Raw genomic sequence first — 144,179 nt, 5'->3', positions numbered from 1 at the left:
TTCATTGAACTCAATAACTCATCATGTGTTTTGCATTACATGCAATATACTTGATCATTCCCTAGTCAAAAATCGTTAACTCAATGTGCCAAAAACACTTTGAAACTCTCTTCATACAATATGCATGTGTCATAATCAGTATCGCTCATCATCAGATCATAAACCAATATAACCAATTCACCAAACTTAATCGGTTAGGATTTATCAAATCAACAGGTAGGGTTTACCGGTTTAACTCTCCATTACTTAGCAATACCAGTTCACTCCACAAACTCACCTACTGATACAGTTTCCTTCACTAGCTCTTCCTACTGGTTACAAAACAATATTTTAACAATATCATTACCAGTTAATTGACATCAATGACAATATAATATTTCACTAATGCAATCTTCATGCAAATACCAACAAAAGGGCTTCCTACCTCTAACACCTGTTATGAATGGATGTATCCATATATCCATGTCATTAGACAGAATAAGGAAAATATATTCTAGGGTAAGCAAATTAGTGATGGAATATATGAACAACTTACCAAAGTGCCCACCACTTGTAAATTCTATATGACTTCCTATTTAGTATATGCAGTAGCTTCAATGAGGCATCTCCTGGGACTATCTACATCAGGAGATATGAGACAGGTTGTTGTATAGAGTACTACTCCTGATTGGTGTTGAAGAACAGTTTCAATCATTTCCAAAGAGTAAATGATGCCTTCTTCAAGTATCGTATGTGCATGATGAATAAGGATTTGTACAACAAAAGGGTATCAAATCATGCATGAGAGGTTGTAAATGAATACAAATGCATGTTCTTGCAGTTCCCCAATTTCACATATCTCAGGGTGTTGTCACCAAGATTGCACCTGTGATGCTTAAGTTGAAAGCTCGACAATCTTGTGAAACATGGAATGATCCTCAGGTCTATGGGTTACCTATTTTGAGGATTAATCTCCAAATGAAGGGTTGGTTCCCGGATGAATACCTCTTGTAAACTAATCTCCTGATGGGAAAAAGGATAGAAGGAAACTTGAAATAAAAACCTATCCTAAGAGGAGGTGATGCACCAAATATTTGAGAAGCCTAATCAACTATGCTAACTCACAACACATTTTAATAAAAAGAGCTTTGTTTATCACAGCTCAACTAAGCATTTAATACATAAATATTTCATAAAAAAGGGTTGATTTTAGACTTTGTTTGAAGGAAAACAAAGTACTCTCACAACTTCAAACTACCAATACCAGTTGAACACAATCTATGACATGTATTAACTATGCATCTTCTTGCATTAATACTGATTAAAAGAGACAACGTCAAAGGATTCTAAGAATGATTCATGGAAAAATCATCAAATCCTTCACTCAACATAATACACAAAGTATTAAGAAGGAAAATTGTTGCTTTTATTGAAAATAAAGGAATTTCATATCGTTGAGAATGCCTCTAATGAGCTCAAATTCTCCATGCCATGCTAAATGCAAAGGCAGAGAGAAAAAGAACTAGAAATAAAGATAGAAAGAGAAGACTATATAGAGAAGAAGAGCTTATTGTGATTGAAAGATAGCACTAATATTTAACTCCACCTCTTCATCTTTTAACTCAACTCTAATTGGCTTCTTCCATCTTGAATTCATCTCCAATCTACAAGAATTTCTTTAGGGGTTGAATTTCAGAAAAAGCCTTGAAAAGGCAGTCAAAATTGAGGTGAAATGGTGGTTAACTGCTTCAAAAAGTTGTCTCAACTTATGTATAAGCCTTGTGGGTCTTGAGGTGATGTAGAACTACTTGATTTGCTCCAAAATCCCTTATTTTCAGTCCTTTAACTACATAATGATTTTAGAACTCCACCTTGGTTTGCTAAATCCATCTTGAACAAATGCATGGCTTTGTGATTTGTCCTTAAGACTCAAGTTATCCTCAATAGGTGTAAGAGAAATTAAGGAGCTTTGTGTGTCGCATGTACATAATATTGCTTCATGGCAATTTGGTGATTCACGAATGCAACTTTTAAAATTTCATGACCTTCTATACTCATTGTTCTAATTCTATGACTTTTCCTCTAAAGGTTGAAATAAGCATTAGAACTCCATTTGACTGATTGTATTTTATACTTAGTGACTTCTGGCTTGATCAATTCATTAGACCCTGCTCTTTCTTTTCTTATCTATTAAACTTGACTCCTTGTCATAGTTGTGGTCTTCAATAAATTGTCTTAAGATTGTCATATGCCTTCATGTCACTATGTCTGCAAAGTTTTGATTGCCACAGTCACTATTTCTTTATACTTTGTGTTTGCATTATTGGAAAGGCTTAGACTGTTTTCATGAGTTCATTGGATATTGATATTTCAATTTGCTTATAACCTTGTGTAATCTAAACAAAAAATAACCTCTCCTTGTATCTTTGAGACCATCGTACTTCTTTTACTATGTACTTATTCTCTACCCCTTTGTCTCAGGTCATGCTACTATCCCTAATTGTGAGTTATGCTTATCCCTGCTATGATGCTTTGAGGACTTCACTCTCTGAGATGCATCTCTACCCTTTGATCATGCTATGTGATCTCTTTCATTGCTCTGTATATTGTCACTATGTTGTGAATATGACTGCATCTTCATTGGGATTTGTATTTTTCCATTCATTGGTGAAACTTTTATCTTGTTTTGAATATGTGACTTGTGCCTGAACCTTATTACTTTGGTCCCAAGATTACCTTGTTGCTATACTAATGTTTTTTTAACTATCCAAAAGCTTCTTCCATTTCTTATGACTGCATTCTTTGATTATTGTAGCCTCTTGTTCTTTGAAGCTTTGTGAATTTTTATTTGATGTTTCGCACCTTAGTATTGATCCTTGGGCCATGGAGGCTCCTAGATGAGTGTTTGTTGAATTTGTCTTGAAGGATGCCTTTGACAATCAAAGGAGTGTGATCCAAATTGGCTCTCTTTTCTCATATTACAGCCATTTATTATTACCTTTAGTTAATTCATCTTTTTAAAGTATCTCTATCCCCTTCATGAATGATAATAGTATTTTTCAGCTATTAGGACTATTCTTTAACAAGTCTAAAGGCATATTTTCTCTATTTTGGACTGTGAATAATTCATGTATCAATTGTAGCTCATTTGTGTTCCTTGTCATCAATATTTGGACTGTGAAAGACCCCTTAAAGCTTCTTCAGCATGGTGACTTGAGTCTTGTGCCAGTATTTCTTCTTGATGTTTCTCTTACTATCCTATGATAGTAATAAGACTGTTCACTGCTCAAAATTTACATCCTTAGTCTGTCACATGTCAAGGTATTCTCTGATCTTTCCCATAGAGGCATTGCCTCTACTTTCATCATTTCCTTTTTTCTTTTACTCTTTTGTATTTGTGAGGGCCTTCATGATTGCAAATACCTTTGTTTTTACATTCATTTCATGACCATGATATCCCTTTGTATGATACTTAGAGTTTCTAGTTTGCTCTAAGGACTATGATCAACATTTTGATACTTATTGATGATCTTGGATATTATCATTGTCCATTAATTCTCTTTAAAACTCCATCACTATGATGTGCCTTTTGATGATATCCCTGATTTGATGACTGTCAAAGGATATTTATTTGCTGCTCTGATTGGATTGAGTCTTCATTGTCACTGTGATTGTATTGGTTGTTCTCTATATCTTTATCTTCACTTAGTCATGATACTGTTGGAGCTCTATTTTGGACAAATTTGAATATATCCCTTTTCTTTCAACGGTGAATGTTATCACTATTTGGGATTACTCTTATGTTGTATTCACCGTCATTGATAGTGCATTCATTGTCTTTAACTATACTTGACTCTCATTGCCTCTACTATTGGTAGATAAGATATATCATTTTTATATTTGTATTTTTTTGTGTAAGGGTGATCTTTTGAATGCTCTTTAGATCAGCCATCATCTAATTATGTTTCATTGTTTTGATCATGACACAAACTATATTTGACATTGTATCTTCATCTTTTGTCATGACCAAGCCTTGACAAGCTTGTGACTACTCCTTGACTTTGGCATGATTGTGATTGTCAATACTGCCTTGAAAACCTTTTACTTCTACTTGATTGTCATTTTCCTTGTATGATTTAGAGTTGTGCCTTTATGTTGTCCTAGACAATATTTAGTCACCATTGTTGTAGCTTTGATGGTTGTTCTTTACCTTCTCACTATTTTCTGTCTTTTGTTAGAGATTTCCTTGAGAGAACTATATTTTGTCTTTTGAATGCTCTTTGATTCACAGTGCATGCATTCTCCTATTCTTTTATGGGCTATTGAAGCCTTATTGCTAAATGTATCAAGCCTAATGAGTAGGGTTTTGATAGAAAATGATTATAATGACTAGGATAATATCAAAACCTTCAAATGCACAAAAACGATTTGTTTTTTGCACGGAAGAAAAACAAAGAGTTAGAGAATAAGGAAAACCTATGATAAATGATGAGAACAGGATGTTGGAATTGTTTGATCTTATTACTCTTAATCTCTTCTTCTCCTTTGTCAATCCTTATCTAAATCTTCCACATTAGGCCAAGTGAGGAACTCTTGATGATATCTTTTAGACTTCGTGAAAACTGGAGAGACCCCCAAAATACCTCTTCCTTCTTATCATGACTGAAGGTAAAAACATAAATGCAGATCTGAAACCTCTTATCAAACTCTTGTTAGAAATACCTAGGCATCCTCATGAGCCTGCATGGGAGTAACTTGGTGTCAAAGATAAGGTAAAACTAACCCTAATATGATTCCTTGCTACATGGAAGAGGGGTATCTCAATGTAGATGCAAACTTAGACTCTAATTTCAGCCACATGCCACATGGAAAGTAGGACTTTCCTTGAATGTGTGGTCTCTTCTTCTTTTGTCAACATGGATACTTCTCTTAAATTTCACTTCCCTCCAAAAGGAAAATGCATGATATTTTTCTTTACTCAAGTTAACATGGAAAGGCAAAAAGATTTGACTAAACAAAAAAACATTAATCTTTCTCACTTAATTACATTGATAATGAGAAAATCAAAGCATTTAGAAAAGATTTCTTATCACTCATAAACCCACAAAAACTTTCTCAAGGAGGTCTAAGGCTCAATCTAAGCCTATTTTTGTTTGAGAAGCCAAAAATAGGTAACAGAGGGTAGGTTTTTTCAATGGTGAACCCTTCATGCTCCCGAGGTATCCATTAGACAAAATTGTTATGATGGGATTAGCCTGCCAGACGGTGGCAGTTCTTGAGGCACAATCAGGTTACCACAAGACGGGTCTGAAATTTACATTGACCATTGGTAGGGATTCCATCACTTCAATCTTCAAATCTAGGTAAATGGAAGAAGAGATGAGAAGAGTAACCATGAGGTTCTTCAAGACACGAAGAGACTTTGGCTACAGGGGAATGAGAAACAAGTTGAAAAAGGCCTATGTTCACGTCCATCGTATAGAAGATGTTTGGGTTGATTGCAAGACTGAACATCATATCAAGAATCTTGATTACTATCGGCTCACGATTGATCAAATTCAGGAGTTTGATCTTGTCGATATCCCAGATGACCTAGAAGAATATGGTAACATCCTAGACCTTACCTATGTTGATAAGAAATTTCTATCTACTCGTTTTGCCCCTTATTCAATGGTCACAAACGGAATCAACTTCCATCAAAGAAAGATTTCAAAGTATTCTTGCAAATACTAATGTGTGGCTTTCAGGTAAGAGAATTCAGTTGAATCCCTTCTCCTCTGGCTTTGATGATGATACAGCTGGACCTCTTGGGAGGAGATCAAAGATCAAAACAAAGAATAAACAAGATCCCTCCACTCCCTCTAAGGCTCCTAGGTTGAAGTTCACAGTTGGGGCTCATAAACGAAAGACTCAAGGAGAGTCATCTACTGCAAATAATCATGAGATAATAGAGTCTAAGATAAAAGATGAACATTTGGATGATGAGCATCATGCATTAGAGCCTATTTTTGTTGATCAACTTGAATGGGATTAAGAAGTCAATGAAGAGAATGATGAATACGATGAAGAAGGATTACCAAAGTAGATAAGTTCCAAGAATCCTTACCCCAAGTATATCTTTCTTCTACTATGGTGCATGTTCCTATTTCTACCTCTGAGTCAGAACCTTCTATTATCACATGTGTCTCTCTGAGCACAATTATTCACATTTCTTCCACTAGTGCTAGTAAGTGTACTCTAGATACACCACGTGATAATATTGCAAATGTTTTCTCCACTTTTCCAAGTTTTTAGGAGGTTTTTGCCACCATGTTAGATGATTTTTATGTTTATGATAGAGACGGATCCTAGACCCAACGAGTCATCCTTTGAAAATCCTCCTGCAATTATTACCACAACATAACCTATTATGACTACTACCCCTCAAGAGTCAATGAATCCCTCTCAAGCTTTAGCCACGGGTGATGATGATGGTTCCTCCTTACCGTCATGGTTATTCTCTAATGCTCCCAAGAGGAAGAAACAAGTTGTTTCTCCTGATGACTTTGATTTTAGTCAACTTGTCCCCACCAAACCCAAGACCACCAAGAAATCTAAAACCTTGTCAAGGGTGATGGGTGTATAAAGCTAGAAATAATTATGCAGAGATTTCTATCCCTCCTCTTGATAAAGATATTGATCATATTCAAGAATCAGATTACATCATTGACAAGATTGAATTGGGAAAACAGACTCATGATTCTACTTCAGGGGATGTTCAATCAAATTTGGATGCTCTAGTTGCTAAGTATGATGAAGATAAGGTAAAAAAGGATAAGCTTAAAGCACAGGTTAAAAATCTTACCAAAGTGCTACTCAACATGACCAAGTCTTCAAAAGCCATTGAAATAGTGACTTTATTACTGGATGAACAAGTTGTGAAAAGGGTCGAGCAAGTAGCATCACAAAGTAAAGCAGTGAGAGAATGGATGGATAGAATGCTAAGTCAAGGTACATGGCTCCCAAGCTTAGCTTTCACTATTGTCAGTGATCTTGATGTCGTAAAGATAGAAGTGGAAAATACCATATAAATCTTCTCTCAAGAATTGGAAACATAGGAGAAGGATTTTGAGACATGGTTGAAGCTTGAAGACTTTGATTAAGATGATCTTGTGTAGAATGGTGTTATTCCTTCTCAGCATTGTAAGTTGAGAAAAGAGAGACGCTATAACATCAAATGAATATTCTAGAGCATCTTATCAAGGATATGAGGAGAGCTCAAAAGGAATGTATGGACAAAAAGAAAGAGATGTTGATAAAAGCTCTAAGATCCCATGTACTTTCCTCGATGAAAATCAAAAGGTTCTCAATGTGGATGTGGTAGTAAGGAATTCAGTTTGTTGGTGACTACTGAAATTGATAAAGAGGACTTCTCCTTGTTATCTACTAATAAATTGGTTGATTTACAACTCATCCTAGATTTTTTGGATTCTCTTCTGAAGAAACACAAGAAGTGTTGCATTGATTTAGAAGATTCCATCACAGTCATTTTTGTGATTTTTCAATGGCATTTTGTAATGTCAATCAACATCTTAGGTGTTATTTTGTATATGCTCTAGTACACATGTAGGAATGCACGCGTCCTAAGTCAAATAGGTCTCTACTATTGACTTGGTCACAACTAGTTGTAATTTTCCTAGTTTCATGCATCATCCCTCGTCTATATATATGAGGGTTTTATTGTATTAAGGATATTTTTCCACCATTATTTTATTCAAAAAAATTCTGCCAAAGTGAAGAGAAAAGTGATACTTGGTGTTCATATTATAAATTTTCAAACTTAATCTAAGAGAAGATAAGTTTGGCTTTCAGACTTTGTGTTGGAATCAACCTTGGGTATTATATAGATGTTCTTATGTCATTTATGTTGTATTTTTTTGAAAGATTTAAGTTGTGTATTGTTATTGCTGCAAAATATTGAGTAACTTGAGTTTATAAAGATAGACTTTGTGTTACTTTGAGAATTCAAGAATAGGAAATTGGTGTGGATAATATCGAAAAGTCTTTGAGATTTTGTTTATTATCTCTTAAGTTTATATTAAGTGGATAAGAAGGTAAAGTCTTTGTGCTATACTGAGTTATCTTGTTAGAGTAGAAAGTCTTACAATATATCTGAACGTCTTTGAGCTAGCAATATATTGGTATTTGGGTTACAGTGGTTAATAGGACTTAGGTATTTGAAAGAAACTTTGAGTTCTTTGTATACACAAGGCCCATCCCTAAGTCATTTCCAGGAAAGGGAAGTAACGAAAGAATTTCTTATTTCATGGACACTTTACTTCCTAGTTAGTATAGTTTTAATATTACTGCAAATTTGAGTTGTTTCAATTGAAAGAAGAAATATGTTCTAAATAAAGAACTAGATAGAACTTGTTCTAAAAAAATGGAACTAAGTTAATGTATCATCCTAGATTAGTGAAAAGTAAGTAGGTAGATTTAGAATAGATAGTAATTGCAATAGAAGAGGGGAGCCTTCCCTTATAATTAGGAGAGATTATGCCTTGCCTTCTAAGCGGTATCATCTCGTGTACTATCGTGAAACTCGCATTTTGTAGGCCTTCACTAGCTTACAAAATTTTCACCCAACAAATCCTATGCTTGGGGGCTTGATCACCCCTCAAATTTAGTGTTCTCCTATACCTAGCTTATCCTTCTCGTAGATGCTCTATCTCTTCATTTCTACTTTACGGAGAGTGTGATCGTAAGATCATACTTCGTTGAAGTGGGAGCTAAATGTAGTGTCATAAATTATACACATTTATTAGTGTGTCCAATTTCACACTCTCCTACCACTCATTTTAGTACTTTCCATTCCTTTATGCATTATATGACCTTTACTGTAATTAATTAATATTTAATTTAATATTATGAGTCTTATTCCATAATCACACTCTTATTTGGCCTCTTAAATCTAGGTGTTCCCTTTATCTTTTATTATCTTGATTTATCCTTAATCAATCCCCAGTTTTAACTTCCAAAACAAATTTTGTATATGTTTTGAGCCATCAAGTTAGAATTAGTATTAGAACTCTATTATCTTACAATCCTAAAAATTCAATAAAAAGTTGATGGGACCAAGTCGCCCCACACCTAGTCTTGTGCTTTTTGCCCCAAGTTTTGGGAGGACAATTGGGCGTTCCTACCCTATTCAAATCTAGCTCCATGCAAAAATATACAAATATAAATTGGCCTAAAGGTGATTTTAATAATGAAATCCTTATTTAAGGAATTCTTCTCAATTCATTTTCAACATCTCATCTAAAGATAGCATTTTTATCCAATTCAAGAGCAATTCTTCTTCTTCAAAAGCAAATCTGATTCAAGGAGCAACAAACTACAGCAAGGCATCTTCATGTTATGTTTTAGTTATGGTTTCATGATGAATTTTATGTGATTTATCATGTTATTGCATCAACACACGAAGGACTTATCCTAAGAGCATTGCATCACCTACTAAAGGTATAATCACTTACATTCAAGCATTTTAATTTTAGATCTAGCCTTCTCCTCAAAAGGAAATATTTCTAATTCAACTTCTATTTCAATTAGGGTTAATTCCAAACTCAATGTTTGACCTAAGAAAACCCCTATCCACAACACACTACCATTTTCCATCTTGCAGTTGCAGTTATGGGTACTCGATGGAGCCAATAAGATCAAAAAGTGACCAAAACCCAACAACGGAGCACCCTACCAAATTCCATTAGAAAGTGCCTAGACCAGGGTGCTTGAGGCGACATGGTCCTAGACTAGGGCATTTCAGGCACTACTATCCTCCCAAAATAGGTCCATATTTGATTGGGAACATTTACAGTGTCTCAGAGATCTAGTTTCAAACCCATGTTTAGAAATTTTGTTGTTTGGACAGGGATATGCCTCAAGCAATGTCATTACATCAATATCAACTCAACTTTTAGGTAAAGGTGCACTTTTGTATTTTCTTTTCATTCTTATACATATTCTAGAAAAATTGTGTTTCAATATTAGATAGCATACTCAATCTAGGTTGCTTATTTGTGCATGTACTTTCATATCATAGATCTAGCATTCAGTTTACATCTTTTCAATTGCATATTCAACTAAAAAAAAAAGGGAATAGAATCCAATTTTCATTCAACCCTCTTCCCAATAAAATTGAAGTTGGATCTATTGATTCACTCTCCCTTTTAACGTAATGTGTATGAAATAAGCCTAATTCCTAGCTTACCTAACTAAACTTGTGAACCTTATTTTTCATCTATTGCATTTATAATATTAAATTATTTAACTTTCTTATGCAAATTTAAAATTATCTAGTTAAGTGTAGTAGGTTAGATTCTTTTAATATCAATTTTTGGATTTGAACTTAATAGGGTGATTTGGAGACTATAAATATTAGTTTATTTCCTCTTTTATGTAAAATTGAAACCATATAGTGCTAACCTATGAGTGGAAACCATATTTTAATGTTTTAAAAGTGTTTTAAAAGTGTTTTAAAATCATTTAGAGGCTTGAAAAGTGCCTTGGAATATTAATGACAATTTTAGTTTGGGATAAATTTAACTTTGGAAAGGGAACCTTTCAAATAAGGAAGAGGGTGTTACATAATGAGTTTACTTAAAATAGTAAGGATCTTCTAAAAGTGTTAGTTGTCTTGATGAGACACTATCCTATCTTACCTTATTTAATTATTTAGTCATGATCTCATGTGTTGTCTCAAGATTTAAGATTGAAACATTTGTCATGATCTTGTCTAATCCAATACATAACCTTACCCTACATAGAAAAAGTACTCCTTATGAGAAAGGATATCATATGGCACTCATGTTGCATCTCTCTCTCTCTCTCTCTCTCTCTCTCTCTCTCTCTCTCTCTCTCTCTCTCTCTCTCTCTCTCTCTCTCTCTCTCTCTCTCTCTCTCTCTCTCTCTCTCTCTCTCTCTCTCTCTCTCTCTCTAATGTTGCAGTTTTAAGATTCGAGTCTTATTCCAATAGAAGGTGCAAGATTTGGCTAAAGGATTGGAACTAAGGCATAACAAAGGAGGATTAATCTAATTGCCTACCAGGTTGTCCACCATTCTACTCCTTTTAGAAAATGAAATAAATGGGTTTCAATGAAAGGATAATCTCTCTTTCTCTTTCTCATTCTTGAAATTCTTTGATAAATATACAAAGGGATCTTTCTATTTCTTGAAAATTTTGAATAGAGCTAAAAAAGAATATCTTACTCTTTTGAATTTCTCTATATAAATTTATGGATGCTCATCTTATTTGATATATGGATATCTAGCCCTACTTGAGGGCTAGATGCCTATCTTGTTTGATGGATGGATGTTGATCTTGTTTGATAGATGGATGCCTAACCCTACTTGAGAGCTATATGCATATCTTGTTTGATGAATACATGAATTCCTAAGTATACAAATGAAAGAATACTTAATCACGTGAAGAATATTAATAAAGAAAAATAATAGTGGTATTTATAGGTTAGATGGATTGGTTTATTATAGCTTAGAAAATGGATATTATAGTATTAATGAATCTAGACTTAATTTATGAGACTCAATATGGGAGCGAAGCATGGTTTGCATTGTGATGTTCTCATGATTAAATGTTGTAAAGGTAAACTAAATCAAGGAATTTTTCCTTTGAACTTAGAATGAATGTAATTGCATCTTGGTTGAGTCATAAATGGTGTCATTAACTCTTTGTGTGTGTTGTCTCACCTCTAGATGTTATGACTAGAGTGTTTGGATGTTTTGGGCCACTTTTGACCCTCTTTTAAAGACTTATAAGAGCATAAAGTGTTGCATCTTCTTGACATTTAGCAAGAGTTAAATCATATCTCTGAACCTCATTGAGTTGTTTGAATTTTGCAATGATTCCTAGTGTTTTGGGCTTCACTTGTCAAGCCTTTTCTTTAATTTTACCCAACCTTGTGAAAGAGGTAAGGCTTATTTACATACCTCGATGATCAATGAGCCCTTAGTGGCATAGTTTTTTCTTGATGCTATCAGGGTTTAGGTCTCAGGATTTTTCCCAAGCAATTAATCCTCCTCTTGATATAACGAAGGATTCTTGCCAAACCTTGATCCTCAAAGTGTACCTTAAAGGCATTTTTTCTTTAATTTAATGGATCCTCTAGTATCGAGTTTTCACCTTATAGATACATTGGTAAATTTGTGAATAAGGTAAGTTGAAACTTGACACCCAATTTTGTGAAAAGTTCTCTTTTAAGTTTTGTAGTTCCCAAGTTTGTTGGGCTTCGGCCCTCAAGTTTTAACCTTAATGATTATTTTTTATGGGAGACAAGATAATCCAAAACCCTGTCGTGACCTCCAAGAAGAAGTGTTGTGTGACTTTAGTGTATCAAGTTTCGGCCTTCGGTCTTGTGCCTTTACATCTACATCCTCAAGTATAAAAGAGTACACCAAAACTCTAACCTTTGAAACCTTGATCAAGTTCAATCTATCTTTGGGCCTCAGTCTTTCCCTTTTTGAAATTATTATTTTTGGATAAATGATGTAATGTGAAACATCAATCATAAAAATTCCAATAATCGAGGACTGACAAGGTCAAGAGGAGTAAGGCCTTATAGTTGAGCAACCCCTTGTGTAGGTTAGCCCTTTTGTTTAAGGATCATCTTTGGTCCTACTAATTGGATTGGAGGATGATGTTTTTCTCATCCTATCCTTAAGTGGTGATGTGAGAGAACGTGTTCATGGGTTAGTGTATGATTATCGTTGGGTGTTGTTCCCTCTCTTGTAGGTTTATTGTGGTGGATTGTCCCATGATTGTTCAATTTTCTATTGGTGCCTCCTTGCTTATGTAGCATTGAGTTTGTTCTTGTTGGTATTATCGTGTGTCATTGTGTTCCATGACACTTGTGTGCATATTGTAGTGTAAGTGCAACATCTTATGTCATGTATTTGGTGTTTTGGTTGTGTTTCAAAAAAAAAAAAGTTATTTTATTGGTTTTTGCCTTGGTACTTTGTGTCGGGCATTACATTGGTGTTAGAGCCAATCTTACAAATATGTGATCTTTGGTTGTTGTTTCCCATGTGGTTTTCGTGTCCTTGATGTGTGTGGTCTGAAGTGCTTGTTGTTGCAAGATAGTCGCAGGACTTATTGCCTTTTATGCCTTAGCATGCCACTTTAGAGAGTTGAGTTTATTAACTCAAACCTTTTATTTGCGGAGGAAGTATGCCTCCTATGCCTTGTCATACTCAATAGGACTAGACTGATGACCTTGGTTGAGAGTCTCTTAAGGTTAAGAGTGACCACACAATTGTGTCCTTTTGTTGTGTGTGGACATTTTTTGGTCCTTAGTGCACTTGTGGGTTGCAGGTAACATGTGTGTTGCCTAAATCGCTATTGCCTAGTTTCTTAATCTATGCTTGCTTAATGGAGCCTTTCCCTATGTGGTTTGTTATTATTTGAATATAATCCCTACTCTTCGTGCAGTTAATGGAAATGATTGCCTAATAGTGCATTTTCTATGTAAGATGATCTTATAGACACATAAGTACAATGTTTGATTAAAAAAAAGCTTTGGGTAAAGGACCTAAGTCCCTAAATTGCATTCTTAACCTTTGATCCATGAGTAAAATTGGGTAGGTTATCAAATTGCATTAATTAAAATCTGGAAATAAATGGGAGTAGTGAAATCATGCATAGTAATTGCAATAATACTTGCAAGATAATGAATGCATTAGTAAAATTTGTATTGTTAACTCTCAGAAATATAATCTCTCTCTTTCTCATTGCATGGTATGCACAAAATGTACAATAGCATGTGCACTATAGGAGCATTGTGTTGGTGAGGCTTAGAGTCCCTAATTGCATTATCATTCCTAAGGAAATCATATCATTGATAATTTGTTATGTCCTAATTAGAGATGTAAAAAAGTTAAATGCATGATTAAGAGGATTTAGTGAATGTTGAATGTTGTGTTGGTGGTGTAAATCAAACATGTATGTCCTCCTTGATGAGAGTTAAGCATTTGAATATCCTTGTCTAAGTAAAGGTTTTATTGTAATTATGTATACCACCTGGTAGAAATATAATGGTTTGCATGATCATGATAAAACATTGGGTAAAAATTTATTTCCCCTAACTAAATTTTTTTGTGTGTCTTCAGTTAATGAATTTTAGGGTTGAATGAGTAAATGTTTGATGTAATTGAGCTAGAATGATGAGTAAGGACATAAGTCCACCAAATAAACTCCTTTAATGTTTTCCATTAGTTAAGAAATATTATTGTTAAGTGACTAGATTTATGGCACCTTGCTAAATGTTATTGCCATGTGTTTTAAAAGGATAAAGTTGTCATGTGTATGTTGTATTATGATGTACCACCTTGCAAACGAAAATGCAATTTGTTGATTTAGTATGGTTTAGTTGTTTAATTTCATCTATCATTAAGTAAAATTGGATGTTTTGAGATGTTTTTATGGTGGAACTATGGTTAATTTTCATTTACACCTTAGAAAGATTTATTTGACTAGAAGTTGGGAAAAAATCCTTGGGAAGTGTATGGTAATTATTGTATAATGATGTGTGATAAAATGATTGTGTTGCTTTGAGAGAGGTAGTGGAAAAGGAAATTATAATTGTATTCCCTTGTGGATGTGAACACCCCATATTAGTGCTTATGTTGCATGTTGTTAACATTTCATACTTGATTTGTGTACCCATGGAATTGTGGTACTATGTACCTATCCATGGATGATGTGTTTGGCTGAAAGTGTGGTAGAATCATACTACTTGTTTTTTTTTGTTTTGTTAACCTAGATTGAGTGCCAACCCAAGGGTATTTGATAAGTCAATATGTGTAGGAATAAGTAGAATTTTGGACTCTTAGGTAGGATATGGTAATATGTTATGACATTGGCATGGAGTAACCCTATCGCCAAATGCCTTCCTAAGATAGTTTTTTTGCCTACTTCTCCTTACAGATGGATCATTGAGTGGTTAATTGTATTATTCTTTCCTTCATTGTTCTGGATGGTTACATTAGTTGTTGGTATTTATTACCAATAATAGGTTTGTTGGACATTAATACTGCTAGGATATTTTGTTGTCATTGATGTCAACATATTCTTGTGATTTATTGCTCTGGTGATTGCAGATTGGTTTATTGGGATCATGGTTTGGTGTATGGAGTATTTCTAGTACCATTATATCCTTATGTATTAGTTTTGCTGATCCAAAAGGCTTAATTTATCATATCATATGATCCGGTTTGCAATTTGGTTTTTTTATCAGTGCTTTACAGAGTTCATTATTTCCTTCGGTATATTCCGGTGTGATCAGATCTTGAGCTGATTTTTTGGGAGATTGTTTGGAATGGTCTTGTGTATCTTCATTTCAGATGGTTCATGATTTTGTGCTCCACAAGTTATCTTTTTTTGCGGAAGTTGTTGTTTGAGTATTCTTGAGGTTCAGATATTGATCGATGAAGATTTGATAAGTGGTGTTGGTACATCTATTATTGTTGACTCTAACGTTCTTGCTGGTGTTTCCTAATTGTGTCCTATTTGTTTTGATGATCCGCATTGATCTTTGTACGATTTCTTGGTGATTTTGTTGACCGGTGATGTTCTTCATGTTATGTGGTTTTCCTACTAGTGTAGCATTTTGCGGTTGATCTTGGCGTGATTATCGGTGGTGATGAACATTTGGAAATTTAACTTAGGTCTATGTTATGTCATGTATATCATTCTATTAGTCTGGTGGTCAATCTTTGTATCGTATAATATAATTTTGTAATTGTGAGTTGAGGGTTCAGTTGACCTTGTTGTCAAGGTTGATGAATTGTATAAATAGGTGATATAGTCATGTAATTTAGGTATCGAGATTGTGTCTTCATTATCAGAGAGTGGTATATGTGTGAACAAAAGGATTCATCTTTCGATGTGGTGTATTGAGAAGAGTTTGGTGTAGAGTAGACAAATGTGCTTATCTGTAATTGTCATCAGACATTTGCAGATGCTATTATTGGAGTTAATTCCTTTTGGATTGTAGTCTGAATATTGTTGTAAGTTAGTGAGACTTCCTTGAGGGTTGTAGCCTTCTGGTTTGCAACATTTTAGCAGTGAGCTCTAGGTAGTGTGCTTGAATGTTGGTTCATTCCCCATTGTAATATTTGCACATACTACTATAGAGTATCATTTTATTGTGGGTAGGTTCCCACCGTGGTTTTTCCCTTAACCGGTTTTTCCATGTTAAAATCTTGATGTTGTGTGTTGTGCTACCAATTTTCTTATCTTTTTTGTTGTTGTAGTTTATCAGATTTGTATTTGTGGTTGAGTTTGAAGATACAGTAGAAAACTGATTCACTCCCCCCTCCCCCCTCTCAGTTTTCTCTCATTGTTGTTGCCAGCAATTGGTATCAGAGCTAGATCCTCTGGAAGAAGCTTAACTTCTTGAGGAGATTTGGGATGGCAACTGGAGGTGTTATCATTAAGAAGGAGAGTTTGAGATTTGATGGAAGTAACTATACTATATGGAAGAACTGGATGGAGGTGCACTTGAGATGTCTTGGAGAATATTACTTGGAGATTACAAAGAATGCCTATTACGTTCCTCTAAATGGACTAGTCACTGCAGATGAGATTAAGGAAGATGAAAATAGCATTAGAACAAAGGAAGCATTGCTGAATGCCCTGACTGATTTAGAGATGACTAATGTAATGGGACTTCAAACTACACATGAGATCTAGGAGAAGCTTGAAACCTTGTATGAAGGAGATAAACAAGTAAAATTTGCTAAGTTGCAAAGTTTGAAAGGGAAGTATGAGATGCTGAAGATGGGAGATGATGAGACCATAAATTCCTTTATGGCTAAGGTGAATGAACTTGTTCTAGGTATCAGATCTGTCACTCGAACCCTTGAAGAAGATGAAATTTTTTCTATGGTGTTGAGATCATTACCTCCTACTTATAAACATAAGATAGTTACTATTGATGAGATCTAGAGTGTGACTATTGTGACAAGAGACATGTTGGTTGGAAATATTCTTGCATTTGAACTGAGAAAATTTGATGAATCACATAGAAAGTCAGAGACATCATTTAGAGAATCTATATACAGAAAGCAGAAGTATGATCCTGAAGAATGCAAAATATTCAGATATGAAAGAGAGAGAAGAGAGATGGAAGAGCAAGAAAGACAATTGGAGGAGCTTGAAGCATCGATTGCCTAGAGATTGCCTAAGGGAGTTAGTAAGTGTGATGGAAAATTGCCTTTGAAATATTTCTCTTGCAAGAAGATAGGACATTTTGCTTCTAGATGCTCAGAGAGAAAGTCTAAATATGATAGGCATGACAAATTTGATAAGCATGATAGGAATGATAGATATGAAAAGCATGAGAAGTATGATAAGCCTTACAAGCCTAATCGGAAGTATAAGCATCAGAAGAACTATTATTATGCTGATGATGAAGGTGTTACAGATGAAGAATCAGAAGGAGATGAAGTTGTGTTTATTCTTATCAAAGAAGATGGACCGGTACCTGTTGATTCCACAAGCTACACTTTTGAGGAGAAAGCTTTAGCTGCTAAAGTTGAAGAGAAAGATGAATGGGTGATTGACAGTGGCTGTTCACATCATATGACTGGTGATAAAAGAAAATTTGTGAATATGGAAAGGTATGATGGTGGAATAGTAAGATTTGGAGATGATAAAGTCTATGATCCATGGTAGAGGTTTTATTTCCTTTGATGGTGTCTTGTATGTTAAAGGTTTGAAGCATAATCTCTTAAGTGTTGGACAGATGGTTGACAAAGGTTATGATTTACAATTCAAGAATAGAAAATGCAAGATCCTAAATGCCTCCAATATAGAGATTGCATCATGAACTAAGACTGAAGGTAATATCTTTCATTTGAATGTTGGTGAGAAACATTGCTTGATTGCTCAGACTGATGAAAGTTGGGTGTGGAATAGGAGTATGTGTCATGTTAATATTGATTCAATGATTAAGATTAGTTCTACACAAGCTATTAGAGATTTACGTAAAATTGTTAAGCCTGCTAATCCAGTATGTAAGGAATGTCAAATGGGTAAGAAAACAAGAATTTATGTCAAGAGTAAGCAGTATACATTTGATGGATTGATAGATCTTGTGCATACTAACCTATGTGGACCTACAAACGTTAGAAGTGTGCAAGGTGACAAATATTTTATGTTACTAATTGATGATTATTCCATAATGATGTGGATTGTATTTTTTAAGGAAAAATTAGAAGTATTGGACAAATTCAAGATATTCAAAGCAAAGGTTGAGACTGAGACATGATTGAAGGTGAAATGTCAAATATCTGACAGAGGAGGAGAATTTTGTTCTGGTGAGTTTGATTCATTTTGTGACAAGCATGGGATTAGAAGATAATTATATGCTCCTAAAATGTTGAAAGGACTATGTTGATTGAATGGAATGTTCCGAAGATCTATTGGAGAGAAGTTGTTAGCACTGTTATTTACACATTCAACCGAGTTCATATAAAAGATGATATCGGTAAGACTCCTTATGAGCTATGGTTTGGTCATGTTCCTACTGTGAGATATTTCAGAATTTTTGGTAGCAAGTGTTATACCAAGAGAGATGAGGATATAGGAAATTTTTATGCAAAAAGCGATGAAGGGATTTTCTTGGGATATTCATCAAAGAGAAAATCCTACCGGTGCTACAATAAGAGACTGAGAAAGATAGTTGAAAGTGCAAATGTGAAGGTTGATGAGAACTATGGAAAATAAATCAAAGCATGTGGATATGATGATGGTCAACATATTGTTCTAACACCTATTCAGACTGAAGAATTGAAGCAAATTGATCCGATAGAGATAAATAACCCGGATATTGTTGTCGTCAGTGGAGAGGTGTAGGAACCTGAAAGTCAAAATAATCAGAAGACTCTGAGGTATGTAAGATTGAATCACTCTAAAAATCAGATTATTGGTGATAAAAATAAAGGTGTGATTACTAGAAGAAGGCTAGTTGTTGAAGAGGTATGTTTGATTTCCAAAATTGAACCTAAAGATGTTGTTGAAGCTTGCAAAGATGACAATTGGATAAGGGCTATGGAAGAATAATTGAATCAGATTGAAAAGAATAACACATTGGAACTTGTGCCTAGACCTAAAGATAAGAATGTGATTGGCACTAAATGGGTATTCAAGAACAAATTGAATGAAGTCAGTGAAGTTGTCAGAAATAAAGCAAGACTAGTATGCAAAGGATATTCACATAAAGAAGGAATTGATTATTAGGAGACTGTTGCTTTGGTGGCTAGACTTGAAGTTGTTAGACTATTGCTTTCATATGCTGCTTATAAGGATTTCAAGGTATATCAGATGGATGTCAAGTCAGCTTTTCTGAATAGTAATCTTGGGGAAGAAGTCTATATTGAGCAACCTGATGGATTTTCACTATCAGGTGATGGATACATGGTATAAAAAATAAAGAAATCCCTTTATGGATTGAAACAAGCCCCTAGAGCCTGGTATGCTAGATTGGATAAGTACTTGTTGAAATTAGGATTTAATAAACGTATTGCTGATAGTAATCTATATTTTAAGATTGAGAATGATAACATCTTTATTGTTGAAGTTTGTGTTGATGATATTATCTTTGGAGGAGATGATAACTTGAGCATTAAGTTTGTCGATGATATGCAGAAAGAATTTGAGATGTCTATGATAGGAGAGATGAAATTTTTCTTAGATTTGTAGATTTCACAGACTGGAAAAGGTATTTTTATATCTCAAACTAAATATGTGAAGGAATTGTTGAAGAAGTTTGGGTTGGAAGACTCCAAACCGGTTGGAACTCCTATGGTGACTAGCTGAAAATTATCTAAAAATGATGAATCTCTGAAAGCTAATCAGTCTTTGTATAGATCTATGGTTGGTGGACTGCTATATTTGACTCAGACTTGACCAGACATTATGCATGTTGTATGCATGGTTGCTATGTATCAAGCTGATCTGAAAGAGAGTCATGTGACTGTTGTAAAGAGGATATTCAAATACCTGAAAGGGATTGTGGATTATGGTTTGTGGTATCCGAGGAATGATGATTTCATGTTATGTGCTTACACTGATGTTGATTAGGCTGGTGATGTTGATGACCGGAACAGTGCCTCCAGTGGTGCATTCTTTTTGGGGAAGAAATTGGTTTCATGGGCAAGTAAGAATCAGGATTCAATGTCCTTATCTACTGTTGAAGCTGAGTACATTGTTGTTGCTAGTAACTGCACTCAGGTAGTTTGGATGAAGCAATGTTGAAGGATATCAGAATTATCTATGATGAGCCTACTACCATATACTGTGATAATTCCAGTGCTATTAATATGTCAAAGAACCCAGTGCAACATTCAAAGACTAAACATATATCAATCAAGTATCATTTCTTGAGAGAAAAAGTCAGTGAAGAGGAAGTGAAGTTGGATTATGTGTCTACAAAGGAACATATTGCTGATATTTTCACATAGTCTTTGCCTACAAATACATTTGTCTATTTGAGAGACGGGTTAGGGATATCCACCCCTCCTAATGAGAACTAGATGCATTAAGTTGCATCAATTTGGTGGACTTCACATTTTATCCTTTTTGTCTGGATTGATGAGTCGGTGTTGCTACTCTGTTGAACTAGTCAGTGTGTTTAAGGGAGAGAGTAAGTTTGGTTTTCTATTTTGAGAATCTTTGGCATTGTTGTCAAAGGGAGAGAGAAGTATGTGAAAAATTGTTTTATCTGCTTGATCTTAGGGGGAGTTTGTTGGAGATGTTTTCTTTCTTTGCATTGATTTTTTTCACATTCATATGTTGCCAATAATGCCAAAGGGGGAGATTGTTGGACATTGTTGCTGCTAGGATATGTTGCTGTCATTGATGTCAACATATTCTTATGATTTATTGCTCCGGTGATTGAAGATTGGTTTATTGGGATCATGGTTTGGTGTATGGAATATTTCTAGTACCATTATACCCTTCTGTATTGGTTTTGGTGATCTGGAAAGCTTAATTGATCATATCATATGATTCGGTTTGCAGTTTGTTTTTTTCATCAGTACTTTGGAGAGTTCAGTATTTCCTCTGGTATATTCCGGTGTGATCAGATCTTGAGCTGATTTTTTGGGAGATTGTTTGGAATGGTCTTGTGTATCTTCATTTCAGATGGTTCATGATTTGGTGCTCTGCAAGTTATCTTTCTTTGTAACAGTTACTATTGTTTGAGTATTCTTCAGGTTCAGATGTTGATCGATGAAGATTTGATAAGTGGTGTTGGTACAACTATTATTGTTGACTCTAATGTGCTTGTTTGTGTTTCCTAATTGTGTCCTATTTGTTTTGATGATCTGCATTGATTGTTGTGCGAGTTCTTGGTGATTTTATTGAACCAGTTATGTTCTTCGTGTTATGCAGTTTTCCTGGTGGTATAGCGTGTTTCAGTTGATCTTGGTGTGATTACCGATGGTGATGAGCATTTGGAAATTTGATTTAGGTCCATGTTATGTCATGTATATCATTATATTAGTCTGGTGGTCGATCTTTGTATCGTATAATGTAATTTTGTAATTGTGAGTTGAGGGTTTAGCCAACCTTGTTGTCAAGGTTGATGAATACTATAAATAGGTGATATAGTCATGTAATTTAGGTATCAAGATTGTGTCTGCATTATCAAAGTCAGAGAGTGGTATATGTGTGAACAAAAGGATTCATCTTTCGGTGTGGTGTATTGAGCAGATTTTGGTGTAGAGAAGACAAATGTGCTTAACCGGAGCTGTCATCAGGCATTTGCAGATGCTATTATTGTAGTTCATTCCTTTCGGATTGTAGTCTGAATCTTGTTGTAAGTCAATGAGACTTCCCTAAGGGTTGTAGCCTTCCAGGTTGCTACATTTGAGCAGTGAGCTATAGGCAGTGTGCCTAAATGTTGGTACATTCCCCATTGTAATATTTTCACATACTACTGCAAAGTATCATCTTATTGTGGGTAGGTTCCCACCGTGGTTTTTCCCTTAACCGGGTTTTCCACGTCAAAATATTGGTGTTGTGTGTTGTGCTATCAATTTGCTTATCTTTATTGTTGTTGTAATTTATCAGATTTGTATATGTGGTTGAGTTTGAAGATCTGATAGAAAACCGATTCATCCCCCCCCCCCTCAGTTTTCACTTACTCCATTATTTTATGTATAATTTGTTCCAACATGTCGAGATTGACTTATCCGTATTGTGATGATTTTTGTATCTACACATGTTTCAACAGGATGCCCATAGATATGATCTCACATTGCACTGATGTTTTGACATAATGTAGGTGATTATGATGGGTTGTTGAAGTTCATGAGGACATGATTTCATGTATGGAGGTATGTGAAGGCACATTTTATGTAATATTATTCATACTCGGTGCTAGTGGTGTGGGGACACTTCCACACTCGTCTCTTATAGAGAGTTCCTCATGTTTGCTTACAATTGGTTCTACTTTAGTAAGAATATGAGTGTGTACTGTCATGTATACCTCTAGATTCAATGAGTAGCCTGCATGTGTCACTTCTCTACAAACTACATCACTATGTGTGGTGTGACCTACATGTTCTTTCTCTGCAAGGCATATTGTCTTGTGGCATATGACCATTGTATGTGTTTTTCACTTGGTTTATGGACATCATATTTTGACACGAGGGAAGTGCAGTGTAAGAATGTCTTTTCTTCTAGTCACATTGTAGGCCATGTGGGAATTTTGTGTGTTCATTCCACAAACACACATGAAGGACTATTTCTAAAGTCATGTTAAGACATTGATCCTTCCTTGTTTAGTGGCTATTTTCTAGCTACATAGTGATTTATTATGCATTTTTTTATGATTGCGGACTTTCTTTCGATCATTGGTGACTTTTACTTTGCTTGTGTGGGCTAGCAAATTTGTTTATCTTGTTTGTAATGGTTTAGTCACTAATTGTGAATTTACTTTTCATGTAGCTCTTCTAGTTACATTTGGTTTAGGGTTGCAATTATCCACATTTATTTGTCATATTGTTGAAATTAAATTTATTTTTTGGTATTTATGACCTTTTGGTAGCTAATCTAGATTATCTTTTTGTTTTCAACTGTTGTTTTTGTGTTGTAATGTAACTCCTTATCAAGTTAAGTGGAGATTATCTTGGCTAAGTTTCTACAAGAAAATAGACGTAGGGAAACTTTGAGGATGGGGGTATGTGAAAGTTGTATTGCAACTACAATCCACTACCTTCCTAATGTGTTGACTATCTCTTAGAGGCTAGCCCCCTTACACAAACAAGAGGTAGGTCATTATGAACTTGTATGGAAGGGATCATGAAGTGCATGTGGCCTAGCACGATCAAGCCACATGATTATTGGCACTGATTCTTGGTTAATGATGTTATTGTAGCCTCTTTGTAGACCAATATGCAATCCTCATATTGTTATCCATTTGATACGAATGTGAATACATGTGTAAAAATGAATGTTTTGTTTTGGATATAGTTGCATGTGAATTAATACTAGCATAGATATCTTAAATACATCTATGTAAAAGATGTCGAGAGAAATCAATCTCTTTAGATAGGCACCTTGAGATTGATATCTCTAGGCATCTTTTAGATATATGTATTTAAGATGTCTATGCTATTAAATATTGTGTTCATATTATTATATAATTTTGTTAAATCGTTAAAAACTTTTTTAAGAAATATTATTCCATTCAAATATATTTCTTAGTTATATTTAATATTAAATTTGAAAAATAAATTTAAAGAAATAATTCATCATTTTATACTTTTAGAAGATTAAGATAAATATTCTGTTACTACGTCATTTATTCCTCATGGCAAGAGTGGGTCATCTTTCCCTTTTTATGTTGCAGTCCTAATTCGTGCTATATTATCTTGGTTCAAGTCTTTAATGCGTCCTCAAATCCTTTTTCTAGTCATTTAAGTCAAGTTCAAACAATTGATTGAACTCTTTGAACACGTCGAACCGTTTTGAACTGGGTTCAATAGGTTCATTAGGTTCCATAGGTTCCAAGGTGTTCAAAAAAAGTTTCTTGTACTAACATTTTCTCTAAGTGTTTTGCAGCAGCTCTTCCAAAAGTTTTTCCTATTCGGTGATATCGCATTTGTGTTGAACTTATTGAACTGATTTCAAAGGGTTCAAATATGTTCAACGTGTTCAACACAACAAGTGGTCAACAGTTTGACGCGGCGTACATCTTGAACTACTTGAACACTCAAGAAGTCAGTTCAAGATGTTCATATGGGTTCAATATTGGTGGGTCCCGTGGTTTCTAATGTTTTGGAAAGTTCATTCATTGCTAAATACGGAGAGGTAGAACCATATCTTAAAGTGATGTCATTCTTTATCTTTTTTGAAGTAAGTAAACATTTCGGGAACTGACAGTTTCTTAAAGCACGCTGCCATGCATTTAATGCATGCGTGCGAGGTCTAATCCATCAACTTGCCGCGTCCAAACTGAAATTGTGAAATCATTGCACTTAATGTATTTGTATCATTACCTTTCTCAATAAGGTATGTGAATTATTTGTTTTTTGCATTTGTTACTTGTTGTTGGACCTTTGTATATGTAATCCCTGGATAGGAGTCTTTCTTGCTGCTAGTCGTCGTCCGATTATACAACTGTGAAGGTGAGTCTTTCCTTATTTTCTCCAGTGTTTTCCCTTGAATTTTCTCTCATATAGAAGGTTTCACTGCAATCAAATTTAGGTTTCTTGTTTTGAAGTTATGAAGTCCACTCTGCATTTGTTTGGAAACGTCTTTAGCTTGGCATCCACATAAGCCATAGTTAGTGATACTGACCTGAAAGGAGAGAACCTTGAAGAGTTGAAAGAAAGGGTGTTCAAGGGTATTGATAGGTCTTTTTGTATAGAGATTTTGAGTAGTGGACTTTTAGAAGCCGCAGCCTTTCCTCCAGCAATTCCTTGTCCAAAGTTGGTTCGGGAATGTATTGCTAGATACGACCCAGCATCTGAAACTATTAAGAGAGATAATGGTGAAACCCTTCTTGCCATTAACTGTGAGGTGATTGCTTCAGTTTTCAAGATACCGGATTACTAGTTTTCTAATTTTTCTCCTGCCCAGTCAATCAGTGAGTTCAATGCAGACAGAGCCGGACACCAAAACAATGTGGCGAAATTCTGGTTGAAGGTTCCTCAGAGAAGTGGTTCTAGGTTACCCAAAAATCCTAACAAGAACCACATGTTTCCACATATCCATGATGTGATGCTTCTATTGCATCAAGCCAGAGGTTCTACCGAAGCTTATAGCTTTGATGATTGGATTTATTGCTATGTGCAATTAGTTCTGGAAGGAAAACAATATTTGGATTGGGCAGAATTAATTGCTAATTCAATGAGAGAGCAGTTGAGTCTAGCCAAGTTGTTTCAACAAAACTTCTTCATGTCCTCATATCTCTTGTATTGTCTAGCTTGTGTTAAAGAGTTAACGGGTATACCAAAGCAGCTCACTGAGGAGGATGTTCCCGTGTATGAGTTCTATCCTATGCTGCAAAAAGACAACGCCCTACAAGATTTCAGAAGGATACACAATGCATTCCTAGGTGATATGTGTCATGAACTGAAGAGTACAAAGGCTAAACGGATTTCAGATGATGCACAGACCTTAATTAAGAAGTTCGGTAGTTTTTACATCTAGTTCCCACGCTTTTTCTATATACGGGTAGGAGGCTTTGAAGAGGAACCCTTCAAGCTCCCCCACTTCTATTCTGATTGTTTTGTTCTAGCAGAAGTATGCAGGCAACTGACCTCTGTGATCAAAAAGGCACAGCCTAAGGACAAGTGGGAAGGTCATTTTCCCATATAATTGGGAGTGTTGTCTTGTAATTCAATGCCTGATGCACTGAGTATAGGAGTAGACCTTAGGAATTTCAATTTCTCTATGTATTTTGAAAGGAAAGGATTTGATAATAAAGGATTTTCTCAGAGCCTTGGCCTAATGCCTTATCTTCCCACGCCACAGTTAGAAGATTTCTGGGAGGATTGTACAGATGAACTTGAAGTTTTCAAAAGGGAAAACATGAGATTGGTACTAGAACAGGTTGTCTCTATGCAAATAAAGTTAGACATTAAAGGGCTTGAAGAGGATTATCTTGAACTGTTTGAACCAGGATATTTAGCCCATGCAGAGACTGAAATGCTCCCAATTAATTGGGATAAGGAGGAACATGATGATATACAATTGAGGACCAAACGAATTCTAGAAAGAACTGTGGCATGGGTGGCTAAAAAGAAAGCAATAAAGTCAGGCGCCAAGTCCCTTTCTGCAAGAAATAATAAGGATCCTTTATCTTCACCAAAACGTCCTTCTAACAATGCTCTTGTTCGTGCAGGTAAGGATACCAAGTCGTCTTAGCCTAGACGCAGGTCTAGTCCAACTCTGGATTTTAGTACCCCTCAGCATACTCAATCACATAGTGTCGCCCAGAGGAAGATGGACCAGGTCAAGGATATGGGAGTAAAGGATGTTGTGCTTGAGGCTCAGATTTTTGAAATTGAAGATTTGGATGGTGAAGTCGCTAGTGCTCTGGACTCCCAAACAGTGACCGTGGCTATGACACCACTGCCAAAGATGATTGAAGGAGCTACTCATTCCGTTGTGACCCCTAAATGGTTAACAACCTCAGTGAACAAGAAAAGGAGCTTTCTTCCTGTGACCATTTCGATTCAAGAAATGGTTGCTAAGTACACAGAGAAGAATCCAAAGCCGAAAAGGTTCAAGACCACCGCTCACCTAAACAATGATGAAGAAACTGGAAAATGGATGGCTGAAATTGCCTCATACAAATCGAAAGATGAAAACAGAGAGGTTGGTCCTGATGATTTTGAGATCACAAAAGTAGAGTTGGGAAAAATGAGCAGAGATACAGACAACCATTTTTTCCAAGTGTCAGCAAAGAAAATGCTTACCAGGTCAGAGAAGGATGGACGGGAGAAAAGAGAACTAAAACGACACATAAGTGTTTTGGCTCAGTTCATCGATAGTATCAGTTGCCTTGGAGCAATTCCAATATCCCATGCCGCTAAGAACTTCAACCCAACTTCTCCGGAAAACAAGAGGTTGATGAACCAAGTTCAACGGGCTAAGAGCATTGCTGAAGCGGTTGAGAAGTGGATTGAACAAATAATCAAAGACGGTGAGAAGTACATTACTGACTCCCAGAGATTGTGTGATGAAATACAGAGCCTTATTTCTGAAATTCAAAACCAGCTTGTGTCATGGGAGAAAGAAGAGCACAAATGGCAGAATGTCCTGCCTCTGTTTGCCAAAATAGAAGAATATGGGACTACCAGGTTTCTGACAGAACACTCAATTAAGCTGGTGGCCGATGAATGTCAGCTTTGCCTGCTGAAGAAAACTATCATGTGCTGAGTGCTTACCTTCCAGTCGATGATTGCGGATGCAAGAACCTCTGTCTATGAACTCCAGGATTTGCAAAGTAGTATAGTCAAGGATAATAAAGTGGTTAATCCCGATCATGACTGGGAGTTAGGAATCTACGGCTCAAGCACACAGGAAGCAATCAAATCTTTCTGATTGAACATGGAGAAGATCAGAGTCAAGGGTAGCTTCACGCCGGAGGATATAACCAAGGTGGCTAGGATCGAATCTATGATTTTCATTGGGAATGATCAGCTGCTGAAACACTCGGAGAAGTTGGTGCAACATAGGTGGAATAAAGAGGTGGCAAAGGCTAAACTCAATGCAATGAAAGTCCCGAGCCAATCCATGGTTCAAGAACTTACAACTGCTCATGATGCCCGCGAAGATGAAGAAGATGACAATGATGGAATATGACATAATGTATCAATTTAGGACTAGTTTCCTTTATTTTTAAAACATTTCTCATAGTTATGCAAAGACTTCGGGACATCTGTCCCAAAATACTTCTTGTTGGTTTCGTAACTGTTTTACCGGGGAGTGGTCGAGTTTTCAAGGAGACCTCCCCCGTTTAGACTATAAATTAAGTAAAACAGATGGTAGAAGGGTTAGATTTTGGTAACTAATTTTGTGAGCTTCGACTCAAGTTTTTGTTTTGGCATTTTTTATTTTTTTTTAAATCAGAGGAAGAATTAAATGGTTGGGATCTGTTATGGAAAAAGATTGGCAGATGTATTTTTGTGTCATTGTTGCATAAGGATATATATATATGAAATCTGATCATATTGTTTTTGGGAGAAGGAAGATCTGTGTATTTTGAATCCGAATAGATAACATGTCTTTGCATATGTTCATCTGATCAAGTAACAATAATTGATCATCCCATTACAGTATTTCATTATTCCTCTGATGTTCTTTCCTTTGAATGCGTTGTGTACTTTAGAAAAGATTCATGATTGAGAGCGGATTTATTTTCCTTGAATCTGTTCATCTTTTATTAGTTTACGTGGAGAAAGTATATTGAACTTTGTTTCAGTTGTTGTAGTTACATGCATTGAAAATTAAGGAAAATAGCTTTCATTGTTTATGAGACATGTGAAAAGTTGTAGCCTTTCATCCAAGAATGAAATAGGTGGCCTTACACGCTTTCAGGTTAAAAGCTTCATTCAGATATAAATAAAAACAAAACACATTTCATGAAAAACCAAGATAGGGAGCTGTACCTATGCAAAAATTCAGAGGGAAGTGATTTGAACAACACTTACCCAACTATTCCGTGAATCATTTGTTCTTAGAATAAGGTAATAGAGTTTAAAATCAATCATTTAAAAACAAAGAGCAAATCTGTTCACTAACATATTCAAATCAAAAAAAAAAAGATAAAAAAAAACTAACCTTAATTTTACTTTTTACATTGTTGCTCATTATATTCAAATTTGAAAATTAGATTCTAATATTTTTTCTTAAGTTTATACGTTTTTATTTTTATTTTTTTTCTTCCTTTTTTGTAATTTGTGAATTTTTAAATTTTACATTGTTGCTCATAATATTTAAACTAAAAAATTTGATTCCATTATTTTTTCTTAAGTTCATACATTTAGTTTTGATTTTTATGTTGCTTCCTCTTTTGTAATTTCTGAATTTTATGCTCTTTTATAATTCATGATTTTTTTTCTCTACTTATTAGCTTTGCTCCATAATTTCTTCGATATAAGAGAATTATCCAATATATATATGTATTTTATATTATTAATGTTATGTTAGTCATCTTTATTTTTTATCATAATGGTTTATGAAATTATTTTCATATGTCAACCATTTAAAAGTTTTATTTAACATATTTTTGTTAGCACACTCACTTCACCTCGTTTGACGTAAATATTATTTAATCATGCTTCAAAAAATGTGAATTACTCTATCCATGTGAAAGGATTACCAGTTGTGTTGTTATGTTTTATATCGAGATCTTATAAGTAAGGTGTGTATTGGAAGATTAATGATGTTTCAAAAGAAAATGGATATTTTGTGTTGTTCTTCGATCCTACTAAGTAGAGGCTTTTGTGTGTTACTACCTATCTTTGGGGTGATGTGAGTTTCTTGATATTGGTGTGAGAAAGTTTGATGTCCTATGTGGTGTATAATCATCTTGAGCTTTGTGACTTCCAAGAGTAAGTCAATTTCTAATGGGGGAGGATGTAATGCCTACGTAGTAATAGGAGATGTTACCTTGAATATTGTTTTATGTGTATGTTGTGATGCTAGATGGTCATATTTTGGTGTTATGGTTGGATGTATTGCATTATAGAGATGTTACTAAGGTGTATATATGTTGTTGTATGACATTATGTATGCTTATTTGATGTATGATGTTGTACCCCATCAAGATGTTATCTTCTACTTTGGCTATCATGTACATGTAGCAGGTACACTTAATATGAAAATTGAGTATGCAAGCATAGGGAATTTATCCACCTAAATTGGTAGGTTTGATTTAATTCTCAATGGTGTTTAACCGGAGATGTCATTATAGACTTATGTGTTTGGTAGCTATATCGCACTCGATGGTTTTAGATTTGAATCCACAGTGATTTAGGTATCCATGTATTGTGGAAAATTTTGTAATTGTATTTAATATTGTGGCTATTTATTTTATGTTATCATGAAAGTGTATTTTGAAGATTTGAATTTTGCATGTGAATAATGCTTGATACATTGGGAATTAGAAAATTGAAAAAGAACAAAAAAGAGGAAACTGTAATTTAATATGCATTGAAAACAATATTTGATTTTTGCAATTAGTTAGAATTTCTTTTTAAAATTGTTTTATCTGTTTTAAAAAATTAATTAAAAAATATTCTAATTATTTAAAAATATTAAATAATGTTATTTTATTTATCTTTGAAAAGAAATTTTTTTTTTTTTAAATTGATTTAACCAAAACTATATTTTTTAGAAGAAAGATATAGAAATAAAGAAATGAAAATAAAAACAAAAAGTAAAAATGAAATTAAAAAAGGACTTAATCTTTATGTTCATTCTTATTTTTCTTTGAAAATGCTTTCTCAAAACCATTTCTTCTTGAAAATTTGAAAATTGCACAAAACATGGATGGATTTGCATGGGAATGGATTCATTGGGTTAGGAATCAGAATCCTAAGGGAGGATTTTTGGATTGCTTGCATGGTAAATGGGATTAGAAGAACGGAAGGAAAATTGTCACTCTTTCTTTACTTGAGGCATTTTCCCTTATTTCTTTATGTTTGAGCTCCTCCAAATGTTTGGCATCCATAAAACCTCATTCTACGATCATTTCTATGCATTTTAATTAAATAAATTAGTAATTTCAATTTTTTAAATTGCTCAAAAAAAACTAAAAATTTATGAAAACATGAATTTTATGTTAAAAGTGTGTATATTTGCAATCAAAGGCTATATTTTAAATCTTAAAATTTGAATATTAAATTTTCAAGCATTCAACAATGGAGTTTTGGAAAATAAAAATAAAAATTGTTTTCTAAAAATAAAAGTGAAAATTTGAATTTTAAAAGTGAAATTGGATAAATTTTAATGTGAAAAAAGAACTTTCTTAATTATTTTTGAATTAGAATCAAAAGATGTTCTTAGAATTTTGAAATTCGACTTTTGAATTTTCAAGTTTTTTCAATAGAATTTTTAAAGAATTTTATGGTTATGTGACAAGAATAATTTTTAAAAATTTGAAAGTTAGAATTGAATTTGAATGATATATATAGAGAATTTAAGTCTCCTTAAAGAATTTTCAATTCAAATGTTATGAAATAGTGTACACCGTGTTATGCCATATTTTTGCATCATTTTTTGAGCCATGTTTAATTGATGAAATGTGAACATGAAGAGCCTAGGATTGAGGTCTAGGGTGATGGATGAGTGGCTCTACATGGTATCCCAAGTCCAATTATGACCTTGTGGCTAGATTGGTTGTAAGGTTGTACATCATATAGGGTTGAAGGAAATTGTGTATTTTTATTCAGTAAATAATAATAGTTCAATGGCATTGCTTGAGTGCTTACATAGGCTCGATATGATCAATCAAGGGCATGCCACACCCAATTGGGTGGAGGATGTCACTTGAGTACTCCCTTTTTGCATTCTGGTGGGTATACTTACTCTACTATGCAAGATATCTCTTTGAGCTTTGTGGTGACAATCCTTCCCTCTCACTAGATCTCTCATTCTTGTAATTGTTGGGTGATTTATCCAATGTGTGTCTATCCTTAGTTATTGTGTGACTTGACTGAGTGATTATTGTATGTTGTTCATACTTGTATTATATGTGTTGGTTAAAAATTTTGTACACTTGGGGAGATATACAAAATTGTGGTTTCAACCACAACGTGTGAGTAAAACTCTCCTAATTAAGGGAAGGCTCCCCCTATCTAACTACAACTTTGAAAATAAAATAGGATGGGACAACAATCTTTCTTCTTCTTTCAAGAAAGACAATATCATTTTCTCTTCACAGAAAAGTGATAGTGATTTGATATAAAACAACAGTAACAACTTTCGAAATGAAATGAAAGAAACGAAATGAAATTTCCTGAAAGCTCAAAGACTTTCGTCACTTCCTTCGAGACGGGACAGCAATATCAAGCTCAAAGACTTGATTATATGAAGTCCTATCTATCCTTTTCTATACTAATTCTATCAAGAACAAATTATAATAGCACAAAAACTGGAATATCTTATTCTTTTCTACTTAAAACAATGGGAAGTAGTATAAGCTCAAAGACTCGGCTATTTCTCATAAAATCTGCTTCTAAACTCTCTCAAGAATAAGTGTAAGCACAAAGACTTACAGCTTCTCTCAACAAAATATTTATTTTAATCTTTATTAACCTCAAATACTTGCAGCACAAAGACTGCAAATCAAATGTGATTAAGCTCTTTAAGAAACACTTGCAAGAAAGATAATATAGAACACAAACTCAAGTATGGAGCACAAAGACTCAAAGCTTGAGAAATTTCCTTCTATTCCTTTCAATTCTTGAATTTACACATGAAAGCTCAAAGACTTTTTTACTGTAAATTTGGTAGAGTTTTTGTTTGCTTTCCAAAAGATAAAGATTACAATAGACCTCTCAAGTATTTATAGAAGAGGAGCCTTGAGAAAAAGGTGGGAGGATCCTAACTAACTTGAGAGATTCTCTCAACCACCAAGACTTATTCAATAACTAACTAATACTTATTCCAACTACAGTCCTAATTGAACACAACTTGTAGTTGCTTTACATGTAATTACAAAAGTGCAAGTAATGAGTTAACTCACAATTACAAAGTTATTTTTTTACATGTAACTTGTCAAAACAAAATTACAAAAGCATAACTAAAACTATTCCATGTGTCCAAAGACACGACTCTAACTGCTTCATCCTTTGTCTGTGATGATCTTCATGTCACTTCAGGATGCTAGAACTTGAAGTATTCTGGATTGGTAAAGACATCTTGAACCAGAATGGGAACTTGCATCCTTATCTTCTCGATTGGCTTCCTCTTTTCATGTCATGAACATCTTTGTCTTGAAAGCATTTTATGCTCTCAACCATGAATTGTTGTATCTCTTCTTTGTATCGTCCTCCAATCTTGAAATGTACTTGCAAAATAAGGCCCATGCCTTAATCCATTGATTTGGTAGATCGTGTGTGCAAACCGAACTGACAAGGGAAGAGATAAATTGATGCAAAAATGGGCTCACAAGTGAATTTTGGGTTTTGGAAGTTGCATTACATGTGTGGGATAAACAAGAGCATTAACTTGCAATTGTGGAGAACAAACATGCAACTTCATATGTGTAATGGGTAACTACAAGTTTGCACTTGTAATTGGACCTTCAAAACTCATTTACAAGTGTTTTTTGAGTGCATTTTGGACCAATTATGGCTAATTGCAAGTGAAGACTTTAAATGGGAAAAATAAATGAAGGTGTGAAATGAGTGGATGAAATGGTATGTACGGATGATGGAAATGAATATGAGTGGAAATGAAAAGATTTTGGGAAGATCGTCTTCAAGAAAATGGGAAGAACTTTCAACATGCAATCTGGTTCTAAAAACCCGATTTTGAAAGAATGGGTATTTTTCATCTTTGCAACTTGGAATTTCAACCAAAGATGGTTAAATTCTTTTAACCGTAAGGGAAGAATAGTTATTTTCATCCAACTTGCAATTGGGATTTAAAATCCCGAATACAAGTAAAGAGGGAAAATGGGGAAGAACAATGCAATCCACAAATTGCCTTGCAAGGGGAAAATCTCTCTCACAAAAATGATTTTTGGGGCAAAATAATCATATACAAATTTAAAACCAGAAAGGAAAAACAAGAAGACAAGAAAACAAGAAAATGAAACAAAGAAAGAAAAGAAATCAAACCTTGCTTCAAACTGAAAATGCCTCTTCAAAACGATGATCAATCTTTGAAAGAAGGAAGGAGAACTCTTAAAAAGAGATTAACCGCATTCCAAAACCCTAGCCACGTTTTACCAAAACGCCTTGGGCAGCAAAACGTGGCACCAAATGCAAACTTAATGGCATGAGAAGTGATCAATCCTCCATCAAACCCCAACGCCTTAGCATAATAAGCAAAAATGCCTAAAGGAGATATGAAAACGTGGCAACTTGGGAAAGAAATTCTTGGTTTTGGCAAAAAATGTTTTTGTTGTTAAAACCCCATAAAACCAGCGATAATGTCTTCCAAATGGCATGAAGAGAGTTGGAAAATGCATGAAAATAGAAAGGAATCCAAAACGCCTTCCTCCTCCTTGAATTTCTCCACAAAAATCGTTGGAAATCTTCAACAAAATCCTCCAATATTGCTGGTCAAGTTTTTAGAAAAGAACAAGTAGTTTAAAATTGCATGCAATAAGGAAAATTTCACTTTTTCCATCAACAAGGCAAAATCGGGTTTTAAAATGCAATTACAAGTTTAAAACTCCCCAATTTGCACTTTATGGAGAAAATCAGGTTTTTTGGGCAAAATAGCAAATTTAAAATGTCACTTTATTTCAATTCTAGGCAAAATTGGGTTTTGGAGAGAGATGTGCAAGTTAAAAAATTACTTGTAAAGGGAAAAAAAATCCCTACAACAAGTTTTAATAACTTGCACATATGCAATAGAGGTTTAAAATCTCTATTACAAGCAAAAGACATTAAAGTAGGGGTTTCAGAAAAGAATTACAAGTTTACTTGTAACTTATCCAAAACATCCCTATTTTAACTTAAAAAACCAAAAAGTATCAAGGGGGGAGTAAAAAGCAAATTACAAGTTCTTATTTTTCAATAAAGTGCACTTGTAATTAGCCAAAAATTTCCCTACAAAGACCAAAACAATGGAAATCATTAAAACTTGCAATTAAAAAGAAATTTCCCACCTGCAGTCAGGGAGAAAAAACCCGAAATTGAAGGAAAGACATAGCAAATGAATTCTGAATGCGACGAAATTCGAAACATGGTTCGAGGATGGACTGAGGATTAAGCCAGTCCAAGGATTTGTCGAAAATATGCCTCGGGAAGCGTTCCATAGAGTAAAATTTTCATTTTTTGACAAAAATTTTATGTAATGGTTCTTCATTTTTTAAAACAAAAATGAGGACAACAATATGCATTGTGATTGGCATGTGTGTAAGCCTACTTCCCCTTGTATGGTGTGAGTATGTTGGACCTTTTCGGTTGCACGTGGCTGGGTAGCATGGTAACCACCATTAGGGATTCCAAGTTCTTTAGAGGAGCATCTAGATATCAGTCGTATTGGTTAAGTTTTTGATTCATATGTTTACTTTTTGTATAATGTTGTAAAAGTACAATTGAAGGGCGATTGAGTCCCGCACAATTTTGAAATGTAATTGTTGGACCTTCTTATTAGAGGGATTGTAATTGTGTCGCATATGTGGTACCAATGGTATTAATGATTTTATGTGTATTGGCGTTGGCACCACGCACGCATACTTCCACATATGTATTTTAAACTTTTCATGTAATTGGATAAAATGAACTTAGGGATCTTCATTTGGACTTTAAAATGAACATGGTGCTTGGAAAATGGATATGGTAATATTAATGATTATAGACTTAGTTTGTGTGACTCAAGCTGGGAGCCAATCATGGTTGCATTATGATGTTGTTTCATGCTTAAATGTTGTTAAAGGAAAATGAACATAGGAACATTTCCTTTGGACTTAAAATAAGTGTAATTGCATCTTGGATGAGTGTTAGATGGTGCCATGAACCTATCATGTATGTCGTCTTGCCTCTAGATGTTGTGCCTAGAGTGTTTGGATGTTCAGGGCCACTTTGGACCATCTTGTAAAGAATTGTAAGTGTCATAAAGTGTTGCATCTTGTTGTCCTTTAGCAAGAGTTAGATCATATCCCTAAACCTCATTGAGATATTTAAATTTTTCTTTTTGGGCTTTGCATGTTGAGTCTTTGCCTTAATGGCCTCTCTAACCTTGTGAAAAGAGTAAGGCTTATCATCAAACCCCAATCACCGATAAGCCCTTAGTGGCATAGTTTTTCCTTAAGGCTATTGAGTTTCCACCCTCAGGCTTTTGCCCTAGCGATTAAGCCTCCTTTAGTATGAGGAATGGATTTCATCGAACCTCGATCCTTGAAGTGTGTCTTAAAGGCCTTTCTTCTTTAAGTTTATGAGGCCTCAAGTATCAAGATTTCACCTTATAAACTTTGGTAAATTTGTGAACAAGGTAAGTTGAAACCTAACATCTCATTCCCAAAAAAGTTCTCTTCCAAGTTCCATAGTTCCCAAGTTTGTCGAGCTTCGAATCTTAGGTTTTAACCTAATTATTATGTTTCTGGGGCAATAAGATAACATGAACACCCGAGCCATGACTTTAAATAAGTTGTGTTGCGCAAATCTAGTTTATTGGGTTTCAGCTCTAGAACTTGTGCCTTTTCATCTACATCCTTGGGTAGGAAAGAGTAAGCTGAAACTTTGACCTCCAAAACCCTAATTGATTTCATCGTCCTTTGGGCCTCAATCTTTCCCTTTCTGAAATTCTTATGTTTGGATAAATGAGCTAAGGTGAAGCATCAATCACCAAAACCCAAACAACCAAGGTTCGACAAGGTTAAGAGGGAGTAAGGCCTCCTAGTTGAGAAAGCTCTCATGTAGGTTGGCCCTTTTGTTTAAGGGTCATCTTTGGTCATGCTAAGTAGATTGGAGTATGATGTTTTCCTCATTCTATCCTTGGGTGGTGATGCAAGAGAACATGGTCATGGGTCAATGCAAAATCATCGTCAGGTGTTGTTCCCTCTCGCATAGGTTCATTGTAATTGATCGTCCCACCATTGTTTAGTCTTCCACTAGTACCTCCTAGCTAATGAAGCAATGAGATCATTCTTGTTGGCATTGCTTTCGTATCATTGTGTTCCACATGAGACTTATGTACACATGTAGTGTAAGTGAGACATGTTGTGTATTTGTTGTTTTCTATTATGTTTCCAAAATGAGGTTGTTCTATCAAGTTTTGCCTTGGCCCTCCAAACAGAGCATTACAATGGCCTATGAAATACTAAATGGTGGAATTCAATAATATGAGTACCTTTTGCTCCTCCCAAAACATATCAACTAGTGACACAAGCATTGAAGTCACCAAATTACAAAATTTCATTTCTTCCACTAATTGCAAAATTTTGAATTCAAATATTTTGGTAGAAATCCTTGATTGTGGGATAAAATATCTTACAATAAATAGTGGCTTGCATGTGTATTTTCAAGTTAGATTTTGTTTGATATTAAACTTGACATAAAACTCTCTTTTCAACTCTTAGTTGTGTATGAAATTGTTTGATGCATACATGTCTTATTGTTGTGATTTCTATAGACCATTCCACCATATGTTACAAAGTTATGTTCCTATTACAAGAGCAAAGCTATTCAACATGGGCCCTTTTATTTTGTTGTTTGCTTTATACATCTCTACCCCTTTCCAAACCCCAACAAATTAGGGTTGGTTAAAATAGATAAGGAACCAACCTAGTAATCCCAGAGATTTCGCAAGACACATCTCACACCTACAAAAAATTTCATGTGTGATGCATTTGTCCTAAACAGAGCTGTCTATTCTCCATACAAAACAGCACCTGATCAAAACACAAAATCTGCAAATCACAACAAATTTTTATGCAATTTCTTCTGGTTCAATCCTCTTAATCTGCCTTCTCAATGCTGTAAAAATGCAAAAAAAATCTGCTGAAAAACAATTGTAATATGCAAATTTGTGTTTTTTATCAGGGGTTGTTTTGTATGGAGAATAGCCACCACAGTCCTAAACAAGCATTTAAACTAACCAACAAAAATAAGAATATATTGTCCAGTTTCAATCATTTTGAAAAATGTGGATGTGGTATAAATTGTCCACTTTTGATAGTTGGCAGTCTCACATAAAATATTGAATCACATGATCAAGCCGAAAGGTGATGCTTGTCAGCTTATATTTTGAACGAAGGCTGTGAATTTTATTGGAGATTCTCATCTCACCTTAATGTAGAGTCCCATTTGATATAAAGTACCAGCACATTGATGCTTGTAGTTTGATGTTAACGAAAATTTAGCCAATGCCCAATCTAGCAACTTACAAAATACAACAAAGATCAGTGAAAGGTAGCTAATTTAAAAGGCAATAGTAATTAACTATGGCTTGAAGTGGAAGCTATATATAGCTAAAGGTTACTAGCAGAGAACATTATAGTATCTCTTATTGAATTTATCAATATCTGTGCTCTTACCAGTGATTAGCCTTCTTACTTATTGAGTGCAACGGAGCTCAAATACTCGCCGGAAACAGTAAATCAGACCAGCAAGGATGTAAGTTAGCAACGAATGAAAAAAGTGACTAGACCCACTAGACCTTAACTCTCACAGTACCTTCTTACCTTTCTGCTCTTTACAAGTTAGCTGACAATAGTAAACTGAGGAAGCCAGTTTGCTGTGAGTACAAACTGGCATATGGGGATGAGTCATAGTGCTATTAATAACAGCAGTTACTAAATTGGAACAAGTTAGTGTGTCCATTTTACTTTAATATCTTGTTCGTTGGATCATGTATTATTTACAGCATGACTGACTGATGATAAGACTATATCTACCCCGATGAATCATATGTTTCAGAATTGCACAGAGAAACACAAATATTATAAACAAGTTAATGTCCCTTTTTTTTAAAAACAGTTTTCTATCAAATCAGTGTAATTGATACAGTATAAATATGCACTCCCTCAGGTATGGCCACATGTTATTAGCATATATATACTAACTACAAAAGACTAATTAGGCAACATTTTAAAGCTTAGGCCATGTTCAAAAAAATGGTTATTGCATATCCATTCTGTTCTTTCTCCAATTTGATAGTCAGTGATGCATAATGTACTCAGGCGATAAAACATCTCTTTAACTGCTGAACAGTTAACACCATCTATATCCTTAAGCTTCTGTTGATATATACTCTTTACAACTAAGCTTTAAATATGGGGAATTAGTCCCTCTTACAAGCACTGGTAGTACTTTGTTCTGATATTTGTTTTATCAATGTTTCTCAGTGCATATTTGAAGACAAGGATTTCAGATTATCAGAACTAGCATCCAGCCATTCACTTCACAAAACTGATTACAGAAAGTAGTTCATACATAGTAGCCTTAGGGAGGGGCACCTAGAAGTTAACAATCTTCAATGAACAAAATATTCTTTTTCTTTCTTTTTTTTCCCCTTGGAACAGATTCCGATTTTCCAGTCCCATTCTTAAATTCCTGAAGCATCACGTACACCTGCAAAGTCAAGGGCATCCATAACAGATCACTTTCATGAATTACAACAAAGATTACCTTCACAGTTAATGAACAATAAATCTAAAAAATAATACCTTTCTTACTCCACTTGTCAAGCCCATGCTCTGAATGGTTTTTGTATCTACCCACTTCAGAACTGTGTCATTCAAATCCTTAATTTTTGGCAGTCCATCTTTGTATGCTGAAAAGAATTGTAAAAAAAGCTAGCAGACTTGATCATCTTGTTAAAAATTATTCTGGAGTATCACTATAACACACAAAATCCAATCAGAGATTTCTATCTACCTGGCATATGTACAAGCATCCATTCAATGTACATGTGTAACCGGATATGAGAAAACACATGAATATACTTCCCAACTGACTTCCGCAAAATTACTTCAGATTTTCCAGGGGCAATAACAATCCCTAATGAGCTTTCCAGGTACTGATCCATGGCAGCCTTTAGTTCAATAGGGCTGAGACTTGATTTACTAACCAGGATAGAGGGAAACTCCCAAAGACCCGCAAGCAATCCTTTCTCTGGTCGTTTCACAAGAAGAAATGAATTTCCATCACTGTTTATGTCTTGAATACTTTCTGTTTTATATTCAGAAGACAATTCGATGACACAAACAGCTGCAAACTCCTCCCGGGCTATTGCCTTCAAAACTTTCACTGGATAATCAGTAACAGATGGTACTGTCACAACATTTGCTGCATTTTTCACTGTTAATAGAGACTTCTGTTCATTCTTTGAATCATACCTTCTAACAGTAGAAAGTGCATTGCAGTGTTTGGCAACTGGACAAGAAGAACATGCAGGACTAGTTGGGGTGCAGATGGTAGCACCAAGCTCCATAATTGCTTGGTTTAGATCACCCGGTCTCTTTGGATCAACAAGTTGGCCTGCAAGCTCCCTGCACACAGAATGCAAATTCAGAATCATATATCCACATTAAGAGCTAGGATAAAAAGGGAATCTGCTAACCCTTACAGGTATCTACCATAATATTAACTTCACTATTTTTAAATTTTCTTGAAAGCACCAGATCCTTGAAATTTGTATTGATCAACCATATGGATGTTACACTTAGGAGTTTGTGAAAATAATAAGCTGCATTGCAATATACACTTTGGCTTGAGTTAGAATATCATAGGTAACTCATAATAATGCCACTAAGATAAGCCCACAGAATTGTAGGAGTTAAGGACGTTAAGATGAGCTAAAACTTTAAAAAGGAAGTCATGTTTCTTTTTTCAGAATTAAAACATTTGGCAAACCCATAGCATATTTCTTATTTCTCGGTCTCAAGGATAAAGTTAGGGATATAATTTCATAATAATATTTTAAGTATTATTATTACTTTATTCCCTTTGACTGAAGAAGTTATCTATTGCTATTGTTATCAAACTCTTTTCTTAGAGCTTGACCATTTTTGTTCATTTCCACGTCCAAGGACAAAAAACTTTCGATGTACAGAATCTAGAAGACGAAAACCCTCTTGTTCACTTGAGATGATTCCATTCAAGGATCACAATCATGTTGACAGATTGCAATAATTACCAAGATATTCAATAATAAATTGAGAAGCAAAGTCTCCTTAAATAAGAGTTACAAAGGCTCTATCCGCGAAGGATAAGAAGACAACTAATGAAGCAAAAAGGATAAGAACGACAATCAGAAGAATATAGATATTCCTAGAGTCTATTGTAAAGACTTAATTGGCCATTATAAACTAATATTACAATATTATTTTTTTTATATTGAATATAAGGAGAGAACAGTTACAGTATCACTTTTAACATATCAGTATCAGGTACTCCATGTCAAGGAGAAAGTATATATGTTATCTGACTAAAGGTCTAACATACTAACAGGTCCTATACCTTTGTACAAACAGCCATAAACAGTGACCCAAAGACAAAGGGGCCTATACATCGACGCATATACAAAAAGAGCCATTTACATATGAACTTTGTGCCCATACATTAAGGATCATATACAAAGTGAATTCTATACCTATACCTATACCAAAAACTGACATAAGCATGAAAGATCCACTTGGCGGCTAATGCAATCCCTCGCACCTTAAGATCCGTGAGACCCAATCCGCCCATCTTCTTGCTTAGGCAACACCATTTCCACTTGACCAAATGCCACTTCTTATTACCTCTACCATCAGACCAAAGAAAATTCCTGATTACTTTCTGAATATCATTGATTTGGTAATTGTTGAACATCCACACAAAAGCATAGTAAAGACTATAAGAGGAGAGAATCTTAATATTACAATATTACTTTAATACCATCCCTTAATGATCAATCTACTAACTACACCAAGTTTATCCTGAAATTTTAAAAATTTGTCAAGACATAAGTGGGCTTGGTAAGAATGTATGCAATCTGACCCTCAATTGGACAATACTGCAACATCATCAATCCATCTTCTACAAGTTGCTTGTAAAATGACAATGAAGCTGGACATGTTTGGTAGGCTCATGCAAGATTGGATTCTTGGCAAGCTTTAATGCCCCTTGACTGTCACAAACCAAGGTTAAAGGCCTTGCTTGAGACATTTTCATGTCTGAAGGCATCCTTCAATGCCATACTGCCTCACATGCTACTTTTGCTCTTCTTCAGTACTCTACTTTCTCAAGGAAAGAACTACTGCCTACTGCTTCTTGCTGGTCCATGTGACTTGCACTGGTGCCAAAGTTGAAAACATAGCCAAAACTGGATTTTTTGTCATCAACAAAACTTGCCCAACATGAATCTATGAACCCAACCAGCCTAGGATCTTTGTTTCTATTGTACAAAATGTCAAAGTCAAGTGTCCCTTTCACATATCTCAACACCTGTTTTGCTAAAACTCAATGTTCCACCTTTGTTGATGTCATGAAAAATGTAACTCACAGCATAGCTCAAATCAGGTCTAATGGCTATAAGATAGATAAGGTTGCCCACTAGTTGTCTAAATGCTAACTCATTTATTACTTTTGAGTATGTTTTAGCTGAAAGCTTCAGCCCTTTCTCCATAAGTGTAGACGAGATTTTGTCAAAAAATAATCAGCAATTATAAAGACTAAAAGGAAGTGTCATATTAATTAGGTAAATAAGAATAATTTAAAAGGATTTAAGCAAAGACATATGTCCTCTTTGGCAGGCAAGTGTGTCACTGATAGATATGGCAAATGAAAGGAAGATTAAAGGCTAGAGCTCATTAATGAATCAATGTTAAATCAAGGAGCTAAACTTATATCAGGAGTTAGTGTGCTTTTTGATAAGTTTATATGCAGGTTGTTGCAGTCAAGTCAAAGCTCTCCTTGATTGTTCTTTTATAGGAACCAAAAAGTGAGCAGGGAAGGTTGGAGGCCAAACAAAAGGCAATGCAAGTGTTGGTGCAATCATATCAGGGTATTACTGTAAGAGTTTGGCAATTATTTTTTCATTTGACTCGCCAATTAGCCTAATTTTTGTGAAGGAAATTCTTGGGGTGCAAGCATTAGCAAGTAGAAAGAAGTAAAAGTAACAATATGTCAAAATTTCATCACAAATGTTGTGTATAACATTCCTGATTCTACAATCAGATTATGGCTTCCCTTATGCTTAAGCAATTCAAGGAGTCTAATCTAGCTAATGTAGAGAAATCCCTAAGGGAGGAGTTGAATGCAATGGCTTAGAAAGGTGAGGAGGGTGTGGGCTCAACATCCAGCCCAAGGAGAAAGTTGGAAAACAAAGAAACATTTGAGGAGCTAAGAAGAGAGGTAGGAGTGCTTCATGCCTATCACCACCATGATTGGCTTGAAGTTGGAAGTGATTATAACATTCGTATCTTCTACGGAAACTCCATTCATTAGTCTTTCCACCACATGAAGGTGTGTTATGGTGTCAGATTGCCTTCTTTGACAAGGTATCATTGTAAGTGCTCAAAGTTGCATGTGCAACATGTCAGTCCAATGATGATTTGGCGATCTCAACTCACAAACCTCAAAGGTATGAATTAATCTTCTCTCAACAATTTTTCACTCTCAATAACGCATCCACCATCCCTTTTAGCCCATTTGCCATCTTGTCCTTGTTAGTTTTTAGTGATCAGATTAGCAGTATAGAACAGAAAATCAGAATGCAAAGTAAATCATACACATAACACACATGTACCCTAGAAAAACCTCCCTCTTGGAGGAAAAACCCAGCAACCAAAGATCTCAGATCTGATTAGATTAGATATAGCAGCAGATTACAATACTGCCCTTCTAGGGCATACAAAAAACTTATCCGAATCACAGTTCAGGTCAGATTTGAACAATCGCCCAGATTGTTGATTGCAGATCTTGTGAGGGAGTTCACTTGCCCTAGAACAGATGTAGCACAACCTGAAGTAAGTTCAGCAGCGTTGGAGCAAGTTTGGCAACCTTGGGGCAAGCTCGGCAGACCTAGGAGCAGATTCAGCAGACCTAGGAAGATGTTCGCCCAGCTAGAAGACAATTTCACTGCCTTCAGAATGTAGTTCGGTGATCTTTTGGAGCAAAACAGATCACATTAAGGCAGATGATATTCACTTATGTTATTGTCACTTGTGACCTCAAGTCACTTCCTTTATATACATGCCCTTAACCGTTATGCCTAGGTCGGCTCTGGTGCCAAATTACAAATTCACAAGTTACATTATAGGGTCAGACCCATTTATAACCACAAGTTACATTCGCCATTATAGGGTCAGACCAATATCACAAGTTACATCGGTTAGGACCTGACCAATAACACTTTACAAGTTACATATTAATAGGTCCTGACCTATTGAATTTACAAGTTACACAATATCCCAAATAGGCCCATACACAATAAATTTTAAGGCAGAAGGCCACATTAAAATTTACCAAGCTAGGTCGGCCCAATCAAGGGATACGACCTAGCTACATTTTCAACACACCCTCTTAGCTAGGGAGGATCCCTTGATTAATCAAGTTACATCGTGACCATGCTTCATGGACTCTTTCCATGAAATCCACCATGCATTCTCATAGAGGATGAATTCAATATACATCATGGACTCCTTCCATGATATTCATCATGCATACCTGCAGAGGATGAATCCTAAGTACATCGTGGACTCTTTCCATGATACCCATCATGCACAACCGCGGAGGATGGATCCACCTTCCATTGCCCGCAGAGGGTGGAAGAGGTCTTACACCTCAAAGAAACTACCACCTTGCACTCTACAGAGGTGGTCCACCTTGCACTCCGTAGAGGGTGATCCCACCTTGCACTCCGTAGAGGGTGGAACGAGGGCTCTAACCTCAGACTTATCCCAAAGAAGAATGCAATACCACCATGCCTACTTGCAGAGGGTGGAACGAGGGCTTTCATCTCAACCTTCTCCCAGAAGATTGCCTTAACCGAGGGCTTTCACCTCAATCTTCTCCCGGAAGATTGCCTTAACCGAGGGCTTTCACCTCAATCTTCTCCCGGAAGATTGCCTTAACCGAGGGCTTTCACCTCAATCTTCTCCCGGAAGATTGCCTTAACCAAGGATATGGCTTCCTCTGAAACTGAAACAACAAACAAGCTCCCTCTAAAGCTGAATACAACAAGCTCCCTCTAAAGTTGAACCTGATCGTAGTATCATCAACTAAGCTATGTCTCTTAGTCTTCAGCCTGTGATGCTTCCTCACAAGATGTCTCGAAACCTTCCTCTCTTGAATACAATCATCATCTTTATGCTCCTCAGTTTGTCCTGAAAGCATTTACAAGAGGTTACTAATAGTTCAAGACTATCATACATGATTCACTATCCAATGAATTGATAACAACATGAAAAATTCAAAAAAATACTTCTCTTATAAGTTAATCCTCAACATTATTTCCTAATTTCGCTTAGCAATGGAATTACCATCCACTTAGGTCATAATGAAGCATCTGATGATGACTGTGTGACCTTCGGGCCTCGCCATCACTTATCATCTATCTTCAACTCAGTGACAACATGCAGGAGTTGCACGCAAGGATCACTCAAAGTTGTCAACACAGCAAACTGAAATAATAAAAGTAACCTTGATACTAATTTGCAGCATTTTCAACTTGCACAAACCAAGTATCATGCCAATGTTGGGAAATACAATACCAAATTATAGCTTACCAAAACACTCAGAAAATTATTGAATAAGGACATATCAACTTGGTAAGAGTTATTTTATGAAAGAGCAGATTTGTTAACTCAATCTGGCCAAACAGCTAGGTCAGCCAATAACAAACTTAATTAAATTCAATGAAACATCAGATGTTCACCTTGCAAGTGACTGGAAACTACATGTAAACTCAAGGAGCCATATAAACATTAATGATTAAAGGCAACGATTCTCACCATGTTAACCTGTCCTTACCTACTGACTATTATGGCCTGCCAAAATAGTAGGGCCCCTTCAATGTTCCTCCTTTCTGATTTGTTTCCAAACTTGTAGGAAGTAATGACATAATCAGCATAAAGGTATGGCCAGCATGAGGGTACGACCAGCTACAGAAGAACTGAACCACCGGTCATTAAGCCTTTCAAACACCTCCAAAAACTTCCGATATACTTCACGAATCTGTTAATCTGATTATGCTAATATGAACCTGGCTCTGATACCATGTTAGTTTTTAGTGATCAAATTAGCAGTATAGAACAAAAAATCAGAATGCAAAGTAAATCATACACATAACACACATGTATCCTGGGAAAACCTCCCTCTTGGAGGAAAAACCCAGCAACCAAAGATCTCAGATCTGATTAGATTAGATATAGCAGCAGATTACAATACTGCCCTTCTAGGGCATACAAAAAACTTATCTGAATCACAATTCATGTCAGATTTGAACAATCGCCCAAATTGTTGATTGCAGATTATGTGAGGGAGTTCGCTTGCCCTAGAACAGATGTAGCACAGCCTGAAGTAAGTTCAACAGAGTTGGAGCAGGTTCGGCAGCCTTGGGGCAAGCTCAGCGGACCTAGGTGCAGGTTCGGCAGACCTAGGAAGTTGTTCGCCCAACTAGAAGACAATTTCGTTGACTTCAGAATGTAGTTCGTTGATCTTTTGGAGCAGAACAGATCACATTAAGGCAGATGATATTCACTTATGTTATTGTCACTTGTGACCTCAAGTCACTTCCTTTATATACCTGCCCTTAACCCTTATACCTAGGTCGGCTTTGGCGCCATTACAAATTCACAAGTTACATTATAGGGTCAGACCCATTTATAACCACAAGTTACATTCACCATTATAGGGTCAAACCAATATCACAAGTTACATCGGTTAGGACCTGACCAATAACACTTTACAAATTACATATTAATAGGTCCTGACCTATTGAATTTACAAGTTACACAATATCCCAAATAGGCCCATACACCATAAATTTTAAGGCGGAAGGCCACATTAAAATTTACCAAGCTAGGTTAGCCCAATCAAGGGATAAGACCTAGCTACATTTTCAACAGTCCTATCTCCAAATCAAGTTCCAAGTCTTTGCACGTGTTCAAAAACCTTTAGCAAATCCTCAATAGGAGGGTCACCCAAGAGACATGTCCTTTAAGTTATAGGGTTGGCTGAGCGACCAACCTAGCAAAAGGACTAACCTTGTTGTCTTTTGGAAAGCATGATTTCTTTCAATTCCAACCAATTAACCTATGTTTTTGGTTTCTGATTGAGAGTTCTCTAGTCCAACTGAACCACCACTCCTAACTATTCCTCTTCTCCCAACCAATCTATCTTTCACCCCTAAATTCCCAATCATTCCCCAATGATCTCTCAATCATTCTCTTGTTCTCTCCACGTCATACCTCTATGCATGGATGAACTACTCGCCACTCAGCAAAACTCGCCAAGGCTTGAAAAAAAAAATTCGGGAAAAACTCTGCGAAAAACTTGGCAACTTAAAAACACACTTAAATTTAATTAAAAATGCATTTTTTTGCAAAATTTAATGAGAAGATGCATCCAATGAGTCAATAAATGAGAACACTAAAGAAACAAGCTGATTCTAGATATATTTAAATGCAAAGTGTCTACAAAATCACATCCTCATGAGGAATGCAGATGGCTGGAAGCTTGGAAGCAAAATAGTAAATAGTTTTTGTAAAACCAAAAGTAAATACATCATTACAATTACAACTTCCTCTTCCCAGCTCTAGCAAAAACTAGGGGAGAGGTAGAACTAGAGGGTCTAGTCCTAGAAGTCTGCAATGGGCGTGACTGTGCCTCCTCACTCGGTATGGTTGGCTTGTCCTCCATCCTGGATGAAGCTATGTCTCCACCTGCTTCTGGCACTCATCCTCTTCCTCCTCAATGTCATCAAGTGTGAAACCAAATCCACCCCCCTCCTCCTCCATTGCCTGCCTCTCCAAATCAATGATGTCATCCTCGGAAAACAATGGAGGTTGCTCCTGTGATGTCCAAACATTGTAAGGATCTATATCATCCAAGTCAATTGGACCACCTTCTACTTCCTCTACCTTCCTTACGTGCAATCAAAGATTATATTGCACGAAGACAAGGTCATTGAAGCGTTTTTGAGCTAGCTTGCTCCTCTTCTTCATGTCAATGGCCTCAAACAAGCTCTAATTGCACTCACAACTAGATGAACTACAAGGTTGACATAAGATTCTGAGGGCAAATTTTTTGAGATTTGGGGTATTACTACCCCAACTTTGCACCAAGCATCTGCATATTTAAAAATTAGGTTGAGAGTAGCACCCCTCGCCAGGGTCTAAGGGTGAGAAAGAGAGGGGTAGAGAGATAGGTCTAGATCTTGGGGGAGAGAGGCGAGAGTGAGATGGAGTGTGGTAGAGAGAGGGATAGAGAAAGAGTGATAGGGAGATAGATAGGTCTAAAATTCGAGGCAGATAAAGTGAGTGGGAGAGAGAGAGAGAGAGAGAGAGAGAGAGAGAGAAAGAGAGAATGTTGATAGGAGCATACTGATTACTGAAATTTGACTATCTGAAAAATTAAAAGATCTTCTAAAACCTAGAATTTGCATCATAACTCCTAGAGATCTGAAACCACTCTCAAACATCCTGCCAATATATACATGAAATATAACTTAAAGTATAAGAAAGGAAAAAGACATTGAAATGCCACTTATACTTTATGTATATATTTCATGTATATATTTTGATGAAGAGAATGAAACTGACCTAAAAAAACAAAAATAGATAATTTTTTGACATGTTTGGGCCTCTTTTTTTAGTGTACCCAAGTTTTTTATAGAAACTCGCAAAAACTCAGCAAGTACTCGACGAGTTTTTTGCAAAAACTCAGGCGGGTTTTTCGGCAAGTAAAAGTCAGCAAAACTCGACGAGTTTTCAAAACTAGCCGACTACTCTGCGAGTTTGCCAACTATGCTCTTCCAATCAACTCTGCAGTTCTCTCCCAATCGACCCCACTTATGGCCTTGACTTTCAAAATATAAATACACCCCTTGTTGGTGTCTGTTTTATCATCTACCAAACATTAGGATAGGATACCCGAAGGTATTCTATCCTCTCCTGAAAAATCACTACTGATTCCAAGGTCTATATGTCCGAACAAGGGACTTTAGTGGAATAGCTTCTTGGGTAGTGTATGCTGAAATTTTCAAGGGGGACTTACGTTTGACAAGTATTTTTGAACTGCTGGACTTAGATGGATTTAGCAATTTAGGCTCTTCTTTTTTTTTTTGGATTTTCTAGGATTTAGACTTTCAAAAGAAAGGGAAAAAGAGATAGGGTTTAGGAAGGCTAATCTAATCCTACAAATTTCGGAGACGGTATCAACTGGGTGCTTTCGAGAAACCAAACCTTCCTTCGCCACACTAGGGACAACTACACAAGGCCGGTGCAATCTTCAATGGGTTGTGCTTATGATCGAGATGTTGGGATGCACAGGGGATGGGCTCAGACTAACTTTGCACGGTAGAATGGAAATCATCCATTTACCAAAAGTATGAGTGGAAATACACCATCAATTGACACTTATCAAATCCTTCATTCAAATTAACAACAATGAAAGCAAATCTAAATTAATTCTAACTAAGTGTTGAGGCAATTGAAACCATGCAAATCATTCATATAATAGAGATTACAAAGCAGCGCACATGCAATATATTATTTGGAAATGACCTTAAGCAACAATACATCAAAAACCTCACCCTTTTCAAATGAGAGGCCACTTTCCTCTTTCAGAAATTCAACGTATCTGGACACAATGAGCTTGACCTCCTCCATGGTGACACTTGGCAAACCGCCAATCCGGAAGTCGATGAGGTCCACATCGTCAATGCATGTGGCAAGGATGCCTTCCCACTCCACTGCTTGGGTGAGGAAGTTGTCATCGATGGAGAGGAAGTTTGCAATCTTCGAAAGATCGCCTTTGTTAATCATCCCTGAATCTCGGAAGAAGCTTGCCTGAATCCTGGCTCTCAGGTTCTTTGCTTGTAAATGCTTCTCCCTTAGGCTTTCCTTCTTCCAGATCTCTGACGCCACACGGAATACCTTGCCCAGGATCTCTCTAACACTTGCCTCTGTCTCAAAACACTTGGTCTTGGATTTCTTCAAAACCTCAATCCGAGTGACCAGAGCATAGTACCACGTGCCGAAGTCGTACTTGTCTCCTGTCTGTATGATGCCTGAATCCACTAAGCTCCTCTTTGACATGCCTCGGATAACCTTTAGGTGAGGGAGTATTTCATTCTGAATTTCATCCACTTCTTCCCAATTGGATGCTAGATCCTGGATACGATCAATCAACAAAGAAGTTGCCTCATGTGTTGATACTAAGTTTTCTACCAGGGTGTCAACACGTACCAAAGCGTCTGAAATCCACTCCTCCTCTTGAGTGTACAATCCCTTCATATCATCATAGTCCTTCATTGATCCCTATTGAAGAGGCTATGGTGGAGTAGCCGGGACTTCATGGTTGAGCGGGCTGGTAAGATGGAGAACATACTTCTTCCACTGTTGGTTCTCTTCTTCCACTTTCTTCCTCTTTTCCTTTTCATGAGCCAGCCTCGTCTTTAGAACGTTGCAGGAGTCATCAAAATATTGGATCTCTTGGTCCTGGGTAGGCTTACCCATCTCTATGGTGGTAACCTTGTAATCATTTGCGGTGACATTGATTGTCCTGAATCTGGCATTGTCTCTCTGAATCAAGGAAAACTTCATGGCTGGTTTGGGCGGTTTAGCTATAGCGGATTCATTCACCTTCTCCAAGAATGTTGCGGTGACCTCCTCGATTGAGTGGGCCTCCTTGGGAACCTTGGCCTTTATCCTTGCTCTCAGCCAATCCGGAATGGTTGATTGTTCTATAGTGTTCCGATCAAACTCATCATCTGCCTCTCCTGGGTTCGCTGGTATGCCATCCAAGAAGATTGTAGGGGCCTCAATCTGCCCCCTGTCTGGAGTTCGGAAGACCTTCTCCACCACTTCCTCAACTGGCTGGGAAAGCACTCTTACTTCATCATCAATCACACAAATGTTCATCTCTTGCTCCCCAATTGTACTCTGATCAGGCGCAATGGAAGCAGCACTTAGGATGGAGTGACTTTCGCTGGATTCTCTTCTCTCACCTACAGCCCTTTTCCCTGTGACCTTTGTGGAGCTTCCACCCAACTCCTTCCTCCTTCGAGACCCAACACTTTCTGGATTCCGAGCATCACCGGCGGAGGTACAAGGATTGACGGACAGAGTATCATCTACTCCCATTAATTCATAAATTAAAGCCACACCTTTGGCCTTCAACCGTTTTGTCTTTTCAGACGCCCACCACCTTGAGTACTCAACCACCGACCTCATGAGGTCTGCTAGATTTGATTTTTCTCCCTCTGTCCAATCTATCAAGACTAAGGGTTCATTCTTCATCTTCTCAAAACCTGGTTGCTGAAGTTCTAGGCTTTCTTCTACCTGATCGGCAACTTTGAATACTTTCGTTGCTCTCACCATACTCAAAGGAATTCTTGACCAGAACCTCTTCCGGATCTCGAAACTATCGGCTGCATTAGCCCAATAGTCTTCTAGATCCAGTCTGTGCTCAAACGTTGTCCCTTCGATCTTCTTTATCCTATGGAATGGATCGAAATCTTTTCTTGCCTTGTATTGATAGAAGGGATACCAGGCTAGTTCTTTCTCAGTGGTGGTTGCAGCCTGTGATGATGGACATGTTTCCAGCCCATTACCAATTGTAAGTGAGGACGTCCCTGCCTTCTTCTGCTTATCCCTTTGAATCACTATATACTCCTCCAATTGTCTCACAACCTCGAGCAACACCACTCGGATGGTAGGGTAAGCTGGAAGCTTGTATGGAGGCCCAAAGAATCCCTAAATTCAGAGGTAAGTGAACTTTGGATATTGGATGTACCAACACCCGAACCGACCGATGAAGTCCATAGACTCTTGAGAGAGCCTCTGGTGCAGGCCACCTTGAAGGTCCGGGTAATGTGCATCAGGAAGGTATCATTCACCCTTTTGAAATGGAACTTCTCCTCCATGTGGAGCTGGGGATAGCAATCATATACTGGAAATTGGTTCTCCTTGTTCCCAACTTCTCCTCTACAAGTGAGACCTCTGTACCTGTAGGTCCTGGCTAAAGAATAGAACAAGTAAGAACTCATGAAGAAAGTCCTATTCGCCTCCAGATTCCTTAGCTGGTTGTCCAGGTTGTCGCTGATCATACGGGCCTAGTCTATCATTTTTACTCCATTGATCATTTCATTAATGAAATAATACATCCAAGGTTCGAATGGAGCTCCTTGAGGATTTCCTATTATTCTATTGAGCAGGACAATCATGTCCCCAATGTCCTCCTTGAAGTATGCTCGCACTAGGCTCTTCCTCTGGAGTTTGGAGGCGCCCTTTCTCGGCTTGTCTAGCCAGGAATGGTTAACTATGGCATCATATTCCTCCAGGTGGTCGTGGTACAGACTGCCAGCTTCGTCCTTTGTCATATATACTGCGTTGTGGTACTCAAGGATCCTGAAGGCCTCTCTAATGGCCTCATCGCTAACATTCGCCAACACTCTTCCATCAGGTGCAACAATATCCTTACTGATGGGGTTGTAGTGTTTGGCACATTCAACTACGAGTTCATTGCACTGCATGGTGGGGAGGAAGCCGACAACGTGCACGATACCACTCTTCATCATTTTTCGCGCAATGGTGGTAGGCACAAGGTTGTCCAGACCAAACATTCGCTTCTTAAACTCCCTCAGATTGATGTGTCCGAGGTTGGTGTCGCTGATGTTCTTCCACTTTGAAGTCATCCTCGATTCTGGAGGAGCATCTTTGTCTACCTGGAATTTCATAATGTATAAGGCCTGCAGACAAACAATGGAAATTTTAAATTTAGAAAAGGATTTGCAAAGTTTTGAAAATAACGGGGCTGCGAAATGGCTAAGTGTTGGAAAATTTTCCCCTTTTTTATTCTCATACTTAGCCATAAAAATAGAATTTTCACCTTAAAACCCTCAGTCTTAAGGTTGGTTGTGGTTACCACCAAGTGTCAAAACTTTCAAAAAAATTCATACTTAGCCAAAAAAAATGATTTTCTTCCTCCAAAATTTTTTTGAAAAAAATCATTTATTAAATTCTGGAAAATATTCAGAAAATTCACAATTTTAATTTCACCTCTGACTTGGATAGGAGTAAGGCTAGACTTTTCTCCAAAATATTCAGAAAATTCAGAAAAGTTGCCTTTCTCCAGAAATCTATAAACCTTCTGCCAAAAACTATTATCCCACTTCCAGCAATATCTAGAATTTTCTCCAGATGATCTTCAAACTGACATACTTTACTAAGCTCTCCTTAGTAATTTTGAACTTCTTGGTGTAATAATGAAGTTGATAATGAAGTATTTGTAGACAAGGTTAAACAAAACCCCTAAAATCATCCAACTCATACTTCTAATTCTAAAAAAAACTTTCCATTTTGATTTAAGTTTGAAGATATTCATCAATCCTCCAATATTCCCTTTCAAAAAAAAAACTTTCCATTTTGAATTAAGTTTGAAGATATTCATCAATTCTCCAATATTCCTTCAATATTCTTTTCCTCAAAAAAACTTTCCACTTTGGATTTATTTTGAAGATATTCAATAATCCCTAGATATTTTCTTCATTTTGGATTTAATTTTGAAATCTCTGTGGATTTTGTGACATCATGTTGACTTTGTTTGACCTTCCATGTGTAGGTTGATTTTTCAAATTTTATCTCCATCTTCTTCAAATTTTGGCGGACTTTGGATACCTCTCCAAGGTATGGCAGACTTTGGTGACATCTCCTCAAGACCCTCCTAGCCTATGGCGGACTTTAGGCATCTCTCCTAGCCTATGGCGGACTTTGGAGGTTGCTCCCAACACTTGGCAAGCTTGTGCGGACTTTGTTGTTAGCTCCCACATGACCTCTCTAGGGTGTGGCGGACTTTAGGCAAGGCTCCTCTTGCTTGACTTAGCATCTTGGGCGGACTTCTAGCAAGGTTTCCACATGACTATGGCGGACTTTGGTGTCTTCTCCATCTTGGGCGGACTTTGACCACTCCTCCTCCTTAGCCTCCCAACCTTGGGTGGACTTTGGAGAGTGCTCCCACAAGGCCTCCAAATGCATGGCGGACTTTGGCTAAGGCACCTTCATGGCCTCCATCATTGATGTTATTTGGCTAAGGCATTGGGGCGGACTTTAGCCTTTGCTCCAACATGGCCTCCTTCAAACTCATGGGGGACTTTGGTGAGAGCTCCTTCATGGCCCCCCCTGAGGTGTGGCGGACTTTAAGGATAGCTCCTCCATCACTTGGGCGGACTTTAGCCTTCCCTCCTCTTGCTTGGGCGGACTTTGGAAGGCTCTCCACATTGACCTCTTAGACCTTGGCGGACTTTAGAGTGAGGACCTTCCTAGCCCTTTTACCTTGGCGGACTTCAAAGTGTGCTCCCATGTGACCTCCCCAAACATGGCAGACTTCAGGGTGAGCACCCACAAAGCCTCCTAAGGCATGGCAGACTTCAGGCAAGGCTCCTTCATGGCCTCTCTTACATCGTGGTGGGGTTTGAACCTGCAAAAATACTTCAAAACCCTTGTTAGCCAGACTTAGAATAATTTTCAGAGAAATTTCAAAATTTCACAGTTTAGTCTAATTTAATCGGATTAACTTGAAATTTGAAATCCATGCCTAGGTGGATCATCTGAAGCAGCAAAAAACCTAAAATCTAGGGATTTAGCTTTTTAGGTCAAAACTTGGATTTTTCGAGTTCCGGTCGAAGCTAGTCAGTGGTACAAGTGTAAACCCTAGGTTTGCACCCCGAAAAAGCAAAAAGCCTAAATCTAGGGATTCAGCTTTTTAGGTCAAAACTTGGAATTTTCGAGTTCCGGTCGAAGCTGGTCAGTGGTACAAGTGTAAACCCTAGGTTTGCACCCCGAAAAAGCAAAAAGCCTAAAATCTAGGGATTCAGCTTTTTTAGGTCAAAACTTGGAATTTTCGAGCTCCGGTCGAAGCTGGTCAATGGTACAAGTGTAAACCCTAGGTTTGCATCCCGAAAAAGCAAAAAGAAGACATCCCTAAAAAATAGGAAAAACTTTCTAAAAATAGCCATACCGGGGATCGGGCTGAAAATGCCAAAAACGAAACTTCCTAAAAAATAGGAAAAAGCAAAAAAAGCAAACTCTCTAAAAATAGAAAGTCGTCCAAATTCGTCCAAATCGATTGCGATCTTCGTCCTTTGGCCTTTCTAAGCACTCTGGTGGTGTTCACACTTCGGAATCACATAACTTGCAAAAACTAACTTTCAATCGTCAGGGCCTGAAATGCTCTGAATTGGACAAGGCTTGGTGAAACTGCAGCAAAAGGTCACAGGACGCTAACAAAACCCTAGAAAGCAGGAAAATCAGAGGGTCCCCAGTAGCAATGGGGCGATGTGTGGAAAAAGGTCGCAACACCCCCCTCTCTTGCTTTAGGGAACGTTGATTATCATATTGCATTCTTGCTATCTTTGTTTCAAGTTCTCATTCCCTAGTGAATCACCTCTACAAGATCAAGTTCATGCATTCCAAACCCCATTAGCATTTTTATGCTCATACAAGACTTCATGAGCCTCTTGCTTTTGTTATCCAAGCTTCAATCATTTTGTCCCTTAATGTCCCTATCTTATTTCCCATCATCAAGTGGACCCAATTGTTGAAGAGGAGGATGCACACTATGGTAGATCTCTAAGGAGATAAGCCAGGTGGTGACACCACTCTTTGTTTGACAAGTTCTTTATTTGATTTGGATAGGTAGTTAGATTAGTAATTAGCAAACACTCTTGCCCTTGGTAAAGAAAAATTGTTGCAGAGGAGAATATAAACTATTCTAGATCTCTAAGTAGATTAATCAAGTGTCGACACCACTCATTGTTTGACAAGTTCTTTATTTGATTTAGAAAAGTAGTTAGATTAATAACTAGCAAACACTCTCGCTCTTGGGAAAGAAAAATTGTTACTCTTGGTTAGATTAGAATTTTTTAGCTTTACTAGATCCAGATTTCATTTCCAATATTGTTAAATTAGATGCATTTTTCTTCCATTAGATTAATTAACATTCAAAATCAAAACTCAAAAAGACCAAAAATAAATATAGAAAACTACATTAGGGAAAAGCCATCCAAGCTTTGCACTCATAAAATAAGTTCATTTTCAAGTAAAATAGATAATTAGATTGCATTTAAAAATCGAGAAAATACAAAAAGAAAGTTGCATTAGAAACATCATTAAAACCAAAACCATCAAGAAAACAACAAGAAAGAAAGCCTTCAATTTCATCAAAAGGCACACAATGTTCAACATTCAACCAATCAAGAATGAATGATTTTGTCAATAGGCACACAACATTCAACAAAATAAACAAACCATCCTTCTTTCTCATTTCAATGATAACCCCCAATGTGCCCTAGAGTGATGGAAGACTAGATAAAAGCAATAATAGATAAAATTAGGGAAAACTTGCCAATTCAAGCGAACCCCACTAAAGAAATCATTCAAAAACAAACCCAAATATTGCAACAAGTAGAGGAAAACACTGTAAGGACTTACATCTTGAGAATATTCCAAATTTAGGGTTGAGTCATAGACCACTTTCGAGAAGAAACTATAGTGTCATAAATTGTATCCCTTTACAATTCCACACTATGTTTAGACCCACTTTGATGTTTATGCATGATTGTGCTCAATTTTGGGACCGTTTTCATTAACTTAGTGCTTTCCCCTATTCACAACCTTTTTCACAACTCAAATTGCTAGGACTTGGGTGTTGAGCACCCTTGTGTTGATGTATGTGGTTAGCAGCAGGAGATATCCCAAAGCTATTATTACACTATGTTTTATATTTGCTAGATGAGCCAACCTTGATGAAGCAATTCGTATATTAAATATGAAATGAATTTAATTAATTAATGCATGAGTCATGTTGTTAAGGGCCGACCCTTTGTGAAAGGGTGCCACTAATGTATATATATATGAGGTGCGACCTCATTCACTCAATGATTCGAATATTCATTTGAATACAAGAGCAGTCCAAGTAAATAGCAGAGCAGATCGAATAATAGAAGAGTCGTTAGCATACCAAGACAAGTAATTCTATTCATACGAATAGTGCTCGGGGGAGACGATAACAAGATATCGTCTACGATTGGGAAGGCAACAGATCTGAGTCGTTGCCTATGGTTAAACGAGCACCCAGTTAACATTTTTGTTGGCTTACATCTCTGATCTGAAATTCAACACCTTGCCCATGCAATTTGATCCCAAATTTCAAAGATGAATGTCAACTTTGCAAATAGTGAGAATTTGCCCTCCGATGTTGACCTTCCCTAAAAATTAAATTCAAAAAGGAGTAAGTTGAATATATATACAACTCTCTCCTTCATTTCAAAGTCCTATCAACTCTGATCTATCAATTCCAAGTTCAATCAAGCAATTCAAATCAATTGAGCACAAATCTGCAATCAAGGAGCAAAGCCTTCAAGCATACAACTTTGTTACAGCAATCATGATCAACTACGTTGTGTTTCTTTCTCAATAAAAAAAAAAAAAACTAAATTGTGTTTCTCCATGATGAAAGCATGCACTAAAATGTTCTAGCAACATCAAGCCCTGTGTGAGACTTAATGCCAAGGGTTTCATAAGTGAGGTAATATTTGTCAATTTTTCATTTCTATTATTGTTTAGCCTTTGTCCCTCTTAGGACACACAATCTCATCATAGCTGTTGTGGAGGTGGTAACACCAACATGGAGTTTGACTTAGGCAAGCCCCTATATAGCACAATTTTCATGTGTAGGTTTATATCCAACTACAAAACAGGTACAAGAATACAAAGCAGACTGTCACAGTTTGCATCAACTTTTGAACAAGCAAAAACACCTGGACTAGGGTGCCTAGCACCCATGTCCAACTGTTTTAGACTGAGTTTTTAAGAGGCAGACCTACAAAACCTCCTGACTACATCTCTTTACCGGTAAAAGACATCTTCAGACCAAGGCACCCAGCACTTCAGTTCAACACTTTCAGCTCCAATTTCCAAATTCAGATTCCTTTCTACATCTCTTTTCCAAATCTAGCTTACTATGTCTGTTATCTATTCTGTAATTTAGTGTTATTGCTGAAAACACTCATTTTGTCATCATTAGCTCTATCACATATCGATCTCATTTCCAATGCAACAAAGGAACAGAATCCAAGTATCCAACTCTCTTACAAGGACTAGTTAAACCTATTCATGCTCCAATGATTTGTAATGGAAATTTGAGATCTTACTTTGAATTCATAAGCCTAGGATCTCATAGCCACACATTAGCTTTTTGGTGAACCTAACACAGCTTACATTTGCAAAAATTTTGATCTGTTAGTATATCTCAGATCTGATTCACTTGCATATATGTCTAATTTGGATCCATTCGTTTCTGAGTTTGCTGTGTATGTGCTTGCATTTAATCAATTGGTTAATCAGTCATATCATTGTTCTTGCATATCAATAAATTATTTGGTTAATCAATCACATTATTGTTATTGCATATCAATTAATTATTTGGTTAACCAATCACATCATTGTTATTGCATATCAATTAATTAATTGGCTAATTAATCATATCTTTGTGATTGCATATCGCTTAATTAATTGCATCATTGTCATTTCATATTACATTTGCAATAAATTTTGGACCTTGTTTATGAATTTCATAGCCCATTGTTCCAAATCAGAGATTCCTATAAGAAAAAATTACTGACTCATGGTTTCTCATACTTTGACTAGTAATGGAGTTGAGCCTAAGTGCAAACGCCTATTTAAGATTGATGAGCATTTCATTTGCTCATCAATCTAATTCAATCCCTTCGAGAGCAGCGAATTTCTTCCAATACAGAGCAATTGAATTGCAGGTCAAACTACAACCTGAGCAAATTTCATCATACAGGGCGCCATTGACAGCACTTAGCATTAAGAGAGTGCAAATCCCTCCATCAGCACAAGCAAATTTCAATCAAACTCCTTCAACATGAAATGATAATATAAGAACAATCAGATCACAACAGAAAAGACCTGGAGCGGTCTGTTTATCAGACATTGAAGATGATTTTTATCAAAGTTTTGAGGTGATTTACGACAACCTGAGACGATTTTCATCATAGCCAAGCAAATTGCAAGGCAAATCAGACTCAAGATGCAAGTTGGTAGAAAGAGACATATGAGCAATGTCCACATCTGAAAATGCCTTTCCAGAATTTCAAAGAACATTTCCAGATTATTAAGGATGAAATCAGAACTTGCTAACATTCATTTTTCTGGAAATAAGGATAAATTTATGTGTTTATAATCAATTCGTAATCATGATTAAGTGTTTTCTCTGTCTTTTCAGGTGTGATGCAAAGGGTAGTGCATGGAATGGTGGTGGATGCAAGAGAAGGACATCACAACTCCATGACAAGAATGATAATCAGAACGCTCAAGGCAATAAGGACTTCACCACAAGGAGGAGGTTATCAAGGTATTCAAGATGTTCAAGGTTCAAGTCATATAAGGAAGCGAAATGCTCAAGCATGAAGAGGGACATCACAACTTCAGCGATGCAACTGTAACAAGGGAGCTTGTTAAGGATTACCTTGTACAACAAAGGAAGAAAACATTACACTATGCAGTATTCATCAATGCAAGACAACATCAAGAAGACTTACCAACATAATTGAAGGAGTCCAATTTCTAAAATGAAATGAAAGATCAGCATCTTCAAGGCAAGAAGGAGGGTGAAACAATCCAGCAACATGAAGGATTCATAAATACCACAGCAAGGGTGAGGCAATCAAAGTTAAGGATACTCCAGCAATAGGAAGAATTCCGAGGATGAAAGATATTATAACCTTGCAAGAGAGAGACATCATGACATCAGGCAATGCAAGTGCAACTATCAACATACTTAAGGTGATGACAAAAGAAAATAGTGCAAGTAAATGCTACAACTACAACGACTTGGATTTCCTTCGAAAATCTAAAGCTCAAGGTCAAGTGCATCCGAGGTATAAAGAAGATGATGATGAAATATGGAGAAGATCAAACGTAAACATCATGAAGTCATGAACTATATCAAGGAATTTAAGTCTAAAGCAAGGATCTATGCATAGAAATGCAAGGTGAAATACAACACGAAGACGAAGTTCCCAAGTTACGAGATGAAATTGTGTAAGAATAAGGTGATCAAGGAAAGATAGTTTTAGAAGAGTTAAGTAAAGTTAGCTTGATCACTTAGATGATGCAATTTGGGAATACGTCCCATCTTCATCACATGGACCAATTTGAAATGTTGGAGTATCAAGATATATTGCTCAACCACAAACGCTTGTGATGAGTTACAAGGAGTAAGTTGGGGTGGCGACAACTCACCTTCATCCACCAATTAAGGTCAACGTGTCCAAGTTCAAAGAACCTGATTCATTCAAAGATAGAGCGAGTGACACATGTCACTTCATCAAATATTGTTTATCTTACCTAACCCCGATTCCTATTGGTTAGAATTCAATGTTGGACATGTGTCCATTATAATGTAATTTTCTCATTGGCCGAAAAAAAGTTAGTTGTAACTAACCTAATTTGGGTTCTATCTTGTAAGCTTGGCAATTAAATTGGATTTGATCCTGACCATTAATTTGTAAAGAGAAGTTTATAAAAAGGGCTTGCTCTCCTCATTTGTAAAGGTTAATAGTTCAATAATAGACAATAGCTAGTGATTAGAACTAGCAATAGAGTAGAAGGAAGCTTGAAATTGTTGCCAAGTTATGTTGAAATCAATTAAATACTTTCATTGAAGTTATGGTGGATGTTTGTGTTGTCTCTATATTTGTGTGGTTTCTTCTTACTTCTCAAAGTTGATTAGAGTTCATTGATCATGGTGGATGCTTATGAAGATATTGTGATGAATTCCTTGGTTCATACTTTTTGTAGTTTGTTGATTGTAAGCTACAGTGTAAAGTTGGCCTGAATCTAATCATTGTGATAAGTTCAATTGTGGATACTTGTTCAAGTTGCGCCAACATTGGGAATTTGAGTGATGTATTCACAATATGAAAATCTTCCATTACCTTAGAAGATTGCATCAAGTTTGTGCAGTTGTTGTCATCGTAGAGAAAAAAACCTTGGTTTAAGGGAATTTGTCTATCCATGTAACATTCATCGTCATCATTGATCATAGGATTAGAATAAACTTTCTAAACCCTTACCTCTTTTATCTTTTATTTTCCAAAATTGAGTTAGTTTCTACGTTCCAGCAGAGTTCAAGCAAGTGATTCCAGCAATATCACATCATATATCACTGAGTCTATCCACAATATAAAGTCAAGACCTGACAATATAAACCTTCAAGTCATCTCATTTGATCACGAAGCTTAGCATTTGAGAGGTCTTTGTTCAAGAGAGGATTGAATACCTTGGTATTTTATTCTGTGTTCGAAGTGCATAAAAAACACATCAACAAAACCCACTTTGGCGATTGTGCCTAAAATATGCTTGATTGTGCTTTGTTTCAAGACCATTTCCGTAAACTCGGTGCATTACCCCATTCACGACCTTTTTCACAGCTCATTGCCATTGGGCACCCCTGTCCATGCAAATTGGACCCAAATTTCTAAAGATGAATGTTCAACTTTGCAAATAGTGGGAATTTGCCCTCCCATATCATCCTTCCCTAAAAATTAAATTAAAAAAGGTGTAAGTTGCATATAAATACAACTCCCTCTCTCATTTCAAACTCCTATCAACTCTAAACTCTCAATTCCAAGTTCAATCAAACAATTCAAATCAATTGAGCACAAATCTGCAATCAAGGAGCAAAGCACTTAAGCATACAATTTTGTTATAGCAATCATGATCAGCTACATTGTGTTTCTCCATAATGAAAGCATGCACTAACATGTTCTAGCAACATCAAGCCTTGTGTGAGACTTCATGCCAAGGGTTTCATACTTGAGGTAATATTTGTCAATTCTGCATTTCCATTATTGTTTAGCCCCCATCGTGCTAAGGAGACGCGCTCTTCCATCATCATAGTTGTTGTGGAGGTGGGAACACCAACACAAGGTTTAACTTAGGCAAGCCCCTATACAACAGAGCCTTTCTCCCTTGTTTTTTGTGTGTGCAAGTTTAAATCCAACTACAAAAAAGGTACATGACAAACTATTACAAGTTGCGACAACTTTTGAACAAGCAAAAATACCCAGACTAGAGCGCCTAGCACCTGTGTCTCATTGTTTTCGGCTGAATTTTTGGGAGACGGGCCTCTTGATTGCATTCATGCCCCTCTCTGTCAATCATAGACATCTTCTGACCAAGGCACCTAGCACTTCAATCTGACATCTTTAGCTCCAAGTTCCTCTTCACATCTCTTTTCCAAATCCGGCTTAATATGTCTATTATTTGTTGTATAACTTACAATTATTGTTGAAAACACTCATTTTGTCATCATTAACCCTGGATCACATATCAATCTCAATTCCATTGCAACAAAGGAATAGAATCCAAGTGTTCATCTCTCCTATGAGGACTATAGTTCAACCTATTCGTGTTCCATTTATAGGCCTTGGATCTCATTTCTACACATAGAAACAAAGCAAACTTAGATTTTATAAGGGAGACAAGAAAGGCCAATTTGACTTTACTGAAAGACTTAGTATCTCAACTTTGCAAATTGAATCAAAAAGGCCACAACAACCATCAACTCAACCTACAAATAGACCATACAAATAACACAAACATCATTCACAACATTCTACTCCCCCCTAAACAAAAGAACCCATCAATCCCAACACCACTTGATTGACTTTTGCCATAGGAGCGGGAGTGACTAGGTAGGCAACTCTAGCAAGGGTCTAGTTAAATGTGTTGTGTCAAAGTCTAACTCCCTCATCTTGTGCTTGTGTCAAATATAAACAACACAAACACAAAAACAAGCATCTAGTGAGGAGCACCGTGTGGAGCAAGTGGTTGAAGAGGGGCATGATAATTCAATTTCATAATAGTGTAAGGATTTGTGTAGCCTCTAGTTTTACTTGAAGTTATTTCTCCAATGTGATCTAGATTGTTTGGCATTTTACTGGTTCTTTCTCCTTTTGGTTATGGTCATGTAGTTTTGGAGCAACAATTTGTGATTTGCTCATCATATCTCAGGCCTAGTGGCCAATTTATAGTCTATATATTACTCTCTATTTAGCACGAGGGGCAAACGAGGGTCACAATAGAACCCCCACTTATCTCTATCAAAAAAAAATATTTGAAGTTCACAAGGATTTCACAGCTTGTTTCTCACCATGGTCAAATTTAAGCTCAAAACAAGCAAGCAAGGATATGTCATGTCCCCAAGTGAGCACAGCTGTTTTGTTTTGTTTTATAGCCAGTAACAAAGTGTTCTTAATCACTATTTAATCAATAATATTAATAATTTTAGAATAATATTAATACTAAATATGTTTATCATATAAATTAATAATATTAAATAATATTGTTCTTCTAGGCCAACTTGTTTTGAATGAATTTTTTTTTCTTTGAGGCCAACCTGTTTGACCAACTCCTATTTATGGCGTGGAGGAACTCAGTTGAGATATAAAATGCTGTCAGGACAATTTGCTGTATGCACACTGGCTTCCTGAGACGATAACCTCAGAGGCTATTAGTGGTAGGACGAAACCCCTACCATTCTTTATCAGATTTCTGAAGTGTAGGATCTGCAAATTAACATCACCCAGTCATTTGCAGGAGTAGACACCAGAGAAAAGGAAACACTAAGTGAAGGGCCAATTACTGATTGCAGCTTGGAGTTCACGCAGTTCATAGACTAAGGCACGATAGTCATACAACCATGAAGGATACTTGGTGCCACTTCAAAGCGCCTAATTGCCATCTAACCCACCAGCCAGATCGCCTTCTTCACGGGAATCCCAGAAATTGCTGTGTACATTTCCTGTGTTTTCCACGGGATATCTCAAACACACAAGACTGCTGGCCCGCTGGGTAAATCTATATGGGAGATTGATTAATGTATGTTCTCAAAAACTTACTACACAAATCATTATCTGTTCTGGAGATTTGTTTTGCAAAGACTTTGTAAGCACCATTCTGCTGGACATTTATCTGTTCTGGGTCTGCTGGTGTATAGACATTTTGAATTGAATTTACAGTGGATCTCTCTGTTTAATTGCTGGCATAATCAACAGTTTGGTTTACAATTCTATAGTTTATATTTCTACTAGCTCTGAATTTCTATCTTTGCAATCAGTCAATTCTGAGTTTTTCTAAGTAGCAGAGTTCGAAATCAGGATATTTCAGGACACACATATCTATGGTCACTAACAACATCATAGGAATGAGCCAAATGACTAGTCACAAAGGGAAGTCATATTGCAGTAAAATTTACAATTCACAGGGATTTCATAGCTTGGCATATTAAGTATTACCTTATAAAAACTAGGCATTTTGTTGCATACCACCAATATTTTATGCTTTTACACAAACTACAAGGTCTGGCATCATTCACCAAAGATGCATTTAAGGCTTCTTTCTTTTTCTAAATAAGGTATAGCTGTATTGTATGTTCTCACCAAATCTAGTCGTAATATCAAAATGAAAGATGAGTACCTTCTTAAACACAAGCTTACTTTCACAGCTTACCAGAGGCGTTTGATGGTTGTAGGCAGTTTAGGGTTTGCAGATATAGCTTTCAGTCTGCAAACCACCCGAATTACATTTCCATCAACTACTGGCACACCCTGCATGCACAAAGGAAATATAATTTAGAGCATTACATTAACCTGCTATCCTCATTGTCCACATAAGCTGAGGCAATTTCTAATGTCAGATGCTATGGATAGCCTCCAGTGTATTGAAACATGCTATCATGTACTCATGATAAAACCATAATTGTTATGGACAGCACATGGTGTAGAAGCCAGCATTCCTCCAAGTTTTAAGAGCAGGGAAATGCAGAGACATCAGGATGAGATTTTGGTGAAAACAAAAATATTCCTGAATTTTGGGGATGGCGTAAGAACAGCTGTTGAGAAATATGTGAGCTGAAAGAAGCTGAAACTTATTTTATAAATAATATTAATAACCTGATCCAGATTCCATGATCAAACAATGGATGATAACTTCATTTGTATTATTGTATCATATGATTAATGACTAAAATCATAAATGCATTTAACTAAGAACTGTAAATACAAATGTCCAAAGCTTTTTTTATGGCTAATTTGGAAAATAAATTATGCATATGGCATTTGGGGAGGCACACCATCCCTGGGACAATTGAGGTGCATTTTGAAACCCCCTAGGGCATTCCAAGGATGAAGGCATCCCAAGACATTTCTCTCACAAGGGGATGTCAGCATCTGAAAGGCCCCATTCTTTTTTTTCATAACACCCAAACCCCTAGAGACACATCCCCATTGAATTGTTTGTAAAACAAGACAGAATGCTAGAATTGTCACCTGCTTGAAAGCAATTGAAGCAATGGCCCCAGCTGTATAATCGCCGATACCAGGAACTTTTTTCAAACCTTCCAATGTGCGGGGGAATACACCTCCCTGATTTTCTACAATCTCTTTTGCTCCCTGCATCCAAAGCCATAAAAACTTAGAATTGAAAATGAATAAAATAATAAACAGAAAACTAGAAACATGTGATCAAAATGAGCTGTAATTTGGATCATTGTTTACAACATTCCCCCAAGCCTCATTATTAATATTAGTTTGATCCACAACAAACCCTATAATAAGCAAATGCAAATAAATTGAATAAAGTGAAGCATCATTTGGGGAAAAGACATTTGGGGACTTTGGAAACATGTAAATGACATTTGAGATAAACCCAGAATGTTTTATTTTTGTACGGTGCAACATCATTTTCCTTTAAACAGGGAAATTCAAGTGAAAGAAAAGTACAACTCCTAACAAGGAATCAAAAGATTGCAACATCTAATAATCTAGTTTCAATCATGAAGATTTGAAGTAAAGCTGACTTCAATCAAATATGAAAAAAAAAAAATTCTATCACTGGTTACACCCAGAATTGAATTGGACAATTGCATCGAGAAGTAGGAAAATTGCAGGGTTAAAGGTAGTGGAAACAATAGCACAAGTAATTTGCATGAGATATTAGCAATTATATAAGGATTTATCACAAAAGAATTGTACAGCAAAGAAGAAATTTGGTTATTAAAAACTGTTCTGTGGAAATACCATCTGAATGATGCAGTCAGAAATGAGGAGCTCTACATCATTACTTACTCCAAGCAACCTCGTAGTTTGAGCCTGCTTCAATACTCTAACACCGAAAATAATGCTCGAGGGGGAAAAGATGTAGAAAGAGATAGCCTGAAAATAATGCAGGCAACAACAAATATATCAACAATTGGAGAGATCGCAATTGGATTAGCAATTTTCCTCTATGTTTGAGAGGGCAGCTCCCTTGTATGATGAGATTTGGATTTTAAATGGGTATGCTTGTAACCAAAAAGCAAGAAAAGCAAGCAAACTAAAACAAAAACAGGAAAGATAACTACAAAGATAGGAGAACAAACACAAAGATTCATTTTCCACGAAAAGATTAGTGAATAGTAAAGAATGCAACCAAGGTTTAAGGAAAGGAAAACAACCTAACATAAGAAAGTTATCTCTGCAAGTGGTTTAATGATTCACAAATCAAGAAACAACCTATCATTTTATCTTGGATGCATAAAGAGAGAGTGTCAATAAAAGGAAACAACTGCAGTTTATCATATGACAAAATATTAAAACAACTGCAAATTCAACATCAAAGGAATTGTAATGTCCCCTTCTCCGCAGTGATTAGTTCAGCTGGCCATTAACCTATTTCGGAGGCCCGTAGGCTAGTCAAGAGCAGAAATTAGGGTTTCCTATTTTCTAGGAGGATTCTTTAGTGTTTTCAGGGGGTGTATGTGGGAGTTTGACAGTTTGGATTCTGGATTCCTTCTGGGTTTTCAGAGAGCTTCAGGATGGTTCAACATGCATTTGCATCGGGTTACTTTTTCTGGACTTACTATTTTTAGTAAGTGCGACAGCTGCTCAAAATGTGGTTAAAATCACTTTGGAAACACTTACTATTTTTAGCAGTATGCTATTTTTAGTAAGTACTATTTTTAGCAGTTCTATTTTTAGCAGGATGTCAGCAGGCTTGTTCAGATGGCTATTTCCGGCAGGTCAGTTTGAGCAGTTGGTCTTCCCTCATTTTTTTTGGTGCTATTCTTGGCAAGGGTTCCTCAGCTCAATTCAGTGACTATTTCTGGCAGGACAATTCTCTCAGCTTGTTTCCCCATATCCTTGGAGCTTGTTTTGACAGGTACAGTATTTGATGAAAAAATGGTGTTTAAAATTAAATTATAACTTAAGGCAAAGGTTGGACGATTTATTTAAAAGGGATTGCTTAAGTTATATTCATATATAAGTCATTTCCTTAATTATATATTGGGCGATTTATTGTTGAGGAAAAATACTTTATAAAGTGAAATATTAATAAGGCAAGATGGACGCCTTATGCAGAAATAAGTTAATTTTATAATACATTTCACTTATCTACCTTGGATGCCACATTATGATTTTATTGTCATTTTTATAAAAAATATTTGCTCCTATGAGAAGGTTGATTTGGAGAAAGGAGAAATGAAGTGTAATTTCAAAATAATGTGAAGTGAATGTGCATTTGGGTTTGGCGTTCATTTGGAGGGAATGTGAACTTGAATTTGAGCCCTCAAAATCTATAAATGAGAGTATTGGGCTTCTCATTTGGAGTTCAGACAATTTACACCGTTATGTTGTCGGATTAACTCTAGACAATCTTCGAGGGTGAATACCTCCTAGGGCTCTTGACAGACTTCGAGTGTGAGACATCACTCCTAGCTGTGATTGGATTTTCTAAATTTGTGGTTCGATTTTAGTGTGCATTTTCAGATTCTCAGTGTGGTGTGGATTTCAGTGTTGCTGGTTTTTGGTGTGGCTGAAGCGAAGATTCGATCGTATCTCCTTGTTTGTGCAATTGATTATTCTGGGTAATAGCTCGTTGGAAGCGTATCTGGAGGGCGATCATTCTTCTACCTTGGCATTTCATTTGGTGTTCTTTCTAATTTTTGGCAGCAAATCGAACTTTCCAGCTGGGTTGTACCATCTCTTGGCTGCCTTGGGTTGCGTGTTGGCTGTTTTTGGTGTTCGCGGTGCAGGTTTGAGTCTCTGGTTGCATCGCCTTAATCATAACTTTCATTTGCTTCTGTTTTTGTGTCATTCGGAGTTGATTTGGAGAAGTTATGAGCATTTTGGGGTGTTCGTAACTTGCTGGTCTACGTGTTTTCTGTGCATGTTATTGATTTTCAGAATTTCATAGTTGTGTGTTAGAAGAGCTTTTTGGTGTGAGTAGTCTAAGTTGGTTTGGGAGTGATTATCTATTATTGTTGCAACTGTTGGACTTGTTATCAACACTTGATTCTTCATTCTATATCATTGTAATGTTGGTTAGTACTACTAACAGCAAAGTTATGTTATTTCTTAGTCCCACTACATAAGTGGAAGAGGATGGCTATGCCGCCTATCTTTGGGATAGTGATATTTCATGTATTGATAATCCATAATGTGCATTGTAAAGCTAGTTAGTAGTACTAACAGCTATCTTTTCGATTATTGCTTGTAGTCCCACTGCGTAAGTGGAAGAGGCTAGTTTAGCCGCCTATTTTGAATATTTTGTAATAGTGTCCTCCCGCTGCATAAGCGCTTGAGTTGATTGTAATGTTGTCCTCCCACTGAATAAGTGGTGGAGTTGATAGTAAATTTCATTTCTAGTCCTCCCGCTGCATAAGCGGTAGAGTGATTGCATTCTTCAGTTCTTTGGCTTGTCCTTGGCTGGTTTACCGCCAAGTGATAGCATTGTTTTAATATCCCGCTATATAAGCAAAAGGGGCTGGCTTGCCGCCCGAAGATTGTAATCATTTTCAGATATTGGCATCTAATGATCCCCTTGACACTATATGCTCTCACCCTCCCAGATTGGGCTCTTGGTGATCAGAAAGTGGAAGGGCTACAACTTCAACATTATTGTATCTTGATTTCCTAACCTTAACGGGTTCTTGTTGTGATTGTAACTGGAAACAAATTGAAAAAAAAGTTGGGGATATTACAGGAATTCACAGCAAAAAGAAAATACACTCTAGTTCACAAACCAGCCATGTCATTCTTCATTCATTTCTCCAAACTAAAGAGCTCACAGACTCTTTCTATTTTGTACAAAGTGAAAACCCGAATTTTCTTCCTCGAGAATTCCAAGAAATCAGCCAAAAATTGAACCCCCCTAGTTTACATTGCTTTCCAAGTATATATAAATTTTCAGTTTGTTTTGTAAATGATTCTTTTCTCACTTGGGAGTTTACAAAGATTTTTAAAATAAAATACAATTATTCTTGAAAGCACACCTTAAAACAATTCCACTATAAACATTTGCCAAGCACATGACTGTCAAAAATTAATGAATTGACTACCTAAGGAACCATTCCCATACCTAGGAAAGAGAAATTTATTTACAAAACCAATCCAAGAATAACAAGCCATCCATAACCACTTGAGGATACATCAGTAAACCAATGATGAGAGCTCTAAAGACAATAACCCCTAGCAATAGTGTTTGGAACAAAGCACCTTTTGAGAGGCATCTGATTTCCAAATGTAGTGCAAAAGCCACATACAGCATCTAAGCAACCCTTATAGTTCCAAAGAGAGTGGCTCAAGTCAAGGAATGTTGGACAGGCATAATCTGATCTCCCCAAAGATCCATGTATGTCAACAATAAAAACATCAAACGAGGTCAAATAAAATGCACCTGACAAGATACCCAATGATATAAAGACGCCAAACAAACTTGACAATGTTAGAAGTCTTCTTCCACATTTATCAGCTCTGTTGGTTGAAAATTTTGTACACTTGGGGAAATATACAAAATTGTGGTTTCGACCACAGTGTGTGAGTAAAACTCTCCTAATTAAGGGAAGGCTCCCCCTATCTAACTACAACTTTAAAATAAAATGGGATGGGGCAGCAGTCTTTCTTCTTCTTTTAAGAAAGCCAATATCCTTTTCTCTTCACAGAAAAGTGATAGCAATTTAACATAAAACAACAGTAACAACTTTTTGAAATGAAATGAGAGAAAGGAAATGAAGTTTCCTGAAAGCTCAAAGACTTCCGTCACTTCCTTCGGAACGGGACAGCAATATCAAGCTCAAAGTCTTGATTATATGAAGTCCTATCTACCCTTTTCTATACTAACGCTATCAAGAACAAATTATAACAGCTCAAAGACTAGAATATCTTATTCTTTTCTACATAAAAGAGTGGGAAGTATTATAAGCTCAAAGACTCTCAGCTATTTCTCACAAAACCTACTTCTAAACTCTATTAAGAATAAGTGCAAACACAAAGACTTACAAGTCCTTTCAAAAAAATATTTATTCTAATTTATATTAACCTCAAATATTTGCAGCACAAAGACTGCAAATCAAATTCGATTAAGTTCTTTGAAGAAACACTTGCAAGAAAGATAATATAGAACACAAACTCAAGAATGTAGCACAAAGACTCAAAGCTTGAGCAATTTGCTTATATTTCATTCAATTCTTGAATTCACACATGAAAGCTCAAAGACTTCTTTGTTGTAAATTTGGCAGAGTTTTTGCTTGCTTTCCAGAAAATAAAGATTACAATAGACCCCTAAAGTATTTATAGAAGAGGAGTCTTGAGAAAAAGGTGGGAGGATCCTAACTAACTTGAGAGATTCTCTCAACCACCAAGACTTATTCAATAACTAACTATGACTTATTCCAACTACAATCCTAACTGAACACAACTTGTAGTTGCCCTACATGTAATTACAAAAGTGCAAGTAAAGACTTAACTTGCAATTTAGAAAAGATTTTACATGCAACTTGTCAAAAGAAAAACTACAACTAAGAGATTACAAATCTGGAAAAATACAACTAAGTGTTGAAAAACACTTAAGCTGCAGCGTGTGAAGACATGAATCCTTCAAACTTCTGGTTGATCATTCGTAGCTCAGTGGGATTCGGTTCGTGGGTGTTCTTGGCAACAACCATGGTCTTCACAATGGTATCATGCATCGAAGAAGCATAGAGTCGTTCTTCTCCAAGATGGACTGGAATGCACGCAAAAAGATTTGATGTTTCATCAAACCCTGAATTGAAGCAGCTGAGAATTGTTCGCTCCTCCATTCATTATGAATCCTCATCTGTAGATCTGCGAGCACTTCTTCTTCTAGTATCAATTCTCCATTCTGACTCATTATGTTGCAAGAGACCTTCTCACAATGGGAAACAATACCTTGGAATACATCACCCCGCAATCTCATTGTATCATCAATCTCCTCAATGAGGGATTTGAGAACAAGGTCTTTATTCTCCAGAAGTTCTTCAAATTCCAAGTACATGACCCTAGAAGGAATAATGGCATGCTCCTGAAGAACACTCAATTGTTGTTGGGGCATGGTGCGCCAAATTGTCAAACTATCTTCAACCCTTTCCAAATTGTGTTTGAAAGTGTCGAAGGTGTGATTCATTTTTCTTCAATGGTCTCCAACTTAGACATCATTTGGAAAATGTCTTTCAGCACTTGTGCACACAGATCATGAAATTGATCCACCCAAGAATCCAACGCTTGTACTTTCTGAGCAGCTCTTTCAACTCCTCGAATTGATTCTTGGGAATCGGAAGAACTTGTAGGATTACTCCCTTCACCAGCAGGTTTTGTAATTTTATGAACAACTGCAACAAATTGTCGGTTCTCCTCTTCTAGCTTTTCTTTCTTTGCTAGAAGTTCATCATACCGCTGCACTAGTGAGGCTACGGATTGTTGGGCATCATGCTTGACCACTTCATGTGTTTGTTTACCCATTTCTATCCTTGTAACCCTGTAATTAGCAGCTTGCATTTCCTTACGTGGCTTATCCGCAAGGGGCTCAACAATTTCTGCCACTTTCATCTTATTGCTATCAACAGTTACTCTTGAGATTGTCTTGGCCTTTTTAGCAACCTTGGGCCTAGACTGTTTGAGTTGTTGATAGTCAAAGACATCAGGAGAGATTTCATGCTTCTTCCTCTTTGGGGTAAAAGACCTAAGCCATGGATATAAAACGACTAGTTCTCCTCTAGTAGCTGCCGAAGACGAAGGAGAAGCAGTTTCTGTTTGAACAATCGTGGTCACCCTGGGAGGAGTATCTGTTTGGATGGTGACCATGATTTGCTCAGTAACCAATGGGCATGAAGATTGCCTCATAAATTCTTCAAAGCCAGAAGTAGAAGTATCAATCTCTGACAAATGGATACATGCAGGAGTATCCTCAGTAATTTCCAGCAAACTCTCTTGTAGATGATCAAGAGGCGGCTCAACTACTGAAATAGGAACGGCATTCTGAGGAGACTCTTCCACTATTATGTCAGGAGGAAAAAGAGGCATCTCAATGGAAACTGAGGAAGGAATCTCATGAGGTGAGTCCGAAGCTAGAGACTTAACAACATCATCTGATTGTTGTCCTTCTTCCAGATTATCAGGGTCGATCACATGAACGTGAAACCGGGACTTTTTCTTTCCACAAACTGTCGCCTCCTCAAGAGAAAGCATTATTGCCCGACTAACCCGCAATTTGATCCTTGTACCTGAAGATGATGCACCTTCCTTACTGTCAATCTGAATCTCAGACTTACGTCCAAGAGGCCCCATGAGTCATCTTCTTTGCCAACCTTGATCTTGATGAGTCTAACACCATTACCTTTGAGCCAAGTGTTGGTGTTAGGCAGGATAGGCTGAAATCTTTCAAGAATGGACGTGCATTCTTTATGCTACCATTGGATTAAAGGAAGTGGGGCTTCCTCAACCCTTCGTGAGACGTACTCTAGATCGAGCACATGACCATCATCGATCATTCCTTGCGAAATGTCCACCAGGTTCAGATCAATAACCTGCTCAACAATAAGCCTGCAGTAGTCCATCTTGAGAACCTCCATTTCTGTACGGAGATCTACCCAGATATCCTCAATATGATGCACGTGCACGCAAGATTTTTTGATCTTTTCCTTCATACCCCGGTAATTAAAATTTGCCCTGGACTTAAACCTTTTGAGTTTAATCTCTTGCATCTCAATCTCCATAACTTTGGCTTTGACGGATGTGACAAGAGAATACCGGCGAATTTTCAATGGGTTTGTTGTAGAAATCCCCATTCCGACCTTATGTCTAACAGATTGGTGAGCGTGCACAGCCATGATCTGTCTTCCCAACTCCATAAGAATGATCTTATCAATCAGGCATCTAGGGAGCGTGTATAGTTGCCCACTGTAACATCCAACCCTCACATAGGTGAAAGTTGGGAATTGAAGAAACAAGCACGCATACTCATTGACTCTTTCCCATGCTTCATCTGACACCCTTCTGTTCTTTAGAGTCTTGTCAAACTGGCACATGAAGTAACCAAAGAATGCATCTTGAACTCTCCTGAAATGTAATATGTTGGGTCTCAAAGGCAGCTGGTCATAATATTCCTACACAGGTATAAGCGAGCGGTCACCCTTGGTAGAAAGACCAGGGAAATGTCTGAGTGACGCTGCCAAATACACTAAGTATGAATTCATGTAGAAAGTCATGGTGGTAGGGACTGTTGCAAGTTGCTCGCACAAAGCGTCACTGATAATTTCTCCCCGTGATATATGATGGGATTGCCTTATGAACATGGTAAACTGATACATCCAGGGTTCAAAAACATTAGAGTGTTCAAGACCAATCATCCTACTGAGGAGAGTTATGATGTCTCCAATTTCCCACTTAAAATCACAACGGTACAACTTAGCCCACCTTGAGAAGGTGGCTCGTGGCTCATGAATCCACCTATTAATATGACATTGCAGTCCTTTTCCCTCTTGACATAGTACTCGGCTGCACTATCCTTTGAAATTTCCATATAAACAGGTGTTGGTGGTATTCTGAAGACTTTCTCAATTGTATCTGCATCAACGCAGATTATTGCCTCACCATCATCATTTTTAATGGTTCTCGTCTCCTTGTCAAAGCGATGGGCGCAAGCGAAAACAAATTCAGGTTCTAGGGCAGCCACTGCAAAGAAGAATGCGTGATGGATGTGGCTGTCCAACAACCGTTGCATGTTACTATCCTGCGGATCCTCCACTCTCTTGACGAATTCTGACATGTCCACATGCCCTATCTCCGTGTCTTTTATGTGATCCAAAGGAGAGGAAACTTGCGAAAGTGAAACTTCATTTTGGTACTTGTCATATTTATACTTCATCTTCTTCGGAATAGGAGAGGATGGTAAATCTGACATTGAAGGATAACCTAGTATACTGCGATGAAGACTTAAAAGTGTTAAAGGCAACATCATAATCAGCTACAACAAACATTTTTCCTTCTTCAAATGGAAAGAACTCCAACCCTTGCACTTCACGACTTTGTGAGAGAAAGATGGGAAATAAATGGGAATGGTGGAAATTTGACTTTGACCAATTTCGGATCTTGGGGGGAGTTTTACAAGTATACAAGTTGGGAAGAATGAACATGCAATCCGATTTTTAAAACCCGAATGCAAGTATACTTGTAAAACGGAAAATGGAGAAATGAGTGAGAAATGAGATTTAGACTTGTGGGAAATGACGTGAACGGAATGTACGGATATAAGCAATGGATGGATAAAAATGGGAAGGTTTTGGGAATGTCATTTTCAAGAAAATGGGAAGAACTTTGGACATGCAATCCGGTTCTAAAAACCCGATTTTGAAAGGATGGGTATTTTTCAACTTTGCAACTTGGAATTTCACTAAAAGATGGTTAAATTCTTATAACCATAAGGGAAGATCAATTATTTTCATCCAGCTTGTAATCGGGATTTAAAATCCCGAATGCAAGTAAAGAGGGAAAATGGGGAAGAACAATGCAATTCACAAATTTCTTTGCAAAGGGAAAAATCTCTCTCACAAAAACCAATTTTTGGGACAAAACCAACATATACACAAATTTACAACTAGAATGGAAAATCAAGAAAACAAGAAAACAAGAAAATGAAACAAGAAGATGAAACAAGACGAAAAGAAATCATACCTTGCTTCAATCCGAAATGCTTCTTCAAAAGATGATCAATCTTTGATTGAAGAAGACAACCCCTTAAGTAAGCAACAAACAAACTTGAAACCCTTGCCACATTTTTGAAAAAACGTCTTAAGCAGCAAATCGTGGCACAAAATGCAAGTATATTGGCACAAGAACCAGTCAAATCTTCCTCCAACTTCAACGCCTAGGTGAAGGAAGAAAAAACGATTTATGGAAGAAGAGCTTCGTGGAGTTTGGATCCACCAAAACGTGGTATTTGGCAAACACGTGTTTGCTGTTTTAGACCCAAAAACCAGCAAAAACAAACTCCAAATGGCGTGACATGAATTTCAAGATGCATGAAAATAGGCAAGAATCCAAAACGCCTCTTCTTCCCAACAAAATCGCCTTGAATCTCCAACAAAATCGCCTTCCTTAGCTGGTCGGGTTTTTGGGAAAAAAGAACAAGTTCGATTTTGCATGTAATAGTGGAAATCGGGTTTTGAAGTTCATATTACATGTTTAAAATTTCACCTTTCTCTTCACAAGGTAAAATCAGGTTTTTAAGACACAATAGCAAGTTTAAAATGCCTTTATTTTCACTTATGGAGCAAATCGGGTTTTTAAAACTCCCTTCAACAAGTTTTAATAACTTAACACATGTAATAGGGAAATAAAAGCCCCATTACAAACCAAAAAACACTAAAATAGGGATTTTACAAAAGAACTACAAGTGACTTTTAAATATGCAATTTAAAATTAACTTGTAACTTATCCAAAACATCCCTATCATGACTTAAAAAGCCAAAAAAGCATCAAAGGGGAAATAAAAAGTAAGTTACAAGTTCTTTTTTCAAAAAGTGCACTTGTAACTAGCTAAAAATTTCCCTACAAAGACTAAAACAAAGGAAAACATTAAAACTTGCAATTTAAGGAAAATTTCCCACCTGCAATCAGGGAGAAAAAACCCAAAATTGAAAGGACATAGCAAACGAACCCAGAATGCGATCAAATTTGAAACGTGGTTCGAGGATGGACTGAGGATTAAGCCAGTCCAAGGGCGAAGCAAAATTATGCCTCGGGAAGAGTGTCATAGAGTAAATTTTTTATTTTTTGACAAAAAATTTATATAATGGTCCTTCATTTTTTAAAACAAAAATGAGGACAACAAGCTCCACGATAGTGGTGCTATAATACATAGCAGTATTAATGTCACATAACTATTGAAATGCTTGAATACCAACTCCAACAAGAAGAGCAAGTCTTTCTCCATTTGTTTAAAACAAGTCCAAAAAAGAATCCTATTTTTTACTGACTCTATCAAAGGTCTTCATTAACAGTAGCAGGAAGTTGCTTGATCTTGATCATAGATTTTTTTAAGAATTGCAACAATTTCAACTTGCTTGTTCTTCATCTAAAGCCATCGTGGACACTCTATAATTCTCATCAGCCCATTTATACCCACTAAATCTCCTCTTATGTCAAATGGCGAAGTAGAACATATGGGTCTAGTGCAACTACCATACAAATTGCTCCAATTGTAAAAATGATATCTGCTAAAATAGTTGTTTTCTTCCATCTATAAGCATCATTAAGACCTATCCACCTATTGCAATTCTAACAACAGCTCTGTTGTCCTCATTTTTGTTTTTAAAAATGATGGACTATTACATAAAAAAATTGTCAAAAATAAAAATTTTACTCTATGGCATGCTTCCCAAGGTAGAATTTCACCTTATCCCTAGACTAGACTAATCCTCAGTCCATCCTCAAACCACGTTTCAAATTTCATCTCATTCTGAATTCGTTTGCTATGTCATCCCTTCAATTTCGGGTTTTTTCTCCCTGGCAACAGATAGGAAATTTTCAGGTAAGTTGCAAGTTTTATGGTTTTCCTTTGTTTTAGTGTTGTAGGGAAATTTTTAGTTAATTACAAGTGCACTTTATGAAAAATAGAACTTGTAACTTACTTTTTATTTCCCCCTTGTTGCTTTTTGTCTTTTAAGTCACTGTAGGAACCTTTTAGACATATTACAAGTGAACTTTAAATTATGAAGTTTAAATAAAACTTGTAATTCTTTTAAAAAGTTCCACTTAAGTGATTTTAAGTTATGGTAGGGGTTTTTCTCCTCCATTACAAGTTTTATAAAGTCACTTTAAGTTGTAATAGAGATTTTATTTCCCTATTACATGTTTTATTTATAAGTTGTTTTTGTGACTTGTAAAGGGAATTTTATTTTCCCTTTACTAGTCTTTTGTTGAGTTGTTGAAAACTTGTAATGGGAGTTTTATTTCCCTATTACAAGTATTTTAAACTTGTTGTTTTCTCTAACAAACCCGATTTTGCCTTATGCATGAAAAAGTGACATTTTTGTAATTGCAAATGGGTTTTAGAAACCCGATTTCATGTGTTCTTTGCAATTTAAACTTGTCATTCTTCCTCAAAAACCCGACCAGTAATATTGGAGGATTTTGTTGAAGATTTCCAATGATTTTTGTGGAGAAATTCGAGGAGAAACGCGTTTTGATTTCGTGCCTATTTTCATGCATTTTAAAACTCCCTCCATGCCATTTCAAAGACATTATTGTTGTTTTTATGGCGTGTTGACAGAAAAAACGTGTTTGAAAATACCACGATTTGCCTTTGAAATGTGCCACGAATCCTCTTCCTCCTTAGTCATTTTTGCTTGTTATACCTAGGCGTGGGGTGTGGATGAAAATTTGACCAATTCTCATGCCATTTTGATAGCCGTTTTTATTGCATATGGCATTTTCTTAAAAATGTGGCTAGGGTTTGAATCTTCTTTTTTTGTCTATAAGAGATTCTTTCTCTTCATGATAGTTGTTAGTTTTGTTTTGCTCTTTCCTAAAATCGGTTTTGTGAGAGATTTTTTCCCTTTGTTCCAAGTTTGCAAAGCAATTTGCAAATTGCACTGTCTTTCCCCATTTTCCCTCTTTACTTGCATTCGGGATTTAAAAACCCGATTGCATGTAAGATGAAAATAGTTGATCTTCCCCTTTGGTTGGAAAATCTTAACCATCTTTTGGTGAAACTCCAAGTTTCTAAACTGGAAAATATTCATCCTTTCAAAATCAGGTTTTTAAACTTGATTACAAGTTAAAAGTTCTTCCCATTTTCATAAAGATGATCTTCCCAAAACCTTTTCATTTTCACTCATATTCATTTCCATCATCCGTACATACCATTCCCACCATTTCATCCACTCATTTCACACCTTCATTCATTTTTCCCATTTAAAGTCTTCACTTGCAGTCAGCCATCCAAAACCCGAAATTGGTCCAAAATGCACTCAAAAAATACTTGAAAATGAGTTTTAAAGGTCCAATTACAAGTGCAAACTTGTGTTTACCCATTACGCATATGAAGTTGCATGTTTGTTCCCCACAATTGCAAGTTAATGCTCTTGTTTTTCCCACACATGTAATGCAGCTTCCAAAACCCGAAATTCACTTGTGAGCCCATTTTTGCATCAATTTATCTCTTCCCTTGTCAGTCTGGTTTGCACACACGACCTATCAAATCAATAAATTAAGGCATGGGCCTTATTTTGCAAGCAGATTTCAAGATTGGAGGATGATGCAAAGAAGAGATACAACAACAATTCATGGTTGAGAACATAGAATGCTTTCAAGACAAAGATGGTCATAATATGAAAAGAGGAGGGCAGCCCTTTCCCTCCTAAAAAGTCGGTACTACCCCAAGCAAGAAGATAAGGATGCAAGTTCTCGTTCCGGTTCAAGATGTCTTTACCAATCCAAAATACTTCAAGTTCTAGCATCCTGAAGCGACATGAAGATCATCACAGACAAAGGATGATGCAGTTAGAGTCATGTCTTTAGACATGTGGAATAGTTTTAGTTATGCATTTGTAATTTTGTTTTGGCAAGTTACATGTAAAAAATAACTTTGTAATTGCAAGTTAACTCATTACTTGCACTTTTGTAATTACATGTAAAGTAACTACAAGTTGTGTTCAATTAGGACTGTAGTTGGAATAAGTCATAGTTAGTTATTGAATAAATCTCGGTGGTTGAGAGAATTTCTCAAGTTAGTTGGGATCCTCCCACCTTTTTCTCATGACTCCTCTCCTATAAATACTTGAAGGGGTCTATTGTAATTTTTATCATTTGGCAATGCAACCAAATTCTGTGTCAGTTTGTATGTGCACTCTAAGACTTTGAGCTTAGATGTAAATCAGATTGCTTTCAATAACAGAGGCAAGTTGTGTTGAGACTTTGTGCCAATTCAAGTTGTTATGTGACGAAATTTTCTGGAGTTGACTGTGAGTTTTGTTCTATTGTGAAAGAGGGATTTAAATTCAATCTTGTAGACTTTGAGCTGCTAATTGTATTTAAAGTTATATGTTTGGTTTTCAGATTTGGTCTTGCAGACTTTGAGTTGCTTATCATATATGAAACTAGTGTGGAAAGCTAAAGTGAGAAGATAGCTTGTAGACTTCGTGCTGCTTCTATTTTTAAGACTTGTGCATGTAAGGTGAAGTGGATCATGTAGTTAGACTTTGAGCTGCTACATATTGTGCTTAGTTAGCAGAAAATCATCTAAAAAGGTTGATAGGAGAATAGATAGTTGAAGACTTTGAGCTTTCTTTTTGTTTTCCTGTCCCGAGGAAGTGACGGAGGTCTTTGTGCCTTCATGGAAACTTTGCTTCCCTTTATGTTCCAAAAATCCTACAAAAAAGTCTCATTTATGTATTTACTGTTTTAAGTTAACTTGGTATCACTTTTCTGTGAAGAGAAAAGGATATTGGCTTTCTTGAAGAAAGAAGAAAGACTGTTGTTTCATCCTTTTTAGTTTTAGATTAGATATAGATAGGGGAAGCCTTCCCTTAATTAGGAGAGTTTTACTCACATACTGTGGGTGAAGCTACAATTTTGTATATTTCCCTAGGTGTACAAAATTTTCAACCAACAAGCTCCAATTAAAAACTCGCTGTTGTCTCTAGCAGATCAGTTCATAGTCCTCACCTTTGGTAGTATAGTCCTTGTCTTTGGTAGTATTACTTGTTTTGCCCCACTTGACTCGCAAGGGATTTGATAAAAATGGTCTTCGAAGGTATTAATAAAAATGGTCTTCGAAGGTATCATCTTTATTGCAAACTGATACATGAATGCCAGATTCTCCTGTACATTATCCAAATGTGAAGAAAACCCTCTTTGGGTCCAATATTCTTCTTATCAGCTGCAAATTTAAAAGGTATTTGTGGTTTACGTCCTTACTAAATAGCCTCTACCTATGTTTGATGAATGGTCATACCTTCTAGTTTGAAAATTTTAGACTTTAGGGTATATTATTTTTTTATTTGCCATTTACCTTGCCTTCAAAGGTAAATTTCTTCAAGGCGCTTTATCAAACATGCAACCAACTATGTGTTGAAACCAAAGAAACGGGACTCGGACTCGGCAAGTGTTAGAAGATAATATTATTAGGGATCACATCCTTATAACATTTATATATAATGTTCTAATATAAGGTTATAAAACCTTATATATTATATGCTTTATAAGCATATCCCATTTGAAATAATTATAATCTAATAACTATTAGATTATTAATTATTTATGAGTGGGGGTTATTGAAAAGGTGTGACTAGTGAAGTCACCCTTCCTCCTATATTTAAGGAGGTTCTCTCTCATTTGAGAGGTGTGGGAATTTGGAGCTTTATGGTGAGTTGTATCACTATGCATATGAGGTATTATTGGCCATGTGGAAGTATTGGAGGAGTGTCCCCAGGTTCATGTCTATTTTATGATAGACTATATTTGTAAGTGTTTTAATTAAATGATGCTTTATGAGGTTTTTTACCCGAAAGGGTTTTCCCCATGTATATCTTGTGTAATGTGTACATTTTGCATGTATGTTTCATATTTCATTTACTTTATAATCTTGTTTATAATTATTAGTATCCTAAGATCCTAATTTCTATCATGGTATCAGAGCCTATTAGGCTATACTAATCATTTTTACAGATTATTCTAGAAGATCTATAGAACTTGATGGGAAAACTTATTTATGATTATCAACAATTTTTTGGTAATATCTCTTCCTTGCTCATTTGTATTTTTTTAGAGAAGAAATGCATCTTTTATTAAATATTAAAAATATATAATTATCCTTCCAAAGTAATTATATGTGTTGAAGCCCTCATAAATGTCAATGTCCTTATCTTATTTGAAATCTTCATAAAAGTTGAAATCCTTTATAAAAATTGGACGACTCTGCTAGCAAACGTTTGAAATAAAATGAATGAGTGGCGACCTTTTTTCAATGTAAAGGACACAATGGTTCATAACACCCCACTGATTTTTTTAAGAGAGAATCTTGGAATTAAACTACTATGGTTTTAAAGAGTCAAATGTGTAACTTGTTATATCTTCTTCTGGAAATCAGTAACTATTCAATCCAATTCATTACCATTTTCACTACATAGCTCATGTGTTTGATATCCATCATAAGTTCTGTTGCGTGATCTTAGTTACTCTGAGGATCCTGAATTAACATTGGCACCGTAGTTTGTTCTCAACGCAAGGTTTGTGAGGTCTAAGAAAGATGTCAGATTCAAGTCAGATTCAAGTCAAATTGTGACCCGCTACAGTCACTTTATAAATTGAAATTTACATATTTTGTCTTCCATTGATCAATTAGGACTCAAGGACACTTATGTTCCTTTGATAAGTGGCCTGCATTTTGTGAAGATAAGTGGTATATTTTCATTGTCCGTAGTGGAAATTGACAACAAGTCAAGTAATATTTTAGTTTTCTAATCATCTTCAGACATGGAGATCAAGGAAGCCAAACTCCACAGATGTGTGGAATAATGAAATATATGCAAGGTTCCCATAATTGAAATAGGTTGTCGAACCCCAAATAGATACCAGTATGCACAGTCGCATCTCTAATTTTTTTTTGGTCATTAGAATAGAACATCCTACCAAATTAGAAGCCAAATGAGTGTCAAAAATACAAATTCCAAGATAATGACAGGCAATTTTTTTTAAAAAATCTCAATGTGAACAATAGCTAGCTTAACGCCAAACTGCCAATTCACGGTTGATGTCATTAGGTCGACAGGTCAAATTTGTAAATCCAATCATTGCTTTTAACTGCCAAATCCTTGCACCGCTTGATCGAGTCAATTTTTTATTGATATATATGTGAACATTCATGTTACGTCTTACATGCCCTCCTACCTCTAAGAAGGAAGGAAGAATGAAAAAAGTGAAAGTTGTGGCTCACATCCATACCCAACATAATTAGCCTTTCTCGTGGGCCCTTCTTCTGTCATGTTTATAGACCTCAAATCTCCACAAGTATTTAGCATATAATATGTGTGTCTGTGTGCTAGCTTAGGGCTTGTTTTTTTATTTAATGACCCATTTCCGTCTGGAAAAACCATGTGGATGTGATATGAGCCTAGTGCAAATTGTAATATCAACCATTAATTTTAAAGCATTAGAGCACTAAATAAATAAAATGGATCATAAAATTTGAGAATTAAGTTCCAAAGATGCAATTTTTTTTCTTTTAGCTAATATACGTACTAAATTTTCATTGACATGAAAGAAAAATATATAGGAGATAATTTGTTATCATCCTTAAAATCAAGAAAATTATAGAAGAGATATATAAAATTGTGCATTTAATTTCCCATCACCTAGGTTGTGTTAACTATCATCAATTGTTAGAAGGATGTTATTTCATAGTTAAGTGTTGTGACTAGAAAGATTGCCATTGCAAGCTTTATAAATTCTCCTTTCAATGGTCATAGAATTTAAATGCTAACATGACAATCACTTTTATGTGGGGGATTATAGGAGGCAACACTTCACATAATGCAAACAATCTTATCATTAAAAGTTGTGAATGTAAGTAAAGCACATTGTCTATGATTATTACAAGATTATTTTTTGCCAAGCATAAAATATTTTTCTATGAAATATAAAGGCTATTAAAGTTCATAAGTAAATTAAAAATTTATCACTAACATTTTTTTTGTAGATCAAAAAGATCTATTGTTTTTAATTTGTATTTGATCTATTTTTTTTCTCACTATTTATAATGGGTGGCTATCGCCCTTATAAACTGTCTGGGGAGCAAACCTAGAAAGGATAGCTCACCCGTTGCCTAAAATTTTCTATGGATCATTATTATATGTAGTAGCATGTCTATTTTGTATTTTTCAAACAAGACAACTAATCGTTCATGCTTATTCTCATGAAAATATACATTAATCTCCTTGCAACTAATTATTGGACTATATTTTACATTTATGAGGAATATTATATGATCTTTGGCAAATGGAAAATGCATACTATTATGTTCTTTCTTTGTACCAAAAATCAAATTTAATTGTTTACTATGTTACTAACTATATTGTTTCTTCTATGGCGAGGTTATGCCTTCGAAACATATGGTGCAAGTGCTATTACATGGATGCTGCAATACTTTAATAAGAAGACTATCTTCTATGTGTCTTTGAATCAAATGGACAAAATATGAATGTAGCTCTTAAAGAATCAATATGGCCTTGAAGATTTATTAAAGAATTCCATTTGGATACATATGAAAGTACTATATTACTTGAAGTTACTTTACTCTTTCTAGAGAATATCATTTCTAAAGATCAAAATAAACATTGAAGATCATGGGCACCTCACTCAAGTGAAAGCATTCTATAATAAAGACACTTTGAAGATCATGGGCACCTCACTCAAGTGAAAGCATTATATAATAAAGGCACCTTGAAGATCATGGGCACCTCACTCAAGTGAAAGCATTATATAATAAAGGCACCTTGAAGATCATGGGCACCTCACTCAAGTGAAAACATTTTATAATAAAGGCACTTTGAAGATCATGAGCACATACTATATATTATATTTTTAGCCATCACTTTGAAATCCTCTATGCAGTGATTGGCTTTGAGGTGATGCCATTAAGGGGGAGTGTACATGACACCACCTAGTGGCTAAATCCTAGATTTAAGACCTAATAGGCATAAGACCTTTAGGCATTATATGCTCCAAATTCAAATAATGCTTGGCCTTACGTGATGCCATTGAGGGGGAGTGTGCATGTCAATGACACCACCTAGTGGCTAAATCCTTTATTTTTTAAGTCCTACGAGCACAGTATCGTAAGACCTACGGGCAGATTTTTTTTATTTGCCATTTACCTTGCCTTCAAAGGTAAATTTCTTCAAGGCGCTTTATCAAACATGCAACCAACTATGTGTTGAGACCAAAGAAACGGGACTCGGACTCGGCAAGGCCGACTCGGACTCGGACTCGAACTCGGGACTCGGAGTCAGACTTGGCTAGACTCGAGAAAGTGAAAAACTCAAGAAATTTAGAGATTTTTAAAGATTTTGGACCCCAGTCTATGTCTAGCCGAGTCTAGCCGAGTCTGGCCAAGTCCAGGCGAGTTTGGACCCCAGACTCGGTCGAGTCCAAGTCCGAGTTTGCTGGACTCGTGGGGGCTGACTTGAACTCGAACTCACCGAGTTTGGGCAATTTTTGGCGATTTTCGTTTCTCTGGTTGAGACCAATTTACTTGAGGCATTAGGTCAAAATGTAATTTCCCCACTTTGAAATATAATTATATAATAAATAATAATAAGAAAATTAAAATACAAAAGAATAAAAATAGAAATATAATTAAAATTTGATTATAGTTAATGAATGGTCAAAAGGCATGAAATGATATGTTGTGACTCCCCCAAATATGAGGTATAAAAGGGAGAAGAGAACTCATTTGAAAGATGCCAACCTCTGATTTTGACAGCAAATTTGTTTGTTTGAATCAATTCTTTGGCCAGCATATAATTATTTTGGTTTTTGAAGAGAGTTTTAGGATAACTTGCATGTTATTGACTTTTTTAGTGTTGCATAGAAAAGACAATACAAATAGGAAACTAAATTAATTTTGAAAATAGAAAATCAGAACTCTGATTTTATTGCAGCAGTTTAAAAAATTCAAGAAAATAATTATCTAAGACAACTAGAGCCAATTTTGGCCTACTAGAGCTCCAACGCCTTGCCTGAACGAGCTTATTTTGATGTCGGAGGTGGTGCACAAAGCAATACAGGAGCCTCCAAGTGCTGCAAATTGCTCCAAGGTATTTTATTCTCCTAGAATATAATTACCAAAAACAATTTGAGAAGTTCTAAGCAAACCCAAATGGAATTCTGATTTCTTGCCAGGTAAAACCCTCCAGGAATGTAGTTTTTCCCCACTAATTTGCTAACACAACTCCAAAATGATGCAATTCCTCCAAAATAACCATTGACTTCTTCTTATTAGCTGCCAACAATGAAATGTGTACAATAAAACTGCTGCAAATACCCTTATTTTATTTTATTGAAAACTCCAGGCAAGATATAGTGGTATGGCTAGCCTGGGAAAGGTACGGCTTGCTGATTGGGAGTATATGTTTGCTGGAAATTGTGACTTTTTTGCTCAGATCAGAATTTCAGACCCTAATGTTGTTGTAATCCACCAAAATGCTCTTGAATTTGGTCCCAAAGACCTGAAAAGAGCTTCCAATGAAGATCAATATGCTAATAGATGTGAGGGTTTTCGTCCTACACCTACAATTTGGAGGTTTCCATCCCCAAATTTGCTCCAGAACTCTGTCAATATGCTGCAAACTGTTGAAGGTAAAGAATTCTTCAAAAATCATCAAAACATAATGCCCAAATGAACTCCCAAATGCTCTTTTAAAATTCCTCAAACCCTAATTCGAATTTGGGGTTAGGGTTGGACTTTTGACATCATAAAACATGTTAAAATGTTTATTTTTATTAAAAAAATACTTCCCCTAAGTGGTTTGACCCATTGAGGGTCTAATTCCTCATTAAAAGTGGCCATATTATTAAGTTATAACTTCTAGGAGAATGTGCCAAGAGGCCACTTTATTAATATAAAGTGATTATATTATTTCACTTTATTATTATTTATTTAATCCAACTTAGGAAATATTTTAATACTTCCTAATTTTTTCATAAAATGAAATCCGCGACTCAGATCTGAATTTCGTCTGAAGCACTATGATCACTTATAACTTCTAGGAGAATGTGTGAAGGGGCCAATTTATTAATATAAAGTGATTATATTATTTTACTTTATTATTATTTATTTAATCCAACTTAGGAAATATTAAAATTTATTCATAAAATGAAAAATCCACGACTCGGATCTGAATTCCGTTTGAAGCATTGTGATCACTTATAACTTCTAGGAGAATGTGCCAAGGGGCCACTTTATTAATATAAAGTGATTTTATTTTCACTTTATTATTAATTATTTAATCCAACTTAGGAAATATTTTATTCATAAATTGAAATCCGCGACTCTGATTTGAATTTCGTCTGAAGCACTGTGATCACTGATGTTGCCTGAGTCTTGCAGGCCAACCGACAGTTCCTCCTAAAAAGTAGGGACTCACCCTAAAAAATAGGAACCTCTCTCCAAACACTTGTAACTGCTCAAAAGGATCCTACTCTGCTCCTTGGTCCCCTAGGTGGTCATCCAATCAACTGTCAGTTCTCCCTAAAAAATAGGAGACCTCCCTAAAAAGTAGGAATTGTCGTTTGACCGTCTGAATCAACTCATAAAGCCCCCTACAAGGCTCCATGACTCTTAAATGGATTCCCTCTTCACTCCACTAGCCTACGGAAACCAGATGATAGGCCAATCCCTGCTCAACTGCCTGTCACCTAGGAAGGGGACATTTCATCATTTGAAGGGGGGATAATTTGAGAATCAGAAGCGTAGATCTAGTTTAAATAAGAAGTGCAGATTTGATTGTGAAAGGTTGTGTCCCTTTCAAAGCGCAAAAATAATGAAGAGTTGCACTCTTTCAAAAAGGTGCTAATGGTGAAAGGGTGTGTCTCGTGCCAAAGGACATGCATGATGAAGAGGTGTGACCTCTCCCTCACATTGAGAGATACAAAGGAAAGGAATCAAAAGCATCCAAGGACATCACTATCAATCAGATCAGATCAGAACTGTTATTAAGTTACAGGCAATAACATCTTGGTTCTTGGTGGTATGCATGGGGATGTGCTTAATATGTATGCTTAATATATGAAGCCTGATAAAGTTCTTATGCAGAATTTAGTAGTAAGATTAATATAGACTGCAATATGTATGACAGTCATACTTAATTTCATATACATTCATAGTACAACAAGATATTGACATATTTACAATCCCAAGCTCTTAACCAGTTCTAATTCCTTTTCCTAAGGAGTGTTGTGATGTTGTTAGGGAGAGGCGGAGTAAAACCATCTCATTATAGATGAGCCCCAAGGGTGAAAGAACTCATGATCCTGAAATCTGGGCTGCAGGCCCCAAGGGTGAATGGGTTGAGGTTCCGGTAATCTGTGTTGCATTAGGGAGATGGTATCATCGTACCCTAGACAAGCAAGTCTCCCATCCAGGATTAGAAATTAGAAGGGGATTAAGATTAGGCCTGAACGAGGACAATGCCTAACTCTACTATGAGCAACCTTAGTAATTAATTCATAATTATTGTAACATGGTAGCTAGTAATGTATGTTTCCCTTTGGGAATTGACAGCCTATAAATAGGGGGCATTACAATTGGTATCAAAGCTTTGATCCTACCATCCTGCAGGGTAAAGACAAATCAAGGAATCATTCTAGTCAATAAGAAGGAATCTAACAATACATGCATTTGTGTGTATGCTTCGTGTTTGCATATATCCGCATGTATTCTCCATGTTTTTAGGTGTATGCTCCGTGTTTGGTTCATGCCTGATATGTTTCCAGCATGTTTGTTCCATGTGTGTTTCCAAAGCCATTTCATATTGGAAGTCATTTTGAACACTCCATGATCATTGCTTGAGGACAACCAATCTTGGGTGGGGCGGCCTGTACTATTCCCACTTTGAAATATAAATAAATAATAAATAATAATAATAAAATTAAGATACGAAAAAATAAAAAATAAAAAATATAATTAAAAAATATTTAAAATTTGATTATAGTTAATGAATAGTCAAAAGGCATGAAATGATAAGTTGTGACTCCCCCAAATGTGAGCCATAAAAGAGAGAAGAGAACTCATTTAAAGGAGGGATAATTTGAGAATCAGAAGTGCAGATCTGGTTTAAATAAGAAGTGCAGATCTGATTGTGAAAGGTTGTGTCTCTTTCGAAGGGCAGAAATAATGAAGAGTTGCACTCTTTCAAAAGGGTGCTAATGGTGAAAGGGTCTCTTACCAAAGGGCATACATGATGAAGAGGTGTGACCTCTCCCTCACATTGAGAGATATAGAGGAAAAGAATCAAAAGCATCCAAGGACATCACCATCAATCAGATCAGATCAGACCTGTTATTAAGTTACAAGCAGTAACACCTTGGTTCTTGCTGGTATGCATGGGGATGTGCTTAATATTTATGCTTAATATATGAAGCCTGATAACATTCTTATGCAGAATTTAGTAGTAATATTAATATCGACTGCAATATGTATGACAGTCATACTTAATTTCATATACATTCATAGTGCAACAAGATATTGACATATTTACAATCCCAAGCTCTTAACCAGTTCTAATTACTTTTCCTGAGAATTGATGTGATGCTGTTAGGGAGAGGCGGAATAAAACCATCTCATTATAGATGAGCCCCAAGAGTAAAAGAACTCATGATCCTGAAATCTGGGCTGCGGGCCCCAAGGGTGAATGGACTGAGGTTCCGGTAATCTGGGCTACATTAGGGAGATGGTATCATCGTGCCCTAGACAAGCAAATGTCCCAACCAAGATTAGAAATCAGAAGGGGATTAAGATTAGGCTTGAACAAGAACAATGCCTAACTCTACTATGAGCAACCTTAGTCATTAATTCGTAATTACTGTAACATGGTAGCTAGTAATGCATGTTTCCCTTTGGGAATTGACAGCCTATAAATAGGGGGCATTACACCAAACAACTGGTGTGCCTTGTCAATGCTTCCACATTTTGCAAACTATAATATTTTTAAAAAAATCCGCCACCATTATGCTTTGATGGGAGTCAACAACCAGATCCAATTTTTTCAAATTTAAATCAAATTCATCTTTTTAATATCCTTCAATCATGAGCTCGACGCAAGCTATGAGAATGTTGATGTTGGTCGTGCAATCTATCAATTTCATTGCTTGAAAATTTCAAACACCCTTTCAACAAATTCATTTTGTGCACGTCCTAGTATCATTGCATTCCATGAGGTCATATTTTCTTTGAGGCATTTTGTTAAACAAGTTGCACTTTACTTCTACTTTGTCTATACCCCCAACTTTGGATACATTTTTTTTTGTTGAAACCATTGGATACATGTTAATCAAGCCTTACACAACTGCAGCATTTTGACAAGAACCCACTTTCCATTATGTTTCAATGGATGGCTGCACCCTGTTTTGAAAACTCCATTTCATTACCATGCACTTGTTTATGATACTACATTTTGCATACCTTCTGCCAAAATGACTCCAACTACGACATCTAACAACAATCTTTTATCTTTGTGCTTTAACAAAAGTCTATTACCTGTTCCAGATTTCACATTTCACACAGATTGGGAAGATGGCTATAAATGTTGAGAAAATTATGGCATTCGAATTGCTTAACATCTTCGAGACCTATTCAACCATTTTGTGCACACTCCCCGATTGTAGAAGGCATTTGAGGCATCTGAAAAACAATTCATGTGGTCTGCAAGTCCACATTTTATTCCAAAACTCCCATTTAACACAGTCATGGAGAGCATTGGCAAAGAATGGGAGACCGATTAATAGATCCATTTGTATGGGGTTGTGACTGTTGTGTTCCATGAGATTATTTTTCTCTAAAGTTTGCATGCTCTACATGACAAACATTTCCACTTTGTTTTAATGGACACCAATATGCTGCCTTAAAATTCTCATTTCAACATGGGCACAAAGTTTCAAAACCCTTGTCAAGAGCCAATCGAGATTTTGAAAGCTCATTTAACCTCCGACACAAAAAATGCTTTTCCTTTTCTTTAAAAAGTCATGTTGAGTATTTAACGAAGATTTATACTCATTAAAATATGTCGATGAAGTGTATTTCAACAAGTTATATAGGTTTTGAAACCACATAAAAGCTCCGACAAACAATAGTTATATTTTACTAGACTTTTCCATTTGCTTTTTAATTGGTTATGAAAGCTCATTGGGTGTTGAAACTAGTTGTCCAACCACTAAATTTCTCCAATGATTAGTATAATGGGTTATGAAAAGGATGTTGGTTGCCGCTGATTGTTTTAAAACCTTTTAAAACCTCCAATGACACTTAGAATTCAATCAATGCAAAGATTTGTCAACATTTTGAGTGCACGTCACAACCTTTGACTAAAAGTGTATCGTTGCTTAAAAATTGGCCATATTACTTGTAATAACTTCACAAGCTTCCCCATCAATCCGTTTTACTCCAGCTATTCCAAAACTTTTGTTTAAATTGTTCCCGTAAACTGCCTTGCAGAAATTGGAAAATTAAAATCTCCCAAACAGAGGTATTTTGACCTGAAAATTTGCCACAATGTGCTCAATGAAATCACCAATTTTCTTGTAAAATGATTTTTCTCCAGCTTGAACAGATTTTGAAATTTAATTGTTTTGACTCGACAAAATCAAACTGTGCAGAGAAACATGTGACACTGACTTCTTGCAACAACACAGGCAGACAAATGGCTTCAGTTTGACAAACAACTTGACACTTGAAGTGACTAAACATACTTGGATCAACTGAGTTGTCATAATGGGTTCAACATGACAACCATTGCTGATTTTGACACAAAAGTTCAGAATTGGGTGAAACCAAAATGAGGTTACCAATATTATCAAGATACATCTTAATAGATTTCAATGCCAACATCTAGTGGGCAACTTAGTGAAGGATTGTGGCAATTTGTGATTGATTTATAATAGATTTAAAAACAAATTAATACTTAAAATCCGTACAGCCAATTTAGGGTTCCAGCTGCTCCATTCTTGGGAAAGTTGTGGCAGTTCTAGATCTGTTTAGAACAGACTGGAGGGCAAATTCAAGTTGGTAAACAGTGCCAACACTTAAGGTTAAATTTCTGCAAATTATATTAGAGGCATCCAATAGTGGGGAAGTGCACCATCCATTTAAAGACAGTTCACTGCTCAATAACCTAAATGAATTTGATAGCTTTTGAAAGTAGAATTAAGAACATAATTATAGCTAAAACAGCACCATATTTCAGGGAGAAATCGTTGTTTTCTGTGGTAGGAAATCACAATCCTTGGAGGTATTTTGAATTATCATTCATTGCTGGTTAGGTTTTAGTGAATTTGTACAAAATAAGCAAAAATTTAAACGGGAATATTACAATGGTATCAGAGCTGGATCTTGCAAGCCTGTGAGATATTCTTCTTATGCAGTCAAGTGATAGACCCAGCAAGCATCATCAAAGAGAACTTAGAAAAACTCAACATCGATTTCCTAAGAACAAAGAAACAGAAACTCTTTCGGAATTTGAAGTAGAATAAGTAAATATGGTAAGAGAGAAGAAATCTTCTGAAGACCTTGTAGGTAAGTATGAAAGGAATTTTCACCTTATGTAGATATAATGGGGCAGATGTTACACATAATGCATAGCAATCAAAAAAAAATAGAATAATGCAAGAAATTCTAACAATCAAAATAATGAGGCAAGTTCTAGAACCAATAACAATAATACGCTAAATATATTTCATCTTCGTGATGATGGATCACTGAGTGTGATCAGAAACGTCAACTGCAAAAGCACACACAGTTTTATCCAAAAAACTTACAAATTCTAATTCATGGACTGTAGAAAACTTATACCATCTGGAGCTAAGGCTTATAATAAGGAAGGTAACATAATCTGTAGCTTCATATCTTTATGGTGGAACCTACAGTGCAAAAATAACCCCTTGGCCCTCCTACAGGGCTATTCTGCTATGAGTTGGAATGGTAAAGGTATAAAAGACTTTGGCAACATTTTATCTAATAATAAAATGAAGTCCTGGGCCTCTCTTAGTGCTGAATTTACACCACCTCCTCAGAAAAGAACCTATTCAGTACTGAGAAAAGCTTCTGAGATCTTTCATTTTCCTACGTAGCTTTTTTTTCTGAGACAAAGAATTATGATGATTTGAAATGGAAGGACGGAGCTGCCCTCCATAAAGTGGACTCTAAAGATGTATAACTCTCTAACAAACTCCTAGGAAATTTTCAGGCAACCTAATGACTATTGGCATCTTAACCTGAGTCATGAGCAATGGTCAAAAATCCTAAACCGTTCTTGGTCCTTTGTGATTGTGTTGAACACTACCAAATGCTGAGAGGGGGGTGAATCAGCATATACTTAAAACTTGATCATATTAAACTTCATCCGCCATATGCATGAATGTAGTAAATAACAGAAATAACAAAGCAATCACACAAGAACATCAAGATTTTTACATGGAAAACCCAAACTGGAAAAAACCACAGTAAGTATCACACTCACAATATATGTACAACTGTTTACAAGATTTAGGCCATAGGCCAAGGAGCTCACTGCCCCTAAGAGAAATTGCACAAGTATGGCGCACTACCTTAGGGCAAGATACAAATGAGGACTTGCACAACTAAAGGTCACTTCTTCAAGGCAAGATGCATAAACCTTAGAAATAATAGCTATAAAAGATTAAACTGTAGGAGTAATGTATCTACAGGAATGCTGATTACAGTTCACAAATAAAAACACATCTTAAACAGTCTTCATCTATGAACTCCTACACATCCGAACCTCTATATTGTATCACAAATGCTCCGCTCAACCTTTTCAACCTCATCATTCCATAACACAAAGATTTTGTCCCATATATATCATCCACAACCTCAACAACACTCATTAGGTCAGCCTGCAAGGATATAGCAGGTACATGTATAGCCATCGACCTCAAAACAATCTCCAAAGCAATTCCGGAAGGCAAATGAAATGTGTGAAGGGTCACACAATGTTGGCACACTTTCCAAATGCATCCAAGATAGCACCTATGCAACCACGCATTACCGCATAGACCAAAAAACATATGAGTCAGCCTCAAAAGATGAAATAGGTAATTCCGAACCGATACAAAAGACGCAACCATCAATCCGAACCAGCAACAAAACTTGCTAATAACCAAGGAGGCAACATAAATTATTAGAGAACCTAAAACAACCATCCGCAACTTTATAGCATCAATCAATCTGAGGAATGCAGCGCATTCCTTCATACTACTTTACTGTACAAAGCTAACCGGAACACAAACATGCATAACATCAACTGTAGATCACTCGAGCACTAAAAAAGTAAGAGATGATAAGATATTATACTACAACTACATAACAATCTTAACACTACGATTGCATAACATATTCAATCTGCTGATAACTTATGTTCTATTTGCAGAATCCCTGAAACTACTAACCACGTTTTTTTAACTGTTTTTTTGCTAAAGAAATTTGGCTTTTATTTTGTGGTAATTGTGAAGGGTGAGATAGTAAATGTGGCTTTTCCTCGAAAAGAAAACTTGTTTGGTTATGTCAAAGGTTTGAATAAAAATTCCAATCTTTTTTGGCTAATCTTGACCAGTGATGTTCTTTGGTTTTTGTGGAAAGCAAGAAACGAGGACTATTTCCAAGCTACGAAGAGCCATCTTACTGATTCTTATAAAAGACTCAGTTTTCACACCATTGCCATGCAGGTTTTTGGCAACAACAATGAAGGAAAACTGAGAGGGGGGTGAATCAGTTTTCACCGGATTATCAAACTTAACCTTAAAAGCAAATATGATAAACTGCAATAACAACAAAGATAGGCAAATTGACAGCACAACACACAACACAAAAATTTAGATGTGCAAAATCCGGTTAAGGGAAAAATCACGGTGGGAACCTGTTGTGCGTATCACACACACACCCCGTCAATGACAAGGGACCCCCACTGCTCGCGGAGAGGAAGGAAGAAGCCCCGGGTTTGGTGGACAAATTGGGCAAGATATAAATTCGCGCAAAGGAGGATTTCTGCTAAACACCAAGAGCAATGAGATCTCGCAATTAGCTCCAGAAAGCCGAAAACCATTAAAACTCTCAAAAATACCTTTCATGCCAATTTTCAAATTGGCTCAAAATCCCGAAAATAGCAAGATCTAAAATCATGCAAACTGGGTACAAACCAAGTCGCAATTTCGGGTCATTTGACCAAAATACAAGATCGCCTGAGTTCTCGAAAAGGCTTCATAGCCTGAAAATGGAGTGAAAGTTCAAAATCGCGGATTGGAAAACACATAAGAAGCTCACAAAATGCCCCTCTTGGCCCGAGAATCATGAAGTAAGGAAAGGCGTTATAAAGCTTGCAGAAAGGGCTCTTAGCCCGAAATTGCGAAATAGATGAAAAGTGTTAAAACTTAAACTTTTCAAAGACCCCCTTTTTTACCCCGAAAATGACAAGTAAGGCGTCAACTTTAAAACTTTTCAAAATACCTTCCCAGCCTGAAAAATCGCGAAAATGAGGATTAAGGCGTTCTTTATAGAGTTTGCAAAAGGCCTCTTTAGGCCGTATTTCGAAAATAGAGAATGAAGTATAGCGTTAAAACTTAAACTTTACAAAACCCCTCTTGACCCGAAAATGGAAATTGCATGAAGTGAAAAGCGTTAAAACATAAAATTTCCAAAGGCATTCACAAGCCGAAAATCGCTTGATAAGGTAGAGCGTTTAACATAAATTCAAGTTTGCAAAAGAGCCTCTTGGGCCGAAATCGTGAATAACAAAGAGAGGCGAATAACTTGAAACTTGGCAAAAAGGCCTTTTAGGCCGAAAACACCTAAAACGCGTAGAAAGGAAAAGGAACCCGAAAATCATCTTGCAAAGTCATAGTTTAAGCCGAAAATGCCAAAAGGTTAAACATTGCGCATTTTAATCATTTCGCCCGATGTTCCAAACCAAGCTAAACCATAAGTTCTGCATGAGACTTCCAAGCCGAAAATGGAGTAAGAGACAAGTTAAACATCGCGCATTCAATTGAAAATGGCCGAAAAACTCAAGAAGGCTCTCAAAATCGATTTAGAAGCCGAAATGTCAAGGCAATGAAATTTGCAAACACCTCATTTGGGCCGAGATCATAAAGGAGTTCAAAATCGTGAAAACTGTCTTTTAAGGCCGAGATTAATAAAGAGGTGAGACTTAGATATTTTGAAACAAAGGCCGAAACTCACCAAGTTCACAAATCATGCCATAAGCCAAAGTTGAAAGTCATTGAAGTAAGTCTCTGAATCGTGGAAAGAAGCCATCAAGGCCAAAAAAATTCAAAAGCGAGTAAGCTCACAAAACCAACTTATAGGCCGAAATTGAACAATAGGGCAAAATCACTATTTCGCCAATAAGCCAAGAATCTTCAGTAGACTCAAATCACCCAAGCATCATCAAGACGTGGTTAGGATTTCATGTTTGAAGAGAAGCATTTCAAAAGATACATCTCACAAAGAGCTTCTCGAGCCAAACGTAGAAATTTAATGTTTGTTAAATTAAATTATTTAATTTTTCAAATTGATTTATTAAAGTGAAATCAATGGTCTGCAGGTCGCAGGACGTCATCACAAAGAACCAGGAGAAGGCCTGAAATGTCAAGGAGCTAGGCGTTGAAAGCTGAAGAAGAAGATGCAGGAACACGCTACTAGAGCACGAGATCTGAACCGGGCATTGGGAAGCGTGCCACTGTGTCACCAGACCACAAACTTAAAGTTCACCACCAAAGACCGAAGAACACTCCGAATATTGCAAAGTATGCATTCTCAAGAAAAATACATGGCTCGATTTTAATTCCAGAAGTTCAGTTTCTGAAAACTGAAACTGTTTTATTGTAAAACTGCTTGTGGGTCTCGTGCAAGATATTTTAAAACAAAGGGGAAACAGGTCAGTTGTGGACAGTTATGTCCAACTACCGGATAGACTCAAATTGAATCCAGACAGTTGCAAGTAGTTGAGATAGTGGTTGGATAGATGACTGAGAGTTTAATGGGCATGGGTTAAGGCTGCCAGCTTCTGGAAGGCAGATCAAGACCCTTGGGTGCAGTCTATCCTAGCCTTAAATTCAATATTATAAACATCTATAAAAGGCAGAGGCCTTTTCTTTTGTAAGGGGTTAGACAGTTAGAAGGTCAGATTGTTAGAGGGTTAGATTTTAGAAGTTAGAATAGGTTAGATTAGAGGAATAGCATAGAGATGTTGCAGAAATTGTTGTAATAGGCAGCTGAAATCAATATATAGACATTGATTTGGTGTTTATTGTCTTGTTTTCATCCTGTTTGCATGGTTTCTTTCAACATTTTAGATAGATCTTTCTGTTTTGGGTGTGCAGGTATTTGATAGATTCAAACTCATACCATTGAGGATATATTGATTGTGTATCCTTTTGTTTGGCTAACCTGAGCCTTTGAATTGTGCTTAGTTCAATTGCAGGTGTCCGTCTGAGCTGCGCCAGGATTGGGTGCTTAGTCGTGCGTTTGCAATCTAAAAATCTTCCAAGTCCCTTTGAAGATTGCACTGTTCCTGCAAGGTTGTGAGCTATTATGGCCAAGCAGGGATTGGTAATGTTGAATACGTCTACTCGCATACCAATCTTGTTAGTTTTATAACTCCTATTCCTTCCCTTTTGATTTTATTTCGCAGTCCGAGAATCGTAGCAGACCAACTAGTTGCAAAATCGTAAGTCCCCTTGTGCTCCCAGCAAAACACATCAACTACTAAGCTATCTTGCAGTCAAGACCTGACAAACGAAACATTGAGGTCATCCCCATTGATCAAATTAACACAGCATTAGGGATTTCCTTATCTCAAGAGAGGATAGGATTCTTAACATTTCTATTTTGCGTTGGTCGGATGGAGTCGTAGTTCCGCGACTTTAGCCACGTCAACAGAACCTACCCACAATAAGTTGATACCCTGCAGTAGTATGTGAAATATTACAATGGGGAATGCACATGCATTCAGACACACTATCTAGAGCTCACTGCTCAAAATAGGATGCCCTAGAAAGCTACAACCCTCAAGGAAGGTTCACTACATTACAATAATGATCGAACTACAATCCGGATTATACAAACTACAAATATAGCATCTCCTTATGCCTGATGATAGTTCCGGTTAAGCACAATTGTCTGCCCTGCAACAATCTCTGCTAAATACACCACATCGAAGGATAAATTCGCTCAAGCACCACATATATCACTCTCTAATAATGCAAACACTACACTGATACCCAATTTCCATGACTACATCACCTATATATACTGATCATCAACCTTGGCAACAAGGTCAGCTAAACCCTCATCTCACGATTACAAAATTACATCACACGATACAAAGATCCACCACTGGACCAATATGATGATATACATGATATAACATGGACTAAAATCAAATTCTCAAACACGCAACACCACAGAAAATTACGCCAAATCAACTGCAAACCGTATAACATGAAGAATATCACCGGATCAACAAAATCACCAATACCGCGCACAATGATCAATGTGGACCACGAAAACAAATAGGACACGATTAGGAAACACCAACAAGCCAATTAGAACCATCCGCAATAGCTGCACCAACACCACTTATCAAATCTTCATCGATCAACATCTGAAACTCAAGAACACTCAAACAATAGCAACTCAAACTAGAAAGATAACTTGCGGAGCACCAAATCACGAACTATCTGAAATGTAGATACACATGAACATCCCAAACAATCTCCCAAAATCATAACTCAAGATCTGATCACACCGGAATATACCAAAGGAAACACCGAACTCTGCAAAGTACTGATCAGAAAAACCAAACTGTAAACCGGATCATATGATACGATCAATTAAGCTTCTGGATCACAGAAACCAATACGGAAAGATATAATGATACTAGGAATACTCCATATATTGAAACATGGTCCCAATAAACCAATCTGCAACCACCGGAGCAATGAATCACAAGAATATGTTGGCATCAATGACAACAACATATCCTAGCAGCAGCAATGTCCAACAATCTCCCCCTTTGGCATTGATGGCAACATGTGGATGTGAAAAACAATCAATGCAAAGAAAGAAAACATCTCCAACAAACTCCCACTAAGACCAAGCTCACCAACAGTAGATAAGACAGTTTTTCACATGCTTTCTCTCCCCCTTTGACATCAATGACAAAAGTTCTCAAAACAAAAAACCAAACTCTCCCCCTTAGATAAACAAATCAGCTCAACTGAACCACAAATCAGCTCAACTCATCAATCCGGACAAAAAGATAAGATTGTGAAGTCCACCGAATTGATGCAACTCAATGCATCTAGTTCCCATCAGGAGGGGTGGATACCCTTAACTTGTCTCTCAAATAGACAAATGTATCTGTAGGCAAAGGCTTTGTGAAAATATCAGCAATTTGTTCCTTTGTAGACACATACTCCAGCTTCACTTCCTCTTCACTGACTTTTCTCTCAAGAAATGATACTTGATTGATACATGTTTAGTCTTTGAATGTTGCACTGGATTCTTTGACATATTAATAGCACTGGAATTGTCACAATATATGACAGTAGGCTCATCATAGATAACTCTGATATCCTTCAGCATTTGTTTCATCCAAACTACCTGAGTGCAATTACTAGCAGCAACAATGTACTCAGCTTCAGCAGTAGATAGGGAAACTAAATCTTGTTTCTTACTTGCCCATGAAACCAATTTCTTACCCAAAAAGAATGCTCCACTCCACCGAAGGTACTCTTTCGGTCATCAACATCACCAGCGCAATCAACATCAGTGTAAGCACATAGCATGAAATCATCATTCCTCGAATACCACAAACCATAATCCACAATTTCTTTCAAGTATCTGAATATCCTCTTTACAACAATGACATGACTCTCTTTTGGATCAGCTTGATATCTAGCAGCCATGCACACAACATGCATAATGTCAGATCTAGTCTGAGTCAGGTATAGCAGTCCACCAACAATAGATCTATACAAGGTTTGATTAGCTTTCGGATATTCGTCATTTTTAAATAATTTGCAGCCAGTCACCATAGGAGTTCCAACCGGTTTAGAATCTTCTAACCCAAACTTCTTCAGTAATTCCTTCACATATTTAGCTTGAGAAATAAAAATACCTTTTCCAGTCTGTGAAATTTGCAAACCTAAGAAAAATTTCATTTCTCCTATCATAAACATTTCAAATTCTTTTTGAATATCACCGGCAAACTTTATTCTCAAGTTATCATCTCCTCCAAAGATAATGTCATCAACAAAAACTTCAACAATCAAAATGTTATCATTCTCAATCTTGAAATATAGATTACTATCAGCAATACCTTTGTTAAATCCTAATTTCAGCAGATACTTATCCAATCTAGCATACCAGGCTCTAGGGGCTTGTTTCAATCCATAAAAAGCTTTCTTCAATTTGCATACCATGTCTCCATCATCTGATAATGAAAATCCATCAGGTTGTTCAATGTAGACTTCTTCCTCAAGATCACCATTCAAGAAGGCTGACTTCACATCCATCTGATATACCTTGAAATCCTTATAAGCAGCATATGCAAGCAATAGTCTAACAACTTCAAGTCTAGCCACCAAAACAAAAGTCTCCTAATAATCAATTCCTTCTTTCTGTGAATATCCCTTGCATACTAGTCTTGCTTTATATCTGACAACTTCACCGACTTCGCTCAATTTGTTCATGAATACCCATTTAGTACCAATCACATTCTTGTCTTTAGGTCTAGGCACAAGCTCCCATGTGTTATTGTATTCAATCTGATTCAATTCTTCTTCCATAACCTTCATCCAATTTTCATATTTGCAAGCTTCGACAACATCTTTAGGCTCAATTTTAAAAATCAAATATACCTCTTCAGCAACTAGCCTTCTACTCATTACGCCTTTATTTTTATCACCAATGATCTGATTTTCAGAATGATTCAATTTTACATACGTCAGAATCTTCTGATTATATTGATTTCCAGGTTCCTACACCTCTCCACCGGCAGCAGCAATATCCGGGTTAACAGTCTCTACCGGATCATTCTGCTTCAATTCTTCAGTCTAATGTAGTGTTGAAACCATAGATGGAACACTCGCAGAGTACTCAGCGAGTTTCAAAAACTCGTCGAGTTTTTGAGCTCTGTGAGTTTTTATGACTTTAACTCGCAGCAAAAACTCGCCAAGTAATCGCCGAGTTTTTTGCAAAAACTCGGCAATTTTCTTTAAAAAACTTGGCTAGACTTAAAAAAGAGGCCCAAACATGTATTTTTGGCCTCGCGGGGTCAAGGGGCAGCGCGCAAGGGGCGATGCCCCTTGACCCCGACTTGGGGACGCTGCCCCCAAACCCCCGTCGAAAAATATAGGGGGAAACTGCGCTGATGGAAGTAGGGAAAATTTAACCTCCGAGTCTGATTAGGCTCCATGTAACAACATAATTAGCATTGAAGAAATCTTGGTATTATACATTTTAGAGTTGAAAGTTTGAAACTATGAGTATGAATGATGAAATTTCAAATATTGCGCGTTTGTAGATCTCTACCAAGATCTAGACCTATCTCTCTACCCCTCTTTTTCTCACCCTCAGACCTCGGCAAGGGGTGCTACTTTCAACCTAATTTTAATTTGCAAATGCTTGGTGGCAAAGTTGGGGTGGAAATACCCCAAATCTCAAAAAATTTGCCCTCAGAATCTTATGTCAACCTTGTAGTTCATCCAGATGTGAGCACAATTAGAGCTTGTTTGAAGCCATCGACACGAAGAAGAGGAGCAAGCTAGCTCAAAAACACCTCAATGACCTTGTCTTTGTGCAATATAATCTTCGATTGCGCATAAGGAAGGTAGAGGAAGTAGCAGGTGGTCCACTTAACTTGGATGATATAGATCCTTACAGTGATTGGACATCACAGGAGCAACCTCCATTGTTTTCTAAGGATGACAACACTGATTTGGAGAGGCAAGCTATGGAGGGGGAGGGGGGTGGATTTGGTTTCATGTTGGATGACATTGAGAGGGAAGAGGATGAGGATGAGGAGTCATTGCCAGTGCCACAAGCAAGTGGAGACATAGCTTCATCCAGGATGGAGGATGAGCCATCCATACCGAGTGAGGAGGCACAGTCACGCCCACTACAGACTTCTAGGACTAGACCCTCTAGTTTTATCTCTCCTCTAGTTTTAGCTAGAGATGGGAAGAGGAAGTTGTAATTGTAATTTGTAATGATGTATTTACTTTTGGTTTTACAAAAACTATTTACTATTTTGCTTTCAGCCATCAGCATTCCTCATGAGGATGCGATTTTGTAGACACTTTGCATTTAAATATATCTAGAATCAGGTTGTTTCTTTTGTGTTATCATTTATTGACTCTTTGGATGCATCTTCTCATTAAATTTTGCAAAAAAAATGCATTTTTTATTAAAATTACGCGTGTTTTTACGTTGCCGAGTTTTTCGTCGAGTTTTTGCCGAGTTTTTTTCTTAGGGGTTTGGCGAGTCGAGCCAAGTCACGAGTAGTCCAACTATGGTTAAAACAACATCCTAATCACCATCATATCTGCATGCTCTGATCTCTTTTCCATAGTTCTCATCAACTTTCACATTTGCACTTTCCACTATCATTCTCAATCTCTTATTGTAGCACCAGTAAGCTTTGCTCTTTGTAGAGTATCCCAAGAAAATTCCTTCATCACTTCTCGCATCAAACTTTCTTAAATCCTCATCTCTCTTGATATAACACTTGCTTCCAAAAATTCTGAAATATCTCTCAGTAGGAACATGACCAAACCATAGCTCACAAGGAGTCTTACCGATATCACCTTTTATATGAACTCGATTGAATGTGTAAACAACAGTGCTAACATCTTCTCTCTAGTAGATCTTCAAAACATTCCCTTCAATTAGCAAAGTCCTTGCAGCATCCAAGATAGTCCTGTTCTTTCTTTCGACAACTCCATTTTGTTGTGGGGTTCTAGGAGCAAATAATTGTCTTCTAATTCCATGCTTCTCACAGAACAAGTCAAACTCACCAGTACAAAACTCTTCTCCTCTGTCAAATCTCAGACATTTCAGCTTCAATCCTATCTCAATCTCAACCTTTGCTTTGAATACCTTGAAATTGTCCAATGCTTCTGATTTTTCCTTCAAAAAGGCAACCCACATCATCCTGGAATAATGATCAATAAATAACACGAAATATCTGTCACCCTACATACTTCTTATTGCAGTAGGTCCACATAGGTCAGTATGCACAAGATCTAGCAATCCGTTTGATGAATACTTGAGAGAAATTCTTGTTTGCTTACCCATTTGACATTCCTTACATATCGGATTAGCAGGCTTAACAATTTTAGGCAAATCTCTAACAGCTTGAATAGAACTAATCTTAATCATTGAGTCAAAATTAACATGACACATTCTCCTATGCCACAACCAACTTTCATCAATCTGAGCAATCAAACAATTTTTCTCAGGGGCATTCAAATGAAAGATATTACCTTTAGTCTTAGTTCCCGATGCAATCTCTACACCAAAGGCATTTAGGATCTTGCATTTTCCATTCTTGAATTGCAAATCATAACCTTTGTCAACCATCTGTCCAACACTTAGGAGATTATGCTTCAAACCTTCAACATACAAGACATCATCAGTGTTATGCTTACCATCAAAGGAAATAGAACCTCTACCACGGATCACACAGGCTTGTCATCTCCAAATCTTACTATTCCACCATCATATCTCTCTATATTCACAAATTTGTTTTTATCACCGGTCATATGATGTGAACAACCGTTGTCAATCACTCATTCATCGTTCTCTTCAACCTTAGCAGCTAAAGCTTTCTCCTCAATAGTGCAGCTTGTGGAATCAACAGGTACCAGTCCATCTTCTTAAATAGCAATAAACACAATTTTATCTCCTTCTGATTCTTCATCTGTAACACCTTCATCAACAACATAATAACAGTTCTTCTGATGCTTATACTTCCAGTTAGACTTGTAGGGCTTGTCACACTTCTCATGCTTCTCATATCTATCATTTCTATCATGCTCATCAAATTTATCATGCCTATCATACTTAGATATTCTCTTCGAGCACCTAGAAGCAAAATGTCCTATCTTATTGCAAGAAAAGCATTTCAGAAGCAATTTACCATCATACTTACCAGCTCCTTTACGCAATCTTCGGACAATCAGTGCTTCAATCTCATCCAATTCTCTTTCTTGCTCTTCCATCTCTCTTCTCTCTCTTTCATATCTGGAAAGTTTGCATTCATCGGGGTCATACTTCTTCTTTCCGGATACAGATGCTCTAAATGTTGTCTTTGACTTTCCATGAGATTCACCAAACTCGTTCAGTTCATATGCAGCAATCTTCCCAACCAACATATCTCTTGTCACAGTAGTCACACTCCGGATCTCATCAATAGCAGCTACCTTATGTTTGTAAGCAAGAGGCAATGATCTCAACACCTTAGCAGCAATTTCATCTCCTTCAATGGTTCCACCGACACATCTGATACCTAGGACAAGTTCATTCACCTTAGCCATGAAAGAGTTTATGTTCTCATCTTCTCTCATCTTCAGCATCTCATACTTTCCTTTCAAACTCTGCAACTTAGCAACTTTGACTTGTTTATCTCCTTTATACAAGGTCTCAAGCTTCTCCCAGATCTCATGTGCAATCTGAAGTCCCATTGCATTCGTCATCTCAGAATCAGTCAGGGCACTCAGCAATGTTTCCTTAGCTCTAATGTTATGTTCGGCTTCCTTGATCTCATCAGCAATGACCGGTCCATTCTGAGGAACAGAATAGGCATTCTTTGTAATCTTCCAGTAATCTTCTCCAAGACATCTCAAGTGCACCTCCATCGAGTTCTTCCATATAGCATAGTTGCTTCCATCAAATCTCAGACTTTCCTTCTTAAAAATAACACTTCCACTTCCAATTGCCATACCGGATCACCTCAAGCAGTCAAGCTTCTTCCGGGGGATCTAGCTATGATACCAATTGTTGGCAACAACAATGAAGGAAAACTGAGAGGGGGGGAAGGGGGGGGAGGGGGGGTGAATTAGTTTTCACCGAATTATCAAACTTAACCTTAAAAGTAAATCTTATAAACTGTCGTAACAACAAAGATAAGCAAATTGACAGCACAACACACAACACCAAAATTTTGACGTGGAAAACCCGGTTAAGGGAAAAACCACGGTGGGAACCTACCCACGATAAGATGATACCCTGCAGGAGTATGTGACAAATATTACAATGGGGAATGCACATGCATTCAGACACACTGTATAGAGCTCACTGCTCAAAATAGGATGACCCAGAAGGCTACAACCCTCAGGGAAGGTTCACTACCTTACAATAATGATCGGACTACAATCCGAATTATACGAACTACAAATATAGCATCTCCTTATGCCTAATGACAGTTATGGTTAAGCACATTTATCTGCCCTACAACAATCTCTGCTCAATACACCACATCGAAGGATAAATTCGCTCAAGCACCACATATATCACTCTTTGATAATGTAGGCACTACACCGATACCCAATTTGCATGACAACATCACCTATATATACTGATCATCAACCTTGGCAACAAGGTCAGCTAAACCCTCATCTCACACAGACAAAATTACATCACACGATACAAAGATCCACAACCAGACCAATATGATCATATACATGATATAACATGGACTAAAATCAAATTCTCAAACACGCCATCACACTCCCCAAAGGCTACTAACTGAACTAAATAACTCTCTGCTGTCATACAATTGCGCGGACCTGCAATGCCTTCCCTCAAACTCTATTTGTTCCCAACCTCCAAATCCGTCTCCCTCTACGGCTTATGGCTTCCACACCAATGCTTAGCTGTACGGAACAACCCAACACTTATCGTGCCTTCTCTGATGCCCTTCACCAGACTCAAAAAGTGTATTGTAGCTCAAAAATAAACTGGGGGTCTGAGGGCAGTGCCCCCAATGGGGTCGAAGGGCAGTGCCCCCGCGGGGTCTGGGGCAACGCCCCAACGGGGTCGAGGGGCAGTGCCCCAACGAGGTCGAGCTGTTGTTGACTGCACAGGAAGGTGGTCGTACGATTGGAGGTGTCAGTGCTGTTGTTGACCGTACGAGGAGGTTGTATGGTCGGGGTGCCATCGGGGATAGAGGAAACTTTAAAAAAAAAAAAATGACGACGACCAGATTGAAAAATTATTCGATGACATCTGGAGCCTGGACACTGAAAATATTGGAGTGTAGAAGAAGGGTTTTGACATCATAAAACATCACAGAAATGATGCGCGCCATGGACTTTCGTGTGGTTCTAAAGGTTGTAAATTGGTCGAGCGGCGCTGCCCCCGGACCCCGCGAGGGGTGCTGCCCCCCGACCCCGCTGGGGCGTTGCCCCTCGACCCCACTGGGGGCACTGCTCTCAGACCCCCAGTTTATTTTTTAGCTACAATACACTTTTTGAGTCTGGCGAAGGGCATCAGAGAAGGCACGGCAAGTGTTGGGTTGTTCCGTACAGCTAAGCATTGGCGTGGGAGCCATAAGCCGTAGAGGGAGACGGATTTGGAGGTTGGGAACAAATAGAGTTTGAGGGAAGGCATTGCAGGTCCGCGCAATTGTATGACAGCAGAGAGTTATTTAGTTCAGTTAGCAGCCTTTGGGGAGTGTGATGGAGGATTTGAGGTGTCTCCTAGCCTTTCTGCCAAAGGGTTGTGGCCACCTCCAAGTAGGAATGGTACGCTTGAGGAACTTGGAGTATGTCTCGACTAGACGTGAGGTTGCCTTGGTGGATGCAAAGAGGGCTCGGGAGGAGTGGACCACCAGGTTGGAGGCAGTACTAGCGTGAGATATCGCCCAGCGTACTGTTGTGACGTTTTCACACATCGCCCCATTGCAAATGGGGACCCCTGCTTTTTTGCTTTTTAGGGTTTGTTTTCTAGGTCTTTTAGGGTTTTGTCCGTTAGCCTTTGCATTTTTGAGTGCTGTCGGGGAGATCAATAGGATAGCAGGTCCTGCTAGAGTGAAGTCCTGATCCTGAAATATTGGCTAAGTCTGGAATGTCCTGATCCTGAAATTTTAGCTAAGTCTGAAAGTCTCGATCCTGAAATTTGACTAAGTCTGAAAGTTTTGATCCTGAAATTTGACTAAGTCTGGAAACTGAAAAACCTCAAAAAAACTAGATTTTGCAATATAGCTCCTGGAGGTCTGAAACCACTCTCAAACATCCTGAAAGTATATATGGAATATAACTTAAAGTATAAGTGACATTTCCTACTTATACTTAAATGTTATATTCCATAAAAATTATCCTATCGGAGAGTTCAAAAGTCAAATTTCGCTCCTGACCCTCCCAAGGGTCCAAGGCAAAGCGCTCCTGTCCCTCTCCAAGGGTCCAGGGCGAAAAAGCTTATTTGAGTCATTCCTAACCTTGTTTGGTCAAATTGAAACATCAAAGGCATGGTGAAGGACGAAATGAACATGATAGAGCTTCCAGACTTGATCGAAGACGATGAAATGATGGAGTTTTTGTCTAGAAAGGTAAAAGCGCTCCTGTCCCTCTCTGAAGGACCAGAGCGATTTTCTTTATATACGCATTTTTAAACCTTTCTTGGGCTTGAACTCTTATTCATGGCGTATGACAAGATGATATCTTCCTTAGCCAAGAATTTCGAGATGAAGGATGAAGCATTTTGGCCTAGAGGGCAAAAAGCGCTCCTGTCCCTCACTGAAGGACCGGAGCTTGATTTTCAAATTTGCACTGTTCTTGCAGGATCAAGACAATCTTATGATTTGAAGAGACCAAAGAAAGCATGATTTATCCATTGAATATTATTTAAGTGGTCCACAAAGGAGGAAATCAACCCAAATGACAAAAAGCGCTCCTGTCCCTCACTGAAGGACCATGGCGTCTTTTCCAAAATTCTCCTCTTTGTTTAAGATTTTGAGGCAAAACCTGACTTGGATAGGAGGGAGAAATGATGTTTTATGCCTTAGATACGATTGAGGGTTTAAAGAACAAAGAAATATACCAAGATGTAAAAAGGCACTCCTGTCCCTCTCCAAGGGTCCAGAGCGATTTTCTAAAAGGTGCAAATTTCTTGCAAAGGACAAGGCAAGTTTGTGATTGAAATGAATAGAATAAGGTATGTTTAGCCCATTGAAGATAATTTGGAAGGCTAGCAAAGGACAGACAAGCTTGAATTTACAAAAGCGCTCATGTCCCTCTCCAAAGGACCAGGGCGAAAAACATATTATCTAGCTCTTCTCTCCAAATTGGGACAAATCCAAGCCAAGGCAAGTTTGAAATGATGTTTAAAATGCTTCGAGGTGGAATCGAGATGAAAGATTTGCAAATTTTGATGACAATTGGCAAAAGCGCTCCTATCCCTCACTGAAGGACCAGGGCAATTTTTACAAAACCAACAATTTCCCTCCGAGATTGTCCTAAGGCAAGATTGTGCAAGATGAAAAAGTCTTCTAAGGCATGGTGAACAAGGTTTGACTCCAAAAACTTGATGATCCTAGGCTAAAATGCAAAAGGCGCTCCTGTCCTTCACTGAAGGACCAGGGCGAAAAGCTTTGGAACACCTATTTTGCCTTGCAAAAACAAGTTAAACATGTCTGGAATGGATGAAAGGGATCATTACTTACCCCACATTGAGAGTTGGCAATTAAAGGTGAAGGATTAAGAGCAAAAGTGAAAAGGCGCTCTTGTCCCTCTCCAAGGGTCCAGGGCGAAGTTAGTGGCGTTCTTCATTTTTTTACCATATTTTAAACATTAATATCCTCCAAATCGCATGAGATGCCAAACTTGCCAACTTCGAAATATTTGAAAAAAAATTAATTAAATTGGCATTTAATAAAGAACATATTGGCATTTAATAAAATAATTTTGAGCCTCAAAAAATCGAACTTTTATTGTGGAGGCATCTAAAATTAATTTTGGATTTAAATAATTAAAAAAAAAGCAAAGTGAGCGCTCAAAGGCATTATTTTGCCTTTATAGGTAAGTCGGCCACCTTTTTAAAGAGTTTTTATTTTTATTTTTTTTCCCTTTTGCCAAGTCAGCCTTGGAGGAAAGAAGGTGAGCGCTCTATATAATAGGGGGCATTGTTTCAAGTTCAAATCATTCATTCATCCCTTCTAAAGTGCGAAAGTGTGGAGACTAAGGAGGGCGAAATTCATCTTGAAGGCTATTGGAGAGGCGAATTTCTGGCTAGATTGGAGGATAATTTCCAGACTTTTGAAGGCATTTGAAGGCGAATTTCCAGATTTTGAAGAGGCTAGTGGAAGGGGAAATTCTTTTGAAGACTAATGGAGGCGTAATTCATCCAAAGGAGGACTATAAACTAAGCCTTGTCCATCAAAATCCGGTCTTCTCTCATCATTTTTTTTAAGGTTTTGTAGTTAAGCACTCAAAGGAGGAGGTATGAAAAATCATTTTTGAAGTTCTTATTCAAGACTTATTGTGATCCCATTGCAATTTTGTAAAGTCTAAGTCTTGAAGATCCAAATTCCATTCATTATTAATTTGAAAATGTGTAATTCTTGATTTATCATGACTTTTTTCAAATTAATATCTTAAGTTTTACCTTTGAAAGGTCTTAAATTTCATGCTTTAAAGCTTGATGCTCAAAAGACTAACTTTAATATTTTGTGTAGGCATCAAATGGAGATCCCGGAGTAAGAAAATCAAGCCAGATCAAGGACAGTCTCCTCCAGTCTAGCATCGACAAGGACGGACTTCTTTGGACTAACGTCATCAGGATAAGGGCGACCTCTTCCAATCCAGCATTCCAAGGCGAGGTACATCAATCATCCTGCACATCAAAGAGAAAAGGAAGTCAGAGCAAGGGTTCGTTGAAGAAACAGATAGTTTTAGAAGAGTTAATTAAAGCTAGCTTCTCAACAACATCAAATTGGCATCAACCAAGTGTCAAACGAATTGGCATCCTAGTCATCACTTCTCCAGTTGGTGTGGTCCACCTCAGCATGTCCAGATTCAATGTACCTAACTCATGGGAGGTGACACAAACTTCGATGTACCTACCCCAGCTATCCATTGATCGAATTTTCCAGAGAGGACATGTGTCCAAGCAATACAATTATTTCATTGGTCAAGCATTAAATGTTATGTAATGGTTGTAACAAACCCTAATTAGGGTTTTCATTGTTAAATCTTGGCCATTGATCTCGAATTGATCTAAGCTATCGAATTGTATTGAGGGCACTATATAAGCCCCGGCTCTTCATTTGTAAAGAGATAATAGAAAGCAATAGGAAGTTAGAGAGCTAGAAAGGAGTTAGTGAATAGAGAGTAGTTAGAAGGTGATTAGAATAGCAATTAGAGTAGAGTAGAGAGAGAAGGCAAAGATTGTTGCCAAGATGTTGTTGTAAAAGACTTGTAACTTCATTGAAGAAATGGTGAAATTTATGGGTCGATTCGACAATTTGCATGGTCTTTATACTTCTCATATTTGATTTCATGTTATTAGATGAGTGGAAGAAATGTGCTTGATTGATGGTGGAATTTGTATATCCATACTACTAGCAGTTTGTTGATTGCAGACTTGCCTTGTGTAGTCAACTGGAATCATTCAGCTTAAGCTTAACTTCAATTGTTGCTTCTTCATTGATATGCATCAACCTGATGGTGTCTATGCCTGCAGTGATGATTTGAACATCATAAAGCTTTCCTTCGAAGATCGCACTAACCTTGTGGAGATGGTCCTGGGATGTCAAAACAAGACTTAGTTAGAATTTCATCAAAGATCAATCATTGCTCCTACATTCCTTAGTATTAGGATTAGATTCTTTCCTCGCCCTCATCTTTTTTCCTTTTTTTTCAAATCAAAGCTAGTAAGAGCCTGTGTTCCAGCAATATTCAAAGCAGATCAGACGTTCAATCATCAAATGTAAGTCCCCTTGTGATTCCAGCAAATCACATCATACCACAGAGAGCTTATCCACACGTAGAGATCCTACAACGAAGAACCTTGAAGTTTCTCCGATTGATCCTTTTCGCGATATCTTCAGCATTCGGAAACTTTACTCAAGAGAGGATAAGGTACCCTTGGGTATTTTATTCTGTGTTTGATAGTGTACAAAATACACGTCAACACGTACCCAGGAGTTGGATGCCGAGAGGGCAGTGCGGGTGGCTATCGAGGACAAATTGGCTAGGGAGACAGTATCATTTGAGTAGCAGTTGGTGGAGGTTGCAACTGAAAAACATGTTTTGCAGACAAGTTTGGTTTAGGCACAGGAGGACTTTGATGTCAAAAGAAGCAATAATGGTGAAATCCGCACTTGAGCATCGGATGGTAGCAAAAAAGGGTTTTCAGGCGAGGACACAGCAAGTGTATAAGTTTTGGGCTTGACTGGCGTCAGCAGTTCTGTTTAATGTCATCTCTATTTTGTATTAAGTCATCCGAAGACGACTTCTTTTCTTTTGGGGGGGATGATGTTGGCGGCAATATTGTACACGGAAATAAAACTAGTTAATTAAGTTGTAATTGTGTTGGTTAGTTGGCAACCGAGGGGTGGCAATTGCGGTGCGACGGTTGGCACTCGCACCCCCTCAACATCTTTATATACTTCCGAAATGTAACTTGTGGAGAACAACAATTATGAATGGAATAACATCTGATATCTATGGCATTATTATTCTGCATTATGTGCTTTATGTTTTAAGTTATTCACCCGAGAGAGCAAACATCCTTATGCCTAATGACAGTTCTGGTTAAGCACATTTATCTGCCCTACAACAATCTCTGCTCAATACACCACACCGAAGGATAAATTCGCTCAAGCACCACATATATCACTCTCTGATAATGTAGGCACTACACTGATACCCAATTTGCATGACAACATCACCTATATATACTGATCATCAACCTTGGCAACAAGGTCGGCTAAACCCTCATCTCACACATACAAAATTACATCACACGATACAAAGATCCACGACCAGACCAATATGATGATATACATGATATAACATGGACTAAAATCAAATTCTCAAACACGCAACACCACCGGAAATTACGCCAAGATCAACCGCAACACGCCACACCACCAAGAATACAGCATAACACGAAGAATATCACCGGATCAGTAAAATCACCAATACCGTGCACAATGATCAATGCGGACCACCAAAGCAAATAGGACACAATTAGGAAACACCAACAAGCACAATAGAACCATCTGCAGTAGCTGCACCAACACCACTTATCAAATCTTCATCGATCAACATCTGAAACTCAAGAACACTCAAACAACAAAAACTCGGACTAGAAAGATAGCTTGTGGAGCACCAAATCACAAACTATGTGAAACGTAGATACACATGAACATCCCAAACAATCTCCCAAAATCATAACTCAAGATCTGATCACACCGAAATATACCAGAGGAAATACCGAACTCTACAAAGTACTGATCAGAAAAACCAAATTGTAAACCGGATCATACGATATGATCAATTAAGCTTCTGGATCATAGAAACCAATACCAAATGATATAATGATACTAGGAATACTCCATATACCGAACCATGATCCCAATAAACCAATCTGCAACCTCTCGAGCAATAAACCACGGGAATATGTTGACATCAATGACAACAACATATCCTAGCAGCAGCAATGTCCAACATGTTTCTCTTACACTAGAGATGACTAAAGAGAAGTTTTGGGAGCTTCGTAATATAGGTCAAATCAATATACAAAGGTCTGAAGTTAAAAGTGCCCAGTACTGGCCCTATGACAAAGAGAGCAATGATCAGTTTGTAAAAGATTATTTGAAGTATCAATAAAGACACAGGAACTATGCATATGATAAGTTGCTTAAAGACATGGGTCTTGAAGAAGAATGCAAAGTTGTTGAATATGATCCAACCGGAGGTTGTTAGAACCAATGACAACATATCTGAAATTTATCCACCCATTGGGGTCTATGAAACAAACAAGTATAGTGAAAGCTGTATTGTTTAGAATGTCTAAGATTTCTACTCACTTTTCTTTGTCTTCTATTTAATTTTGTGGATCTGTATTAGTTCCTAGGCTGGTTTGTCTCTTGTGAGCTTGAGCTCTTCGAAGTAATCTCCATTTCGTAATCTATAAATATAATCAATTCAAAAAGAAAAAACTGATTGTCCTTTTCATAGAAGGGTTAACCAAACCTCTCAAGGGTTTGATTAAAGTGTTTGATCCATTGTCTCTATAGGAAGCTATTAAAAGAGCCCTAGATTTGGAGACTACAGTTCCCAAGTACAGATTTCATTCAGAGATTCCATCTTTGGACCAATCAATCAAAGGAGGTTTCACAGAAGGAAGAGTCTTATGCACAGCTACAAAAGAATTACTACCAAAAATAAAGACAACAGATGAGCTCAAGAATGATCTCTGGAGAAAGAGTTTGTGTTTTTCGTGTAAAGAACCTTGGGAATCTGCTCATTGGTGGATGGTCAAGGGAAATATTCATTATATTGAGGTAGTTTCTGATGAGGACAGAGAAAAAGAGGAACCTGAACCCCATTCAAATAGTGGAGGAACGCTTGCTTCTCTTTCAAGAGCACCAAGATACCATCCATTCAAATTTCAATACTCCTTAATAGTAGAGCTACTCATAACTACACTAACAAAGATTTGGTATCTAAGAAAAGATTTCAAATTGAAAACTTTAGAGGACTTGATGTAATAGTTGTTAACAGATTTATATTCCCTACAGAGAGAAAATTATTTAGCTTAGCACACTCATAAGGGAGCATAAGGTGTGTGATGACTTTAATATTATTGGTTTAGGAGAAAACGACTTAGTTTTGGGTATTCAGTAGTTGTGCTCCCTTGGGGAAATCACTCAAAACTTTCAAACTTTGGAATTTAATTTTAATTCTAAAGGAACTAAGTTGCCAATTCAAGTATGAATGCAGGTACAAGAACTAAAACCTGATATGGTGGTATGGCAATTTTTACTTCTAAATATTTAAAGGCTTGATATAGAGATTCGCTTGGTATATTCATATAGAGATTTGATGACAATTTAAAAGTACTGCATATTTTATTTCATATGCATGCACATATTTTGGTATATTCACTTGGATACGGCCCTTGGTTACTTCCTAGGTGCCCAGGTTCACTATGAAGGACCCACAACGAACTCAGGCACCCAAGAAGTATCCAGGGTTGTACCTGAACAATTCTTTTACCCAAAAAGTACTTATGCTAGGACCCGGGCTTTACTAGCATTACCCGATAACATAGAAAAGGAAGGGAGGTAACACTTAAAAGAACTTCTTGATGGGTAAACCAACTTGACTACAACAAAATGTATGGAAGTGTCCACCTACAATGAGCCATTCATATCTATAAAGTCTCTATGCACAAATTGTTCAATTCACAACAAAATGACACAAAGGAAATAATTGGAGCAAAATAGGATTTTCAAGAGCTTATAGAAGCGTTGCAAAAGATTTATAGACAACTATAGAGATAATTTGAGGAGGTTATTTTTGAATATGTCTTTCAACCAAGCATATTGAGTGGATGGACACACAAATCTCTAAGGTTGATTTGGGATCCTAGTACCTCCAGAAAGATTCAATCAAGTGGAGAAGAAATTTTCGAGCATCCTAGTTATGATTGCTTGATGACAAACAATCTTAGAGAGGGTGGATTATAATTTCCCTCTTTGAAATTAAACCAAGATAAAACCCAAAACACCCATCATACATTACGTGTGGGTCTTGGTAATATTGCACTAGGAAAATAGGATTATAATAATAAAATAACAGGGTCATAATGTCACAAAGGGGGCCACGTAGATGATATTCAAAAATGAAATTATAATATAAAAGACCTCAAGAAAAGTTAAAATATAAAATAAGATCTCGTAAAAGTAAAATCTATTTTAAATAATTACTCTCAAATATCAATCAAGGGTCATGAAGGAAATTAGAAGAGCTATGTCTTTTAGAGGGCTCTATTTATGAGAGACCAAGCAAGGAGAAGGAAGCATATTGATCAACCATTCTGTTTCAGAATTTCTACACCTTGTTGGAGCAATGGACATTGGTTCAGTTGACCTAAGGATGAAGACACACAATTCCTCGGCATGAATTCTTACGAAGATCACCATTGTACAGATTTGTTCAAATTTCCAGTTGGTAATAAAGATATATCTTTCTAGATTTCAACGCCATAATCTTAGATTTCAAGTGGGCAACTTGGTGAAGGATCATTGTAATTTATAATTGATTTATAGCAGATTTAAAGGCAGATTAATACTTAAAAGCAGCACAGCCTGTTTTTGAGAAGGTTCATGGCAGTTTTAGATCTGTTTAGGACAGACTGGAGAGCAAAGTCAGGTTAGAAAACAGCAGAGTTAAATCGTTACAACTTATATTAGAGTTTGAGGCATCCAAAATAGGGGAAGTGCACCATCCATTTAAGGACAGTTCGTTGCTCAATAACATAAGGGAATTTGATAGTTTTGTTACACAGAATTAAGGACAGAATTATTGCTTGAGTCTTAAACAGCACCATATTTCAAGGAGAAATCGCTGTTTTCTGTGGTAAGGAATCACAGCGGTTGAAGTTATTTTGAATTACCATTCATTGCTGGTTAGAATTTGGAGAATTTGTTCAAAATAAGAAAACTTTTAAAAGGGAATATTACTGAACCAAGTCCCTTTATTTACAATTTTACATATGCTTTCAGGGCATAAAAATTTGCCATATATTACAGGCCTGCACATTTCTTTACAGATGGCTTTAAAATACTACATCAACTTGTGTGGATAATCCGCATAAGCCTAAAACAGCTACATATCCCAGCAGTTTGAATTAATTATTGCTTGCCTTGCAAGAAATTTTCTTCTTCTAGAAATTCATCTTTGCTCCACTACCAGCGAACATGTTTGACTGCAACTGGTAGCATTACTTTGGCTAACTTTGATTCTTCCAAACATGACCATATCTCTTTCTGCACATTCTCTTTCCTTGACAGTATTGTTCACTGTTCTGTGTACAAACTCCTTTCTGAAATGGAGAGTTCAGTATCAAACTCTACTAACATCCAACAGTCCTCACAAATTTAGACATGATAGCACATACTATACTTGTGAAATGTCCTGGCTATAAGAGCTCAAGCTGAGGGCCTTTTTTTTTAATTTTTTAGCAACTTTCACGTTTGCCTCAGCATTATTTGATTTGTTTGAGCACAGCTTGCTAGCCATCAAATCTTGCTTTGGATCAGCAGTAAGCACGATCTCACATTAACACAAATTTTTGTACCATCAAAAATCTCTGAACACTTTACGTTGCTAAGGCCTTTTACCCTGAGTAGACTCATCAACAATTACCTCTTTATATTTAACATGCCTGACAGCCGTTAGATTGAGCTAGTTGATGAAATTTAATGGCTTCCACATACCCCAAAGCTTCTTCACATAACCCTGAGGAATGTCTTAAAAACATTGGATTTGTAATGTCTCCATTTTTCCTAGCCTTTTATAAAGATTTAGCCTTTTGGCTAAATGGAGGAATAAGGAGAAATTAAAATTAAAAATTAAGAGTGACTTTATATTTAATTAATTTAATTAAATAGTGACTAAAGTATGAAATTAAAATAATTAAAGTCACTTAATATATAATAGAGTGTACCTACCCTCTTCTAGAAGGAATCTCATGATGGGTTATGAAAAGGATAAATAGAAGAGGGTGATGATTGATCGGGCAGATTGGAGATTGATTGGATATGATGACATGACTGATGCGTTGCATTGGTTGAATCTCTGAGGATGCAAACCTTCAGCAAATTGATAGAAGGACTGGACGAAACCCTAGTTTCCTCTTCTTGGGAGTGGGAGATACTCAGTTTTCCACATTGAGCATAATGAGTTGATGGTGGTTGGGAAGGACAAATCAGTCCTTTCACTTGAGCTGACTGAGTTTTTGCTTCAGCATTCATGGGTACAAATGGGAAGGATGCTTCAGAATTTAGGTGCATTTAATGTTTCAAATCTGCACTTTATTGGAGGGAAATAGGCGATTTTTTGTGAAGGTAATTTGAAGGTGGAAATTAGGAGGTAGCTGACTATATTGCAGGTCTGAGACAGATCGGATTCATCATCCATAACCCACGACTTTGTTAATATTTCTTGGTTGAAGCATCAAGATATTTGTTGAAGGGCAGCACTAGCATTGGGGTCTCAAGGCGATTCACTTATGAGCACTTGGGAGGAGTTTTAAGAAGAAATCAGTACTCAGATCAGATCTGAAGACAAACCATATCAGACTGCTAGTCTCACGATTTTGACACCTAGACTCCACACTTGCATCAAAATTGGCAACTAATATTGGCGATTTGGAGTATGAGGAGAGGCGATCCCTTTTAGCATTAAACTGAAGGAGTTTTAAGGAGGATCCGGCCACTGAACATTGTTTATCAGAATTTCGAGTCTGACTGCCTCCACCCTCGATTTTGGCTTCTAGTGCATGCAGGGGTCTCCAAAGACATACAATAAGGAGGGCAGTTTTATCTAGTGTATTGGGCGGTCATTTTGGTGAAGTTTCTTGGTGAATTGGGCTATCAATGCTCCATGGTTTCAGACTGAGAATGTAGCAGCAGGGGCAGCACCAAGGGATGGTCGATTTGTCACATTCAAAGACATATGATTAATGTTCTATCATCAAGGCATCACGAAATAAGGTTCCTTATTCACTTGCTCTCATGAAGAATTTTCAGTTTATGTGATTGATCGTGACTGTAGCCCTAAAGTCTTCAGAAGTCTGAAAATGACAGTCTGTGTAATCATTTACTAGCTGCCTATATCTTGTCATTAGGCTGTCATATGAAATGTAATTTCATTCATTATATGAATAAGAAGATAGTCTTTGGCTTGCAACATAACTCACTATTTTACTGAGGACACATGCCAACTGTTTGACATAATGACAGCCAACTAAACATTCTGATTTTGAACCCCATTTGGTGATAGAATGACATGATTTGATTGTGTATGCATTCTTAGCTATGGTACTTTCACTTTCAGTCATTTGTAGTTGAATTTTTTATGAGAAATGTGTGAAAGGGTCACCTCCATATCAAACTGAAAACTACTAAGACAGCAGTCTGCATAACACGCAGCAGTAGTAAGCAGCATAACACGCAGATTTGACAGCGAATATCTCCTTGTTTCAGTCATTATAGGACAGGGGATATTACACTTGGCTATAATAGCTCAAGCTGAGGTCCTTGTTTTTATTTTCTTTAGCAACTTTCACGTTTTGCCTTAGCATTATTTGCATTGTTTGAGCACAGCTTGCTAGCCATCAAATCTTGCTTTGGATCAGCAGTAAGCACGACCTCACATTAACACAAATTTTTGTACCATCAAAAATCTCTGAACACTTTACGTTGCTAAGGCCTTTTACCCTGAGTGGACTCATCAACAATTACCTCTTTATATATAACATGCCTGACAGCCGTTAGATTGAGCTAGTTGATGAAATTTAATGGCTTCCACATACCCCAAAGCTTCTTCACATAACCCTGAGGAACGTCTAAAAAACATTGGATCTAATTTGAGCTCAATGGTGGACGCATCTTTGGAAACGCTTTAACAGCATCAACTCTTAAAATTGTGATAGCCATAGGATTAAAGCCCTAATCAATTGCTGTCACGTATTTAGGCTTCTTTTGATAAGGGAACATCCTCAAAGGTGCGTCGATGATTGAATTAGAAGCCAAGATCAACAATTGCAGGTAGGAACAGTTCGACAACTTACCAAAGAAATACAAAAATCTTATGAGATAGATGCAACTTGGAACAGTTACTTACAAACACTAATACAGTAAAAATGACTACGATGACAAATACCAATGCAAACAAGATTATTACAATGACAAGGTATCTTTACAGGTCTGTGACGTGTTATGAAAATTACTAGCAAGTGACCCTGCTCTAAATCAACAAAAAGTTGAATTTTGCGAATGCTCAGATGCCAAAACTGTCCAAAAAAATGCAAGTGAAGAAAATTCTAAAGCTAGTCATTGTGAAGCTATTGAGTAAGAAATATATTTAATGTAAATACCTCCAACAGATAGCGGGCACGGCGGTAGTAACCCAATCCAGCCCACATTTCGTTAACTTCCTGTTACCACAGATGACGGGTCAATCCTGAACCTCCTGACTGTATTGAACCTGAACATACGGCAACAAAACAAAGAGGGATTAATATGAAATTACCTCTTGGGAAGCCTTGGCGAGATGATGAAGCGTAGGCCAACTATCCATCCAACGAGTGTAGTAATCCACCACAACAGTCACCCTGGTCTGATGAAGCATTACCTCCGACACCCACACTTCATATGCCCTGCGATCCCTCTCCTCTTCAGTGTCGTGTTCGTCGTCCTGCTTCTGGTCCGACCTCCATGGCAACACACGATGTGTTGCGTAGTACCATTCAAGGAGACGCTGAGAGATTGATGACGCCTCTTTCCGCTTGAAATCCTCTATGTCTGCAACAACAGGAGTTTCTTTGGGCTCGGATTTTGGTGTTGCTCGTCTACCCTTGTTCAGCTTAGGAGGAGATGGGGGAGATGTGTTGCACGTAGAAGCCAAATTGTTGATGCCCCCCTTCTTTTTTTTATTGGTGCGACTGAAAGGGGGTTGAGTCAGTGGAAGAAGAGGAGGGTCTGCCATTAAAGCCACCTCTACCCCTCTTCCACTCGCAGGATTTTACAGTGATAAGTGGCAAACTGCTTGATAGTGTCGAGAATCTAAAAAAGAGAGGGAATTTTCAAGCATGGTCTTCAAAAACAGGCAAAACTCGTGCTTTTGAATTTGAATGGATAATCATATCCACCATGCCATGAGCTTCGGAAAGACTCGAAGTCTTTTTAATCAATAGAAAGTCCTTCCCAGTTCTTAGCTAATTGAGTTGTTAATATGGAAATTAATTTTAGATAAAAGAGTTGAGTATCTAAATATGTTTAGATTGGATTTGAATATGATTAAAATTAAAATTAAATGTATTTTCGAGTTAGAAAAGGGGAGATTAGAAAGAATTTAATATATATAAATGAAAATCAATTTTACACATGGAATTTGATCATTATATTTATGTTTTTATTTCAAATAATGTCTATGTTAACACTACAAACTTATCATTATTTTTTGTCTTGCTAATTTCTTACAAATTAATTATATAAATAATTATTTAATTAATTATCCTACAATTCTACTTTCTTGTAATTTATTAAATGAATCATTATTTAATTAATTAATTATCTATATTCATATTCCTCCTGTAAGACTAATTGATTAAATAACCTTGGTTCACAATTCTCCCAACTTAATCAAGTAATTAGTCTCTTATTAGTTAATTAATTAAGATTACTTAACCCCTATTAACATTTATTCTAATTTAATAATCAACATGACCTTTATTTATTACTCTTTTGATCTTAGTTGATTAATCCATCTACATGAATTAATATCCAAGTCATTCATTATCTAACATCTCCCCCATGTGTGAGCATGTTAACTTGCAAGCATATTATTCCTTTGCCACATTCCTTAACTTTTGACTCATTTCTACCTTAGATACTCATGCATGTGAGAGCATATCTCTCACCCATTTCACCTTGCTCACACGTGTGAGCATTTTTAATGTTTTCCACCTCACATGTCGCTTGCCCTCTTCTCAATTAATCCTGCAACTTGATCAACCATTCCTTAATCTTGGATTTTCCTCCCTTTTGTGACACTTGTCACAAGGTTGTCTTCAATTCATGCCTCTCAAATCTTGGCCCTCTATTTTCCTCTTGGGAAAACTAATTAATAAGAGGCCTATCCTTCCATTTTTATCATCTATTTTTTTGTTGACTTTATGGTGCTCTTTTTATGAGCTAATTATCTAAACATACCCATGTATGTTATCAAACTAGTGATGTGACTACAAGGAACATCCACATCATTACATTGGAGCTTATCCAAAAACCAATCATGAAGATATAAATATTTGTTTTGCTTGTGTTTTCAAAAATGATGGACCATTACATTAAAATATTGTCAAAAAATTAAAAAAATCTACTCTGTGACACGCTTCCCGAGGTAAAATTTTACTTCGTCCTTGGACTGGCTTAATTCACAGTCCATCCTCAATCCACATTTCAAATTTAATCGCATTATGAGTTCATTTGCTATGTTTTTCCTTCAAATTCGGGTTTTTTCTCCTTGACTGCAAGTGGGAAATTTTCCTTAAGCTGCAAGTTTTATGTTTTCCTTTGTTTTAGTGTTTGTACGGAAATTTTAAGTTAATTACAAGTGCACTTTATGAAAAATAGAACTTGTAACTTACTTTTTATTTCCCCCTTGTTGATTTTTGGCTTTTTAGTCATTGTACGAAATTTTTGGACATATTACAAGTGAACTTTAAATTATAATGTTTAAATAAAACTTCTAATTCGTTTAAAAAGTTCCACTTAAGTGATTTTAAGTTATGGTAGCGGTTTTTCTCCTCCATTACAAGTTTTATAAAGTCACTTTAAGTTGTAATAGGGATTTTATTTCCCTATTACAAGTTTTATTTTTAAGTTATTTTTGTGACTTGTAAAAGGAATTTTACTTTCCCTTTACTAGTCTTTTGTTGAGTTGTTTAAAACTTGTAAAGGAAGTTTTATTTCTGGTGCAGGAGCACCTAGGTCTCATTTTCATCTCAGGTTTGATAACAATTTTGGTTTTTATTAGTTTTAAGTTGGAAAGTTGTCTAAGATGTTTTTGAAGGTGTTCTAGGTTGTTTGGATAAGTTTTGAACTCATTGCGTGGTTTTGGTTTCTTGTTTTCATCTTTTTGCTCAAAGTTGTCAGTTTAGTGTTGCCTGATAAAATGATGGAAAAATGAGTTTTTAATGTGGTTTTTGTTTTAAAAGTGCTTAGACATGTCTTATGCTTGGTTTGTAGGTGTGAGTAGTGCTCTTAGTTGATTGTAGGTCTTTGAGATCAATCTTGCATTTTCTAGGCACCAAAAATTGTCATTTAGGCATCAAAATATCAAATTTAAGTGCTCTTGGACATGTACCTATCCGTACAGGAAGCTAACCAACTAGGAGAGGTATTTAACCTCCTATTTTAACTATTGTCAAGGTTGATCATTCGAAGTTATGAAGCATTTTGCAAACTTGCACTAGTTTTTACCTTATTTTTCCTATGTTTTGAGTCCATTTGAGTAGCAGTCCGTACGCCTGTTGTACTTGTCCGTACTGGTTTGGAATTTTCATGTTCTCTCATGTTTCTTGAATTTTTTCCCTTTGGTGGCATTTAATTTCATCAAGTTTTGAGTTTTGTGCAAAAATATTTGGTTTTGACGGTTTCACTACCTTGTCTAGGAAATTGGCAAGGATGCTTGGCCAACTTGGCTTCTTAAGGCCCTAAGTGCTCATGGCTTTCCAAGAACCAGTTGGTCAACTTGTAGGATATGTACATACTTTTTTTGATTTCAAAATTGCAGGTGTGAGGAGTTTTGTGGCCATGGAGCCCTAGGCAAGTGTGTCATTTGGCTAGGGTCTTGAAGTAGTTTGATGCTTTGCTCTTCCATAGCAAATGCATTTATCAGATGGACAGACTTGCTTTGATGTTTAAGATTGTAAGTGAAGGCCATGAGACTTTCTAAGCCAAGGGAAGGAAGGTTGCACTTTCTGTTTGTGTAAATTGTAACAAAAACAGTGAGTCATTGTTTTGGTATTAGTTTTCCCTTCATTTGTTTGCTCTCCACCATATATTGGTGTGTGTAAAACCTTGCATCTTCTTTGTTTGTTTGCAAACAAGAGAAAGGAAAGGTGTTTGACTCTACCCATGGGTTTGTGTTTGCCAAGATCAAGCAATGATCCCTTTAGGCAAAGTGTAACGCCCAGCAGGCTGTCACAGCCATTTATGACTGATTTTAGCATTTTAAATGATGTTGTTATTGCATTCTTCCTCTTCCACATAGCAGGTATGAAGGACAACAAACTCTAAAGACAGAGCAGTGATAGAAAAGCACCAATCAGACCTTTGCAAAGGTGTTTTGATAGTGGTAAAGTGCAGGTCACAGTGGAAAAACCAGTGAAAGGGCAAAGTGCAGTGATAAATTGGTTTTGACAATGTATGACTCGTGGTTTATAATTGCTTAATGCTTGTGTGCAGGGCTAATATGACTCTCTTTTGTCTCTAAATGGTAGACATGTTTACATGTTTGAATGTAATTGGTTCTTTGCAACTGATGTGTTTGTAAGAAGCAATAATGGAAAAGTTGTCAATTGTTGCACTTTCCTTATGTGCATTTTGTAAAAACTTGTTCTCCAATCTTTGAAGTGTAAATCTTCTTTATTGTGGCCTAATTATTCAATAGCATGATATCACTAAGGTTTCTTGTTTCATATTGGAGGTCTCTAGCTTGAAGATTGATTTTCACCATCAAAACCCTACCAAACCCTCCCTTTTCACCCATTTTTGGGACAGTCATGGAGAAGGCCTAAGAGACCTTGAGACTTTGAAAATCTTCAAGAAATCCCAAAAGGGTGTCCGAATATCAACTTTTTTTACCTGGAAGTCCATCGCTTGAGCAGGGTGAGCACAAAACCCCAAAAGGAGGGCTAATTCCTAGTAGCCCGTTTTAGGCCTAAAACTAGGTTTTTGTCAAATCGGGTATGCCAAAGAAGGTTACAAAGCATGAAACCCAACAAATCAAGTTGAAATAGGTTAACCTAACATGAATCCAACATATTTGGTGAGTTTGATTTCATAAGTCGGTTTTGGAGCACTTGAAAGGATGACAACAACTATGGAGTTGAAGCCCTTGAGTAGCCAAGGAGAGTTTGACTTAGGGAGGTGGAACAAGGAGAGTTGTTAGATTGCCTTTGAGCTATTTTGCACTCTGTCCTTGGTGACTACACCTTGAAAACAGTAAGGATCTATCACTTAGCAAACATACTAGCCATTTAGCAACCACCTTGCACTACCTCCCTATCAATTTCCCTTTTACATGCATTTAAAACTTGTTGTTTTCTCTCACAGACCCGATTTCGCCTTATGCATGAAAAAGTGAATATTTTTAACTTGCAAATAGGTGAAAGAAACCCGATTTCTTTTGTTCTTTGCATTTTAAACTTGTCATTCCTCCCCAAGAACCAAACCAGCAATATTGGAGCATTTTGTTGAAGATTTCCACCGATTTTTGTGGAGAGATTCAAGGAGGGAGAAGACATTTTGGTTTCCTTGCTATTTTCATCCATCTTTCAACTCCTTTCATGCCATTTGGAAGATGTTATTGCTAGTTTTATTGTCTTCAAACAACAAAACACATGTTTCTTGAATGCCACGATTTTCTTCTTGGAATGCCATGAATCTTACCTCTCCTAAATCATTTTGGCTTGTCTTGCCTAGACATGGAGGTTGGATACTTGTCTTGACCGATTCTTCATGCATTGGATGGGCATTTTGATCCATATGGCATTTTTTCAAAAACGTGGCTAGGGTTTGGAGTGTGGTTTGTTGTATATTTAAGAGATTTTCTCCCTTCTTTCAAGGATTGCTTCTTATTCTTGGGAGGTCATTTTGATTGATCAAGGTATGTTCTCTTCTCTTTTTCTTGTTTTTATTTCTTGTTTTAGTTTGTTTTGGTTTCCTTGATCAATTTGTATATATGTTAGTTTTGTTTTGTTCTTGTCTAAAATCGGTTTTGTGAGAGATTTTCCCCTTTGTTCCAAGTTTGCAAAGCAATTTGTGAATTGCATTGTATTTCCCCATTTTCCCTCTTTACTTGCATTCAGGATTTTAAAACCTGATTGCAAGTAAGATGAAAATAGTTGATATACCCCTTTGGTTGAAAATCTTAACCATCTTTTGTTTAAATTCCAAGTTTCAAAGTTGGAAAAATGTTGAAAGATCTTCCCATTTTCATAAAGATGATCTTCCCAAAATCTTTCCATTTTCACTCATATTCATTGCCATCATCCGTACATACCATTCCCACCATTTCCTATATGTCAAAATCTCATTTTTCACTCACTACTTCATTTTCCTTTTTCCAAGTATACTTGCATTCGGGTTTCAAAAGTTTGATTGCACATTTGTTCTTCCCCACTTGTATACTTGTAAAATGTTCCCCAAGATCCGAAATTGCTCCAAAATGCACTCAAAAAACACTTGAAAATGAGTTTTAAAGGTCCAAGTACAAGTGCAAACTTGTAGTTACCCATTACACATATGAAGTTGCATGTTTGTTCTCCACAATTGCAAGTTAATGCTCGTGTTTTCCCCACACATGTAATGCAGCTTCCATAACCCAAAATTAACTTGTGAGCCCAATTCGGCGTCAATTTATACCTTCCCTTCTCAGTCTAGTTTCCACACACGATCTACCAAATCAATGGATTAAGGCATGGGCCTTATTTTGCAAGCAGATTTCAAGATTGGAGGATGATACAAAGAAGAGATACAACAACAATTCATGGCTGAGAGCATAGAATGCTTTCAAGATAGAGATGGTCATGACATGAAAAGAGGAAGGCAACCCTTTCCCTCCTGAAAAGCCAGTACTACCCCAAGCAAGAAGATAAGGTTGAAGTTTGTTGGCCAAGGACACAAAGATCATTAAGGATGTAAGTTCTTGTTCTGATTCACGATGTCTTCGCTGATCCAAAATACTTCAAGTTATAACATCCTGAGGTAGCATGAAGATCATCACAGACAAAGGATAAAGCAGTTAGAGTCATGTCTTTGGACACATAGAATAGCTTTAATTATGCATTTGTAATTTTGTTTTGACAAGTTACATGTAAAAAAAAACAACTTTGTAATTGCAAGTTAACTCATCACTTGCACTTTTGTAATTACATGTAAAGCAACTACAAGTTGAGTTCAATTAGGACTGTAGTTCAAATAAGTCATAGTTAGTTGTTGAATAAGTCTTGGTGATTGAGATAATTTATCAAGTTAGTTAGGATCCTCCCACCTTTTTCTCAAGGCTCCTCTCCTATAAATACTCGAGGGGATCTATTATAATGGATATCTTTTGGCAATGCAACAAAATTCTGTCAGTTTGTATGTGCACTCTAAGACTTTGAGCTTAGATGTAAATCAAATTGCTTTCAATAAAAGGGGTAAGTTGTGTTGAGACTTTGTGCCAATTCAAGTTGTTATGTGATGACATTTTCTGGAGTTGACTGTGATTTTTGTTCTATTGTTCAAGAGATATTTAAATTCAATCTTCCAGACTTTGAGCTGCTAATTGTATTTAGAGTTATATGTTTGGTTTTCAGATTTGGTCTTGCAGACTTTGAGTTGCTTATCATATTTGAAGCTAGTGTGGGAAGCTCAAGAGGGAAGATAGCTTGTAGACTTTGTGTTGCTTCTATTTTTAAGACGTGTGCATGTAAGGTGAAGTGCATCATGTAGTTAGACTTTGAGTTGCTACATATTGTGCTTGGTTACTAGAAAATCATCTAAAAAGGTTGATAGGAGAATAGATAGTTGAAGACTTTGAACTTTCTTTTTGTTTTCTCATCCCAAGGAAGTGACGGAGGTCTTTGTGCCTTCATGGAAACTTTGCTTCCCTTTATGTTCCAAAAATCCTATAAAAAGGTCTCATTTTTGTATTTGTTTTTATTTATTTCCAATTGCTATTACTTTTCTGTGAAAAGAAAAGAGTATAGTTTTTCTTGAAAGAAGAAGAAAGACTATTGCCCCATCCATATTAGATTAGCTTAGTTTGTGGATAGGGGGGGCCTTCCCTAAATTAGGAGAATATCATACTCACACACTGTGGCTGAAATCACAATTTTGCACATTCTCCAAGTGTACAAATTTTTCAAACAAACAGCTTGTTATCAACTTGCATTGTTATTTGTTACCTTTGTTGGTTTGTTGTAACACAAGACTCATCTTTGACTTGAGTTTGGCTTTTGTCATTATGTTGATCGACTTGTTTTGAAGCTCATTTAAAAGTACATGCCTACAATGAAGGTTTTCATGTACATGTGCTTGCAAAGGAAAGACTTGGCACTATTAAAAAAAATTGTTGGAGTTTGTTTAAGCTAAAAAAAGGAAACCACGGTGGAAGACATACCAAGCAACATAAGTAACGAATGTATAAATAGCTTGTAATGGTATAGTAGAAAAATAATGAGAGGTTGAGATTTGAATTGTAATAAATGATGAAGTTACCAAGAAAGAATTAGGGTTTTGATAATTGCTAATATAAGAGTTGATGTAATTGGATTAGTTGATGTGAAGTGTATAAATATGATAGAGACATGAATAATTCTAAGTATCCTAATGTATGAAGGAGGGTGATTTATTAGTGATTGATCATGTAACAACTAATTCAACCTAGAGTTAGAATTAATTTTGAATTTTGAAGAAGTGAGTCAAGGTTTTTTTGTGTGAATCTTGAATTGAGCATAAGAATTGTGTTTCTAAGATCCAAGAAGTTCTAAGAATAGGTAATATGATGTTCATGAGTTAAATCTTAGTTAGGGATCAATGGGAGCACCAAATTAATCAAAATCATGTGTTGTCATATTGTACGTGGGACATCTAAGTAAAGTGATATAAAATAAAGGGGAAAAGTACAAGGGATGCAATTTTACACTCATAACAAGAAACGCTTCAATAAGCAATGTTGTAAGGTAAAAGTTAAAATCTTAATATGTCAAGTTAAGAAGTTAATTTATATCCTTTGATTAGTATCTACTTGCTATTAATAAAACAAATCAATTAAGCATGATTAAAATTAAAAATTGAGGGTCTAGCCTAATGCAAGACAAGTAATCTAAAGTCTAATTGATAAAGATAAAGGTTTACATATATGTTGTATCTTCCTCCTTAGATTCTAGTTGGTGTATTGTAACTAACACAAATTGTGTATCAAAGTGAGAACATGAAAATTATAAAAATTATCATGGGTGACTAAATCTAGTGTTCTAAATCTCTATATATAATTACACTTGCAACTATATACTTTAGGAACTATAATCCTAATTCAAAGACTTATGATCCTATCAAAAGCATGTGTTATTATCTTATCTCGTAAAACTTGTAATTCATTATTTTCCTTTAAAAGATATCAAATCTAATGTGTGGAGGGGATATAACCTCCTACTTCCAATGCCTTGTGTAATGAAAGGAAATACACATATCCTACCCTTTCATATGATAGAAACAATGAAACAATCTACACATCTATGTAAATTTTAGTAGCATAACAAATTAGACAATATAAGACTTGCCTTGGGAACATTCCCAAAAGAAATAAGATGCCAACAAAATCATTGTTAATGTATTAATATCAAATAAAAGTTTATAATATAATGTAGTTACATGTTTCTAATGAAGATCTTTACCTCTAAACATGGAGTCAATCTAATCAAATGTACTTGCAATAAAATCAACATAAATCTCCATCATAATCCTCCAATATATAGGCTAAGGAGATCCAAGAAACCACAAACGATGTCTTCAAACCATGAATTGAGTCTTGGTCCTATTAGCACCTTTGAATTTTGGCACAATTTCAAGTGCCCATGATGAGAAATTCAATTGTGACACTCTGAAACACCCCTTCAATTTCTTCTCAAGTAGCCTACTTTAGAGAGCTATAAGTTGAAACTTGTTGACTTTCATGAGAAATTGCTTTAGGATCAATCTCATATGTCATGTGTAAGTATGCATGTCTATTTTCAGCCTCCCTGAACTAGATTTGAGGTGTCTTCAAAGTACTAAGTTGAAGGGTTAAAAAAAATTTGTTGTCTGCTCTTTGTTGTGTCTGCGTGAGTGGCCAATTTTGGAGTCTAATATTTCAAAGATAGATGCTTGTCATGTTGAATTGATTGGTGCTCATAAATGTCTTCATATTAATATACCTATGTGTCCATTTTCAGAGCCCCGGGACCTCGTTAGGTATTTTTCCCAAACCAAAAGGAAATGCGGTTTATTGAGATTTGTTGTCTATGCAATGTTAAGTCTGTTAGAGGGATTGCTTTTGATGACCAATATTTCAAATCCAGTTGACCTTCATGCTAAAAGTATTGATTCTTGTGATTATCAACATATTCATGTACTTCCTTGCTTAGTTGCAAAACCTCAAGACTCAATTTGGCATTTTTTCAAAGCCAAAAACCAAACGAAATTTATAAAGGTTTGTTGATTGCATTTTCATAAAGTTTCAAAGAGGTCAACTTTGACAATTGATATTTTGCAGACCTGGTGGGGTAATGAAAAATTATTTTACAAACATACTCATTGTACCCAAATGAACTAATTCAACTAGTGGTGGCTTCCTAGAATGAAGTTTGATATTTTTTCAAAGCACGAAGCTAGCAGGGTCCATAAGGGTTCTGGAATGTGTTGTTTCAAAAAATTCATAAGTGATTCACTTTGATAATTGAATTCTCACAATCCAAGTTGTGTCATACCAATTCGTTTGGCAAGTGTGATTCCCCTATTATCATTCAACATTCTTGTTCAATCTCATAGTCTCATGCTGAGGTTTGGCCAGCTTTCGAAGGTGATTTTGGTGGCTACTTGGCTTGTTTTGGTCATAGAGTTGGAGTGTCAAAATTTGAAAATAGAGAGTGACCCACTTCATCTTTTTGATCCAAAATGCATACGGATGCAGTTTCAGAGCACTTTCAGGGTCAAGTTGTTTCAAAACGAATTTTTTTAAAGATCAGGACCACAAAGAAACCCAACATATACAATGAAACTATCAAATCACATGATCAAATGAGTTTGAGCATTAATCCTTACTATTTAAATCATGTAGATTTTCCATGATTTAAATTATAGTGTTCAAATTCTACAATTTTTATTATGCGTCAAAGATGGTGACAAAAGGCTTTTAAATCATTTTAGTTTAAAATGGTTTAATTTCACAAGGCAATGGGGGGTAAAAGGTTAAATTGTTTAAATCGTTTTAAAAGGTTTAAATATATTGAAACGTAAAAGTGAAAGCCTTTAAAAATACAAAGGGGGCAGTGATTGGTGTCCCTATTTAATTTCATGAGGCATATATCTTTCGCTGGAACTAGAAAAATGCTCTCGCGATAATATAAAGTTCCAACGATGATTGGAAAGTGTAAGCTTAAAAGTTGTCGGCCCCTCTTTCTCATTTTACATCCATTGACGGATCGGTGGGAGAAGGAATGGATTTTATTGACAATGAATGGTCTCACGGTCACCAATATGAAAAGTTTCGTGCCCTAATTTGTTGTGCAGGGAGAGCGTTAGGGTTGCAAAGATTTCAAACCATTGTGAAGGCATAGACCGAGCATGAGAACAATGAACCAGCATTTCTCTTAGGATAGTAGATTGGGAGTTTACATCTCATGTATACAACGAAGATTTGAGAGTGACAGGATTCAATGCAGCGATGTAGTAATTTATAATAGAATGTAGACTCATTTGCCATGTACTACAAGAACCAACCAGAACTTATCAGCCTAGTTGAATAAGTCTACAAGGCTTATCTTGCTTTAGCAGACTGATATGACCACATAGCAGGGAGCTACATCATGCACAATGTAGTATGGGAAATGCATTACCAAACCAACTACATGATGGAATAGATAGCATTTCCCCATGAGATTATGTTTAAACAAACAGAGTCAGTTTCATACAATGAAAGAACCTTAAGAATATCAAGGTATTATGGAAGATGAAATATTTCATGGCAAAAGATTGCAAAATCAATGTCATTAAGAGCATGTAGTCAGATAAAAATTATCACCACATACTATATTCTCACTCAATGGTTTCACAAAAGTCACAAAGGTGAGGTAAAGTTGAAAATGCAGTTGAAAGTACGTAAGAGATTAATAACAGAAAGAGGAAATTATTCTAATGAGGAGGCATAATGTTTTATATCAAATATTTCAAGGGTTCACATAAAGGCAAAATGTAAAATGGGGATGATTACTTCAAGTGAAGGTGAAAAAATTATGCATGATAATATTGATCCGAATTATGGATTCAGATGACAACACCTAAGTGAGAACCAGCGGTGTTGTGGATGAACAAGATAATACAGAATTGAAGCAAGCCAAAAAGTAATCTATTCCATTCGAAAATCCAACATATAGAAGTTCATGAGATTCCAAGGGTCACAAAAACCCCTTGAGAATCGAAGTCCAACAATCATATTTGTTTATTACATAATAAAATCTAAAACTACGTAATTTTTCAAAAAACTATATAAAATTTGTCCTAACTTTAACTAGGCATAACTTTCTGCACGGAACTCAAAATTACAAGTCGTTTAACTCGTTGGAAAGGTCTCCAAGAGTTGTAGACGAGATTTTGAAAGAGCATGAAAGGGCTAAAAATGCCCTGAAGGCCTTCAAAAATGCCAATTACTAACGTATAGACAAACTAAGAAAATATATAATAATATTTTCAAATTTCATTCTGATTATTACTCCCCCCTTGAAGAGCAATGGGCTCCATTGAATCAATACTCTGAATGAAATGAGGGAAACGGAGCTGAGGCTACTCCTTGGTAAACCACTTTCCTTGTTGAGTGATATGCCCTGCTCGAACCACTTTGTATAGATAAATATGTTGTTGTTTGAGTGTTTTCACTATGGTGTCCACAATCTGATCACATTGGAATGGAGAAGCTGCATCTGGATTCAATTCTGTAGTGGAAATTGTTTCTGCAACATCTAATAGTGGAGGAAAATATGGCTTCAAGAGTTCCTTCTGAATATGCAGCCACACCTTGTCCCCGACTTGAAAATTATGAAGAGTGCGATACTCATCATGTCTCTCCTTATATTTCTTATTGGTATGCTCCAAGATTTCATTGTTTTTCTTTGCCAGAACCACTGATCTGAATTATTTTGTCAATTTAGAGGACAATACCCAAAGCAGAATTTGCGGTATTGTAAACACATAACAAATCATATAAAATTTATTTCATTAAAAATATGTAAGAACCATACAATTTTTGGCAAACTCTGTGGAAGAGAGTTATGTGCCCTTGAATTTATCCCATTTGGGCAAACTCTGTAAAAGAGAGTTGTATGCTTGGAATGTATCCAATTTGGGCAAACTATGTAAAAGAGAGTTGTATGCCTGAGCCTGTACAATTTAGGCAATCTTGTGAAGGAGCGTATGCCTATAACTCTGTAACTCCATAACTCTCCAACTCCTTGCAATTGGATTTGAATTGGGCTTATTTATAAGCTTTCAAAGAAGCTGAACAACCACTACATTTATGTTTACATCGGAAGTTGAAAAGACAATCTAGTATTGAAAGGTTATTACATTTATATGAGAACAAAAATTAATTAAAGATAAAAATATTTAATTCTCTGACTTATTTCTGATCATTACTCCCTTCTTGAAAGGCAATGGGCCCCATTGCTCGATCATCTTCCAAAAAAAATTCTGCCATGTAACTTGAAAGTGCTTGTGAGACTCTCGAGACAATAATCGCTTCTTCCTGATGAAAACAAGGAAGAGTTTGGCGTAGTATGGGTAGTGGCTCATTGACTGTAGATGCACCTGCAGCAATCGAAAATGACTCTAATGCCATTGATCTGAATTATTTTGTCAATTCAGAGGACAATACCCAAAGCAGAATTTGTGGTATTGTAAACACATAACAAATCATATAAAATTTATTTCATTGAAAATATGTAAGAACCATACAATTTTTGGCAAACTCTGTGAAAGAGAGTTGTGTGCCCTTGAATTTATCCCATTTGGACAAACTCTGTAAAAGAGAGTTGTATGCCTGGAATGTATCCAAATTGGGCAAACTTTGTAAAAGAGAGTTGTATACCTGAGCCTGTACAATTTAGGCAATCTTGTGAAGGAGTGTATGCCTATAACTCTGTAACTCCATAACTCTCCAACTCCTTGCAATTAGATTCGAATTGGGCTTATTTATAAGCTTTCAAAGAAGCTGAACAACCACTACATTTATGTTTACATCGGAAGTCGAAAAGACAATCCAATATTGGAAGGTTATTACATTTATACGAGAACAAAAATTAATTAAAGATTAAAATATTTAATTCTCTGACTTATTTCTGATCAAATATAGAGTAATTCAATATCCAAACAGTGGTAATAATTTCCACTCAAGTAAATATGCAATGGCAAAACAAATTTTTAACCAGGATATGGTTCTTCACCCATGAGTGAAATTGTTTTCATTAAAGATTTCTAATGGAAAAAAAAAGTAATATCAACAAGGGAGAAAAATGATGTGCAGTTGAAAATTGTGTTCTCATGATATGAAATATTTATTCACTAGATACCAAGGTGAAGACTAAAAATTTAACAATGAAGTAGATAATTATTTTGTGGCTTTTTGTATATATATATATATATATATATATATATATATATATATATATATATATATGGGGGGGGAGGTATATATATATATTGGGGGGGGAGGGTGGCGAGGTAGTTGAATAATTTTCTATTTGTAACTGAATGTGAATGGTCTAAAGCTTGTTGGCTCCTTCATTTTCTCTATAAGAAGGAAATCAAGGCCATGTAGAAGGGTTATGAACTTTTGGATTCATTCGAGTAAAATAGACAATGTTTTGGCCTAGAATTGGATAATCTTCACAGAGAATGAATGTGCAGGTTCTTGTTGCACTAGTCAATTAGTTTATGTGCAATAAATAAAGGTGTTGCAAAATTGTCTCTAAATTATGTTTTCCGATTTCATATGAACCAATGAATATCAAGTATATTTTTAATTTGTCATTACTATTTCCTTGTAATTGTGCAAATATGTATGTGGGTTCCTTTCAAGGAAGGGATTAAATACCATGTGTAGGTTGATGTGAGTTGGAAGAGGTAATATGGATTTGTAAGTATGATTGTGCAACAACATAAGGGGTTGCATTAATGTTAAAGAACCCACTAATTCGAAATAATCTGCTACTCAAATTTGCATGTTCATAACTTGAGATTTGACTCTATACCCGAGAGATTTGGCATCGGTCTATGATACTTCCCAAATCCAATTCAAAAATATTCAATGACTTAATTCCTGTTATTTTTGTTCAATTTATTTCAGTCTTGCTATCTTCATGTTGTTTAAGGAATATAGAGATTGAATTGGGAATAATTTTGTCTATAATGCCTTTATGTGTTTGAGATGGAGATACTTAAATTATTTGTTTTCAAATAAATTCAATGCAATACGGATTATGCTTGAACCTGGTAAACTGTGAGGCACCCATCACTCATGTATGAGAACCATCCACATTCATAGGTCTAAAATTCATTGTTCATCATATGTTTATCATTCAATCGGGCCTTCATGTAGGAATACACTCCTGAGTCTTGTGGAGCTCAAAGTGCAGAAGGCTTTTAGAGCCTTGTTTGTTGGCTTTTCTTGTCCTTAACTTGTTGATAGTAAAATTCCAATGTCCTAAATCCCTAATCCCACGGTTTAGGTATTGTGCATCTCTTTGGGATCAAGGATTGCAAAGAAAAACACCAACAGGTTCAACAAGTCTAAGTTGGACCCATGTGTCTCCCATCAAGAGTAACTCCTCCAAAATATAATTTAACTCTCACATCAAAAATCTCACCCACCAAACTTGGGTCTTCTACTTTTACCCATTTGGACATCTTGTAAGATGCTCATATGCATGTTATACTAGCAAGATGATCCACGCAGTCTCTTGTGTAACCCCCATTATTAATGATCTTACATAAGCCATGGAATCTCTTACACATCCTATAATGTTGTAAATGCTCTTATATATCTAAGTTGTAACCTAGTACAATTCGTACATTATTCTCATGTCCCTATTGTAGCATGTCTCATCCTAGTTCTCCCCTAGGCCCATTTTGACCCCTTTTACCTCAAATCTGATGTCACTTGGCTGCATGGTTGAGTGGACCCCATACTAGGAATGTGCCTTTATGATTGCCTACTTGTTTGCCCTGTTTTGGGAGGATAAGGGCACCTAGGGTGCCCCTATCCGAACTAGGGCACCTTGGGCACCATGGTCCCCCTTAAATAGGTCTCAATTCCAATATTTCAGGGCACTTTCCCTCCCTGATGAGTTTTGGTCCTCGTGGCTCCATGTGATCATTGGAGGTCAACCTAATCAATAATTTACCTAGGGAACCCTATATAAAGAAATACTATTGTATCATTTTGATCTAAGAGGTATATCACTTTTATACCCCATCATTCATGCATTCATCAAGCATTCTCAAGCATTCAAGGAAGCATTTCATCCCACCATATTCTTCAAGCATCAGGGAGAAAATCACATCAACTTTCATGCAAGCATATGTTTATGTTTGAGTCTTTTATGTATTACTGTGTTATTGCATCAACATTTATGATCACATCTAAAGGGCATTGCACCATCAGTATTCAATCAACCATTGCAAATTTGAAGTATTATGATACAATATTTACTTCAGTATTTCAATTACTATTTCAATTCAATTTAAGGTTAATTCCTAAACTGGGGTTTGACCTAAGGCAAACCTCCCATCAACAACCCTTAGGTCAAATCCCCATTAACAACCATATTCCTTTCATTTTGTGTACAAGGAATTATCTCAAGAGTCGTGAGTGAGGAATCCAATAGAATAGACGATGACAATAAGACTCAAATATTGAGGCACAAAAAGCAGAGAACTAGGACGACTAGCTCCCCTCAGTTTCGAGAATTTCTTATGACCTTTCAATTGTGGATTATATGCATCATCCTGGTCTAAAAAACATCTAGTTTTTCTACCTCTGATATTCAAAGGACCAGGGTGACCTATTCTCCTTGATCTCGATAATTTAGCTCAAACTTTTTGTCACAGTTTCTGATCTATTTTCCCTCCTCAGATTTAAGTTTACAACTCTATATGATATATGGAACATTTTGTTATTGTTATTTTATGTCAATTTCCCATTGTTTGTCCTAGATCCAGCGTTGCAATTCAACCCTAGTTGAAATTCAATTTCAAATCAAACAAGGAGGAATTAGTTTGATCTGTATTCAACTCTTTTAGTATTGGATTAATCAAATTTAATTCTTTCCTCAATGTAAGGTTGGTCCTGTTGAACACTATATTTGAAATAAAATAAAAAAATATATTTCCATAAGCGTGAAGACTAAAGATTTTCGGCCAAGAAATTGTATCGAGCATTTCAAAAGGAGTTTCATCGAAAGAGTGCTTTCATCGAAATAGAGCATGACGTGTAAAGCACTATGCAAAAGGTTTTCGGCGGAATATCACTTTCGGTAAATAAAGGAAGCCACTCATCGATGCCCAAGTTTCATCGAAAGGTGAAAAGCAAAAGGCAAAAAGTGATTTCGAGGAGAAACAACTGCCGAAGAAACTCATAAAGCATTCATCGAAATGCAGATCTCATCGACAACATTATATCAAACAAAAACTGAAGTGTTTCATCGATAAAGGGAATATCGAAGGAGTGAGACTTTCGAAGAGCTTGCACAAGCTTTCACCGAAGAATGAAACTCATCGAAATATGATTTCGATGAAACTTGCGAATAACTTATCGACAGAAAGTTTATCGATGAAAAGATGATTTCGATGAGTCTTGAAGATGGCTTCTCGACATGGGTTACTCACCGAAAAGGTAATATCGAGGAGAATGGGCTTTCGATGAAAGATCAAAACGCTCGGCCGAAGACAAGGGTTTCATCGAAAACTTGAATTACGATCATTTTGGTCGAACTGTACTTCCCGCGAAAGAGTTAAAGGCCCAAGTGAAGAATGTCACATCTGCAATTAAGTTTAAACACTTGACTAGCCGTTGTAAACGCAGAGACATTAACTATGCACAAGTTGCCCATACGATTAAAGCTGAACTGATCGAATTTTCATAGGAGCCAGATTGATGCCAAGAGACTGAAAATTGCGAAGAACTTGCGAAAATTCGTGAACGACAATCAGAAGAGCTAGACATTTTTCCAAGTAAGTGTTGTCTCTCGTATTTACTGAAATCATGGAACCTTCTTCTTCTTCTTCTAAAAAGAGTAGGAAAGGAAAAGAGCTAAACCCTGAAGAGAAGCCCAAAAGACAGAAGAAGGAAGGGAGAGCTCTAACTCAGGATTTGCTAGACCAATGTCCCACATCTAGTGTAAGGTCTAAAAAGATCAAAAGTGAGGAAGAAGGATTGGAGGATAGATTTGAAAATCTGGGAGACATCTGGACTGAAATCAGGGGACATGAATTGTTCCTATTTAGCTACAAAAGAAGGGATGCTCCTGAGCCCATAAGTAATCTATGGAAGAAGAACTTAGGGAAATTGGTAGTCCGAAACGTGTTTGTGGATGTTGAACTAATGAAAGCTCTGGCAGATTGTTATAATCCGAGAACCAAAACCATATGCGATTACCGAGGGAATCCCTTAGTGGTGATTAACAAACAAACTATTGATATGGTATTTGATCTTGACTGGGAAGTAGAGGATAGAATCGATATGCAGAAGCTGTCACAAGAATTCCTTAGCATGGAAAACATCTACAGGACATGGAGACTACCTATTCACCGGTCGAAAGTGGGTGGGTCCTTTGTTCCGTTCAGCAAAAATGATAAGGTGTCGTTTGATGTCAACCACTTCCATCCATATTTTAAGTATACATATTATGCTGTAGCCCAAGTATTAGGCTTAGAGGCTCATCCTCTCATGGATATTAGGGTCATGGTTCTGTGTGCTGACTTACAATCAAAAGACCCTAGGTCATTTGATTATGCCACTTATGTTGCAGATGCCTTAAATCACGGGTTGGAGAAGTTAAAAGGAGACCTTGTGAATGTCCATTTTTCATTATACTCTTTGTTAATGCATATTATTCTTTATTGTGGACAAGAAATCAATTTCTGGTCAGATGATTTCTGCATCAGAGCTTATGATAAGAATGGTTTGAAGAAACCAGTTCAGTTGTGGGTTTCTGCATGGGATCAAAGATTCATGAACAACCAATACTGGCACTTTCAGGAATATTTTGTGAAACCCCTTAGTGCGGCCTTTGGGCAACATAGGGATTATACTCTGTCCCCTGAAATTAAAAGATTCCTCAGGCCAAAAGACTTCTCTCCGGAGTCCCAGATTGAGCACAATTGGGGTAATTGGTATTGCTACGATAATCATACAGAAATCAGGATATTTGGGTATGAAGGAAAACCGCACATGCTTCCAATTACAGTACCAAACAGGGTGGCTAGCCTGGAGATTGTAAGACAATTATCTACTGTCAGTGCCAAACACCTTACAGATTTCGGTAAACAGTCCATCGTTCCAGGTTTATTGGTTTTTTCTGACTTCATTGTTAAAAGTTCAAAAAGTTACCATTTACTTCAAAATAAATTAGACTACTATGGCATGACCCTGGGTGAACCTAGAGAGAACTTTGATCCTGAGGGATATATAAGAGCTGCCAGAGCGTCACAAAAACTAAAAGCTGGAATTCATGTGGCCAAAATGCCAAAGGACTTGATCAAGAACCTTGAAAGAGAGGAGGCCAGGGTTTTGAGAGAAAGGAGTGAGATGACTTGGGAGGCCTTCAAATGGAAAAGGGCAAGGGGGATGATAGATGGAGATCTACTTGGAAACCTCCAAGATCCTCTGGAAATAGCCAAAAGGCTACTTCAACATGAAGTAGAAATCATGCATAGAGTGCCCCCACAATTCCTTCATTTTATCAACACTGAGAAGGATAGTCAACCATTGGCTCACATGTCACCAAAATCAACTGCTAGTAGTATCCCTGCTGATTCCCCTAGAGAAGATTATCCTCCTGGTTTTGAAGCAGAGATGAATGTGGACACTGGTGAGATTAACATTAAAGATGTAGTTGATATCAGGATGACAGAGCATGAAGATTTTGTTGCTGATGATGGATTTGCCTCTTCAAGGGAATTCCTTTCATTTTTATACCAGTATAAAGGGGCACATGTGAAACGAAGCATGGCTGGAAGGCCAGAAGAAGAACAGATGAAGAGACTGCAGGATGAAATCGATATCCTCATGAAAGATATGACCCCTAAGAAAGGGAGAAAATTATTAAAAGAGGTCGGTGTAATCATCTTTTCTGGTTGGGATATAAATTCAGCACTTCTGTTTGACGGATTCTTGAAAAAGCAAGACTTGAATCAATAGGTGTTGCCTCAGGAAATAGACAAATTATTCCTAGGCTCCGGATATGATCCTGATAAGAAGGCTCTCCTACAATGGGCGTTATATCCAAAGGGAAAGAGGCCTATTATTGTAGATATTGAAGAAACCTTTGGACATCTCATGGTTCATCAGGTTGGAAAGACTGACCCTAGGGTCACTGCCAAATTAAACTTGGATGTTGCCAGATTAAATTTGGACCAAACAGAATTTTTGGTCAGAGAGAACATCACCTATAAGGGGTTGTACGAAAAATCTAAAGAGGAGAATCAAAAGTTGCAAGCAAAAATATTGCAACTTGAGACAGGGACTCCCATAAGCGAATACACCTCATACCCCACAGGACGTAGCTTGGATGATGTTTCTGATGCCCTGTACTGGAAATATCAAGCAGACAAGGCTACCAAACGGGCAAATAGTATCCAACAAAAGATGGACAAATTGGTCAATGATATCATTGGACATCGATTCAACACCATGCTTTCGCATGTTGAACCATATTGGAAGGTGTACAATGGAACTATAAAGGCATTAACAGAGCATGAGAGATTAAAAGCACGATTGCATGAAGTACTAAATAGTGCTAATACAATGACGCCAGAGGAGAAGACTGAAGGGATAGCGTACATGGAGAATCATGTTAAACTCGAAGATACGTTGAGAAAAGATCTTAAGGAATTGGATGATGGGAGACCTATTGGAATGCCCTCGGTCTATAAAGAAGGAGAAGTAATATCCCTGGAGGATTTGCGGAATGAGCTTATCAGCGTCAAAGATTGGGCTTTGTCAGAAATGGATCGAAGTAAAGACATGGCCCCTACCGTCAACCAGATGATATTCAAATATCTGTCACAAGGAGAAGAATTGAAGAAACAGAGTGCTAAAATCAAAACCTTTAAAGATGATGATTATATTCATCATTTAGGAATTCTTAATCTCTTTTTGCTTAAGTTTGTTAGAGACGTTCAAACTAATGATTAGCATTTCGAAAAGACGTGTCTTTTCAGGAATAGCTTTCGTTCCCATATATATATGAGAATGGTTTTTGTAGTATAAAAAAAAGACGAAAAGAGATAAGAGCAAGATAGCAATGTGTGACAGCCTGTAAGTCTTCTGTTATACAAACCATAATGGAATACATGTTATGATCAATTGTTTTCTTCTTTGCGTATGTGTTGTGGATTATTTCACTTTGTTTTGGCAATCGTCTGTGATATTATCTAAGAGATAAGGTTGTTCATATTCTTGAAATTAAAGTTATGCTTTATGTTATAATGTTGAAATGAAAGTTTTTGCTCGCGAATTGTAATTGTTCCTCGCAAAACTTAATTGATTGGTCCCTTAAAGTTAGGGTTAAATTCATTCAATCAACATACAATATAAACATTTGACTGGTTTCAAAAGAAATAATAACTGACAGGTCCATAAAGGGATGGATTAAAAAACTGTCTCACAGGCTCGCACCATAAGTCCTAAAGAAAGTACAATGACTCTGTAGCCCAAACAACAAAGAAGGCACTGGTTAATTATAGATTACACTCATCATTATATTCATCATTTGTTATTTTAAAGCAACAGAGGTAATTAGGAAACATAGATCGAATAGCTTCTACAACAACAATCTTGAACTCATCTGCTATATCTCCATTCTAGGAACTTATGCCATTCTGAGACTAGGAGATATCAGATTAAAACACTAAATCTGCTATAAAAAGCATTAGTTGAAGGAACAACTAGTGAGTAGGTATACCCGCCTAGGTCCTGCAGAGCCTAAAGTGAGAGAGTTAGAAACCAAATAGGTTCACTCTATAAGTTGGCCAAGTCAATTGGAGGGTTTGATCATAGGAGTTGGCATTTCCTTAGAACCTATCCAATCTGTTGATTTGAGACCCAACAGGTCCCAAGTAGAATTAGTGGCTTTATCCATTAAGGTGTTGAAGCCCTAATTCCAACACCCCTCACAGTATCTTCCAATGGACCACATATGTTCTTATACATCTCTCTTGCATGCATCATAATACAAATGGAAATTGCTTGACAGTGTCATCCAATAAATTTGTCCAAGTAGTCATGAAGCACACTATTCGCCAAGTTCATAAATGCAGCTGGGGCATTGGTTACACCAAAAGGTACTACTATGAATTCATAATGCCCATATCTATCCTAGAGGTTGTCTTAGGAATGTCTTCTTCCTTAATCCCGAGTTGATGATATACTGATCGAAGGTCTATCTTTTAAAATATTGTTGCTCCCTTCATTTGATAAAAAAGATCCTCTATTCGAGGTAAGGGGTACCTATTCTTTATTGTGACCTTGATCAACATCCTATAGTCAAGGCAAAGTCTTAAGGTCCCATCCTTCTTCTTAACAAATAAGACTAGTGCTCCCCATGGTGATACACTTGGCCTTATTAATCCCTTAGCTATGAGTTCCTCCAATTGCATTTTCAGTTCTTGTAATTTAGTTGTGTTCATTCGGTAAGGTGCCCTTGATACTGGTTCAACTCTTGGAAAAATGTCAATTGAAAAGTCAAACTTCCTTTTGAAGGTAAGCCTGGCAATTCTTCTGGAAATACATCCATGAATTCTCATAAGAAGGGGGTATTTTCAAAAGTTGGAGTATTTTCCTCTTCTCCTTCATCAATTCCAACCATATAGATTAGGTCCCCTTTTCTAATTTCCTTCGTTAATTGCATGGCTGATATGGTTTAAATGTTAATAGATTTAAACTTTCCTTGAATTTTGACCCTTCTTCCCCCATCATCCAAACACCCAACCAATTGTTGTAGCAATCCACACTATCTTGATGATTTGTTAGCCAACTCATTCCAATAATTACGTCATAAAACCCTAGGGATGCCACATAGAGATATACCCTTGTTTCAAACTTAGGAAATTGTACCCTTGCTCTTGGTAAACACTTGGTTACTTCCCTAGTTGCCTAATCCCCGTACTCAACCGTCCATGATGACTCCATTTGCTTAACTGTTAATGCAAATTTTCTTACTAATTCAGGTGAAATGAAACATTCAGATGACCCAACGTCAATTAGAATTGAAATTGGTTGTTCAAATAGTGTACCTGTAGTTTCCACGGGAACATTCTGGAACCTTGTTCTTTGGTTCCTAACTATTGCATGAATCCTTTGCTAAGGTCTCTTTTGAGGTTGGTTGGCCCTGATTTGACCTTGCATCATTGGAAATTCTCTAGAAAGATGGTTCCCTCCACACATAAAACACCCACCTGGTGGTCCCTTCCTTACTTGATTCCTAGGAGGATCATTCCTTGCTTCATTGGGCACTGGTGGATAAGTTATCCTATTGAGTTGGCCATTTCTATTGTAATTTCCCCTATTATTATTATTGTTTTCATCCCTTTGATATTGATTAGAAGGTGGCCTCCTTTCAGATGAAGTGTTCCTTTAATTCTTGTTGAAATTTATCTTTCCTTTAAATTCCTACTTCCTTTTAAATAAGTGACTCCCATTAAAATTCTACCTTGCTGCTGCTAGGGCTTGAATCTTTCTTTCTTGCTTTAAAGACTTCTCAAGTACATCATTCATGTTTTCGGGTCCATGCATGTTAACTTCTCCCCCTATGTTGGTGTTTAGCCCCAAAATGAACTTCTTGGCTTGACTTTTCTCATCCCTTTGATACATGAGCACATACTTTATAAATTTGGCGAATTTGTCCCAATATTGTTGAACTGTCAAGGTCCCTTGTCGAAGATTATGGAATTCAGCCTCCTTCTCGTCAAAGAACAATTGTGGCAACCACCTTTTATGAAATTGGTGAACAAATTGATCCCATGTGATTGTATCCCTACTATACCCATTTTGTTCATGTGTTAGTCCACCAACTAGATGCCTCCCCTGTGAGTTGATAGGAACCCCATAAGGCCTTGGTTATTTCGCTAAAGTCCCTTAGTTTGAAGTACTTTTCCATTTCATTCAACCAATTTTCAGCTCCTTCACGTCGCCAATTTTATTTGCATCAAACTTAGGTGGGGTGCTTTTCTTCAAATCTTTAGATAGCTCCAACATATTATTTTTCCTCCTATTGTCTATATTATTCCTTCGATTGTTGCCAAGGTTCCCATTTTCAATGTCATTTTGCCTTGCCCTAAGGTCCTGCATTGATTGCTCCAACGAGTTGATCTTATCCCTTTGTTCGGTTAGGAAGTTTATTATAGCTTCAATCCCACCTTCATTATTCCCTTGGTCTTTTTGATTTCCTGCATGGTTTTCTTCATGTCTAGGTTCCTTTTGTCTCTTAGTAATGGTAGCACGTCCTCCTCTTCGTCTTCCTCTTTCCATCTAGGTTTTTTTTTCGTGAAATTTAAATTCATTAGTTCTTGATTTAAGATATGACGATTTTATCCCTACCACTTTAAAGATATTCCTTTAGATTATGTAAGTTGAATTGATCTCAAGGCCTAGACTTGAACCTTCACTCTAATACCACATGCAATAACCCAGTCTACTCAACCCAAAAATTTTGACTATTTTTTTTAAATTTATTCTTTAATTGTATTTGATTCAATCACATACTCTGGGCATCTATCCAAACAAAAATAGGCATTCATCCATCTAGGATGAGCATCTAACCATACGGGTTAGGCATCTGTCCATACGAGATAGGATGTTTCATCTATCCAATTCGGGATAGGCATCTACCCAAACGGGGTAGGCATCTATCCAATTCGGGATAGGAAGTGCTTTGGCCAGAGACTTAGACTCATCGAGACCATCCGAGTCCTAAGTCACTCTCTAAGAAATACACTCCTCTACTAGAAGTGCACCGAGGTCGCTGTCCTTAGGAGTAAATAAAATAACATAATACAAGCTTGAATTTCACCTCGGAATTTGGCCTAAAGTCTCAGGAAGTCAAGCGAATCCATACAGGATTCCTTCTAAGTATGTTGAAATATTTTTCTTAAATCTTCCAATTTTTAATTATATACCCTTTGATTGAGAGGCCAAGGAAATTTGCAAACCATCTACTTGCCTTAACCAAAATCCTAGATCCCATCCCCGAACGCCTGAGTACTAGGGACAACTCCATCCCTAGACTACCTACATACCCGTTTCGGCATGGGATCAAGGTGTAAAGTATGTAGTTTTATTTTCTAACCAAGGTTTAATGTAAATTGTTTTGGTGGGTACGCAACCCTTTCTAGGGTCAATGTTGTTAGGGTTTCAAGCAGATCCAAAGCAAATATGAACTAACAATTATATGAAGATTTAAATACAAAAGATAAAGGAATAAAACATAACACAGATAACACAGAGATTTAACGTGGTTCACCTAGAATGGGTTACGTCCACCATACACAGTCGTCCAATATTTCTTATTATCCAACAAAAATAGTACATCAACATCCCATGCCTTAAGCATCCCAGCCGCTTATAACATGCGTTTTTAGGGCAACAAACAAAGTCGACCTTTTTAGGGTTTTATTACAATGTCGGTTTTCATCAACAAAAAACGTCCAAGAAAATGTGTACAGTACTTTGCTAATCAGTCGCCCCATATCAACAAATGTCCTAGACAGTTTCTCTGCGGTTGCTACCCACGATGGTAGCTCTAAGCAAAAGGCTCAAGGTGGCCTATTGCTTGTGGCCTAAAACATCTAGGTCCTATTTCCTAACAAAAGCGTCACCCTTGACCCATTATCATCTGCTGAAAAACTCCAAGATAAATAAATTCCAAACATCATACACAACCAATCTCTAATGGGGGTTTTTCTAAGGTTTAACTGAGAGGATGTAAAATTCATTTAAAAAATTATCTTTTTAGATTATCGATCCAAGGGGGATTATCCGCACCTTAGATATTAACTTCCATATGACCCTTATTACTCCCCGATGATTTATATGGACGATGCCACATACGTCGTTGTTGCAACTTTATTAGGCGTTAAGTGCAGTAGTTCAACACGACGACATTACC

General features: G+C 36.7%; 1 protein-coding gene across 2 annotated transcripts; it reads right to left on the bottom strand.

Annotated features, from left to right (window-relative positions):
• Positions 1-38,778: 38,778 nt before the first annotated feature.
• On the bottom strand, positions 38,779-118,976 carry LOC131034106 (adenine DNA glycosylase). 2 transcript variants are annotated; one of them, XM_057965481.2, is made up of 8 exons: positions 118,307-118,976; positions 118,152-118,211; positions 66,041-66,127; positions 65,243-65,365; positions 64,425-64,522; positions 39,553-40,166; positions 39,342-39,448; positions 38,779-39,246 (listed from the first exon to the last, which is right to left on the bottom strand). In XM_057965481.2, the coding sequence occupies exons 1-8, from the start codon at positions 118,760-118,762 to the stop codon at positions 39,139-39,141; spliced, it is 1,653 nt and encodes a 550-aa protein (XP_057821464.1). In that variant the 5' UTR covers positions 118,763-118,976; the 3' UTR covers positions 38,779-39,138. The 2 variants fall into 2 exon arrangements, with proteins under 2 accessions (XP_057821464.1, XP_057821465.1); XM_057965482.2 differs by lacking the exon at positions 66,041-66,127 and having other exon boundaries at positions 118,307-118,974.
• Between the last annotated feature and the right edge of the window lie 25,203 nt (positions 118,977-144,179).

The sequence above is a fragment of the Cryptomeria japonica genome, chromosome 10 (genome assembly GCF_030272615.1).
Source record: "Cryptomeria japonica chromosome 10, Sugi_1.0, whole genome shotgun sequence".
In the NCBI taxonomy this organism is placed as follows: Eukaryota; Viridiplantae; Streptophyta; class Pinopsida; order Cupressales; family Cupressaceae; genus Cryptomeria; species Cryptomeria japonica.
Note: the sequence above shows the minus strand (reverse complement) of the source record. Positions and strands in the feature narration are given on the sequence as shown.

What these genes read in the sequence shown, in the direction of transcription:
- LOC131034106 (XM_057965481.2), bottom strand. Translation starts at nt 118,762, where the DNA reads ATGGCAGACCCTCCTCTTCTTCCACTGACTCAACCCCCTTTCAGTCGC. An exon ending in GTGCCCGCTATCTGTTGGAG is followed by an intron (nt 66,128 to 118,151) that starts GTATTTACATTA and finishes CATTATTTTCAG; the next exon opens with GCTATCTCTTTCTACATCTT. An exon ending in GATGCTTGTACATATGCCAG is followed by an intron (nt 39,449 to 39,552) that starts GTAGATAGAAAT and finishes AATTCTTTTCAG; the next exon opens with CATACAAAGATGGACTGCCA.